We start from the raw sequence: 131982 nt of genomic DNA on the forward strand, positions 1-131982 counted from the left end.
AAACGGTGCAGCGGAGGTTTACTCACTGGCCATGTGGTGCATTTGAGCAGCCTTGGCAAGGAGCCCATGTGTCTAGGAATGGGATACATTTTCCTCGCTTCCATTCGAATAGCTGCTAGGCAGCAGCTGTCCGGTGCACAGCTTGTCAGTGTCATAGGCATGTGCTGTGTTTATAAGAAGCTGTGTTTAGTGTAAAAATGACAACTGAGTTCTACCAGCGATGCAAGGGTCTCTCCCCGCAGGTACTTTGGGGACTAAACTCTAAGGCCAATAGCTAGCTTGTCTTTCCATTGTTATCAATAAACTTCGAAGCACACACACTCACCCCAGAGAAATCAAAGGGCATTCCCACTGCAACTTACATTTCCTGGAGAGATGCTTGATTCCACACCTACCAGGATGAAATAAGAGCAGTGTTCATAGTCGTCTCCTGAATTTATTTCACTGGGAACATGCGCATGTGTTCACCCAATGATAATATTCTTGCTTTAATGAAAATTGGTCTGCCTCTGAGTCAGCAGAAGGGACCCTCTAGTCTGCGGTCTCCTAGTTTGCCCTGGGAAGCGGTTTTCCACAAGCCATGCCCACCACCAAGCAAAGAGGCGAGTCCTTGAGACAGCTCATTGGTGCTTGCAGAAGCTGAGGACTTTGCAACCCCTGCTGGCTGCCAGCACTTGCAAAGATCTGTCTCTTTGCCCGTGTAGCTTGATTTCAGGCAAAGGATAGTGCTTGTCAGGTGACTGATAGGTGGCTAGCCATGCCCACCTGCCAAAATGATCCACAAGGGGGAAGGAGGTCAGGATCCAGATTGCAAGCTGCACTCTCCCTTGGCTTGTTTTATTTGGCACTATCTTTCAAACTATTTTTTATTTGACTTTCTTTCCTTTCCCCCCCTGCGGAATTAGAGATATTATCCCTGATGCCACTTCCTTGTTCTGACCCAGCAAGTATGTTTGAATTAGCACCAATCAAATTGGATACAGGGTTAGCCAACATGATACCACCCCCCATAAAAAATAATAATGCTGCGGACTACAGATCCCATGAGCACCAGTCAGCACAGACAATGGACAGGGATGATGGGAGTTTCAGTCCACAACATCTGGAGGGTCTCTGATTGGTTCAGGGTGAAGGTTATTGGCCTTCAAGTGAAATCTAGGTCCCATCTGCACTGTACATCTAGCAGGCATGCCCAAAGTCCATTTCGGGGGGCTAACCCGGCCCTCTGGTCGATTTAATCCGGTCCCTGTGGCAGTTTATTTCGTGTGGCAAAATCCGCCCCCAAAAGCTCTATATAACTTCAAACCTAAAAAAAGCTCAACAACTTCAATCCTAACTCAACAACTTCAATCCTAAAAAAAAAGTCAACAACTTTGGTTGGCCCTCACTTCATCAAATCCTTTGAAAAAATCTTTGAAAAAAGTTTGGGCACCCCTGAAGCATAATGAGATCACTTTAAACTGTTATGGTTTTCCCAAAGAATATTGGGAACTGCAGTTTGTTAAGGGTATTGAGAGTTGTTAGGAGACCCCTACCCCCAATTCCCCTCACATGCTGCCACACTAAAAGTCTGGTTTCTTGCAAGTACAGAACAAACATTACGTGGAACTTGTAAAACTGCCAGTTTCTGTAGATCAAAGTGGACAGATGGGGACACAGGGGGTAAGCGCTACAATTCTCAGAGTGGTTTAACAGTCAATTCCTCTTCCCAAGTAACTCTGGGAACTGTAGTTCTGTGAGGGGAACAGAGGTCTCCTAACAACTCTCTGTACCCTTAACAAACAAAAGTTCTCAGAATTTAAAGCGGTTGGATAATGTTTAAAGTGATATAGTAGTGCTTTAAATGTATAGTGAAGATGGTTGAGAGTGCCCAACACTGGCACCTTGGCGCTGTTTCAAGCAACCTCTGTGGTTCTGCACATGATGCTCACCTACAAAAAAACACTGTGCTTGCTTCAAGCAGCCTGGAACTGGAAATTCTGGCTACGTAGAGTCGTGTAGATTAGACCAAAGGATAAGGCCTTTCCTAAGCCCCTGTAACCTTTTTTTAACACAAACAAACCATTGCCAGCCAAAAATAGTCAAGCAGCAAAAAGAACTCTGGATTTTCTGTTTAGGATCTAGGGTGGCTTGGACTCCAGTGGCAAAATTCCCATTAAATTAAAAGAAACCAGATATGCAACTTAATCTATTAGGTCATTAGGGATAATTCAATCTCTCCTCACACTCTTTTGAAGTTCTAAGTGTTCATTTATTTGCACGCATTTACAATTCTTATTACATTGGCATTTCAGGAACCTCAGCTATATGCTTGAGTTTTCTCTGCCGTGTGTTTTAACGTCTGGTAAGCCACCCTGAATGGTTAAAGAAGCAAGGGTATGTATGTGTGTGCTGCATCAAAATATCTGAAAGAGACAACAGACTCCCAGATCCTTAAATGTGTCATTTAAAAGGCGTCCTAGGATCCTTGGGGCAGTCAGACCGATTGGGGGTGAAGGAAGCCCTCTTTGGTGTGCTTTCTGCCAAATCTCCACAGCCTTCGACGTCTGCACGAGGGTCTCTGTTCATCATTTCTGTTTATGAATGCTTGGCAGAAACATCTTGCCTTGGATCCAGACAAGAAAGTTGTGGGCTGTACACATTTGGAGTGCGAGGCGAGTTTCTGTCTCTGTTAATAAAACATCTCTTGGAATTAACACAGAAAAGAGTGGGCGCCAGTTTAAGTCACGCAAAGCCACAAATTTCCTCTGCTTTAAAATTCTGCCAGAGATACTACATCCTTAGGAAAACTGCAACTAGAAGTAGTACATCTGGCAGAAACAAGGCATCTTCAAAACTCAAAACAAACTAAATCAAACATGGATGTTCCCGAGTTTTTTATACCCACCAAAGTGCATATACTTTACTGGGAGTTGGTACCCAACCATGTGTTATTTACATGTATGGGGAAAGGCCTTCAGATGCAAGACTGGTATCCATAGCTGGACAAGTTTTTCCTAGACCTGGTTCTCCTCTTCACTGTCTCAACCTACATCTTCGTCTGCCTCTCCCTCTGATTATAAGTGGCTCGCCCAGGGGCATAGCATGGGGAGGCAGAAGCCCTGAGAGCACAATTGGGGGGGGGGAATGAACCAGGTGCCCCATGCAGAGATCCTTGTCCTGCCCTGCCTGCTGCCAGGGGTCTCTGGCCCTGGAGCCCAGCCTTGCCTTGCTGCTGCTGCTGCATCCATGGCCCCCTCCCTGAATGGCTGCCCAGCCACCATTGGTGACATGTGCCTGCCAAGAGCTGTGTCGGCCAGCCAGGCTCTCCCCTGCGTTGGTGGGCAGGCTAGTAGTACAACGCAGCCCCCTGAACCCTCTGTGTCCCATGCGCACCCAGCAGCAGGAGATTGGGGGGGTCATTCTCTGCGCCCAGCCCCCAGTCCTGCCCAGTGTAATTGAACTATATCCTTTGTAACCAGTTTGGATATGATGCAGTAAGTCTCACTGATTCAGCAGGACTTCCTTCTGAATGAGCATGATCAGGCCAATTTGACGTTTGCTTCCCTAGAACGGCTAGTAGGTCTGTTAGTGGCATTGCTGCCAATTTGCCGGTGACTTTCTTTGCCCTTATTATGTTTTTAAAAAAGAGAAAAGAACCAGTCCTTTGCCTAACTGAATAATTATTCATGTTGGTTTAAGATTTACAGATATGTGGGATTTATAGAGTATCCCAAGCCTATTAGGAGCTACAACAGAGATATAAGTAAGAAAGTCCCTGACTTAAGAAGTTTGTAATTTTTAAAAAAAGATGCTCACAATCTAAAATGTAAGCTCTCAGTTTATTATTTGCAGAATTTCCATTCTGTTGCTTCCTTCATATTTAGATATATTCCATTCACTGATGTGCAACTGCAAGCGATGTGCAAGTGAAATGTCTGGATTGATGTGTGCGAGAGAGTGATTTATTCTAGTCTCCTGATGAAAAGGCAGCATTCCTTGGCGGGTCTTCAAACCTCTTTGGCCATTTTGGCATTGGCCTTTCAGATGTAGGAATACTGACCCGGAGTGGCTAGACTAAGGTATTGCATGCAACAGTATTAACTTAATACCACCACAGCTACCACCATACACTACTTCATGTTGTAAACCCCTAATCGCATTTATTTGGCAATTACTCCTACTGATGTTATTGGATCCTACAGCCAATAAAGTAAGCACATGATCATTTCCACACTGGCTTATCTACTTACACTCTTCTCAGAGAACTGAAATATAAATTTGCCTACTGAGAGAAAATGAAATGGACAGCTGTGCCATCCCTAATGTGCAGAAGCCAACTTCCATTAGCAATCCCAAGATAAATCCACGCGAACCTGTGTACGTCAAGGTCTAAATCCTCTGTTGCAAACCCTATGTGTAAGTGTGACACAACAGAAACGACACAAAGGAATGGAACATCAACCGCAAGATGGTGAAAACTTTCCCACTTCTCCCTATCCAGAGAGGAAGCACATTTAAAAACAAAAAGCCACAAATATATGCTCCCAAACTGCCTGCAAATATTACAGCTACAAATAACAATTGTCTATGTTTCCTATTACAGCCTTTGGGTTTTACCAGGTTTTACTCAGAGTTGACCTATTAAAAGTTAGACATCCCCTTTAATTTCAAAGAGTATGGTTAACATTGGATACAACCCAGTATCGTTATCCATCTTTACAAAATAAATAAAAATACAGATAATATTGGAAAAATATGTGTAGGCTAGGAAATCATATTGCAATAATGTAGACATAATCCCCAAGAAACTTTTTTCGAAAAGTGTTTCTTGGATGTAGTGGAGAATCGGCCGTGCGCCAGATCAATGTGTGCACAGCTGTTGATGTTTAAGGACAGACTACAGACATAAATATAATATAGCCAGAGATGCCTGTCTTGTGCTATGGTATTTTTCTTCAGCAAAGCACATTCAAAGGGAGATCTGTCATAACTGAACTCAAGGGGAAACTTATCAGAAAACAGAGCACAGAATCTCTTCCTACAGCCAGAATAAACACACCCAATACCTATGAAGCTGAGGCCTTGTAAAACGAACTGCCACAAACTGTAAAAGAAAACCTTTATGTGTTAAAAAGGGATCTGAAGCCAAACAAGTCATTCCTCTATGGGCTTAAGCATAAAAAAAAGGCCCAAGGATGCGGAGATTATGTACTTGCTATTCTCAAAATTATTGCCATCTTTTCTCCGCAAAAGAAAATCCTAATATTTGTGTTAAACTGTAGGCTATGTAAGAACAAGGGAGACTTTACAAAGCAGTCAGAAAGCTACATTTTTCTTGCTTAGGGTAGTACACTCAGAGTGGCACACAGTGGAAGCTAGTTCATTAGGGCAAGTGAGGCAATGGGCCAGAAAATCCACGCCATGCTCAGTCAGTCCCACCTGCCATAGGGAGATACCAGCTGTCCGCCTGCTCATCCTTATTCTTGGTGTTGCCCTTATAAAAATGCAGCAGTTGTCTCCACCTACCATTGGCTTTAGCACCATCAGCTATTTGCTCTAGCGACCCCTGCTGTTGTCCTCCCTAACTTCTACCTAGCAGTATCAATTAGTATCGGCCTCAAATGGTGGCATACCCTATCACATTCGATTTTGTGAAAACCACATTTAGTGTTGAACACATCGATCTCCAGCCAACCAGGAACGATTGCATTTCTTATTCTGAGTAACGTAGAAGAACTAACTCTTCTTTTAAGGGGAGGGGGAAAGGACAAAAGAGTGCACAGATCTGTGTTAAAACGTTCCTACTTGCAAATGACTTTCATGTAAACAGGAACACAATGTATCTCACTATATCTGTGTGCCTGCTCATTAATTTGATGGAAGCCGCCCAGAGTGGCTGGGGTAACACCAGCTGTGGCCGGTCTTGCAAGGATCTGAGCAAACCGGCTCCTAACTATATCCGAGGATACCCTTCCTGAATCCCAAAATGGTTTTTGACCTTCTAGGGGGACAGTGGACATGATTTTCTCTGCTCGACAGCTTCACTAAAAATGCAGAGAGCAAAACCAACCCCTATACAGCATTTATTGACCTGACTAAGGCCTTTGACTCCTGCCAACCTAGCAGTTCGAAAGCACGTCAAAAATGCAAGTAGATAAATAGGAACCGCTACAGAGGGAAGGTAAACGGCGTTTCCATGTGCTGCTCTGGTTCGCCAGAAGCAGCTTTGTCATGCTGGCCACATGACCTGGAAGCTGTACGCCGGCTCCCTCGGCCAATAATGCGAGATGAGCGCGCAACCCCAGAGTCGGTCACGACTGGACCTAATGGTCAGGGGTCCCTTTACCTTTACCTTTTTTAAGGCCTTTGACACTGTAAATTGTAATGCCCTGTGGACTGTTCTTCTGAAAAATGGGTGCCCAGATAAATTTGTGAACATCTTTTGGCCCCTCCATGATAACATGACAGCAACAATCACAGATAACAATGGCTCTCAAAATGAACCATTCACAGTGGGATCAGGTGTTAAACAGGGTTGTGTTATCGCCCCAACTCTATTTATTATTTTCACTGCCATAATTCTACACATTGTCAAAGGGAAATTCCCCACTGGGGTAGAAATCATATATCATACAGATGGAAAGCTCTTTAACTTGAGTTGGCTGAAAGCAAAGAGTAAGGTTACCATAACTTCCACCCTAGAGCTTCAATATGCTGATGACAACGTAGTGTGTGCACACTCAGAGGATGACCTCCAAACCATCCTAAATATATTCACAGAAACTCATGAAAAGCTTGGCCTATCGCTCAACATGATACAGAAGGCCAGCAACATTAACCCCACCATATGGGAATCCCTTGCAGACGATTGCAGTGCCTGGAGACAATCAGGTTGTATATCCACAGCAGTGACCAGAGTAGAGCGGAGAGAAGAAATGCCATAGGATACCTGTAGCAGCAAAAATGGATGCCTTCATCTGCCTCACCTGCAATAAAACATGTCTCTTCTCTTTTGGTCTCTACAGCCACAGCAGGCGTTGTAACTTTCCTTGACTTTACCCCCAAAGGCACTCTCTTCCATCATCTCCCAAGACAGACAAACAGACAAAAACAAAACAAAAAACTGCACTTTTCCAGGAAAGCATCTTATGTTTGTTTATAGGCCACTGGGCTTAACATCTGTGCATTAAATTGCAAGGATGGTTATTTTGAATCAGCATAGTTTATAACAATGTAAAGCATAGCCACTAGATGGGGCTGTGCACATTATTCTACACACACACACACACACACACACACACACACACACACACACACACACACCAAAAAAGAAATAAGAATAAGAATAAAATAAAAAGTGCTCTATAAGTTTTCTGTCATTTCACTTAAGTAATGGAATGGAAATTCAACATGAACATGATATCACTGAAGCTTTCATTTCAATATTCCACGTTTTAACCAAGCAGCACATATGTTCAGTCATATCAGATTGTCAGATTCGATATAGATGTTATAGACATATGGTCTTGTCAGACTTCAGAGGCTGGCCATTCCTGGTTGTTGTTGTTTTTTTTAAAAAAAAAAATCAAATATAAAAAGTGATGACTTTCTCCTTCCCATTTTGAATCCTAAAGCTTAGCCTTAGGATGTCCTGAAGTAAGTCACAACAGTGAAATATACTCCCTTGAAAGTACTGAAAGTTAAAGATCTAGGTGAAAGACTTCGCATTCATTTCTTGCTTTGTTCAAACTCCGTCTTTCCTTCTGTAGTCGTGAACTCAGAAATTCATCTGAACATTTCTGACTTTTTCCCCAGGACATAGCCTACAAGCTGGACAATGCCTCCCTTTGTATAGCACCCTGTGAACTAATGCTGATTACCTTAACATCTCAGTCTGAAGAAGAAATTGTCTAGCGGAATTTTATACATGCACTAAAATATGAATCTCCTGAGCCCGAGCCCCTACCAAGGTTTCCATTTTCACTGGTTTACCTTGGCAAAGGAGCTGGCCTCCTCACCCCTCCCCACACTTTCCCATCTTCCAAGCAGATGTCATTGTGACTTTCAAGTACAAAGAAAGTCATTGGCCAACACCTCAGATCTTTTCTGCAGTGAACAACAAAACTGAGGTGCAATCCCAGCTGAACAACACTAACACTAACAACAACAACAACAACAACAACAACAACAACAACAACAACAACAACAACAACAACAACTTATTTCTACCCCACCCATCTGGCTGGGTTTTCCCAGCCACTCTGGGCAGCTTCGAACAAAAGATTAAAAATACATTAAAACACCAGTCATTAAAAACTTCCCTAAACAGGACTGCCTTCAGATGTCTTCTAAAAGTCAGCTAGTTGTTTATTTCCTTGACATCTGATGGGAGCCTGTTCCACAGGGTGGGCACCACTACCGAGAAGGCCCTCTTCCTGCTTCCCTGCAGCTTCACTTCTCGCAGTGAGGGAACCATCAGAAAGCCCTTGGAGCTGGACCTCAGTGTCCGGGCTGAATGATGGCGGTGGAGACACTCCTTCAGGTATACTGGGCTGAGGCCATTTAGGGCTTTAAAGGTGAGCACCAACAATTTGAATTGTGCTTGGAAACATACTGGGAACCAATGTAGATCCCTGACTGTAAACATTTATTCACAACATAGACTTAACTGGATTCCACCAGCATCTTTTTCAATATAGCAAAGCACCAGCAAGATGGAGTGAAAGCTGTGAATTTGGATGTGGCTTCCAAGAACTTTCAAGGAGATCTCGAAGGAACACGATGACATGGATATGACGTCTGGCTGTGATAATGAGCTAGAGGACAGCTCAGAGCCAGACAAGACAGAGATGCTGTCTGGATGAGTGGTGTTCAACCTGTTCAGCCTTGTAGCTTGGCAACAAGGGCACACCTAGGGGTTGGCCAAGCTGGCCTCCGCCAAGGTCTCAGGCCCGGTGTGGTGGTCATGAAAATCATGCCTCTGTGCTCTAGCTCAGAGTGTCTAGGAGCCTGCCCACATGCTCCCTGGGCTGCTCCTCCACTGCTCTGGGGGTGGGAAAACCCACCATAAATAAGTCATAAATTAAATTGTTATAACAAAATCTGTCAAATTGGATAGTAAAGTTTTGTGCTCTGGTGTTGCATGTTTATAACATATTTAAAACACTGTTTTTAAACTTATGCAGCTGACTCCTGGGTGGCCAATGTCTCTTTGCCAAGGGCACGAGGGAGCCTAGAGAGGCCTCTGTTTCCAGGTGCTCTTTGATCCATTACCTACATGGGAGGCACTAGTCTCCTCAATGACTTGCAGTACCTTTCTCCAGCACAGGTTGGTATCCCAGGGATGCTGCTATCTGGCTCCAGGTAACCAGGCTTCTGTGACTCACGTTCTGGTACCCTTCCATTTGGGTTACTGCAGTTTGTTCCGGAGGTCCGTTCTTAACCCGAAACCGTTCTTAACCTGAGGTGCACTTTTGCTAATGGGGCCTCCTGCTGCCATTGCCGCTCCATTCCATTCTCATCCTGGGGCAAAGTTCTCAACCCGAAGTACTACTTCCAAGTTAGCAGAGTTTATAACCTGAAGTGTTTGTAACCTGAAGCGTTTGTAACCTGAGGTACCACTGTAATGCCCTAAGACCAGGGCTTTCTTTTCCAGTTCTGCATCATTTGCAGACCGACAGTAACGATCATATTCCCTTGATGGAGTTCCATTTCAGATGCAGGAGGAATAAGAGAACGCCAGCAATTTCTGCTCCCATTTCTGTGTTCATCGGAATTATCTGACATCGCTACTCTCAGGTAGGTATACAGTGGTACCTCGGTCTACGAACAGCCCTGTTCCCGATCTACATCTTCCCGATGTAGAGAAAAATGTCAAAGGTTGAAGAGACGCTGAATGATTTGCACAAACCATCCCATAAGTGATTTGCTGACACATCAGCAATGTATTTAAGCAGTGTATTTAAGCAGTGATCACATGGCATATTTATTACATAAAGTTTTTTTATATAATTTATAACATAGGTATTGTAAATGTAAACATTTCTAGGAAAATAATGTTACAGTTTTCATGTTTACAACTAGAATAAGGCACATAGTGCAAAAAAAATACTTTTCTGATACAGAGGTCCCAAAATAGTTATCTATATGTGTTAGCTCAAAGGCAGTTAACTGCTCAAAATCCCGTGGTATGACTTAGCCCTTATTTTAAATATCTTTGTGGGTGATATTAGTATAGCTGCCATTTTTCCCTCTACCAATGCTTTACTGGCAGTTGACGGTATTTGGTTTAATTGTCTAGGTTGCAATGCTGATCCATTAAGATGAATGGGGTGTTTGTCACAGGCTTGAATGGAATGAGGATTGTACCTTTAGCTGGTATTTGCCTTCAACAGTAGGCATCACAAAGAAAATAGAATGGTACTATATATGCTATACATTCCAAATACCTGAGAACTTGTTATGAAATAGTGTCTAAATTCAATGTAATATTAATATTTGGGGTTTCTGGCAAGTCCAACAACCAGAACACTTCATAAAGACAAAACTCAGAACAATGACTTCCTGATGTGGAAAAAAAGCAGGACATCTGAACGAGGACCACTAGGAGCACTAGAAATCTAAACTAGATCTCCCTAAAGGCAATGAGCTCTACTTCCTACATAGCTTCTTGCATGAGAGTTTCAATGATCCAACAGAGGTTTTCATTAACATATAGTATGGGCATTCATTTTTAAGTATTTGGGCAGTCATTGTATATTTCTGTGTGTGTATGTGTGTACACACAAAACAGAATAAAAAAAACCCTATAACATACAAAATTAAGTGTTTTCATAGTACATAGATGAGAGGTAGGATCGCTAACATTAGGTTCAGAACTATGCTGGTTTCCTTTATGTGATTACTTGCTTTTAGCCACAATAGACATTAACGTTGCTAAGCATGTGCCAAGGAGATTTCTGAAGCCAAGCTGCTGCGTCTGTGTAAGTACCAAAAGTGTGATGTGAAAAGAGGACAGGGCACAATGAGGAAAGCTACAGGAACTGTATCAGCAGAAAGTAGATTGATATGCACCTCTCTGAGATAGATCTGGGGGCAAATATAATCCCTAGCAGGGTTTTGCAAATCTGATCAGTTGCCATGCTAAACCAACTGACTAGAGAGTAAGTCCCAGTGAACCTAGAGGGATTTAAATATGGTTAAATATATTTAGGATTATGCTGGACATTGTACATTTCAACACCTTCCATGCTTTCTAACAAGCCAGCTTAGCAAATGTGAACTCTTTGTTTTGTACAGTAGTAAGGACCTTAACTTATTCATTTAATAAACAACTTTACAAAAAGCCAGTTCAGGTTCTCTTCTTCTTTTTGCCAGGGGGTCGGGCGAGAATGCTCTTGTGCAAGTGAAATGTGCACAAGGGGAACGCCTCCACAGGGCGATCACATGTATAGTAGCTTGGCTGGTGAGAGCGTTGTGCCGATAACATCATGGTTGCAGGTTCAATACCCGTATGGGACAGCTGCATATTCTTGCAATGCAGGGGGGTTGGACTAGATGATCCTCAGGGTCCCTTCCAACTCTACGATTCTATGATTCTAATGGAATCGTAGTAGCAAGCCCCACCTCCCTGGCCTCCATGTGTTTGGTTTCTATGTGCGTACAAACTGCGTAGAGAGGGCCTGAACATGCAGGTTGGGACTTTACTTTTTTGCAAGGTTGGTTTGCATACAGGACCTTGCCTCAGAGTCCCAGTGTTGCCCCGAGGAAGACTCTGATTCAGATGATGCCCCAGTGTCACACTTAAGGGAAGTCTTCTGTACACTGGATTGGCTTGAAGTTGTGGCTCTTCCATCAGCACCAAGTGGTGGGGGCTGGGGAGCCAGGGCCCCCCCTAAATTTGCAATGAAGGGGCCATACCCCACAAAAAAGTTCCGCAGTCACCTTGCTGAGACTCTGCTATTCGTTACCATTTTCTCTGCAGGTCCCAAGCCCCAGCAGAGCAGGATACAGACTGTTAAATAAACATGCCCAGGATGGAGCCGGCTACGTCCCCATGTACATTCACTATACATTCAGCCAGTGTGTTCAGAGTGCTAGGGAGCTGCAAGAAACCCCAGGTCTCAGAGAAATGTATTTATATGCTAAGTGCATTTGTAATCACGTTTGCCATGTTCATGTCACTTGTCGCAGTTTTAGGTGTGCGCATAAAACACCAAGGGGTCCGTTCTCCTTTTAAAGGGGCAAAATGGCCTTAAGAATGTGCCCAGCAACCTGTGGCAGAGGTTGCGGGTGTGGCAAGAAGCAGAGTTTCCAATTAACATAGGAGGAGGAGAAGGAATTCGGAGTAAACGAACATTGCAGAGTTGAAAGGATTGAGGAAATAACAGCACCTTCAATATAATTCTTAAGGACTTCTCCTCCTCCTTCTCTCTCTCTAGTTTATTTGAAGTTGGAGACCAGTGTTTCCATTAGGAATGCATTTCCCACATAATCCTCCACATCTTCCGTATATCTTAGTATCATCCTGGAAAGAACAGAAAATCACTTCATGAGAAGCATGCTCTCATAAGCTGCCTTGGAAACAAGAGCACCCCATCGCTGCAGTGATGCACAGATTGTCTGAGAACCAGGAATCATGGGAAGGAGATGAAGCATTGACCTGCATGTCCTTTCCGTCTGTGCCATGTGGCAGGCAGCTCCAAATCGCTCCTCCACCCCCCACCCCTGCCGCCCTGCCTTAAAACAGGCCTGCTTCTTCCAGATGTCTGCTGCCACTTTCCTTGTTCTCTTGCTTAAGACGTTTTCCGAGATTAAGTCTTTACAGCTTCTTCTTCTTCTTCTTTAATGCCTGACGCTTTCCAACTCCTTAGTACCTGACTCAAGGCTCCTTTGCTGCTAATTGAACCAACTGGAGCAAACACCCCATCCTTGCAAATAATCATTGGTGCAAACAGACTTACTTGAGATTTGTGTATCTGAACTGTAACGTAATTTCCCTGAGCGATCCACTTTGCCGTAGGGGATAGCCTCAGCCCAGTGCCTGCCAGATTGATGCCAAACTGCCCCTTTTCAAGTGGAGAGAGAAGAACATATAGATCGGCTTTAGAGCATGGCTAGTAATATTGCTAATATTTGTGCAGGTGAGCCCAGAAATAAACAGCAGAAGCGGCAATAAAAGAAAGATGAGACAAGGAGGCCTGAGGTGGGGTGGAGAGGGTATGGGGCAGCATCACAAAAGAGGAGTTAAGAAAGGGGGATAAGGGGGGGGGATGACGTAATGTAGCAAACAGCACAGTGACGTGTAATCGATTTAGAAAATCTTTTTGCTCTAACTACGGTATCAATTGGTTGAAAAGCAGATTTTAGCTCCAGAAAAGCTGTCGTATCGCCCAGTGAGGAGAAATGTCACATGGTTCCTACCCCAAAAAATGAAGAAACAAGCAACTTAGAAGCCAAATTTTGAGACCGTGTGTATAAGGCCCTTAGTATTTCCTCCTTCCTTCATTCCATCCTTTAATTCAGGCATCCCCAAACTGCAGCCTCCAAATGCTTTGGCCTACAACTCCCATGATCCCTAGCTAACAGGACCAGTGGTCAGGGATGATGGGAACTGCAGTCCAAAACATCTGGAAGTCTGAAGTTTGGGGGTGCCTGCTTTAATTTCTCTCTCTCTCTCTCTCTCTCTCTGTGTGTGTGTGTGTGTGTGTGTGAGAGAGAGAGAGAGAGAGAGAGAGAGAGAGAGAGAGAGAGAGAGTGTCAGCTGTATGTGCGAGTGTCAGGTGGGCAGAAACATTGTCAGGTATGTGTGTGTGCTTTTGTTAAGTGTGTCAAGGGGTGTGTGTCAATGCATGGCCATCTGTCCAGCATTGCACATTTTGGCTCCCCTGCCCCCAGCCCAACTTCAACAGGCACCAGGCACTACCACGTTAGATATTTGAAATAATAATAATAATAATAATAATAATAATAATAATAATATGTACTCCACCCATCTGACTGGGTTATCCTAGGTACTCTGTGTAGCTTCGAGCATATATAAAAAGATAATGAAACATTACACATAAAAAGCTTCCCTATACAGGGCTGCCTTCTAAAAGTTACATCCTAAATACATCCTAAAGTTGGGGGACCTGCCATGGATTAGGGCAGTGTTTTTTCAGCCAGTGTGCCATGGCACCCTGGGGTGCCTTGAATGATGATCAGGGGTGCTTCGGGCAACACCAACCTCTGTCCCCCCTTCCTTCCCTCCCTCCTCTGATGCCTTCTCACATCTCTGCCTCCCAAAGGCTTGCACAGCTGTTTGTTGCAGCAGCCCTGGCTGCAAGCTTAGCAGGCAAATGGTGCCTCTGGGGCTGGTCAGGGGAGAGGAGAGGAGGTTGAGGGAACACTCTACAAGGGAGGATGTCCGAAAAGATGCAAGAGGCTGCTGGCTCTGCAGACAAGGGACTTCTGAGGCTTGGAGCACATTTCCCTACAGGAGAGCTGCAGAAAGAGTGCAGTTGGTCAAGGGAGCCATGGACTCAAAAAAGGTTGAAAACGTCTGGATTAGGTCAATGCCTCTGTCGTACCACTCTGAAAAAGACTGCCTTGACTCCAACCTAGGGCACAATTGCTGAAGAGAAGTTGTGAAATCACAAGAGGGCAGTGTTGCATTGCAAACTCCAGATGCAAACCGGGGGGGGGGGGGGTCGGCAAGAAGTGGCAAGACAAAGGAAGTGTGAAAGAGCAGGTGAACAGAAAGTGGGGATTTCAAGGAAAGAGGGGGTCAGGGTAAAAAAAAGAAAGGAACAGGAACAGAAGACCTCATGGGATTTCGGTACTGATTTCTGCCAGGCACTTGGAAAATTCTCACATCTCTACAGTGCTTGCCAAGGGCTGGAAATTCCTCACACTTGCTTGGGAATGTGCCCCATCAAATGCAATGAATGGGAAGCCAAATTCTACAGTCCTTCTGATTACTGGAGTGACAGAACATTTGAAACAAATAAAATGTGAGAAACCAGCTGAAGAAGATGCCGAAATGAAATAAAAAGGGAGCAAGCAGGAAAAGAAGGAAATTTGGGTATTTAAAGTTTTCAACAAAATCAACTATATACAGTATGTTGGAAAGTTGTTTGTTCATTGTTTGGACACTTCTGGAGATATTGGAATCACATTTGGTTCTGAGATCAAGGAGTGTTTGTTGTCCAGTTGGACACAATTTTCAAACATGTTGGCAAACTTAACTTTTCATACCTTCCGTGATATTAACCAAATATGGCATGATGGCTCCTGAGAACAAGGGAAAAGGTTTTCGTCTATGTTTGAATACAGTTGGACACCGTTTTGACTCAAGATGGCAGGCCAAGCCTTTAAAAACTGCACTGATTTCAAAACTGCACTATTCTTTTGATTTCTTACGGTTCCTGAGCAACACTGGGTATGAGGCTGCTAATACTTAATGGATTGAAAAAAAATGCACGACAAAGGAAAACTGAGTCCCATCTCTATCCCTGATACGTACCTGTGGGCATCGAGCAGCACTGTAACAGTCTCCAGCCGTGGCAAAAGGAACGGGCTTCCCAAGTATAGTGTGAGCAAAACGGAAGTCGGTGGCTAGCAAGCAAAAGTGAAAGCTCGTTATGGACAGCAAAACTAGAACTAGTTTAATTTATCTTGATTCATGCCCGCCCCATGGAAGGTAAAGTAAAGAACCCCTGGACAGCTAAGTCCAGTCAAAAATGACTATGGGGTTGTGGCACTTATCTGGCTTTTAGGCCGAGGGAGCCAGCATTTATTCACAGACAGCTTTCCAGGTCATGTGGCCAGCATGACTAAACCGCTTCTGGTGCAACGGGACACCGTGAAAAGTGCCAGAGAGCATGAAAACACTGTTTAGCTTCCCGCTGCAGTGGTACCTATTTATCTACTTGGACTGGTGTGCTTTCTTTTTTTATTTTTAAATCATTTTTATTGATTTTCCAATAAAAACAGCCAATTAACATATCCATCAAATCATTGTAATCCAATTAAAAACAATAAACTAAAATAAAAACCTAACCAAATTACAATCCAAATTATTAATTATTAATTTTTCCAGGCTTCCCATAGTCTGGACCTCTGAAGTATATCTCCAATATTTTCGTTCCTGCCTTCTTTTTGTTGTTCTCACATTTTCCATATTCTGATCTTAACGCTTTAAAGTTCTCCGTCCCTGGCTATGCGATTCTCAATCATGTCAGAAATCATATATCCTTTCATCCATCAAGTACAGCTTTATTTGTGTATATATATTTTTTCAACTGTCTATTTGCCAGCGCAGCTTTTCCTGACTTCATTCCAATCTTCCAATCCAGGACAACAATCCTGTTGTTTGAAATTTAATGATGCAGTAACTTCCACGTTGTTAAGTTATTACTGATTTCCATTGTTGAGCATACTGTTTGCAATATTGCAATGTAAATGAACTGTATTCCACAGATATTCATTTGGTGATTGATGAGCTTTCCCGGAGACCACACAATCTCCCTCTCTGAGCCCTAGAAGGGGGGTTGCTAGACATACATTTAGCCTTCTCTCTCACTCATAATGAAGAAATTCTGCAGACAGATGCAATGTATGTTATCAGCAAGTATTTCCCACTTCCCTCGAAAAAGGGAGGAATTCTCATTTTTTCGTGCTGCGTCGTATTAACAAGTGCCATCTTGTTTCTTCTTGTTTCTTCTTTTATCTTTATCAAGTCTTTCAAGTCTAAGTAAAGCTGCACAATTGAATACTTAATTATAAACAGAAGTCCATCTGTACTTTTTTTTAAAAAAAGGTTTCTTAATGAGGCTTGGCATAGAAAAACAATTGTAGGTATTGAGAAGAAGAAAAAGAACGTACCAATCACCTCCGTAATCCAAACACCATGATGGGAATCTCTTTGAAGTTCGAGCTTAAACACCAGGGACTGTGCAGTTCTGCAGGTTTTTTCTTAGTCTTCTTTGGTCCAGACTATGTCTGTTTATTGTCCAATTCTAATTATTTTATCAAACAGATATTTCCGGCTATGAGAGTGACTTCGGAGAGAGCCAGACGTGTCGTGCTCTGGGACCCAGCATCCTGCCGCTTGCCCCTTGATACCGATGCAAGCTGACAATCTCGGACGGTCTGCGGGTCTACAAGACAGTCCTCCCCCACCCTGGGTAGTCTGCTAGGGCTAATTTCCCCCATATCAACCCTGAATTCCATCACGGCTGAGATCCAATCGTGTGGGAGTCAGCCATTTCTCACCGCCGAAAACAGGAAGCCCCGCACTGGTGTGCTTTCAAACTGCTAGGTTGGCAGGAGCTGGGACAGAGCAACGGGAGCTCGCTCTGTTGTGGGGATTCGAGCCACCAACCTTCTGATTGGCAAGCCCAAGAAGCTCAGTGGTTTAGACCACAGCACCACTCACATCCCCATGGAAGAAGGGGTGAGTGAAGATCTGCATTGGGAACAAGGGTGAGGGGTGGGGGACCAGCAGTACCTCTTATACACCAAGAGGCTGCTGTAGAGGCAGCATGGGGAGGCTGCCAGGGAGGAGGCAGAGCTTGTCTCTAAGAAAAGCGCCAAAGTTGTTGCTGCCACCTCAGCAGTGGCAGTAGCAGCAACAGGCAATGCATTCCCTAGAGACCAGATCTGCTGCCCCTGTGGATCCTGCCGTCCAAGGCAGTTGCCTCAGCTTGCCTCATGGGTGGACCAGCCCTGCCCTGTGCCTTCAGAACTCTGAGTTGGTGGAGGCCTAAGTGCATGGGAAACATGGAACTATACCACTCTGTTTCTCTTTCCCCCCAGTTCCTTAAAGCATCTCGTTTAAGAGCTGGACCAGACATGGCTACGAAAGTGCTTAAATAGGTTCTCAGGTCCCTTTTAAACTCTTTCAAATAGCAACCACCGTGGGTCTGTCTCTCTCTCTCTCTCTCTCTCTCTCTCTCTCTCTCTCTCTCTCTCTCTCTCTCTCTCTCTGTGTGTGTGTGTGTGTGTGTGTGTGTAGCTCCATATCAGGACAACAGTGGAGGCGAAGTATGACCCTTCCAAAGAGCTATTTCCCCACTGAAAACAGCCTTTCTGAAGTTGCTATCACCCTATCAGGGCAGGGATATCCTTCGCTGCAGTAATCTATGGCCTGGGAAACTCAGTGCTATATTGAATTGCTACAATGTGGGGCTGACTTTGCAGACTGTTTGGGAAAGCTGTACTGGTTGCCTCTGCATATCCAATACAAAGGGCTGGTTTCGACCTATAAAGCCCTGTCCATCCCCATATATTTTGGAGCGTGTTATGTACTGAGCTGAATCCTAGAACAATAGGATTCAGAATCAGCGGGAGCTACCCAATCCAACTCCAGGTGGAAGTGAATCCGCAACCTGATTGGCCTGCTGGAGCAGCCAATCAGGCGGCTGGCAGAAGTGAATCTGCTACCTGATTGGCCTGTAGGAGCAGCCAATCAGGCTGCAGGCAGAAGTCAATCCACAATATAATTGGCCCACAGGTGTAGCCCTGAAGTAGCCAATCACGCAAGGCCCATTGTGTAAATAATGTATATAAGCAGATGGTTTTGGGAAAAGAGCCATTCTTCTTCTCCTCTTCTCCTTGATGACTATGAGCTGAATAAAGAGCATGAAATTCACTCTCGACTCCGAGTACATTTCAGAGCGCCTCTCCTGACACGAACCTACTTGGATCCTGCAGCCTTCAGGGGAGGCCCAGTGCCCCCTCTGAGGGAGGTTGGGAGGGTGGCAACAAGGGAGAGCTCTTTCCACTGTCATTCCCCGTCTGATGTCGATATTAGTGCCATTAGGAAAACCATAAAAGCCTCATTTCTGCCTGCACCACAGCCTTGATCTGGATTGTGGTTGCTATTTGCAAAAGTCAAGAGAGAGCAGAGATCGGATGACAAATCTCTAGCACCGCACCAAGTTTTGCCTTTGCACAGAATGAGAAGAGAGAACAATGTGGCCGGCTGCTTTGGGGAGAGGCTACACATACAAGCTCGCCTCTTGATACGAGCATCACACCATAATGATGTGCACACGCGAAAACCTATCACAAATCAAACCCCACTGAGAAGGGATTTCATAGAATCTCACATCACCTCCAATATATCATTGTGTAATGAAAGACCCAGGTGATGCTGTGGGTTAAACCACTGAGCCTAGGGCTTGCTGATCAGAAGGTCAGCGGTTCGAATCCCTGTGACGGGGTGAGCTCCCATTGCTCGGTCCCAGCTCCTGCCAACCTAGCAGTTCGAAAGCACGTCAAAGTGCAAGTAGATAAATAGGAACCGCTACAGCGGGAAGGTAAACGGCGTTTCCATGTGCTGCTCTGGCTCGCCAGAAGCGGCTTTGTCATGCTGGCCACATGACCTGGAAGCTATACGCCAGCTCCCTCGGCCAATGATGCGAGATGAGCGCGCAACCCCAGAGTCGGTCACGACGGGACCTAATGGTCAGGGGTCCCTTTACCTAATGAAAGACAGGGTGGGGAAAAAAACCTTTTTCTTTCAAAAGGGGACTACTGGGAATACAATTTGTGTTTCTAACAGTCACTCAATCATTGCAAAACAAAGTATTATTACATAAAGACTCACTTTTAATCTCCAAAGAACTGAGGTCAATTCTTATTTTCCTAAAAATGGTGTAGCCAGCTGCAGGGTAGTCATCTCTGCACAAGCAATCTTGCCGTCTGCTTCCATTAAAAGGACACTCGTATGGATTTTGCAGCCTACAAATAAGCGCTCTTTAGTTTTTGCTTTCATCACAGCAAAGTGCTATTCCATTACATTATACAACATGGAGGGCCTACAGATTTGCAGCTAAAAACTGTGAAAACAATCCAGGAACACTAAACATCTTTTAAGTCCTGTTGATATTATGGAGAGAGAGGCGTAAGCATGTCTTTAACTCTCACATTAAAAATAAATTCCTAGGTTCTTCAACATTAATTCAGAACATAAAAAGGAACAGACATATAATTCTGCAACTTACATATGAATATATCTACATATAAAGAAAGGTTAAAAAATAAAAAATAAATCACAGTACCTATATCCATATACTTCTGAAAAGTTATCTGCTTCCCCTTTAGCCAGTGTTAGATATTCTTTGGGATCCTCTAGCCACATGTCTGAACAAAAAATCTACAATAGAAACATAGAATTCCTTTAGAAAAAGATGGATTTCCTCCACATATCTCCCCTCTCAGATAAAAGGAGTAACAATACCTTTATCTTTCTTCCTTTAATGTTTAGCAAATATTCCCCATCCTTTCTCATCTTTTTTCTGATCTGGATTTCTTTGCAGCTGGTTACCATCTCACCTAAAAATAGACGTGTCATGTCATTTTGTGTGTGTGTGAATGAAGCATTCCATTGTATCCATTGCACATATTTGAATTACTTACAGTCTTTTGCATGGCAAATCCTTCTAGCAGCAGGTTTCAAATGTGACAGACACAAGTCACTGGGTGAACCACTTTGGGTCATGCATTCTACTCTTCTTCCTGCTGTCCCCTTTCCACAAGGCGCTGAACACTAAACAGAGATCGTAGAAATAATTTAGACAACAACAACAAACAAATCAAAGTGGGGGCCACTTCCTGTACTGAGGCACCTTAACCTTCCCAAGTCAATACTCACCTGACTCCACTTCCCCACATTCCATGATGCCGCAAGTGCACACACCGCAACATTACATCTATTCATCAATGGTGACTGAGCCAGTGGGCAATTTCTGTATGCTATTGTTCGAAGGTTGTTGGTATGGCTGCTCCAGGCATTGTGGGCTTCTACACAGTATGAGGTCTTCTGCTGGTTCTCAAGATAACAACCAGCGGGACACTAAAATAATATAATCACTATCACAAAAGGCACATGAAGTTAATTGTTATTATACTTATTGCAACCTTGACCTGTGCATGTTCCTAGAAGGAAGTCCCCATTTCAATGGGCTTACTCGCAAGAAAGCAGGCATAGGATTTTAACTCTTGGTGGTTCCACCTCCCTCAGAAATTCAGGCTGGCAGCTGCTCTGCAGAAGACATTTTTTGTATGGCAGCCCCTAAAATCTTTAGGCTACATGCCGCAAAATACAAAACTTTTTCAACAGAAGTAGATGTTCATGTTGGGAAAAGCAGCTCCGAGGCCGATACACCATAATAAAAGCAAACTGAATTGGTGGAAGCAGAGAGAATTCAATGAATGTTTTTGAAATGTTGGTAGGAGAGACTGTTTGTACTCCCATGCTTTTTTTTAAAAAAAATGCATCTGCTGTTTTCAGGTATAAAACCAGACACCTGGTCACAAATGCACATATACATACCTGTGAGGTGTCAACTGTAATGACAATATATTTACAGGAAGCCAGTTTGCATTTCTTGCTGGATGGAGGTTTCGCGCCAGGATCACAGAGACTTTCGTTTACTTGGATCCCGTTTTCATCCACGCACCTCACCTTGCGGTACGTTTCCCTTTTTTGACATGACGAAGAACACTGAAGATGACAAGAACAAATCCTGTAAGATAGACTATATTTCTGAAGCCAGGTTTTTTTTTTCCCCAGAGAAGCCCATCCCAAATGTGGCCACTCTGAAAACAATGGAATTCTGTAGCTACTCGTTTTTATTAAAGCTTTATATATGATATTAAGTGGTTGGTGCTAAGAGTAGCATTTCAGAGTTGGCATCACATGGAAGCTACATGTTTCCTGTCTGCCCTAGTTCAAGTTGTTCCTCAATCAGGCGTTTGGATTTTCCTCACTGGAAAATAGAAATATGTCTATTTCACAGAAGACCGAGAGTCAACGGAATAAGGAATAAGGAAGTTCACATCAAAATCCCTTCTCGTTCCCTGTGTGTCCTCGTGACATTCAAAGCCACTCAGAGTTGTAAAGGAAAACCCAGAGCAGCGAAATGTATCACTGTTTCGATTTGCCCCATTTACACTTTTGGGGCACCCTATTAATGGAGCCATAGGGTCATACATCATAAAGCAACCTTCAGATCTTTCTCCAACAGATCACCTTTGATCCTTAAAACACGTGTGTCAGTAGTGTCACCACCCACCTCACTTTACGGGCATCTTCATTGGCAGGGACTGAAGTTGACAAACTGGAAATATGTGGGCCAACAGCAGAATGCACAAATAATACACATATGGGAACAGTGTTGCATGTCACCGTTGGGAACTATGGCGGTCTTCCCACTGCAAATATTTTTTAACAAGTAGTGTAGCTGCAGCCAAACCTGCAGACATCTGTAACTGGTTTAAATAATCTCAAGCAGGGTGCTTACTTCTTGGCCATACTTACATCTTGCCATTCGTCAGTCAGCCAGTAATACTGTACACAGGCAGGCAGCCAACAAGGCCTCTTACTAGGTGGTTGCATCAGATAATTACACAGCGCTTCATCAACTCTACCGCTGCCTCTCAACCTACAGTAAACATCCCGGTGTTGAACTCCCTCTCCACAGGTCACGGAACACTGAAATAAATAAATGCGCACACACAAACATATAGAAGAACCAGGGAAATGAGTGAATGAGATGTAATACTGTAACAGGGCAATCCAAACCATATCTGCACAGAGGAAGGTCCTGCTGAGCTCAATGGTGCTTAACCCAGGTATGTATTGTTAGGAATACAACATTCATACTTTTTTATAATCACTAACTCTGCTAGGGTATACGTACTCCAAAATAAATCAATGGGGTTTACACCCAGGTAAATGGAGACAGGACTGCAGCCTACCCACTTACCTTGGAGTAAGTCCACTTATGAGTAGGCAAGTATAGGTCTTTGCTGTAAAACAGCACAGGAAAGCAGAGAAAATCCTGCTCTATTAGTGGAAGGCAATTGTCAGTTGTGAGCCATTGCACCCGCAAGCCATATATGGGGAAATATATCAATGTCATTTTCTCTCAGTTTCTCATTTTTCCGATTTTAAGTTTAGATTTCCACATCAGTTCATGGTTTCTCCTAGAATCCACCTTTTTGTGTGCAATTTTGCCCAATATCTACATTTTTTTTTGCAGAGCAGCTTTCCCTAGTATAATGCATTTTATGTTATTTTCAGTAAAATATATGCATCTATATGCACATTTTACCCTGGCTTGTGCATCTTTGTACACATCACTTGGCTGAAGAACTGCATTGCAAAATTCAGGGAAGTGTGAATTGTGAAGGATGGCCGAACCTCAGTTTGCAGATCATTTCGGGAAATGTGGATTAAGTTCACCTTTAAACACAGGCTGAATCAAAATTATCTCCCATCCCTTGTTGTGTAGGCAAAACTGGAAAGTTCCAGCATTGGAAAACCACACTATATGGTTGTTAGCATGTATTGTCGGTCAAGAGCTGTGCAGGCTTATAAGGAGGGCTGAAAAGCATCTGAGCAAATGTTCTCTTTATTTCCTACCACTCGTTCGTGGCATTCATGTAACTGGTAAAGAGGGAATTTATTCACATCCTGATGTCACTTGCTTTCTCTCACACACAGAAATCAAAGGCCACATGCTTTCAAGCAGCTTCATCTTACCATTGCCAATGTTTTCCAGACTTCAAAAATGACTGAATCATATTTAGCCATTATTGCCTCCACCCTTTCATTGCATATTTGTTTCATATTTTTTAAAAAAGTCATACCCTCCTCTGCAGCCTTTTAATGTTAATTCTCTATGGCACATTTCCTAAAATGTGTTCCTCTTGAAAAGGCAGAATATATAGCCTTCTTGTACGTGAGTGAAAAAAGCACATACCACAACTTGTTTCCATTAACTTTATTTGAAAATCGCAGATGGAGAGCTGGAGTTTCTATTCTCCAGACTCATTTGTGTCGTAACTATTAACTTTATGGTGATCTGTATGTAAGCATGAAAGGAGAGGAGATCCTCTATATGTGTTTTGCTTTGTAGTCACCTCCATCAATTGCATTAGCTGACGCAAGGCACATCCCTCCCCAGAATGTTAATTAACTTCAGAACTGTATTGGCACAATGCGGCACAATGAAAAATGATGTGTAATAATTTAGGGCACATATATGACCGCATTGCCTTAATCATAAAGGAAGGGCTGTAGATAATAATAATAATAATAATAATAATAATAATAATAATAATAATAATAATATATTATTTATACCCCGCCCATCTGGCTGGGTTTCCCCAGCCACTGTGGGCGGCTTCCAACAGAAATATTAAAATACACTAATTTCTTAAAGATTAAAAGCTTCCCTAAACAGGGCTGCCTTCAGATGTCCTCTAAAAGTCTGGTAGTTATTTTTCTTTTTGACATCTGGTGGGAGGGCGTTCCACAGGGCGGGTGCCACTACCGAGAAGGCCCTCTGCCTGGTTCCCTGTAACTTGGCTTCTCGCAACAAGGGAAGCCCGGTCTTGACTGGGAAGGGCGGGGTATAAATAAAATTATTATTATTATTATTATTATTATTATTATTATTATTATTATTATTATTATATTAATTGGTCCATAAATGGATTAAACAAATAAGTAAATAAATAAATAAATAAATAAATAACAACTGTCATTAGATAGTAGATTGGACCATATGAGCCAAACTCTACTGGATGCACCACGGTACAAAAAAGTTAGGTACTATATTTCATTGCAGAAGGTATGACCCTCTCTCTGCTGCAGAACAGTATCGTGACTTGACTGCAAGACTAAAAAATACCTCATTCCACCTGTTGGCCTTCCATCCAGGACATCGGGAAGCTCTGCAAACTTTGTGGGTTCGAGGCTTCTTTAAATGCTGGCACACATTATCCCCTAGTTTAATTTGGAAGTTGTTAACGCAATATATGTCGCGATCCTTTACACCCTTCCCGCAGGATACAGAGCACTGTAAAAGAAAGGAGAATCAAACATTCTTAGCTGTTTGGCTTTCGAACGACATTTTCATAGCAGAAGCTTGGCCAATTATTGGTGCAAATATTGCATGGCAAATAAATGCTGCTATGCTGAATCAGGTCCATTTGGGCCACAATCCACTTAAGGGAGCGGGCCCTATTGAAGATAGTGGCACTTACTCCTGAACTCATAGGGTTCTACTGTGTGGTCAGCCATGTGAGTCTTGAAGTTCTCAAACAGGACACGTTGGCCAGTGATGCAGTTACATAATTTTGGAGTCCAGACTTAACAGTCTTACAGAGTATCTCTGTATTGCTTTGCTTACTTTGAAGTCAGCCCTGCTGTGTTTGGTGGTCCCTTTGCTCCCTCTGCTAAGTGGATCCTCCTCGGATTCTACCCTCAAGTCCTGCCCTGGCACCACCACTGATGTTGACAGTGACCACGTACTGTTATTTGTTCCCATGGCCTGACACCCAAACATTCCATTTTGCTTGCGTGCTTAATAGCACGTCGATGTAGCTATCCTCTGTGGGATCATTCATCTCTGTATGATTCGTTACTCTAATTGTCACCAGTCTTATAGCGGTGGGAGGAAATCTTACTGGAAAGTCAGGTGGATACCAGAGCTGGTGAGTACCAGAGCACCCTATCACTTACAATTACAGTGGTACCTCGACATACGAACGACTCAACAACTGAATTTTTCGACTTACGAATGGGGGTAATGGCCGTGCGCTTACGAATGTCTCGACATCCGGAAGAAAACCGCGGCAGTTTTAGATAGGGGTTTTTCGACTTACGGATTTTTAGATAGGGTTGCTTCGACTTACGAATTTTTCCGTTTCCAATGTATTCCTATGGGAAATCACGTTTCCAATGGCGTTTTTTGACTTACGGATTTTTCGACTTACGAAGGTGCCTTCGGAACGGATTAAATTCATAAGTCGAGGCACCACTGTATCTTTCTGTTTTCTCTTGCCCTGATCTGCCCTGGGCTTGGCAGACATTTAAATTTCCCACATTGGCAGAGCATACCTGCCAAGTTCCGGCCTGAGAAATAAGGGACTGGACCGGAAGTAGCAGACTGGAAGTAGCGCTGCCGCCATTTTGGAACTGGGCGGAGCATGCTCAGAAGTGACTTTTGATGCTGCTCTGCCCTGTTCCAAAATGGCCGCCGCACCAGAAGTCGCGCTGCAGCCATTTTGGAACTGGGCAAAGCAGCATCAAAAGTCGCTTCTGAGCATGCTCCGCCCAGTTCCAAAATGGCCGCTGCGCCAGAATAAACGGGGGGGGAACAAAAAAAATTCCGTTTTTTTCAGCTGGGGACAGCTGGAAAAACGGGGGTTTCCCGGGGAATACGGGAGACTTGGCAGCTATGTGGCAGAGTGATACTACTACATGGTGGGCCATAATGGGAACTTAAAATAGCAGCTAGACCCAAATGCTCAGGGCAGCCTAAAATAAGTCACCAGGTAATGCTTTGCCTGCTCATTTGTAGTTGTATTTAAGATTTACCTTCAGCAGCCTTACTTCCCCCAAAGCAAAAATTAATACAGTTCTTATTTTCAGCAAATGGAAACATTTCTAAGGCTACTAACCGAGACTTGCATTTTACATCACTGTATCTAGCAGGATGCCTCATATCTTTCTATGGAACTTACATATAGATTGTATGGTGGAACTTGCCTAGTTTTACTGAAAGGTAGGATTTACATCGCAGTAAATACAGTTAGGACCAGGGATGTCAATGTATTTGGGGGTTTTTATGCTAAACTTTCAAACACTAAAGGCTTTGTATTCTGTTACACTTTTGAGGGTATTCTAATGAGGGGGAAAGACTCGTGCAAAAGATATTCGATATTCCCTGCAAGGTATTCTTTTCTTTTATCTGAGCCCTTGAGCATGAGGCGACAGAGAACCTGCCACTTTTGCAAACCTTATCATTACAAAGGCATTTCAAAGAGCCAGTTTGGGAAGGATTAAGTATCAAAGGATCCCGGTGATAAGCTCCACATTAAAGACTTTACACTGTAAACAGAACTTGATAAATGGTGGCACTTAAAGTAAGGCAGGCGTTTGAAAGAGACACAACATATTTTCTTTTGTCTCAAAGGCTCATCTTTTTTAATATATAAAAAAGTTCACTTATACTGTAAGGCAGATCTAATCATTTAATTTCTTTATCTGAAGTACCAACATGAAAACAGATCCAGTCTCAGTGTTATTAGGATGCCCCCTCCTTCCTCAGCCGTTTCCATTTCCCCAATATGAGCTAGTCCTCACCAGATACTTTACTTCCATTTTTACCTCCCTTTTCGAGGTCTGCGGTTTCCAAACAATATTCACCGAAGGCAACAATGTTAAGGTAAGAATGTTGTTCTGTTCTTTACTTTCATAGCAAGGCAACATGCCTGGTCTACTCAGTGATTACTAATAAAAAATTAAGGGTGCAATCCTGCCACAGCTAAGCACTTTTAAGCAAGTCTTTTTTTCAGCAGGAACTTGCCAGAAATCAGTTCCTGCCCCTCTCAGGTGAACACCATTGGCATTATAAGAGAGCAAGGGAGGCGTTCAGGGTGAGTTCCAGCACCTCTTTTTCTAGAAAAAATAGTGCTGCTTTAAAGCACCATCAGTTTCAAAGGAATAATTAAGGCAATGCTGAGCTCTCCCCATTTGAAACCAACAGGATTTGCATTAGGAGGATAATGCTTACAATGCCAATATAAAAAGGCAGACGGCTGCTCATTAGTAATTCATACAGCGGCTTGTTATAAATGTATTGTTTGAAATGTAAAGATAGAAATGTTTTAATTGTGACCTGCTGAATTCCTCAAATGTATAACGACAGCATGTAAATGCTCTGAAATAAAAACCAATGCTGTCTTTGATCAAATGGGCACCTGTTTGCAAGGGATATGGGGAATACAGTGGTACCTCGGGTTACAGACGCTTCAGGTTACAGATGCTTCAGGTTACAGACGCCGCTAACCCAGAAATAGTACCTCGGGTTAAGAACTTTGCTTCAGGATGAGAACAGAAATTGTGCAGTGGCGGCACGGCAGTAGCAGGAGGCCCCATTAGCTAAAGGTTAAGAACAGTTTCAGGTTAAGAACGGACCTCCAGAACAAATTAAGTTCTTAACCCTTGGTACCACTGTATTTTCTTGTTTGCAAAATGTTCGTTTTAAGTTGTGCTCATATAGAATAACACAGAACAGGACGCAGACAATATATACTGTGGAAGATGGTGTTTGTGCAAGTGTGTTTTATGAAGTCACTGTAGTAAGTTTAGCTTCTTAAGAGGATTTCTTGATAATGGTCAATGAAGTGTCAATTAATGTACAATAAAATAATGACAAAACAGACAAAAGTATAGAGTGGAAGTTAGTAATTCATAAAGGATAAAGGGAAAAAATATTAGCTGTACATTCATGTAGGAACTATAAAACTAGTAATGGAAGGAAAGCAACAAAAGAGGTGTAGCAGCTGTGGAAAAAATATTAGGACTAGGGAAAGTACCAAATGTATGATTTTTTAAAAAAGTCTTTCTTGGCCTAATTTCATAATGTGACAATAGCTTCAAGCTTGATAAAAGTTTCAAAACATACATGCAAGAGAGTATCGTACTCTGCTGAATGGGCAAGCGGATTCATCTGCTTTACATAAAGCAACTGGTTACTGAGACAGGCTGATGCCTGAAACATACTGGGAATTAAAATTATCTCTTTGTCTTACTACACAGATGGTGCTAGAGGGCAGGATCCATCAAAGTTGTTCTGTCAGCACAAGAACTCCAGAGCAGATTTGGGGAGGCATGGGGTGTGAGGAGAGGAGAAGAGAGGGAGGAAAGTTCTGTTATGAAGACGGAAATCTTTGTGCCAGTGGAACGACTTCACGGGATACTGCTCATTGTTTTTACATATATAAAGAACCCTTAAGTGTTAAGACACTTATTTGCTCTAGATGAAAAAGCTAAAGGCCAAAGACTCATACTCCACTGTTGTTCTCTACTGAATTTTACTAAAATCTATGGGATTTGTTCCTTACACGAGAGCCAGTGTGGTGTAGTGGTTAAGAGCGGTAGACTTGTAATCTGGGGAACCAGGTTCGTGTCTCCGCTCCTCCACATGCAGCTGCTGGATGACCCTGGGCTAGTCACACTTCTCTGAAGTCTCTCAGCCCCACCCACCTCACAGGGTGTCTGTTGTGGGGGAGGAGGGGAAAAGGAGATTGTTAGCCGCTTTGAGACTCCTTCGGGTAGTGATAAAGCGGGATATCAAATCCAAACTCCACCTCCTACCGTAACTGTGCCTGACTGTGCCTATTATTATCTTTGAACTAGTGATGGTTCACTTCAGGTTGGCTTGGGGAAAAACTGAGTTGTCTCCTCCCAAATAGGGTCCACTCCCAACCTCTTAGTCACTCAAACTTATCTTCCACTGGTACCTCAAAATCCCACCCACCCACCCACTTATCAGGTCGCAGTTTTCAGGTGGCAGTTCACACTATGTACCACATTAAGCTGTAGGGAGACTGAAGGGAGGGAGGTCTTTCCTCCCTATTGCTCTTCTCTTGATACTTTTGTGTGATATGTAGCAGGGCACCAGACCAACCAAAAGGAGCCTTTGGGGATGTAGTCTGCATCTGTGTGTAGCCGTGGCCTAGATGCAGCACATTTTCCAGGCCCCACTTTGGTTGGACTGGCATTTTGCTACACCCCATGGAGATGGGAGGCCTCACTCTGTTCCCTTTCCCTGTAGCCTGCCCACAGTGCAACTTGCTGCTAGCCACACTGTCTTCATTGTAGTCCAGTTAGTGGTGTGGGAGAGTAGGGTAGGGTAGGGTCGAGGGGCCTGACGGAATCAGTTGAATGGAGAGGGCTTGGGACACAAGGAATTCTTCTCTAGCTCAGATTAAAATCTGAATTGAAGAAAAATTCAGGGATCATGTTTCGTGGTTGAGGTACTACTACCCCTTGAAACATGGATGCATTGCTTCCAACATTTATTCAATGAAAATAGGGATGTCCTACCTATTCCATCACCACCACCACCACCATAATTTTATTATTCTTTATACCCTGCCCACCTGGCAGGGTTGCCCCAGCCACTCTGGGCAGCTTCCAATATATAAAAACATAGTAAACCATTAAACATTTAGAAACTTTCCTAAACAGGGCTGCTTTCAGATGTCTTCTAAAGGTTGTATAGTTACTTATCTCCTTGGCTCAGGGGTGGCATAACTCCATACCTTCCAACATTTCTCTGATGAAAATAGGGATGTCCTAAGGAAAAGTGGGACATTCCAGAATCAAATCAGAAACCCGGAAAGCTTCTGTAAATCTGGGACTGTCCCTGGAACATAGGGACACTTGGAAGGGTCTGGGGGTGTCTCAGCTTGTGGGCACATAAATTTCATGAAGGAAGTCCCAGACTCTGAGATTTGCATCACTTTCTACCTGAGTAGAAGCAGTAAGAGCTCCCACTAGCATGTAGTATACCAAGAAAACTATCAGCTGAAAATCCATGTGTTCCACAAGGTGTATTTTTCATTCAACTATCCATATCTAAGTGTAGAAAAAAGCACAAGGAGCAACATTTAAAAGTTCGTAAATAATCCCTTGTTACAAAGGTAGTTTCCTGCAAATTGCCCTAGGCATTAATCCATAGCTGCCAAGTTATCCCTTTTTTACAGGGATTTTCCCTTATGCTGAATAGGCTTCCTCGCGAGAAAAGCGAAAACTTGGCAGCTATGATTAATCTCTATAATAGATTAATAAATGCATCCCCCCCCCTAGCCAAAGCACTTTAAACTCCCACAGGTTTCAACAGGAGAGATTTATGCATGTGCTTAAAACTCCTACTGAAATTAATAGGACTTAAAAGTGCTTAACTTTGGCTGGATCTTGTGAATTTTATTGCAAAGTTAAAAGTTTTTTCACTGCTGCCACTTAATTCCATCTGTAAAACTAAACTGAGAAGTCTGTTCAGGTTTGTGTTCAAAAGCTTCTTTGCTTGCGCTTTAAAGGGTCGCTTTTCAGGAAACCGTACAGACAGGAACTCTTCATATAGCTTTTATATCTTTCCTTTCAAGAAACACCCCACATATGTGCCACCAAGGGGCCTCAATCATTTGGACTGCAATTTAGATCAATCCTGCCTCTTCAGTAGTGGAAAACATTACCTTTTTGAAAAAATACTATGCGGCTATTTGGAAACAAATAAAAGCAGATTATTTTATAGCTACGAGAAAGGAATAAGATTGCTTCAGATACCTGCTTCTAACTATGCATTTCTGCTTGTTTCAGGGCTTACAACAGCTGTGCAAGAAGCAATGGTAAATCTCCAATGCCCAAGAAACAGCTGGCCACATCTCTCTAGATACAGTATATATAGTGCATAATATCATATGTGTAGAAACATGGAGATACACCGAATCAATTCTGCAGGTTCCAATCCATTGGATTGTGTCCAAGATCACAGGCCTAGGTTATCCAAATGAGGAGGTGGGTTGTGCAGATGGGCCTGGTTAACCATGGCTTTAGGGTTTTTCACCTCTCTGCTTTTCCCTATCTAAGTTATTGGTCGCCAAGAGGCAGTGGGTGGAAGGAGAGTGATGCAGTTTGCAGACAATTTAGGGCAAAGCCGACCCTTCTCTGTAATAATGGGATCACGTAGGCTATGCCAAAAGTCACTGCATGCTTTCCCTCGGGAGTCCTTGCAATATACAAACTATTTTTCCACAAGCAAACTGTCCATCAAAATGATGGGTATTTAGCGAGCAATAATATAGCTGCCAGTTAGTGTCAATGGAGTAGAACTCTGTCCTTGCAACTTAATAAATACAATAGAGTTATCACTGCTGACACTTGGAGGATTTAACAAGTTCCGTTTTGTGCCAGTTCAGCACCTTTTGCAGGGAAGGTACCTGCTGTCTGACTCCTTTAAAAAACGGTCATGTCAGGGACTGTGCTGAGGAGGGCTGCACCATTGTGGGAGCCTCCCCCTCCCCGTGCTCCTGATCAGGATCCTGAATCTTCCCAGGAGCAGGAGGACAGTATAGATTTGAAACAGTGGTTTGCAGAGGGGCATAGTCCAGAAGCCAGAAGCTGGGAAGTACTGGATGACGAACAGCTAGGAGGAGAATAACTGGGAGAGAGAGTGAACAGTGAACAGACTCACTGTCGCTTGAAAGTGTTTATCTGCTCAGCCCAAGGTCAAGAAGAGCAGATAAGGTGGCAGCAGAGAAAGCACAGTGGTTGCGAGATCAGGTTACAAGATACGGAAGTGACGTGGGTAACTAGGGAGGAAGTGGGTGGAACCCTTAATTGGGAGCACCACCATTCATAGGAGTGGATTCTTTGTTCTCTCTCTGTGATCATTAAAGTTTCTAACTGGTAAGAGACTCCTTTCTCTTTGTTCTGCTTATCTACTGCCAAAGGGGGAGGAAGGAAGCCAATTCCCTGAAGCCTGACATCCTATCACACCCATTGGCACTTTATTGCATAAGTAGTTTTTGGCAAAGTAATCAATTGCTTGCTGCATCTCACACAGGCAAAAGAAATACTTGGCTCTAGACTTAAGAGAAGACCCATTGAAACCAATGGGGCTAACTAAAATTCCCTTGATTTCAGTGGGTTTACTCTAGAAAGGATAAGCCTAGCTAAAGCTCAGAAAAATAGTATAGTCCCTTATGTGCAGCTGCGCACACTTTCTACAAAAGTGTCCCCCGCCGCTCTGTTTCTTCTAACCATTTTATTTCTCTTTGAACATTTTTGCAATTATACTGTAAGAAGATATGCAGCACAATCCTCATCGTCACTCCAATGTAAGTCTTATCATCGTCAATGCGACTTACTGGTAGGGAAGGGAGTACAAGATTTCAGTCTTAAATCTTATTCACTTGACGATTTATACAAAATACTTGGATTGGAAGTAGCATGCAGAAACCATTCGCCAGAATTTGAAGAATCAAATATACCAACTAAATTGAAGCTGAATGATCTCTTATTTATGCTAAGATTCTATTATTACTTATCTTAACTGGACTAAACTAACATCTGCTGTATGGCAGATTCTTTTAAAAATATTAACACATCAAAGGGCAAAAGCTGGATTTGATTAGTATTGTTCAAAGTCTGTATGCTTCTCTGGAAACTGGGCTTTGTCTGCTAAATCCTCTTTTCCTTTAAATAATAACATTCAAGGGAGATCAATCAAATGCAGCCGCTGGAATACAAATGAATTCATATGATACAGGTGTAATATTCACATTCAGACACCTCAAGTCACAGTTGATTGCAGAATCTTGAATAGTTGGAATGTTCTGCAATAAACTGTACTGGAAGATATTGAGGTGACAAGGCCTGTGAAATTTCATGAAGCCATTCAGCATTTCTATCCCTATCCTCCTTCCCCAGCTATAGTTCCTCTTCTTCCTTTTTGCACCATCTTTCTCCCCTCTTTCCTTTGCCTTAGTGAGGAATTTTTACACTCAAGCTTAAGGTTTCAACAGGCAAGAAAAACCTTCCAAAAATCCCCACACCCATCACAGTAGCCTTTCAGGTTTTCCTAGCCCCAATAATAGGGTTGCCAGACTGAATAGCGGACAGGACTTCTGTACCTTTAATTGCCCTGCTCTCTTTTGAGTCTGGAAACCTTAAAGAGAAAACAGCAGTCCCTTTGTTTAATTTCCAAGCAAAGGGTCTGCTGGTTTCTCTTTAAGGTTTCCAGACTCAAAAGAGAGCAGGGCAATTAAAGGCACAGAAGTCCTGTCCATTATTGAGTCTGGCAACCCTACCCAATAATATTGTTGCTTCAGATCCATCTTCAGTGATTCTTCTTCACTGAATGATCCCAACCAGTTAGGGATTACACAGAGAACCTCTTAGGGTCCCTTCCAACTCAACAATTCTATGATTCCATAACTGCAGTCTGACACAGCCAATGAGATTAGGCTACATCACTAATGGATAATGAAACCATCCCTTTGAACAGTGGAGATGCGCTTCTAATATTCTTGCCTTGCTGTGCCGTGCAGGAGGTTACATTGCCTATTTAGCTCTGCACATCCAAGCTTTGTCCCCAGTCCAACTCTAGTGGCACGTAGCTGTGTGGCTAAGTGTGGTGGAATGTGGATGAAGTTAAATATTCGGGTGAAAAAAAGAGCAACGTGTTGTGAATTAGTGACATCATTTGGCTGTGCATCCAAACACACATCTTCAGCCTCATTTGGCTGCAACTGTGTCGGATTGGATCAAGATGAGAAACAGTAGCCCAGTTTCTCTGGCGGCGGCAGCACATTCCCTCTCTCCTCGAAACACCACCCTCTTGCAACCCTCCACAAAGAAGTGCTTAAGTATTATATCAATCCATCAATCGCCTTCAGGCACAACAAAGCACTTCCATCTAATTATCAGGACAGTTATTGGCATATTAGCTGGAGGGGAGCCAGTACCTCGAAGCTGAATCTTTGAAAAGACCAAGATGTCGTATGCCGCAAGTTCTCATGCCTGGGAAGTGGGGAGACACAGCTCATTCTAGATGGGGTTGCACGGGATTCAGCACTGTCACCAGAAGCTCAGGTGGCCTCAGTGGCTAGGAGTCCTTTCCCCCCACTCTCACTGGTTTGCCAAGCTCTGGCCCCTTTTAGACAGAAATGACTTGGACACTGTACTCCATGCTCTGGACACTTCCAGATTGGATTGGTGCAATGCACTCTATATGCGGCTGGCTTTGAAGATGAAATGTCAACTGCTCAAAAGTGCATTGGCCAGATTACAGGCTGCGGTTCCATTTAGATCTCTGTTTTAAAACAGAGACACGCCTGGAAATGTTACTTAATGGCTTTCAGCAAATGCTGAAGACTCACCTCTTTGCCCTGACCTTTGAGACCTGAGATACATATTTTTAAAGGTAAAGGGACCCCTGACCATTAGGTCCAGTCGTGACCGACTCTGGGGTTGCGCGCTCATCTTGCATTATTGGCTGAGGGAGCCGGCGTACAGCTTCCAGGTCATGTGGCAAACCAGAGCAGCACATGGAAATGCCGTTTACCTTCCCGCTGGAGCGGTCCCTATTTATCTACTTGCACTTTGACATGCTTTCGAACTGCTAGGTTGGCAGGAGCAGGGACCGAGCAACGGGAGCTCACCCCCTCGCAGGAATTCGAACCGCCGACCTTCTGATCGGCAAGCCCTAGGCTCTGTGGTTTAACCCACAGCGTCACCTTAGGAAAGTCCTTATTTTGTGATTGTAACTTTTTTTTAAAAAAAACAACAACGGTTTTTAATGCTGTATTTGAAATTGTTGCAACCCACCCTGGGACTTTCGAGTGAAGGGAGGGTAAGAAATAATAACAACAACGTCAGAGTGATGATTCTGACTAGGTGTGCTAAATTCAAATGGACTGGAGGATCAACAATTTGCCATCAAGCAAGTAACACACCCATATTATAAAACTGAAAGTAACTCATCTGTCTGCAGCATGCAGCAGCGATCATTGATAGATTTGCACCTTTGCGTTAAAAAAATCAGCTTTGTAAAGAATAGAATAGAATGTGTTCTCCTCAACTATTTATGAAGTATAGGTTTACTGGTAATTACCAAATATTGTGACAATTTGATTATTGTGGAATATTAAGAGAAAATCTTTCCTGTATTGCTTATTTATACAAGGAATAACAATGACTTTAGTATAGATTGTCTGCAGCTCTTAAAATTTCCTTATTGTTATATATATATATATATATATATATATATATATATATATATATATATATGTTTAGGACGCTTATAAATAAATATATTTGCTTTAAAATGAACATCAGATTTCAAACTATAAAGATAATTCGATAGTATGTTGTGCAGGAGCATTTCAGGATGTCACTAGGCCATGATGTTTGACACCTCAACTGCATCTGAAATTTCCATAATTAAATTGTGTTGGTCTACTCTTCCCAGCTATGTGTCCCCCTCCCCAAGATTAAACTACATATTGGAAACATTATAATACTTCTAAGATTCCATTATTATTGAACAAAATGTAAGTGTCTCTCTATATAAACTGATTTTCACACTGCATAAAAGTTTAAAACTACTTATTCAATATTTACTATCAATACACGCTTTCCCCCAACTGCACAGATATATCAGTACGTTTCCGAGCACAATTCAAAGTGTTGGTGCTGACCTTTAAAGCCCTAAATGGCCTCGACCCAGTAAACCTGAAGGAGCGTCTCCATCCCCATCGTTCTGACAGGACACTGAGATCCAGCGCCGAGGGCCTTCTGGCGGTTCCCTCATTGCAAGCAGCCAAGTTGCAGGGAAGCAGGAAGAGGGCCTTCTCAGTAGTGGCACCCGCCCTGTGAAATGCCCTCCCATCAGATGTCAAAGAGAAAAACATCCACCAGACTTTTAGAAGACAGCTGAAGGCAGCCCTGCTTAGGGAAGCCTTTAATGTTTAACAGACCATTTTATTTTAATATTTTGTTGGAAGCCACCCAGAGTGGCTGGGGAACGTGTTTTTTTTAGCATGGCTGCATAGCTCTACTTCTATTTCCCTTTAGGTTTCATTCTGCATTACCTGTCAGTTGGATGGTGTACAGCTGGATGGTCTGGTGTATCTTTGGAGATCTGTTCATCTATTTATGCAGCACTATTTCTCTTTAAACTAGTTCTTTTCCCATAGAAACAAGTGAGTTCCCGCATAACCAGATTTGGTCACATGAGATTATCACTGAGAACCAACAAGCTAATTCGGAGTAATGTTCAGGAAGCATTGCCTTCACTCTGAACTGAACTGCCTTCACTCTGAACTGATTTCATTCGGTTTCAGCGGTGTTGCTATGTAGCAACACCTGACTGACTTATGTGATGATGCCATTATTACTAACAAGATACCTAAGCTACTTCTCTTTTATAAAGAAAAAAGTTGAACAGCTGTTCTGGCTATGTAGGCACACTAAACTGGCATGAGTGAGTGAGATTTTCAGGGAACATCTTGAACCAGCCTAAAACACCATCAGAAATGTTTAGCTGTAACTATCAATCCCTCCACCCACCTGCTTCAGAAATGATGAATTCATGCATTTATCACAAGATGAAAGTCACATTAGGAAAGAACACTGACAAAGATGGTGGCTGGAATGATTCTGTCAACAACAACAATTGGATTCACACAAAAAATGAAAGTATGAATAATTTACTAAAAGATCACAGAAGAACCAAAGATTATTTCAGCATGTTCCTCTTCAAATGTAAGAAAACTATTATGCCAACAATATTGAGACAGATGTACAGTACTTTTACAATGTACCTGCAACTGTTGGACATGCACAGCAGCGAACACAGGAACCCATTTGCTGGGTGCTGGGTCTAAGTTAAGCATGGTGAATAGCAGAGGGATCTGCTATGCAAATCAAGAACATTTCAGCAGGGAATAGAATGATGAATGGGACTGATGACCTTAGTAAATTACAACATATTATTTAATATATCTTTAGGAGCTTATTAAGAGAATTAATGATATTCTCTAACCGCATTATATTACTTAATGTAATTACATATATCTGATGATAACAATGGCATGTTAATATTGAAGCAAAAAAAATCAATAAAATGGTTGAAGAGGATACATTTGAATCACCTCTTGCTTGACAAGAATCCTGCTAGAGAACAAATAGCTGTGTGTGGCAGAGAAAAGTGGGTTTCAATGAGTTTCCATGGAGAACTGATGCAACTTTTACAGAAGTAGATTGGAACACATATAGTTTGATTGACTGATTCATGTGTTTCAGGAACAACAACAAGATTTAGACATTCTGTTTTCACTGAGGAATACCCAATTAAGGCAGATGAAACTGCTTGAACCCTTCCAATGGATTATGGGTGAGGGAGGGGGTGGGAAGGTACGGGAAATTAAACATTGGAAGGAGAGAATATAATGTATGTAAAAATTCTCGTACTTCAATAAAAATCTTTTTTAAAAAAAAGGCAGATGAAATTTAGGATTTAAGAACATAAAAAATAGCCCTGCCTGATCTTAGGAAAGGCACATTTTTGCAAAACCACAAGCGAGAAAGGAGTGGGAAAGCCTACCCCTGCTGCTTCCTCCCAGAAATTGGTATTCAAAAACATTCTTCCTCTGAATATGAAGGTAGCCACTGATAGGCATATCCCCCATGAATCTGTTCATTTATAAGAGTACTATACACACAGCTTGGGGGTCACAAATACCTACTGTGGTAAGTATAGTGATTGTTCTGCAGGAACAGAAGTACTTGCAAAAATTAAGGCAGCTCATATTTGCAGCCGTTGAATGATCTAGCAAAATATATTTTAAAAAACTGTTGTAGGGAAAATGGCTCAATAACTTATTGTAGCTAAGCAACTTAAAAGCAGCTCATTTTGTACATACCTCTTCAGGTTAGCTCTTCATTCTTCCCCAAACGGTAAAGTATGGTTTGGGATGCTGCAAAAGAATGAGCTACAACTCAAACCATGTCGTTTCACAGATCCCCCAACTCCTATATTATGAACTTGGTGGAAACAACCTCAGGATTCAGGAAGATCTGCAGGCACCAAACAAAACTGAAGAAGCAGGGCTCATTCCATCAGCTCTGCTTCAGCAGGCCAGCTCCATCAGGCCTCCTCTCCCTTCAGCTGTCATATGGGTGAAGCCATTTCATCAAGCTGCCTCAGTGGGAAAGATAGGAAGCAGGGTTCATTGCATCCACTTTTCTGGAGTCCCAGCTCCACCAGGGACCTCCTGCCTTTGAACTGCGCCTGCTTGAACAATTGTCTACAAACTGGTGCCTGAGTTTCGAGTTTTACTTTCCTTGTCCCTTTTCCTTTGTGCGTTGTATTTTTATTTATTTATTTGAATGTAAGCCTGCAGGTAGGGAGTGTCTTGCTTTGATTTCCTGTAACCTGCTCTGGAAGCCTTTTTTGGCTGAAGAGCAGAGTGCAAGTGCTCCAAATAAATAAATAGATGTACACCCACACACCCATCTCTATAAAACAGAGTTCACATGTAACAATAAGCCAGGACTGCTGGCTTATGGTGGACTGTTGCGCATAAGCAGCTTTCTAGTTTATCACTCCTGTTTCATTCCTTCCCAGGAATGAGCAGAAAAACAAAGTAAGACATGGTTGTGCTCAACCTCCCACTACATCCAGACCTAAGATCAAAGCACATTGGACTCTAACAAGCCAGGATTTGTAAGCCGGGAACAAACCATGGTTTAAGGCTGACTAGCAATCATGGCTTGCACAACCCTGGGCACAACTTGATTGTGGCTTCCTAGTCTGAGGAGGAACGAAGCTGGAGTAAGCAAATAGTGTGTCTGTGCACAATAAACCATGGTACACCAGCAACCCTGGTTATTTGAATGTTATAAGAATGTGGCCAAAGTACACCACAATTAGTGTGCATATTTAATCCATATTAGCTGTTAATATAGTAACTTCGGTGCCTGAGGCAGAAAAATCCCAACCTTTCCCCTTCCCTTGTGGTCAATGACATTAATTGCATATTAAATAGCTAACAATTTGTATTTTTCTCTCTCTTTCATGACACCCAAAATGTACTACTTGAGATGTCTAAATGGTAAAGGACCCCTGGACATTTAAGTCCAGTCAAAGGCGACCATGGGGTGTGACGCTCATCTTGCTTCAGGCCAAGAGAGCCGGCGTTTGTCCACAGACAGCTTTCCGGGACATGTGGCCAGCATGACTTAACTGCTTCTGGCGCAATGGAACACTGTGACAGAAGCCAGAGCGCATGGAAACATTGTTTACCTTCCCACTGCAGCTGTACCTGTTTATCTACTTGCGCTGGCATGGTTTCGAACTGCTAGGTTGGCAGGAGCTGGGACAGAGCAACAGGAACTTTCTCTGTTGCGGGGATTCGAACCGCTGACCTTCTGATCAGCAAGCCCAAGAGGCTCAGTGGTTTAGACCACAGTGCCACCTGCGTCTACTGCACTCCGCCTAATGGTAGAACCAGCCCTAGTTGAAATGACACAAATGTCACAGTCATATTGAAATAGTATTGGTTCTAGATTACATTGGTTAAAGGATTCAAACTGCCATGAAACTTTAGTAGTTATGGAATGATTTCCTCCTACCTGAGGTATTTTTCTTTCTGACACGGAAAGGAATGTGCCTAAACTCCACCAAAAGCTGTGTCTTCCTGGTTCAGAATATATTTTTGATAATAGATAATATAAGTCCACACATAAAGGCCATGACAAACTCTACAGTACTTCAATCTTTAATTATTTAAGGGTGTTGTAACAATTATTCCCCTATGAAAGCATTGGCACTGAAGAATAGCACATTTATTGTCATATAAAACACTTCCACATTAAAGGTTAATTCCAAACAGCAATCCAAAAACAAAGGATGAATTAATAAAAACACATTTAATTATTAACAATTATGAAGCCACGAAAGACAGATGACACAACAATTAAATCAAAAAGCAATTAATTTGCATAGACACCAAGTAGTATCCATATAATTAAATTAAATTATCAGACATAAATTATTATTATTATTTTATTCTGTTAACTACAAGGTAATAGAACATTAACATGGACATTTTTATACAACAACAATACAATTAACACATTAAACTTGTTTGAGAATTTTAGAAAAGTTTATTTTGTTCTCCTTTTTCAACACAATTATGCGCTGGGTGGAGTGTCAAATGTTTAGTCTTTTGATTTCATTGTATGAATTATGTCAGACATTGGCAGATCATTCTTTTTCTCCCAAAGCATAAAAAAAACCCAGCAATCAGCATATAGTAAGACTGAAGTTAGTAAACAAACCATTGGACAAATATCAGTAATGAGGTATTCTGACACTTGACAATATTCAGCAGCAGAGGAATAAGTATGTAGTTGGTTTTGTAAGCAAGATCCTGACTTCCCTTTTAATATAAAAGACTATTCAAATATAAATTCTTTCAGGCACTATAATAAGTGAGTGGAGGCACTTTTATGACAGAAAATTCTATCTTTACATTAACACGGGTCAAATAAATATTCTTTTACTTATACAGTATATACTTCATCTGACTCCAAGGACTACTGAAGCCAAGAACAGATGGTGGCCACTGACTTCAGGGTGAAAGGTTTTCATGGCTGTCAAGTTTTCCCTTTTCTCGTGAGGAAGCCTATTGAGCATAAGGGAATTTCCCTTTTAAAAAGGGAGAACTTGACAGCTATGGAAGAGGGTTGATAATATCTACTGCATCTTGATCTACAAAATAAAAGGAAGCTAAAAACTGCACAATAAATCATATTTGTACTTAATTTCAATAAACAGAATCAGTTGCATCCTGGGCATGTTAGTTGCACTTGAACCCCACTGACAACAATGAGAAATATCAGCAATCATGACTAACTTTCCACTGATTTCAATGGAGCCCAAGTGCAATGAACTTGCTCTGGATACAGCCCAATGTACGGCTGAATTAATGCATTTAGGATAAATATGTCAGTTCACTTATAAAGCTTTATGAGAGAGAACAGAAACCCATCTAGGAGTAAATATACTTCACAGCTTCAACAAGTTGGTTGGTTACTTCCATTCACATGAGAGGGTATTGGAGCTACAAATGAAGACAAAAGTAGCTTCACATATTCTAATAAACTTAAGAGCCTAGATAATTTTTTATTGCATTCCCAAGTATTCCTACACTATCGTCTGAGTAAAACTATTATTCTTTCCAGTACTGGCAGCTTTGCCATGTCTTGATCTTATTTTCATTTATGTTCTAGAATCCATGCCTCGCTAATTGGGTTACTGGCATATTCGTGCATTAGTTGCAACATCATTAGTGTTTACAATTTCGGAGAGTCATTAAGGAAAATAAATATTATGAGGTATGATCCAGACACATCTTTAGCACCACTGAATTCAAATGGAGAGAATTCAGCCACGGTTTAATTTTACAATTGTAATGAGTGCAATTTAAGCATGGAAATGCTTCACAAAATATTCTGGTTCTGAATGTTCAGTACACCCTAGATTGAAAGTTCTATTTGTAGCATGAAAAGGTTTTAAGAATTACTTTAAAAAATTTGGGCTTATAAAATGTTTGTTTATACAATTGACTTCAAAACGGCGGAAGAAAAATCACTGCAAATGGATATTATAGTACCGTATTAACCTGATAGATATTGACATAGTTAATGAGAAAGCTGAACAATTTTGCTTGCAATATCATTCTTAATAAAACCAGAGGCTTCTAATAAATGTAGTGAGTTTTCCAGCACGATTTGCTTAGCTAGACTAATCAGTGTTATTCTGTTATCCAGTAACTCCCACTATCCAATTCCACTACCAAAATAATATTGCCCCAGCACTTTCTCCATGAAAACCCGCTCTTTACCGTTGAATCGGAGCAAATGGCAATCCGCAGAAAACCTGAATTGCTGTTTGCTCCAATTCAGTGGTAAAGATTGTGTTTTCCTGAGGGAAAATAGCACTTGGGCACAGACTGGGAAGGTGGAAACCTGTGTGGTAAGCATGGATAAGCCCATAAACTGCTTAACTTTGGCTGGATAGTTCACATTTTGGGAGGGAAATGGCACTTATGAAAGCATCAATGGCAATAGCTATGTATGTTTTTGGTATAACCAAGGTGTGATCTTGTTCAAACACAACAATAAAACATGCCTTGTTGCTCTCCCCTTTGTGTGTGAAGGGAGGAGACTTAAAATCTCATTGGTTTGTTCTAAACCATTTTTCCCCATTTCATCTGAACTCAGGCAACTGCAGTCTGTACAAACCAGAAATAGATACTTTAAATATCCTTACTCACACACAAATGAGACGGGGGGGAACACAAATCCCTAGACATGTGCAGACTAGTGCTTATAACTTCAAATCTAAATCTATCTGAACCATAAAATGAAAGCTGTTGTATTTCGTACACAATGCAATATTATACATATTTCTGTAGCCAACAAATATGAGTCTTTATCACACACTGTATGGATGGCATGGTACACATTACTGAATATAAGGCAAGCAAGCTATATACACAACAAAGAGACTTTAGAGTGTCCATTATTTTCTATGTACAAAAATAAATATGTAGAAAACATTATAGACTTTTACGCTGACTTTTAAACAAGTCCCCCTTTTTGTTGTCTTCAAAACCAGTTAGTAACAAAAAGCTTAGTCACTCTTGATGATCAGAAACCTACATGCTTGTTCCCACACCCTATAGTGTACAAAGCATCAATTTGACTTCAATTAGAGCCGCCATTCAATTGAATTTGCCGCCATTGACTAGCCCCTTCCAAGGTTTGAAGCAATGCAGTAGTTACAGGGGTTAGGATACAATACCAAGTAGCAAACTACATATACAAAATGCATACTGAATGCACTGTTTTTCTTGTATTTAAACCAAACTTCTACTTAATAAACAAAAAGCCAAAGGGGAAAGGAAGAAAGTAAAATAAATATGATAGTGAATACTACCGTACCGATTTCCATGGTCCACGATGCCATGAAACTTCAACAGGACATGCATGTATATCACACTGTGCTGTTTCAGGTGGTTTCTCTAGCATTTCACAGTTTTGATCATTCAGCACTTGGCCATTTGCAAGCTGACAGATCACCAGTCGTGTCTTTATTCCATCGCCACAAGTCTGAGTACACTGCAAGTTAAATAAAGATCAGCATTTTCATGAATGGTTCTGTTATCAAGAAGAGCCCATAGTTTATTGTTCATAATTTTAATTATCAAAGACATCTGTATTCCTTTTTCCAATCAGCTGTGTGTGGCATTCATTGGGATTATCCTTTCCTTATGGGGAAAACAAAACTGGTATAGCCATTTCCTTTACATAAATATGTTTACTGCCTGGTTATCTAGAAGTGGTGTTTTTTAATAAGGAAAATAGCTATATTAGTGTTGTTGTTCTTACATATTTACGTAGGTTAGGCTGATACAAGGTGATTGATCCAAGGTCACTTCATGGATGAGTAGAAATGTAAACCCTGGTTCCCCAGGTCCTAGCCCAACAGTCTAAGAACAACTACGGTACTATTATTATCACAGAATGCTTAAGAAAAAAGAACTAGCTAAAAGAGGAAGCCTATATGGGTCTAATGGGTTTACTCCCAGCAAGTGTGTTGAGTTGCAGCCTGTTTTATATACCTGTAGAAAAGGCTTACAAAAAAGAAGACATAGATATTTGAGAAGCATGACACAAAATGATAGGTGAAAACAGAAGAAGATAAGGGGGCTGGATTCTTAGAAATGAGGTGGAATATCCACTGTTAAAAATACAACAGACAGCAGTGAAATTAAAGTTGTTTTACTATGCTAAAACATCTGCAAGTCAGCCTCATTCCCTACTCATGAACCAGGGCTGGGTTTGTCTAGAAAATGGACTAAACTGGTAACAAATGTTATATTGCTGGGTTCATAATGCTGCGTGGAAATAGTCTAACATCAAACTGTAAGTTAGAAAGCATTAATAGAAATAAATACTCTTTTTTTTTTTACCAAACAGAGCCTAATCATCTTACTTCTCCCCAGTCCCCATAGTTCCATCTTGGGCAGGGACCAGAATCGCAATGGCTGGAGTCAGGTGGTTTCAGTGCTTCATCACAGAAGCTAGCACTTCTTCCTTCCTCATCTTGGCACACCACGACCCGGCGGTGAAATCCACCAGCACAAGTACTTGAGCACTAGGAGGCAATAAACACAATATGCTGCCCTAGTTGTGTGAATACCAAAATAATACAATGATCCAGTTCATACTTAGCACAAAACTTAGTGCATACACACAGATGTGTTGGGTTGAGGAGAGGAGATCACAGCCGCTTTGCTCCATCTTTGATCCTGCATCTGCTGTGGTGGCTGTGAGCCGCTTTGAGCCCAGCTCCGGCAGGAGAGGGCGGGATACAAATAAAAAAATATTATTATTATTATTATTATTATTATTATTATTATTATTATTATTATTGGCTTTGTGTGCCACCTGAATTCAGGCATGAGGTTTGTGGTGCTTCAGACAAACCAGGAACTGCAACAAAGGCTTGCTCTTGGTTTACAGTCTGTGGTTTGTATGGAGGAGACAAAGTACAAGCTTGGGTTCAGACAGCACACAAAGTAAAACCATGGCTTAGCTCACAGCTGCACCACAGCAGCAGGTCTAGAGGAGGAGCAAAGTGGCTGCAATCTCTTCTCTGGAAGATTGTATTTTCACACTATGCCATCCTTCAGTTTAGAGCAAGGAAGGAGGACCTTGTTTGCACCTAAAATATAACATCAGGGTTATATATAGTTGTGGTGTTCAGTGAGGGAAGAGAAACATGTAAGGAAGATTACAGTTTATGTGTTGACAGTTTGCATGTGGACACCTCAGGATCAGGGAGCTACAATATAGAAAAAGCGAACAGCAGCAAGATCTGTTCACCTTTAAAGCCCTAAAGGAGCGTCTCCACCCCCATCGTTCAGCCCGGAGACTGAGGTCCAGCTCCGGAGGCCTTCTGGCAGTTCCCTCACTGTGAGAAGTGAGGTTACAGGGAACCAGGCAGAGGGCCTTCTCGGTAGTGGCACCCGCCCTGTGGAATGCCCTCTCATCAGATGTCAAGGAAATAAACAACTATCGGACTTTTAGAAGACATCTGAAGGGAGCCCTGTTTAGGGGAGCTTTTAATGTTTGATGCTTTATCGCTTTTTTATTATTATATTCTGTCGGGAGCCGCCCAGAGTGGCTGGGGAAACCCAGCCAGATGGGTGGGGTATAAATCATCATCACCACCACCACCATCATCCAAATGTTTGCAGAAAGATGTACAGAGACAATGATTTACTTACTGCTCCCCATGGTCCTGTTCTCCACTGGTTTCCTTGAGGAGAGTGGTGATTCCTTGAGTTTACATTGTCATGTGAATGATGGACCTTGTGTATTGGAGGATAATCCTGGTGGTTTGGATGTTCACGTGTATCCGGATTGTGGTGATAAACTGGCTGGCAGGGTGGCATGTTACATTCTTGTTCTTTTGCAGGGTGGCCTTCGGGATCACAGTAATTCTCATCAATTTGTTGATGGTGGTTGACACAGACAACTTGCCTTGTTACTATTCCATTACCACATGTAACTGTGCACTGACCAAAAATTAACCCAACATTTATGTGACACAACGTAACAGGAAAAAGTGATAACCAATGATTAACAATTTTTAAATATATATAAAAAAATGGCAATTAACAATCTACATTTGTGGAACAAGGGGCAAAACAGCTCTATGTGTGCCTCATCAGAAATTAAACATAGGAAGTATTTCTACCTAGGTGTACACTGGCGTTCTAATATAAAATAGGAAAATAAAAAACAAACTGGAAAAAAGAGTAATATTTACAGGTGACCAGCTTCCAGACTGCCAAACACCACAGGGACTAAAGCAGCTTGAAAGTTCTTCAGGTCGTGGCAAATGCGCACAAAATGATTCTTCTGCTACTCTGCCGTCACCATCCCGGCAGCTTACGTAACGAGCGCGGTTCCCCTTTCCACAAGATGAGGAACACTGCACAGACAGACAAAAACCAGAATTGTACTAGTCTAACTAAACAGGCACATACTCAGTACCCAGAGTCAAGAAACTTCTCCTTTCATAAGATATTAAGTGTAGTTAGGGTATGTTCCTCAGTTAGGGTTGGCATGCTAGTCAACTAGGTGCCTATGGGCAAATACTGCCAAATGTGTAGTTGGCAGTTTACCTAGATTCTTTTCATTATGGTGCCATTTGTTAGCACTTGACTCCCTAGCCCTGCAGCTGTCAAGGTAAGCCATCCTGCACAACAAGACTTCTTATACTGGCCTTGCTTGAACCCCAACCGGAACAAAGGACCCCCACCAGGACGGCCCATCTTGCTCGGACAGCAGGTGGGCTGTTCTATTACTGATCCTTGCCCCGTGCCAAATCAGCCCCATGTTCTTGCTGTAAATTGTGGCCTGTTGTTTGTTTTTTTAACCCACAACTGGTCTGCCTACCCATTATTCTGCTCCTGATGTGCACAATTTGAAACAAGAGATAAGAGCAGCGAACAAATGCATAGTTTTACTATAGGTAGTGCAAAACAACTGGGCTAAATTAATTTGCTGAAAGGGGATGCAGAAGTTTTTCATCTCTTTTTCTTATCAAGAGAAGGCAATTCTTAAGATCTTATCCTTTTCCCAGTTTATTTATAGAATAACATTTTGCAATGGAGAAGTTTAAGGAATTGTGAAATAAAGAAGGGAAATGCACATTTGATTGCAGCATTGCAACATCACTCACTGGAGTCCATGATCCGTATCTCCACTGAGCCGCTTTATCAGGCTGGATCACAGGAAGTGATGTTGGCCACAGCTTGACAGTCTCTGGACAAGAAGCCATTTCACATTCCTAAAGGTGACAAAGTACATTTTGGAAACATGAGATGGCTGCAAGGGTAGAATAAAACTCATTTAATTGTTATTTTTTTACAGCACTTTCTTTAAATACTTGTTTTGCTTACTTGGCTGTCCCTTGGACGAGTTGCAGCGCTGCACTCTCTGTTATCATCCAAAATAGTTCCATAAATGCCAGCAACACATTTGACTGCACGCACATGATATCCATGCCCACATGTAACAGAGCACTAAACACAAACAATTCCATAAAGATAGAACAGATTAGACTTAGGATGGACAGAGGAGACAAATGGATAATTCTTCTGTTCCAACTGTTGCTAACCAACATATTCCTCTTCTTAAATTTCTACAATGATTGTGTGGCAATAGCCCTCCTTCCCATGTAATAAAGACTCATGACACAGTGATTAAGATTTAATTGGGTGGTTAAGGCCACAACTTTATTAATTATGCATGTTGAGCGGAATTGGCTTAGGCGTTGGAACCTAACAGACTATATCCGACTCCAACCCGTGTGTTGAAGTCTGTGAGAAGTTAACCACCAGAAAGGAGCCCCGCGACGTAGATCTACTAGAGCTCCTCCTGTGGCCACCGAAGGGGCGTGCCTTACGGCCCAGGCAACTCCAGGCTCAGGACCAAGCCTCGCCCCCGGAATCCTTTAACGGAATTACTTCTCCAAATTTGGGCAGCTGATGACGTAGCCTGCCCCTCCTCCATCTAATTGTTATGCAAATTTCCAACGCCTAACCGCCTAACCTAAGTTGTGACGACATGCTACGAGGTAGGCGAAAAACCCATCATGGCTAGCCCAGTATGGGAAAAATCCTACCCAGCCCCCTGGCCAACCAGGGCGACCAACTGACGTCCACAGCAGCGTCCCCTTACCTCTTTTTAAGGGGTGGGCGGGCGGGTGAATTGTTCGCTCCGGCGAAGAGGGACGAAAGAGGGAGCTTTTCCCGCCTGCAGAGTGCTTAAAGTTGGTGGCCCCGCCCCGACCGACCTCATTGGCTGGTCGGGGGGTGACGCAGGCGGGAACCTACCATTGCGTAGGGGCTGAGCTTGCAGCCCCTACGCGATGGTACAGTCGGGCAGCCCACAACCCCACCTCCGTCGCAGGCGCGGAAGTGGCTTTGTGTGGCAATAGCCCTCCTTCCCATGTAATAAAGACTCATGACACAGTGATTAAGATTTAATTGGGTGGTTAAGGCCACAACTTTATTAATTATGCATGTTGAGCGGAATTGGCTTAGGCGTTGGAACCTAACAGACTATATCCGACTCCAACCCGTGTGTTGAAGTCTGTGAGAAGTTAACCACCAGAAAGGAGCCCCGCGACGTAGATCTACTAGAGCTCCTCCTGTGGCCACCGAAGGGGCGTGCCTTACGGCCCAGGCAACTCCAGGCTCAGGACCAAGCCTCGCCCCCGGAATCCTTTAACGGAATTACTTCTCCAAATTTGGGCAGCTGATGACGTAGCCTGCCCCTCCTCCATCTAATTGTTATGCAAATTTCCAACGCCTAACCGCCACTCGAGCCCCCCCAGGCTCGCCGCCAATCCGCTCACATGTAATACCACCCTAATTTCCTAATTCGAAAATTAATTATTTAATTATTCAAGCACTTCTAAATTATTAAGGGGCCGTGATCCTAATCTCTTATTCGCCTAGTTAAGCTCTCTAACACGTAACCAATCTGTCATTCCCGTAATTACGTTCTCCAGCCAGATATCATTCCCCATAGGCGACAGATGTACACCGTCATAGCGATAAAGGGCTGCTTCACTCTGTTTCAAACTGGGATGCGAGATAACTTGGCCGTTCAAAGATAACACTCTGTGGATCACAAAGGAATTCAGGAGCCGCCTGGTTCTGTTCAAAGCGATAGGGTAACGTCCATCGCGCCAAGAGCGCCTCTCCAGCAAGGAGGACCAAAGCAGCGTCATCCCCGGGCAGGTGTCCATGAGGATATCAAAGTCACTGAATATTTTCAATTTTAAATCCACTGCATTACGGCAAGCAAGGTCATTCTCACCGAGCTGCACCACCAGCAGGTCAGGGTAGCCGAGTGAAGCAGCCCGGTTTTGGATGGTCGGCAGCAACATCATGCCTCTCCTTGCAATCCAAGACACTTTCACAGATTCTGGGAGGCCCCAGACTGCTCCCCAGGCCCGCCACTATCGCCCTTTCCCGGGCCCAATGGACTATGCTGTGCCCGGATGGTCGGCAGCAACATCATGCCTCTCCTTGCGATCCAAGACACTTTCACAGATTCTGGGAGGCCCCAGACTGCTCCCCAGGCCCGCCACTATCGCCCTTTCCCGGGCCCAATGGACTATGCTGTGCCTGGCTATTCAAACGCGCACAATCTGGCCACCTGGAAAACAAAGAATGACAACCGGGGATCAGCGATGGTGACCCGGTCGACGCTACGCACGGATGTACTTATTTGTACGCGTTCAATTTCCACCTCCCCAAGTCCTGAATTCTCTCGGATGAAAGGCTCAAGTGCATGGCTGAAGTAGCTGCGCCAAACCTGAAAGAGTGGGCAGAGAATTCGCTGGGGCTATAACCGCAGGAGGCAATGGCCTTGCGCAGGACCATGGCGAATTGGTGGCGGGTAAGCCTAGCCTTGTCCAAATGAATAAGCAGGGGACCCAGGCCAGCCGGACGCAGGTAGAGGAACCTCCTGGTATCTTTTACTGGACATGGACCTGCAGTGCCTGTTGCCGGGAGGCGTAAAATAATGCCTTTTCCTTTCTGGTCAGTCTTAGAGCATCGGATGTGCACCATAGCTTGGGAGTCGGACAGTGGCACATCCCCTATTATAATGCCCCGTGTGATGCCATCAGGGTGGTCCTCGCAGACCACTTCACCTACTCTGAGCGCCCTAAAGTAGGCTATCGAGAACGCTGCTGAAAATAAACGCGCTTTGAACTTTGTCCAGCAAAGGGTCCTCAGCTGCTTGTGTATCTGAACCAACATGTCAAACGTAATAGGCCGCCTAGTATCACTGGCAGGTGGCTGGAGCCGACGCCAGCCCTCCATAGCACTGCGTAAGTGGAAGTTATCACGCGGGTCTGTGAAATAGAGTGATTTAGAGAAAAAGGTTATGGCTGCTGGGTGGATGTTAAGGGTCTTTGCGGCTCGCCCAAGATTCCTTAAATGCACTATGTATTGCATGACCTCTTCCTGAGTAGGCAGGCCAGGGACGAGTCAGCAGCTCCTTTTTTCTGAAGTTAGTGAAATCCGACCAAGCCCGTTTATAAGAGCTAAGGGTGGAAGGGGCAACCGACGCAAATACTCCCTTTAGGATTTCATGCTCCCAAGGCTCCATAGGTGTTCCGGGAACGGCTCTGGCCACTGGCGCGCCTCTGGTGCCAACAAGCGGAAGTGGTCCATCTGGAAGCGAGACAAAGCATCTGCGATGTTATTATTAAACCCCAGCACAAATTTGGTCGAAAAATGCATGTTGAATTGCAAGCTCAGTAAGACAAAATGGCGTAAGAGGGTGACACTCTTGCAGATCTTGAAGATTGCAGAGTTAGGACGCTGACCACCGCTTGATTGTCGGTTCTGAAGCAGACTCGTTGATTCCTGAATTCCTCGGACCACAAATGCACGGTTACCACTATAGGGAAGAATTCTAAGAATGTTAAGTCGCGTGTAATGTCTGTACCCTCCTAGCTGGCCGGCCAACGCTGTGCACACCATTTTTCTTTGAAATAGACTCCAAAACCCAACGTACTTGCCGCGTCCGACTGCACCTGAAAGTCGGAACGCAAGACCACGTTGTCCTGCCACAGAGATACCCCATTATAATTTGCCAGGATTCTAGGTCGGCCTTTACCCCGTGAGGGAGTCGCTTCCTGTGGAACGGTTTAGTTAGACCTACCGTGAGTCTGGCTAATCGCAGGCAGAAAGGGCGGCCCAGTGATATTACCCTACAAGCGAAATTCAGGTGACCCAGGAGTGATTGGATTTGTCTAAGGGTGAGTTTTTTACAGGGGATGAGCTGTCTAATAGTCTCCTTGAGGCCGTTAAGTTTGTCCACAGGCAAACGTCAGCCCATGCTCCAGGAAGCCATACTAGCCATACTAGCCATCAACACTTCATTGTTTTGGAACATTGTATGGTAGTAGCAGCCAGGCTCTATTTTTTTTTTTTTTGGAACTCAAATGTTTCCTGATTAATCTGGTATGCATGTGCATGAAATGGCATACAGGCATTCTAGCCATCAACTGGGTGCCATAAGAATGATGCATAATAGCCTACTATGCTAACCTAATCAGGGATCTCATACTGATAAGCTGGAGAGGTCGTACCGTATAACCGAGGCCAATACCTGACTCTTTCAGGAAACCCCAGAGATTGAAAATACCTAAGAGTTGAAGTATTATTATAATTATTATAGCAGTTATTATCATTATAGTTAATATTATACTTGTTGTATATATTATTCTTATTATTGCTATTATTATTAGTGTGGGGGGGAAATAAAGCCCCCTGCCACCTTGAAAGGACTGCTTACCCCTGAAACAAGAGGACGCCGGATGGTTCCCTAAATGCTTCTCACAATCATGCACATTCTGATATACTATACAAGATAAATTTCATACCTCAATAAGCTGCTAGTGGTACCGGAACCTTTATAACTGATACCTCTGGTCACCTAGCTTTTGAAGCAGCATGAAATATGATGTCCCAGTTACAAATATATACTGTTAGAGAGCACTTAGAAACAAAAGGCATAGCTTGGAAACAAAAAACAAAAAACATTAGACCCCCTAGGATATGCAGCTGCCCCGCATGGGGATCAAATTGCAACCTTGGCATTATAGGCACCATGCAACAGAGCATTCAAGATGGGGGGGGGGGTCTGGTACAGTACAGTGTACACTGGCCTAGGCAAGCCTGACTGAGGGCCTTCTCGGTAGTGGCACCCGCCCTGTGGAACGCCCTCGCAGCAGATGTCAAGGCAATAAGCAATTATTATACTTTTGGAGTGGAAGACAGGAGTGCCTGGCGCGCTATGGTCCATGGGGTCACGAAGAGTCGGACATGACTAAACGACTAAACAACAACAACATACTTTTGGAAGACAACTGAAGGCGGCCCTGTTTAGGGAAGTTTGTAATGTTTGATGCTGTACTGTTTTTAATATTTGGTCGGAAGCCGCCCAGAGTGGCTGGGGAAACCCGGACAGATGGGCGGGGTATAAATAATAAATTATTAATATTATTATTATATAAATTATGCAAATATTACCACAATAGCAATGCATTAAAGGGCGGCGCCCTAACTCAGTATTGTTTATACTGAACCGCAGCCGAAAATAGGGAAGCGTACATATAAGCAAAAGAGAACGTATGATTAAAATTAATGCCATTAGGACAATTAAGCTAAAGTGAATTTCATTTAAATATTCATTTATTATTATTATTATATGTCAATATGGATAGTAGTGGATCCGAAAATGTATCCCACAGGAGCAACAAACGCTTAAATAAATTCAGTTATTTAAAGAAAGCGACACTAATGAATGCAATGAGAGTGTCAGGCTTAATGCTAAAACAGGCCGAAACAGTTAATGCAATTAGGACAATTTAAACTAGAGTGAGTTTTATTTAAGTATTCATTCATTTATTTTATTTTATTATTATTGTTATTATTGTTATTGTTATTATTATTATTATTATTATTATTAATTATGTCAGGAACAATATAGGTAGTAGTGGACCCGAAAAATGTATCCCACCGAAGCAATGAAAGCTTAAATTCAGTTATTTGAAAAAGCAAATAAATAGCCTTCAACTGAACGTAATGAATTCCATGTAAATTAAGTTGTGGAAAATTGGTTCCACCAGCCCCTTTCAAAATGTCTATTAACTTATAGTAACTGCAGAAAAATCAAACGGAATAATGCCCACTGTGTGAACAGGCAACACCAATTAGCCAAAACATAATTGAAGTAATAAAGGTATTTATCCCAAGGTCATGAGTTCGGATAGGCAGCAGGTGAACAGGATGACTCAAGATTAAATGGCATGGTCACCAGTAGAATAGAATATTTCACTCACGCACCTCCTGCGCTGGCTAGGCTAGCCCTTAAGTGTTAAAAATTAAAAAACCCTGACCCTGTACCATTAAATTCTTTCACCAAAAATATATTTCTTTAATTACAAAGAGGACAATACAGACCTCCAGCATAGTTCAGTATTGTTTATATTCCCTATAATCAGGACTGAAATGATTTCAGAGTGTCCTACTTAAAGACACAGTTACAGTTATTTAGTTTCCACATAAAGACAATCCAATAAATTAAATACACCTATTATAAATCTGGTTATTGTAAGATCAAATTATGTTAGTTTAATCTTAAGGTTGGCAGATCTAGGCTACATGTGCAGGTCACCGTGGTAAAGCAGCACCAATAAATGCAATATTTAAATCTTATGAAGTAAATTTGAAGGTATCCCCCCCCCTTTTTTAATGCAAGGGACAACTAAAGATAATGAATGGTTATACGTAAGGATGCTAGCTATAAATCTATAGCAGCCTGCTGTCTACGTTTCACAACCACAGCTTGCAAACTTTCAGCAACATAACACTTGTAGCAGTCACAGATAAGAGAAACACAAAGTAGCAATGAAGTAGCCTGCTGAGTTACGGGGACAATGTAACATTGTTACAACTACCGCTGCTGGCTCGGAAAATGCCCAGAGAGAAAAGGCATCCTCTGGTGCAGCAACAAGGTTGCAGCCCTCGAAAATAGAGCAATTAAAGGCTCACGAAGCCACCAGAAAGGCAGAGTGGAAAGTGCCGGTCCTAACGACCCCTCTGCCTCAAAGTTATAGCTGCAGGAAATGCGGGGGTGGGGGTTGTGAGATAAGTGTAAAGATAGTAAAGGGGAACATGAAAATAAATCCCTTCTTACTTCCAACGGGCATGCAAAACTTGCCAATAAGCAAATGAACTGAAGGCAAAGCCCGCTTGTAGATTGCAGCTTCTTTAATTGCAATTTGTTATTAGTAATCCCCAAACAGCCCTGCAGTACTGGAGGGACAGTGCGTGCCTCTCCTAAGATGGCCGCTGCTGCCAGGCCACGTGGCCACACTTAAAATGGAGACCGGCAAGGAGTTGTAACCATGACAACGATACAAACGCCAGGAACCATGCTCCAGCGCCCGGGAGTAAATAAACTGAACGCAGGAATTAAAGGAAACGATGGGGGAATTAAGAAGAGGGCTCCCAAAGAGGCTGAAAGGCAGCAGCGGATGAATGAGTTGGGGGGAAAGGTGGGTTAGGAAGGGAAGCTATGGGCAGCGAGCACAGGCAGGAGCTAGCTGCAGCGCTCAGTAATGCTGAAAAAATATAAACCAAGCATTAAAGATAATCAAGCACAATCATGCAATTAAAGGGAGCTTGGGGGGAGGGAAAGAAGCTGAAATCTCAGCAGCCCAGTCAGACACTCTGCAGGAAAGGGAAGGGGAGCACTGTCGGAGGGGATTAACAGCCGATCGGAAAGGTTAGATAAGAGAACGAGCCTGTAAACAACAGAACTTTTACCCGAGCACTGCAATATAAAAAAGGGGCAGCCACCAAGCCTGCACACCCACAGAGGGGAGAGCTCTGAAATTCGCCCCCCACGCACACTCCATGCAGAACACGCTCCCCTACAGTAACGAGCACCCGCCTCCCAGCTGATTGGGGGTAACAATCGCGGCCCTTTTAAAAACCCAGCAAAAATGCCCCTTTTCCAAAACTTTGCAACCCGTTTCCCAGGTGGGCAGTGGAGAGCGCACAGCCACATAACAATACGATACCGCGAATTGTTCGCTCCGGCGAAGAGGGACGAAAGAGGGAGCTTTTCCCGCCTGCAGAGTGCTTAAAGTTGGTGGCCCCGCCCCGACCGACCTCATTGGCTGGTCGGGGGGTGACGCAGGCGGGAACCTACCATTGCGTAGGGGCTGAGCTTGCAGCCCCTACGCGATGGTACAGTCGGGCAGCCCACAACCCCACCTCCGTCGCAGGCGCGGAAGTGGCTTTCCTATATTGTTTTGAATGAATTTGAAGGTTCTAGTTCTTGCCTTTAGAGCTCTCTATCTCCTGACACATCTATATCTATATCTATATCTATATCTATATCTATATCTATATCTATATCTATATCTATATCTATATCTATATCTATATCTATATATCTTCTCTTTTCCCATAACAGTTTCTCCATTGCCTATTTGTCAAGTTCTCCACCTGATCCTCAAAGTCTTTCATCAAGTATTCTGAGGCCTTGTACAAACACTTCTTAGGCTGTAACAAATATTTTTTCGGAGCATCTTTAACCTACCTGTCCCCCTGTCTTCACAGGAATGGTTTAAGAAGAGGGATTTTAGTGGTGAAATGCTTGAAAATAATATTATGTAAGAACTTCTATATACTCACTGCTCCCCAGGGTCCCACTTGCCAAGCTGCACATTCATTAAGTTCACATGCTGTCACTGAATGTGGCATAGAATTTGGATTGCAGAAAACATTTTCCAGTTGTTCATCATTCAGTTGACACCATACTTGTCGACGCCTCATTCCCTTCCCACAAGTCACAGGACACTATGTAGAGTATCAGAGATGGTAAAAGGATTTGGGTGTTATTTGTTGATTGATTCATGCAGCTTTTATATTACATCTCCTCCTCCAACAAGGCTCTTGGAAGTATACAAACCAAGTACAGTGGTGCCTTGCTAGATGAATTTAATTCGTCCCACGAGTCGCTTCGTATAGCAAAAAATTCGTTTTGCGAAGCGGCTCCCATAGGAACGCATAGGGTGCCTTGCAAGTCGGGGGGGGGATTCGTCTTGCGAGGCACCCTATGGGACGAAAAAAATTCATCTTGCGAAGCACGCCAAAGGGAACTTCATCTCGCGAGTCTCCACTGAAATCGCAAAACGCTTTCGTTTTGTGAGTTTTTCGTCTTGTGAGGCATTCGTCTAGCGAGGTACCACTGTAATAAAATCTGCATCAGTAAAAAGAAAAATCCTAACCTTTTTTATCACTAACAGCATGCTAAACCTATGTTAATAGTACAAAAATCAGCAAATGGCTTCACAACAGTGAAATCAATCTGCACGCATTACCTCGCTCCAATCACTAGTGGTCCAGCTGGGGCACAAGAACTCATTGCAGCTCTCCGTAATAATCTTTGGAAGTTTGTGGCACTCTCTATCTGCCAGCCGGCGGCCAAAGTTGTTCATACAAAAAGCTTCTCTGGTTCTCGCACCTCGCCCACAACTCCTTGAACACTGGTTTATTGAGAAAAGACAAGAAACGTATCATTATAAAATAAGCAAGTGCATAAGCAAGGAATAGAAGCACAGGTGTGCATCAATGCATTCTTCAGGCTGAAAAAGATTTAGCATTTTGTTCTCTGTGTGTTATAAACTGTTGAATGCTTTAAAAAAAATCTTATGTTCGAAAACGGCTGGTGGTTTACACACGAATGGAGCTTTTTGTTGCTTATCATAAAATACAGTAAGGCTACAGCACACTTATTAATGCAAAAACTAATCAAAGGATTTGTACCTCTGACCATCCTGTGTAATGCCAGCTTGTTAGAAGACAGTCTCCATGACAGGGCTCTCGGATTGGTGGTTTCTGTTGATCAGCACAGTATTTATCATCCACTGGAACACTCAGTCCCTTTGAAACAGAGTACTTCATACAGTGGATGTCTAAAGATCGAAACCCTGGGCCACACCGAGTTGAACACTCACTTTTGCCAGTGTTATGCCACCTATAAGTATAAACTATTATATAAAACTAAATATGTTTTAGTGTGTAAAGGTAAACTAAATTATGAAGGTGTTCAAATAGAATGGGGAACAAACAAACAAACATTAAGCTAATTTTTTAAAATATTTGTAATCATTCAATGCAAGAAACACCAACTCAATGAATTTTTATACCACTTAAGGAAATCATATAAAAAAATCCAAACACAGTGAATTAAATGAGTTTGTGGAATGCACACTTCAAAGTTACAAAAGTAAATCCAGAAAATGTAACAGTTTGAGTAAACGTTAATCAAATCATACAATTTGATAAATGTTTATACCTTAATTCACATTCTGTATTACACTGTTCTGTTACAGCTGTGGGACGGGTTATATGCTCACATCTTTGGTCAGAGACCACCAAGTGATCACTCCTTTGTATGCATGTAACCCTCCTCCTGTGAAGACCTTAAATAAAAGGTTTAGAAAAAGTTAAAGATGAGATGTCGTTTCTTTCTTTTTTTCTTTTTAATGTGTTTTTATTGAAAGATTCTCATGGATAACAAGGCTACATACAACATCTCTGTTTTCAATTCATAAATCTTTTCTACAGGTCAGTTATATTTGGGGTGAGACATTGCTGTGTTAAGCATTGTGAGGTTGGGAGGAAATAATTGGTGAGTGGGGGGGAAGAAGGGGGGTAATGTTATTTTATTCTTTTGTGTCTGGAGGTTCTTTATTTGTCTGTTTGTCTGTTTGTTTGTTTTTGTTGGTGGTGGAGAGGTTGGGAAACCCAGAGCATTCAGAAACCCACAGCATTTGGTTGCATTCAGTGGATCGCAGAGAGTTTTGTTTGTGTATGAGAGGGGGCCGGGGTGGAGTGTTGGGTCAATTTAGCCATATCAGAATACACGCTGTCAAGGGGTTTGTGTTGCTGTCTTGTATATGTAATAAAAGGGTGCCACCCACACAGGGACGAAGGCATCCTCTTTTACTTGTCCCCATTCTACTAGAAACATAATTTCCGATCATGTTTTCATTGTTCCAAAGTTTTTAAAGCCAGAATTTCCTTGCTTTTAAACAGTGAATCTTATGAAAATTATGAAGACTGTCTACCAAGTTGTGACCTACACAAAACTATGTTTCACACACATTTCCACAATCAAACCACAATAAGGTGAAAGAGAAATAAATATCGTTTCTGGCAGGTTATGACAATAAATTTTGAAATATCTTAAAAATCACGTCAACCATGAAAATGACAATACCTTGACACATTTTGCTGCAGTCTTGCCAAGGCCCATAGGGGTCCCATATAAACAGATCATGGCCGCCTTCTACAGGAACATTGAATGAATAGCGAATGTCGGGGTTGTATAAATTCCCTACGCACAACACCTAAACAAAGATTTTTTAAAAACTGTTTTTCAATGAATTTTTCCTCACTCCTGGTGTATAAAAAAATGCAAATACATACTATTAATTAACATATTAAAGATTCACCTGCAAAAGAATCTCCTCTTCAAGCCGTCCAGTGCTGTTTATTCGCTCCACTGTGTTGTTTGACCCACTGTATTCAAAATTAGTTCCGTACATACTGATTTCTTTTTTAGACAAGCTCACAACAAAATTTCCATTCAGGAAAAAATGCCCCTGAGTGTTGGATAATGCTATAACAACATTAACAGAAACAATCACCATTAGTGCATCTTTACTTCATACTTACATGCATTTTGCACATTTGTAATGATTTAATTATTGCTAGGGAATTACGATATGGAACATTAAAATAAATTCTAAGATTCAATTAATTGTAAGAATTAATCTGAACCCTGCAGTGGTAAAATACCTGCAGTGAAATGAGTCAGCTCACACAGTGATATAAGGCAAAGGTGTTTAAGAGTGTTTTAGGGCTGTTGGATTTCTCATGTGGATTAAAAGCCAGGAACGGATTATCTGAAACACTTACCAAGATAGTTGTCATCTTCTGGCTTCCCTGAATAGCTGTGCTGATGTATGTCAAGGTTTGTTGCTCCTATGGGAATTTTTACTACAATGTTATAGCCTAGAATATAATTAAACTTAAATTAATCCTATGAAAGATTATGCTTGTAAATGATAAACTTCCCAGGAGAAGTGATAAACATGAAGAGAAATTAAAGCAGCTAGATAATCACTTCCAACCAAAAACAATTTATTCCTGATATGATATTGCTTTGTTTATTACGGTAATTACAGTGGTACCTCGGTTTAAGTACACAATTGGTTCCGGAAGTCCGTACTTAACCTGAAGCGTACTTAACCTGAAGCGTACTTTCCCACTGAAAGTAATGGAAAGTGGATTAATCCATTCTAGACGGGTCCGCGGAGTACTTAAACTGAAAGTACTCAAACCAAAGCGTACTTAAACCGAGCTATGACTGTATCTTAATCACAGACCATAACAACCAAGACACACACAAAAAAGAAAATTTTATATCTCACAATGTTTAGAACAGGCATCCCCAAACTGCGGCCCTCCAGATGTTTTGGCCTACAACTCCCATGATCCCTAGCTAACAGGACCAGTGGTTGGGGAAGATGGGAAATGTAGTCCAAAACATATGGAGGGCCGAAGTTTGGGGATGCCTGGTTTAGAACTACTGATTTAAACCATTGAAATATCTGGCACTATACTAAACGTGCTCATAACACTCCAACAGTGATGTTAGAAATTAATAAGATTATAATATAGGGGTTTAAAAATACAGCCTTTTTTTGAAAAGAAAATGTGTCTAGCGTAGTGGACAGCATTGTGGAATGTAGAAAAAATGATTTAATGCCAATATTTATTATTTTAATTTTGAATTGTTTGAATTCGCTACTAGAAAAACACAGCTGACTGCATACCCCTAAAAAATAAAACTTGAGAATCTGTTTGGCTTATGTAAGCCAGTGTCATATGCAATTAAGTATGTAAATAGATAGATGGATATCAAGAAACATACCATAATGAGCACTATTGAAAGTTCCTGAAAGAGTTCTACATGAAGAATCATCACCACCACAGATTCCACATTTATCTCGTCTTGCCTTAGAGTTTAACACATGATCACAGCCTGCTTGCTATGGAAACATGTCAAAATGTTTTTAAGTACATGCAACAGCATTCAATTTACAGGTAATTCAAATTGCTCATTTTAACCTCTCATTCCTCACAACTTGCAAGTAATAAGACAGTTTTAATTCATTTAACAATTCTCATAATCAATAATGCATTTGGTGCTGTGTTGCAACAATGACTAGCTTTACTAATCTATAAAAGAAGGTTTCCAAACGAACGAGCACACCAAAACCATACTTCTAATTTAAGTGTGTTACGACAAACAAAATATCAAAAGCATAGGTGTGCTGGATTGCATCTACGAGCATGCTCGAAACAAATGGAGAGGTTGTGCCCAGGGGAGGAACAAACAGAAATGGGGGTGTAGCAATAAAAAAAACACCCACCAACCGTATCATTACACACATCATCTGCCTGCAATTCTTTATTTGTTTATTAATTAGATTTTCCATGCTCAGGGAAAATTCAGGTTTAATATAAAAAGTGTATGTACTGGCATTTTTATGATGACAACATCATCTGGACATTGCTGTACATGTATGTTTTTCTGTGTGATCTGGAAGCTCCCTATGAACTTGATTTTGTGGGCAACAGTCCATCTACTACCAATTCCAGGATGGTATTATCAACTCCAACTAGGATGGGTGCTTGTTTTCTAATGACCACTGTTTTTAGCACTATTTGTACTTCTCTGCCTTTCATTTCCCTCTGACCTCTCGCTGTTTACAATTCTACCTCCCAACAATGCACGCATATGACATCTGCTGTAGTTCATGAAAGCTTATGCCATAATAAATATGTTAGGACTTTAAGGCACCACAAAACTCTTTTTTGCTCTCAAACAGTCTCCAAAAAGATTTGTGTTGTTTTAGTGAACTCAATTACCCTGCATAAGCCTTGCACACATATATCATGAGTGTCTGTTCCACATGGAGTACCATCAATGACCCTGTCTTTCAGCTGATAGTAGGATGTTGTGCCAGAAACACGGCAAAAAAGCTTACAGCGATCCTTCGTAGAAACTGTTGGGACAAAAAAAAAAGCCAAGTATGTTTTTGTCACTTGTGAAAGTTTACACAAATGAATATTTAGTTTAAAGAGGAAGTTTCTCATGACTTACTGCCACTATATTTTGGAAGCCAGCGCACGGTAGATGTCAGCCCGTTGATGTTGAAATGTTTACCATCAAACTCGGAGCACTGCTGCTCCCGAAAATCTTTCCTGCCTTTGGGACATGAATCGGTATTACATGATCGAAATTTCATCCTGCGGCCAACGCAGTATTGTCCTCCATGTTTTGGCCTAATGAAAATTGCATTGCAAGCATGTTAAACACAGACAAGAGTCATATTCAAAACAAACTTTCCAAAGAGATCCTACTGATTGAATCTAAATAACATGGATGACTTAAAAGACAATTGGACAAATTCATGAAGGAGAAGGCTATCAATGGCTAGGCTTTGCCTGCAGAGGTAGCAATGCTTCTGAAATGGCAGGAAGGAAGATTGCCCTTGTGCTCAGGTCCTCCTTGTGGGTTTCCTACAGGCATATGGTTGGCACTGTGAGAACAGAATGCTGGACTAGATGGGCCATTGGCCAGACTCAGCAAGATCTTCTTAAGTTCTTAAGGTGGTGGCCACCATTGCATAGCTTTAACACTATAAACAATATTTTCAGAACTAAACTACACACCTGTGATTTTCGTTTATTTGAGTGAGTGTGTGTGTGTGTGTATATATATATATATATATATATATATATATATATATATATTCAATTGAATATATATATATATATATTCAATTGAATATATATATATATATATTCAATTAAAAATTTCCAGAGCAGATTTCAATAGGTTATAAAACACATTGCAAACAAGAATATTTAACACAACTTAACAGCTGTAATGTGCATCATGGTGCGAAGCCATTTATACAATTGCAAAGTGAATGGGGATTAAATATAAAATGTCATCATTGCACAAGCATGCATTTTTACAAACCCCACCACATTGTTCTAAGGCTTCACTATCCACTGCTAAAATGCCAGGATTATACAAACCAACTATTACAAAATATGCAATAAAGATAGCTTATGTTTCATTTGACTTTGAGTAATGCATTATTCATAATTTCTGCCTTTAAATTTCAAAAGACACATTGAAATTATGATCCAAGTATCGCAACATGTCTTTAAGAGCTTGAACAGGCATACTACTCTTGATAGATCATTCAGATAGATCAGTATAGCAGTTCGAAAGCATACCAGTACGAGTAGATAAACAGGTACAGCTGCGACGGGAAGGTAAACAGCGTTTCCATGCGCTCTGGCACTCGTCAAGGTGTTCCGTTGTGCCAGAAGCGGTTTAGTCATGCTGGCCACATGACCTGAAAAGCTGTATGAGAACAAATGCCAGCTCCCTCAGCCTAAAGTGAGATGAGCGCCTCATCCCATAGTCACCTTTACCTTTTACCAAAGTATAGTCATGTGTTTTTAAGAACTCAGAGGTAAACAACCATGCCTGCCTGCATCTGACAAAACAGAACAATAAATTTGGGTTCCAGATTAAGAATATCTGTTGTGTGACCTAAGGGATTGAAAAGAAGCTTTGTGGTCCAGCACTCAGCTGTTCACATGGGGCAAGTATCAACTCCTTCCAGTTAAAGTAGGTGGTTTCAAGTAAGTGATAATGGAAAGGCTAAACAGTATGTCTTTATCTGATCCACTATGGAAACCTGCTATTAATTTATTATTGGTTTCAGATGACTAGGCACAGTAAACATAGTCTCAATGGACATATATTTAAAATGAAGAACAAAACACATACTCTGGCCGATTACACAGTCTGGTTGTGCTTTTGATGCCACCTCCACATGTTCTGGTACATGAACTGTAAGGTCCCCAGGATCCCCATTCTCCATCTACAGGGAGCTTTTCCTTTTCTTTGCTTACACAAATCCCATGTCGGCAATGCTGCTCAATTAATAAACATTAACAAAATCAAAATTTAAAATACTAATTCAGTGTGCACAGACTCTGTTAAGCAAATAGGAGAACAGGAATTGATATCAAAGAAAATTAAATTGGTGTTAGAAGATTACTGTGTCATTTAAACACTATTTAATGAACTTTACTTTCAAAATACTGGTACTATTAGCAATTCAGGAATCTGGAAAGTTCCGCATCTAAGCTTTCATTTATGCATTTAAATGAGATGTCTAGCAATTCAAAAGCAATCTGCTCCTAGTATCTTTAATTCAGAACATCAGAATATCTGGCTGCTGGTATTTTTACACATACTGTAAAAGGCGCTCCACTAAAAAAAAGGCGCTCCACTAATAAAAAATCAAGATTGATTTCTTTCAGTGTATACACACACACACACACACACACACACACACACACACACACACACACACACACACATATATATATATATATATATATATATATATATATATATATATATATATATATATATATATATAACAGCAGAGAGATAAGGGAGGGCAAGAAGACATTTGAAGATAAGGATAGATCTAGATGTGGACAGAGAAATCTTACCATTCCAAGGCCACATTCTGTTCCATCAGCCAAAGGCATGTGCTGCGTACGGCAACCCTTATGAATGCCTTCTGCGCTTGTACACCACAAACGTTTGCATTGTTTCTACCAAACAAACAGGATTTACTTTGTTACATGAGTAACACTTATTTTTCATCAATCTATAGATGCAATACCCCCAACTTAAACTATGTTTTGGTTTTAAGCTACAGGGCAGGCCTAGTTGTCAAATGGGAACAACCCCAGGGGTGTCAGGAAGAACGCAACATAAGGAGAATGACATTTTACAGAAAATTAAAAAAAATAGTTCCAGTAGCACCTTAGAGACCAACTAGGTTTGTCATAGGTATGACAAACTTAGTTGGTCTCTAAGGTGCTACTGGGAGGAAGTTTTTTTATTTTTTGTTTCAAGTACGTCAGACCAACATGGCTACCTACCTGTAACTGATATTTTACAGGATACTGGGTGGTATGCAACAAAGTAGATCCCTTAGCACACGGCGCTGTCTCCAAAGTTTGCTCTGGAGGGTTGTGAGAGCTCTCAGAACAGTTGTGGGAGAGAAGGGACTGGAGAGGGAGGGAAATTCCATTCCACAACCGGAAGTCCTTGCGCTAGCAAAACTATATCATTAGATGCCACCCATGTGTCCTGAGTTTGAACACCAATATTCTAATATATTGAATTAAAAATGAAGTGTGCATGCATTCTTAAATGTGGCTTCAAATACTTTCAAAGAGCAACCAGGAAAAGATTGTGGTCCTGTTTACATTTTAAAGTGAAAAGCCCTGTTTGAAACAAGGACCATTTATCTTGAACATGATCCACACGTATTTTGTACTTAGATATCTGCATGCCAAATGCAATCTTGTGGTGAGTGAGCCTAAGAAATCTCTAAATGGTCATGTTAGAAGATACTCAGCCCACTAAAGGTACAATCCACTGTGGAATTGGGATAGTTATTTCCCCTCCCCAGTGGGACCAACAGGAGTTTCAACAGAAGAAGTGAGGGATGAAATATGCTCCCTCCACATTCCGTCAGGCAAAGTGAGTCCAATTTTTTTTTGGGGGGGGATATGACAGTAACCACTCAGTCCTCCAATCTGGTAGGATTTGTCTGTTATTAATTAAATTTACATTATAAACTTTTGGTCTTGAGCTAAGATCCAAAGAACTACACTAGGCAAACTTTAAATTCCATTTTGGAATGGAAGGAGGGGGAAGAGGAAGGAAGGGACAAATCTATGTATCTGATAATACGTCTCTTTCTTAGCTCAGTGTGATAAAGAAGTATTCATGAAATACATTTTGGTTACTTTTAGATTAGCTTTTGTAGCTTTGTTGCCCCTTTACTATCAAACTCTATTTCGATACTGCATTTCAAGCAATATCTTACTACTTCTGCATATTCCCTGTTTAGGGAAGCTTTTAATGTTTGATGGATTTCTGTATTTTAGAATTTCTGTTTTGTTGGAAGCCGCCCAGAGTGGCTGGGGGAACCCGGCCAGATGGGCAGGGTATAAATAATAAATTATTATATTATTATTATTATATTGCCCTTTGCAGAGGAATGAACACCTCTACCTTCGCAACGTTTTTTAAAGATGCTACTTTATCATTTTATTTATTTTATCATTCTTTTATCTTTCTGCTAAATTTCCTTTATTACTGATTACTGAGTTAACAGAGTTGATGCATTTTGTTTCCATTAAAATTGTTCATTAAATGTTGTTAAATATTTATTTCTAGCTCCTCCATTACCTGGGTCACTAACAAAAGAAACAATGAAAAGCTAAGAGAAATCCTATGGTATGCCACTAAAATGCAGGATACCTGTGTTTTCAAGGATAGCAAAGGCAATAAGGAATTACAAATTAAGGGGAGGGGCAAAAACATTTTCAACCATCTTCTCAGGATTTCAAGATAATTTCAGCAAAATTTTGAAGTGTTATGCAAGTATTATAAATTGTGTTTCGCATTACGTAACTTACCATGTAAGGACATACTTGTGACCCAGGTCCAAACATAAGCTCACACTGCTTGTTCACATCATACAGGGAACCAGGCAACTGAGATTGAAAGTCATAGATTCTTCCATTTGGTTTGTCAAGAAGGCAATCCCCGTAGCCAGTGCTATAATAAATAAACAGAACTTCTCTTAAACGATGCATTGCTTTTGACTCAAACATACTTTGTAAATAAATTTTAGGACTGGGGTTTATTTGCTAAGGTGCACTGCTATTAAAGAATTCGACTTAATGCAGTGCTATTACAAGAATTCAACTCTGGGTTTGTGAATTGATGCATAACCTATTTTCTGACACAAAAATAAGCACATGTTCAAATGTAATATAGTTGTGTTCTAAACTATGATTAATTGTTTTTACCTTTTATAAGGAAACCCCAAAATGTAAAATTTATTTGAAGCTTTTCTCTTTCTCTCCCTCCCCCTCATTTAACACCTATTTTAATAAAGTTAAAGGTTGAAATTCTGCATGACAGAGAAATCACATAAATGCCCACCACTACAGCGTCCATGTGCTAAACATATGCAGGAGGTGGCTGGACTGGAACCATACTTACTCAAGAAATTCAGTAATGTACTTCTCACTGCATTTTGACCAGGTCCATGGGTTTGAATGGTAGTTTAAAGTCGGGGCCATTACGTGATATTGATGTTTTATCCCAACTTCTTTACATTTAAAGCTATCATCATGGGGAACATTAAACCTAATACAAATACAAAACAAATTCAGAAAGGGCCTTTTACTTTTCAATAACGATACGAGCAAACATTAAACCGATGCATCGCCTCATTGATTACAACAGCACTTGAATAATATATTGGTGTTTTAGGGGTTCTTTGCTCAACACACTAATATTCTGGCAGATTCCTACACAACAGCATGGTGGGGCAGCAGCACTTAGCTGACCTCTGGCCAGTCACATTGCTACTGCTTATCAGGAGGGGAAAGTGGGGAGAAGGCAATGGTAAGATTGGCATAGTACAAACACACTGGCGGAGCCACTCTACTGCTCCCACCAGTGCATTTACATCTCACTAGCCTTGCCCCTCCCACTCTACTTCCTGGCAAGCAGCAGCAATGCAACCAATGGTCAGGTGAGCACCGCTGCCCCTCTGCCGCCTGCTACTTAAATTCATTTCAAAATATGCCAGGTTTCAATGATAACCTGGAGTAGCACAGTTGCTAAGATATGATACTGAGTTACATCAGAAGGCCAAGATACAAGCTATTCTCAGCAACACCACTTGTAATGACAAGTGTAATGACAAGATATCTTACAGTGTTCTTGTTGGGAATCAGTGAGATAATGTACTGTCTATGAACCACTATGAACACTCCCAACTTTAGAGTCTAAACTGCTATATGAATGCTAAGTATTAGTATGTAAATACAGCACTTCCTTGCAAGCTCATGCTTTTTCAGTCAATCGTGTAGAGGCTTCCCTGCAAAATAAAAATACTGTGTCCCCTATGCAAGGCAAATGCAAGATTTCTTTGGTAGAAAAGACAGACTTACACGTGCCCAAGTTCATGCGCTATTGTGAATGCAGCACTTAATCCATTTTCCTCGCTGATGGAACAGCTACGCAGTGGGTCACACATTGTACCCAGTTCAGCTAAACCTATAAAATGGAATTTGTTATCTGAATGCAAAATAGGTTATATAGCAGCAGTGTTGTCTTCACAGACAAATGCAGGCCTAGGACTGTAATCCAAATATTTCTCATCATGTAACCATGAGCTTAAAAAGGTTCAAAATATGTTCAAAAAGTTTACAAAACAAGATAAATTACACTAAATACCCATTTACATTTTAAAATCACATTTCTTTTCTTATTTGCAGAAAAAATGCATGATCGTCTTTTTGCTTTAACTTACCTAAGGTGTCACATTTTTCTCTAGCTCTGCAGATATCTTCCCTTAAAGAAACAAAGGTTTTCTATGAAAATTGCAGTCTTAAAAACAATAGGGAAAACATATTCCAGATACCTATACATACTTGTCACAGTGGCCGGAGTGGACTACTTCAGAGTAACGACGCTACGCAGCTCTGCATTTTATTCTTTTATTGGTGCTGCGTATTTACAGTGCTAAAGTCATTGCTATTTACACGGAGTGATGTGATCAGTCGGTTTCAGAACCTCCTAATGGCTTTTGGCGCATCTTTCTCCAACACAAAAGCTTTGGCAGACCCATCCTCTTTCCCCTCCTCTTTCTGCGTAGTTCTGGCGTTGGGGGGATGGGTCTCCCTCCCTTATTCGCCCCTTCCTGTCCCGCCTGGGACCCTGGCTCCTCTACCTTGCCTGAGCCTCGGACCCGACTTCCTGCTTCCCTACTGGAATCGGAACTCTCTCTGCTTTCCCCTGTGCTCGGTGATTGGCTTGAACTCAGGAGGGGAGGGACTTCGCGATATCCCCTGTCCCTCACAATACTTTTCTGAATTCCCCCGCACACACACACAATTTGAATTCTTTCACTAAAAATTCAACGGTTTTAATGGGCAATTGCCCCATTTGACTGGTTCTCAAAGATGTACTTGCAGTTAAAGTAGCACCTTGGGATCAAGGTGCTGAGCTGTGACCATACATATTTTTTATTAAGATCAATGGCACTAAATTCCAAGGGAACATGCCCCACATGGTTACAGATGTAATATCAGTCACTCCTCAACTAGAGTAAGACTGGAAGCAGATCAGGGGTTTATGCATTCCTTCTCAATATCCCTTCCCTCTTATTTGCAAATTCCTCCTCCTCCTCTTCTTAAATCCTGATTGTTCACACAAAGGTTAAGAGGGTGCAATGATACTTCTATGCAGTAATTTTATGGAACAGGGATAGTAATGAAAAACAAATTTTCTCAGATACTGTACCTAGTGATAAGAACTGCAGTATCGTGGTGAGAAGGATGAGCATCATCCATAATGTTTTGTGTTTGCTGCCATAAACAGAAGTTGCGAAGAGTGGTAGCTGCATTAAAACTGATAGCTGGTCCTTCCTGTACATAAGTTGCCAAGACAAAACAAGGATGGCGAGTTTAAATCCATTGCTGTTATATTATAATGTAAGACCAGCTCTGGAAAAGATATCTCAATGGTACATATCTGCATGAATTTTGAGCAAGCAGATGACCAGAAAGACTACTTGCCAGGGTCAAGGCTGAACCTGGTCAGCACAGGAGAAGGAGAAGGAGGAGGAGGAGGAGGAGGAGGAGGAGGAGGAGAAGGAGAAGGAGAAGGAGAAGGAGAAGGAGAAGGAGAAGGAGAAGGAGAAGGAGAAGGAGAAGAAGAAGAAGAAGAAGAAGAAGAAGAAGAAGAAGAAGAAGAAGAAGAAGAAAAAGAAGAAGAATTTATATACCACCCTATACCCGGAGGTCTCAGGGCAGTCCACAGAATAAAACCAAAATATAAAACCACAAAATATATAATCAAAATAAAAACAACAACCCAATAGCCCCGCCCCCATGATAAGTAATAAACCTGGCCATGTTAATCAGTATTAATAGCTAGATCCCAATTCTAAACATTTGCACCAGCCTGTCTGCCTGCAATGTGTGTACAAAATACTTGGCAGAGCAGCTGGCAAATCTCATTTCAAGCATTTCATTTCAGTACTTTTGAAAGTACTAACTTCTGAAAGTACATGTTACAACTGAAAATTGCAGCAAGTTACTATGAATTGCGAAATTAATGCATTTTCTTACCTGTTCATTGTGAACTACAATTAATTTTACAATCATAATATTTATTTGATTTCCTATACTTGAATCTTTGTATATTGTAGCAACCTAGATAAACAAAAGCCAGAGTGTTAAAATTCTATGATACTGTGCATTCAGTGGAATCCAACATTGCATTGAGCATTCATTCAACTCCTCTGCCCTGTTTGATTTAGCATGCAATCCTATCTATATTTTCCAGGCAGCAAACCCCACTGAATACTGTGGGGCTTACTTAGAAATAATGATGCATAGGATTGCACTGCCTGACCAATTTTCATGTCACATTTTCTCTAACTGCAATATATACATAAGCAGGGAAACTAACGAATGCCACTTGAATGCCAATTCCCAGTCAGAATCAGCGAGACAGTTATTTAGGGCAAATGTAATATGAAAATTAGCTTATTGTCCTGTTGTCGTCAATAGGACAAACCCATCAAACTTGAGGAACTAGTGGTACATTCTAGCCATGCCAGGAAAGGGTCATGTCTTATGGCAAACCTCTGGCATAGTATTCAAATCTCTCCCCTTCCAAAAATTCTAGTTATTTTCTAGGTGCAAGTATTTTAATAAGCCTGTACACTGGCTTAAGTTCCTGGCCTGAACTGTACATAACAGATTAGTAGAAGCAAATTTGACTGTCAGGGGACCTTCCTACAGGGAACCTCCCCCCATCCTGTTGACCAGCTCTTCACCCAGTGAGAGCAGCAGCAGTGGGTCAGGTGGGGGGAATGAGGAAGTTAGCGTTATGGAGGTGGTAAGGCTCAGTGATGTTGGAGAACCTTTGCGCTGCCTCGACCAAGAGGTGGAGGGGAACAGGCAGCCCCTTCCGGCACCCGAATTAAGGCGCACCACTAAACGTAACGTCGGGAGGAGGCGTTTCAGAGTGCCCAAACTCTTATGCTGGTCAAGCAACAGGAAACGTCCACTCCCAGATTCTGCAAGTGACTAGGAGGTCATGTTTTCTGCTATCTCTGCACTGTAAATACTATGCACAATAAAACCTTTAAAGACAAGCACGGACTTGGGCGTCCTTACTCGAGAGTAGCCACAACAACACCATTACATTGACATTATATGTATTCACAGCATTATTTGTGGATATCTGGGGCTCAACACTCCCCTGACATCATTTTTAGAACCAAATTCACTGTGAAAAAGAATTTGTCACTGGATACAGCCAACCAAGTAATATGGGCCTGGATCCAAAGAGCTGCCTGGGCTCGTGCCAGGTTACTATGCTAGCCCAAATGAATGTTTTTTCCATCCTTGAATAGCCATATGATTCCCTCTAAAAGCAAAATGTGTGACCCTATGCCAATCAGTTTGGAAGCAAAACCGGACATTCACAAACAGGGTATTTTCTCCATACACAGGGGAACCCTGAGGTATGCAGAAGCCTACTTCTTTCCTCTCTATAACCCCCTCCTGCAAAAGAGTGTCAATTTTTCTCCAAATTAAAAATGTTTGCATTATGGAATCCTGGCAGCAAGAGGCTGGAGTGCAGTTGCAAATCTTCTGCTCTGTAACTGTGAAATCCCCTATCTCACAAGACTGTTTAAGCTGGGGGGCATCTTTGGCTAAGTCTTAAACTCAGGAGAGGAGGCCTGGAGGAAGACCAGGGAAATTGCACTCATAGGCTCATTGATACACTGCAACATGTCATCAGGTAGGGAAAGGTTGCCATTGGGGGGGGGACACAAAAAGCCTTTGATCACAATCCTGGAGGTTGCAGTTGAAATGGTACGTTGCTTAAAACAATGACGGGAAGCCAGGAACAGTTGTCTGGGCTCTATTTTGGTCCCTCCAGGCTGACAGGGATACAACATTAATTCTCCTCAAGTACCTGTTGGAATACATCTATAATAATATAGGCTTACTTACTATTGACATTAGCGTTAATACATAGTGCTGCAAGTTCCGTCCATGGTGCTGAACCATTCTGGCATCAGCCGTAACCATCACCTCTACGTATCTTGGATAGGAAAGGAAACGTTTCCTCCGGGAATGTGGATTGTTTCTATCACTCTCGACAGAAAGGTTTTTAGAAGCATATTCTACAACTGTGTGCTCCTGAAGTACATTTATGTCTTTCATTAAGCTGCTCTCATATGGAAATAGTAAAGTGCTTTTCTTTGGCTCTTCTGCAAAATAAAACGAACAATTACTATTGCACATACAATTTGCAAGGCTAACACCCTAATGCTAAACATATTTCTTGCAGTCCCCTTGCAGCTTAAAGGATCACACAGAAAGTGGAGGAATTGGCTTGAAGAATGAACATAAGTTTTTGTCTGTTTTGTCTGTTTTGACTTCAATTCCTCCCTCTGCTTGCTTTGTTTAGGTGTTCAACTCTGAATTCTGGCATGTGCTGAGTTCTCTGTTGCTTCACATGCACACTTCTCAGTCCCTATCTCTTTCAGGTCATTTTGAGGGATAGTTTTTATATATAAAAAAACAGCAATGGGATTTGCTTGCATACTTAAAGAGGACTCTTTGCACGCACAGGAACTCAGTTCTGCCCTTTTTGTTTTTCTTGCTTCGGGCACCATTGTACAAACAAGGGAACAGATAGAAAAGAAGATTGGAATGTTACCAATCAGCCCAAAAGAGAACAGAAACTAATCTATGCTCACTAGTCTATGTATGCCAATAAGCAGAGTCAGGCTAGCATAGAAATTCGTTTACATTCAATGTCATTACTACATTCAATAGCTAAAATTTCTGCTTGGGCTATTTAGGCAACACAAGCTCTTTCTCTGCCAGTCAATAATTGCCTACAGGCACCTTATAAAGATCCAGGACTCACGGGAACAAGGCCAACAATCCCCAGAACTGAAAAAGAAGCCTGAATCAGTCTTGCTCATATTCTTCATCCCATTCCAAACAAAGATGGGGATGCTGAATACCAAAAGAAAAGATGTCCTAAACTTGCTAGTTTGCCTGAAGGCTTGCCTATAACGCTCTACTTCTGTTGTTCTCAGTGGATAAAGCAACTCTGAAACTTGGCATTTGCTACATAACACATGCACAATAAGAACAAAAGTGTTATTCCAAAACCCACTGGTTAGAAATCCAGACACCATATGGCAACACCTGTGTGTGGAGAGAGCAACCCTTAAACAGGCCTCTTCAGTGCTGGCTGTTATCCAGTACATAGTGTGCCTCTTCAAGTATGTAATGCTTATGGAATATTGTCTACCACCTTTCTTTTTTCCAGGTTTCAATTTCCCCAAAAACAAACTTTAACAAGAGTACCCCTCTTGGTGCTATTGTACTCACTACCAATGTTTTATGTACTATGAATCTTTCTCTGATAAGTTCAATGGCTTAGCAAAAAGGTTTCATTTCACAGAACAAGAGGTTGAGAAGATACAACCCATTTATAAACGATGTGGAGTTATCAATCACAGCTTTAGGGAACAAAAAAAAATGGTTGAGATGCAGTGATATAAAAACAACTGGCCAATGAAATTAAAGATACACAAAATTCAAACTACAGGAATGGCAGATTGATAAACTGTGAATTATAAAGTCATAAACTACAAGTATTACATACTTATGAAACTACAAGTATTACATACTTATAAAACTGCCTTCCTAGCTAGCTATATAGGGCAGTGGGGGCAGGGAGACTTTCCTAAAGAAATGGCAGTAATGCACAGTGATGAACATGGCTTTTTTTTAAGAATTACTCTTAAAAGAAGAAACAATTGCTCTCATATGAAACAGTGAAGAACTAACAGCTCTGCCTAATCTACACATAAATACTTCAAAAAAATATACATGGGATTGTACCACACAGACCTTCCTAAGATGACACAATCTTCTTGCTAAACATACATTTCCCTACCTAGTTTTCCATGAATGAACACGTTAAATCTTAAGACTCACTTTGCAAAACTGGTATTACAGTGGTACCTCGGGTTAAGAACTTAATTCGTTCTGGAGGTCCATTCTTAACCTGAAACTGTTCTTAACCTGAGGCACCACTTTAGCTAACGGGGCCTGCCGCTGCGCCGCTGCCGCGCGATTTCTGTTCTCATCCTAAAGCAAAGTTCTTAATCCGAGGTACTATTTCTGGGTTAGCGGAGTCTGTAACCTGAAGCATCTGTAACCTGAAGCATCTGTAACCCAAGGTACCACTGTATATGTCTTGACCACCTATGATACCACTATATAAAAAAATAAAAATTCCAGTAGATGTCTACTCGCACTGTCTAAATCCCACAAAGTTCAATAGAACAGATTTCCAGTTACCATAAATGTGTATCAGATTGCGGCCATAATTTTTTAAACAGCTATACTGCAGGGTGGACACCAGGGGGTGACAAATGTAAAGGATAGAGAAGCAGATGTTGCTTTGATGCAGGTGGAAAAGAGTGACACCACAAACAGAAGGGGGTGCCATTGATTTGATTTAATGCAATCTGAGTCTGAAAAAATCTCAATAGGCTACATAATGTACAGCCCTTGAAAACCCTGGTAAGCTCTTGTACGACTCCTGCTTTGTCTGAAGAGAGATAAACCAAGACCCTGAATTAAGATGCTTACCTAATCTTAGGCTTAGGTCTGCATAAATGACCAGAATTTGTTATGCGTTATTTTGAACTCAATAGTTGTGATTTTGTGGGATTTGGATTTTTCCATTTTCAAGCACCAGGGTGGGTAAACAATGGAGAAGTGATTTGAGGAAGCAATGGAAAAGTCTGACTGGCGGGTGATGTTGGGAGGTAGCATTGGCGTATAGTTATGTTGGACACAGAAACTCCACTCCCTGTACAATGTTGCCTCTTTCCCTAACCATAAGAGGAATCGCGGTATACAAGAAATGCCTTTTTTAACAAAATGCACTGAACAGTAAGATCCTCACAATTATTTCCTATGTATCAAATTAAGGAACAATTCCGCACATGTGGAATTGCGGAAAATTGCCAATCTTGCTTCATCAAACCAGAATTAAAAGGTTAACATATATCCTAAAGCATGCTGCCTTCATTTCTCTCTACCGCCCTACTTCACAAAATACTGTTTAAGAGGCATTCTGCATTATTCGCAATTGTCAGAATATTCTAAATCTGTATGCAAGCCCTAGGCTGAGCACTTGGCAATGGTGCCAACTCTCAAAAATACATGTGATCTAGTTACGAGAAATGCTGCTCAGAGAACTTATGTTAAAACAACAGCATGTATCTACCATTTTTGCTGTTTCCAAACTTATAAACATAAACCTTTTCCTTCAAAAAGCAAACAAACGCTTATCCATTTTTAATAACAGTCCGAGGTTATCTAATTGAAAATCATACAAATTTCTGCTACACAGGAATTAGTGGAAATGCTAGGTCCAATTCCTGGAAAAGGAATGGACACTGTTCAGTAGCCAACCAAACATGGCAGGGGTGGGGGGGGGAGAGAGTGTTTTGGCATTATCTAATGCCTGATCAGCCAAGTGTCACGACACACCTCCAGACTGCAAAGCCTTTTAATGAAAGGAAGCCATGTAAAACTAAATGAAGGAAGAAAATGGCCTGTTCACATCTTCCAATTAAATTTCTAAAGCTAAATAAGAACTTTATCCAACCTGATTCTGCAATCAAACCCTGCTTGGTATTCCCCATACATGCACCATTCTCATCTGGAACTAAGATACACAATACAATTTTAAAAAACAGCTCTAGTCCAATCACACCAAAGGACACTGCAGCCTTTAAGACGGAGCATCTAATAAAGAACATGCTCGCTAGGTCTCTTGAGTACAGATCAGAGTAGCTGTATTTTATTAACCGGCCAACCTTTCTTAGATGCCAGCACTAGCAGATCATGTCACTTCAGCACAGATACTGAGAGGACAGCTACACTGCAGACTTCAACTAGTTTAAGTCTTTCCCTGTTCCACAGGAAATGGGAAGTGCAGTTTTGTGGAAAAAAAGCTGAGACTCTCTAACATAATTCTCAGTCTGACACCAATTCACAGAATTCTATGTGGTAACAAGTTTGTTAAATGTGAATTCAGTGCTTAGATACACCCTTCATCTTCAACAATCATGTACAGCAGGTATAGGGAACCTATACAACTCCCATCAGCCCCTGTAAGCATGACCAACGGCCAGCAATGGTGCCAGCGGCAACTAGCATCTGCAGGGCTAAAGGTTCCCCACACCTGACTTGCAGCATCTTACCCAACACCACCAACATGATAGAGAAACACAAGAGAAATATCTTGATGAAGACTATTCAACAAACCACTGGTGATTCTAACAAGAGAATAAATATATTGTCCATCACTGTTTAAGATTTAGTTGTACCTGAAGTTTCACAAGGTTTATAGGAATTCTGATAAGAATCTTTCTTAAATTCTTCATGTTTATATATTAGATGTGGTTTATTATGGTCATCTTCTTGTTCATCTTCAGCTGCTGTCATCAAAGGTTCCAAAAAGTATTCACCATCATGGGACTTAAATGTGCCCATCTGAAAATGAAAGAGAATGTGTCACTGGAGACGCTGCAGCAACCCAAATGTGAGTAGGAGAATGCCTTTTTAAAAGTAATCACAGTTGCATTATTTATTATATGAATTAATGGTCCTTAAACCTCACAGGCAAAACTGGGATTTCAAGCTTTTTGATGATGCTGAAACACTGATGTTGCAATCCTATATGCACTTACCTGGGAGTATGTCAGAATAAACAATATAGGGTTGCCGTATTTCAAAAAGTGAAAATCCAGACACAAAAGGCTTTTGGGGGGAATCTAAATAAAAAAGGAGATGTTTTTGAGCTATTTGGGGGCAAATTCACACTGACCTCCAGGGATTTATCCTGGAGTTGATTTATCCTGGGTTGGTATGCATTTATCGTACCAAAACCAACCCAGGCTTCCCCAGCTGCTTTGATGACTCTAGATAACATCAGGTCAATCGCACATCCCTGGCAGCGACACATTCAAATGTCTGCCCTATCAAATTTTGATGGTACATAACTTTTTATTGGGGTCCCTTGACTTTATTGTGATAAACTCCAAGTCTCTTTTCCTCTCAGTGATCAAGCGAGCATCCATAAAGGTGGCTGTGGTGATGGCAGGTGTGGCACGCAGGCTAACACTCTATCCGATGCTCTACATAGCAACATTATGTATTTCTAATGATGTTGTACCATGCCTTTTTATTAGAAGTGGAAGGTTTACTTGGTTTTCCTAAAGTCAATTCATAACTTCCATCATTTCCATCTTGGGCATCAGGTATTTGTTCTTTTATTTTCATCAGCAGAGAAAATTATTTCATTTGATGGTATGGAAGCGTCGTATTTACTTATATCTTTGCTTATATCCAGCAAGGCTTCTTCTCTTGCCTTCTTTCTGCTTTTCTACTTTTTGACTTGTCTGTTATTTTCCCAAGCAAGAGGATATCCCACTGAGTCCAATTCTTCAGCCTTAATTCTTCCAAGAACTTGGAAAACTGCAGTTTATGTAACAGCAACTGCTGGCTGCTTATTTTGTAATACTGTGAGATTTATGTGAAATAAAACTCAGAAAAGTAGCTATGGCAGGCTGCCATGGGTTTTGGTAGACTTGGGCCTCTAAGGACAGCTGTAAGTAATTGAAAGAAGGCTCTTGGGGAATTGTCAGTCACTGTATAATGAGCCCCAGGTGAGAGGAAGATGGGGCTGATTAACAATAACAAATCTTCAGCCAGAGCAAACTTGAAGAGGATGTTAGAGAGTCTGGTGGTCTCTGATCAGGATTATTGAACAAAAATATAAAGCTGAAGAAAGGGTTGTCCAGTAATGAAATATTATTCTGGAACCAAGAACTGGAAAATTAATGCATTCAGAGAATCAGGAAGCATTTTGAAGGTTATAAATCCAAGTGTATGAACTTATGGGTAAAGGTTTTCCTTTGAAAAGATGTACTTCAGTGAGGGGTGGATCTACACACGGCGGGAAAACCACTATAAATAAGCTATAATTTAAATCGTTATAACAAAAGAAAAAAACCCACTATGTAAAATTACATAGAAGGGTTTTGTGCTCTACAGCGCTATCTGGTGTAGCTATCTGCTTATAACACATCTGAAATGCTGTTTTTTGACTAATGTAGCTGAGTCCGAGAGGATGGTTCAGTGCTGATAAAATGAGGTCACCCCTCCGAGGTGCATCTTGCTCTAACTTTGCTCTTTCTTTGCTAACAGGTGAAAATACAAAGGGATAAAGTGCATTAGGTACCGATAGCACCTTCTGTTGCACTGTCTTGATTTCTGATTTTGTTGCTGCAGTTTTATCGCAGATGTTTACTGTAAATTGTTTCTTGATGATGTTGATTTTTGTTTATATGGTTGTTGTATTATTGCATTTGTATTTTACACCCTGGAAACATTGGATGAAGAACAGACTATAAATGCTTGCAATAAATAATACGTTAGTTTTGGCCATCCAATATCTTCAGCATGACATTTCTACAATTAAAACATTATAACCAGTGAACATAAACAAGTTCCAAGTTCATGTAACTCTAAACATGATGAAGAGATGAACAGCTATTTCAGATAAAGTGTTTTGTCATCATCTACGCAGGCCAAGAGCGTTTGCTCAAGATGGCATCACACACACACACACACACACACACACACACACACACACACACAACTGGCAAGTCTGCAGCAGGGGAACTATGACATCCCAATTCGGACATAATGACAAAAAAACTGACACTAATTTTGAAATGGCTTTATCATGGATTATATGAAGACAGGAAAAACATCTTCGAACGGCTAAAGAATATTTGTAGAAAGATGGTTACACACTTCTGCACTAGCACATGCACAAATAAACATACACTTGCACAAACTATCTTGCTATTTTCAAAATAAATATCCCAGGTCTGCACAAGGGCAAGGTGGAGATGCCTACTTTATTGACTGATCCATTTAAGAATGGAACAAAATGGACAAGTTATCTCTGTTTCTTTCCAGAATGAGGCAAAAGAAAAACTCCTGCATTCTTCTTCCCCATACAAACAAGAGATATCTTTTTCTATCCGCTTTTAGCAGCAACTCTTTTAAATAGGTTCTGGATTTTGGTGAATTATGACTCAATACACTCTGGCCCACACAGCTGCTCATGCAGCCAGGTTCTCTCATCAGAAAACATTAATAAACCAAGCTTTGTTCATGTCCCCTAGAAACTCCCATCCCTGACTGACACAGCCCACTAGGACATGCATGGGAATCAGCGGAGAGAGAAAAGGCAGGATCAGATTAATAAAAGCTATGGTGACCTTGCAAGAACCCACATGGCAAGTGAGCGGAGGTCTCAATTTGCCTATTGAGTGAGGACCAAGGGTTTCTTACCCCTGCTGTTTATAAAGAATTATACATGATGGGGCAGGGAGGCTGTTTTTCTAAATGCATTCACTTCAAATAGAATTTTAATATCACTGGACTATGTGATAAAACGGTGAATGCAATATGCTGTAAACAAAAGCACATAACAAACAAGCTTAGCACTCCAGGATAAATCATCAGTTGAATTGTGTCAAATACTCCTTTATAGATCAACAGACCACAACTCTATCAAAGGCTGCTTTAAAGCCCACTCACTACATAGCCATGAGGTCAAATTCTGCCTTTCCATCTACAAGTTTAAACCTCTTTTACTTCAATAGGAATTGTACATGCATGAAGAGGACAAAAGCCCTTTCATTTGTGCATACTAAATGATAGAATGCATACTGGAAGGATCTTCTCAGTCTCCAAGTTAAAGAGCGTTAGAAATGGTATGTTGAAAACATTTTACAGTTTGGCAATATGGTGTGCTGACTCTGAAAACAGTAACCTGTGCTCATGCTTAACAAAAACAATATTAAACACACACACAAAAGGAAACATAGAGGCAATCAACTAAAACCTGTTGCCAGTAGTGGTTTAATCAATAGTTCCCTCGCTTGATCATATTGTCTGCAATGCAATAAAATTTGCCTCATGCAGTCGATATCCTGAGAGCACACACAGATCCTATTTTGAGAAGGGATACCTCTCAGTCTGCCATTTAACACTTCTGATGGAAATACATTTAATCTGGCTTTGTTGAAAAGACACTGGTATGTTGGTACAGACAAAATTTTAAGATATGCAGGTGTCTGAAAATCAAACCCATAGTGGATTCCTACTGCTAATGGACCACAGATAACATGAGATTGAGATTGGAGATCACTATGTGATATGTCCCAGAGCCTTTGCCTCAGAGATTCAAGGGCGGTATCATAGCCCAGATGGTACAGAAGAGAAGGTGGCATACCAGTTGAAGTGGCTTTTCTAACCATAATTTTCATCCATGAGCTGGTAAACTCCTCATTGTTTAGGTACGGAAGTAACCCCTTCACTAGGCCAAAGACTGAGATCTTGAGCCAGTATCTCAGGGCAGCCCACCATGCTGTAGTTGATAAAGGACATTCACCTGTTTCTAAAAATAGTATTGCATTTGGAACACAATTTGGAACTTGTAGCAGGGACCAGAGAAACTTTGCCTGGAAACCATCGAACCTGGAGAATGAGCCATTGAACCAGATGTTTGAGATGTAGAGGAGTTGAGAGACAGATTTTGCATTAAATACCTTAATGGCTGGTGGAACATAATGGCCTCCCCTTGTATAAAAGAATCAAAGTATAGCCAGTTTGCTTACCTCCGGCTTTTGATAGGCTGTCTGCCAATGATGTTTCCAGGACTTGGAATGATGGAATAGAAGCCCTAGGTACCGGAAGAATTTGGTCTGCTCTAGTTTGTGACCACCCAGTACCCATTTACTCGGGGAGAATCTCTCCTCAAACACCAGGACTTTTGATTTTTCATAATTGATGGATAACCCATTACCAGAGCAGTAGTCTGAGAATTTCCTTAGTTGGTAGTTCAGGCCAGGTCTGGTTTGGGAGAGGATGGCCGCATCATCTGCATACAACAACTTTCTCGTCCCTATTTTTGGAAGATGGCCATCAGGGTCCATTAAATTTGCCTCTAAGTCATTCAGAAACAAACTGAACAAAGTAGGGGCCAAAATACACCCCTGTCTCACTCCCCTGTCCATCTCAATACCGTCCGAGAGCTGGCCCTGCAACCCACAAATTGCTTCCACAATACAGGGCATTCATAAGATATAGGAGACGTTTATCCTTCAGTACTACGGTAGATGTAATTTGGCAGGCAGGTCCCATAATAGGATCAACGCATATATACAAGAGTGCAGGGCTTTCTGGTGCCAAATCATTATGCTTTTGCAAAATGAGTGTGCAATTTTGTGCATGTACTCATGTATATAATAATACTGTTAGCCTTATAACTTTACTATCTGTTAATATAATCAGTTCAAAATTCTATGAATGAAAAGACTGAATAGATTCTTTGGAATGAATGTGAGCTCTTTAAATATTACCAAAAGAGGAGCAGTTGCTGAAGGCTATCTTAAATAAACAAGACTTAAAACAGGAGAATACAAAATGGCAGAAGAACGTCACATTTCAGGACAGTTTTACTTGTTTGCCTATGGAAGGGATGGCGAACTTCTTGTCTATGAGCCAAATGTAGCTGGGCATGGGACCCTAATAGACCCATTAGGTCATTTCCCCAAAGCCACTTTCACCTACACCCAAAAAGTGATGATGGGGCAGCTTCAGCTTGGACGAAAATGATTTTCAATCTGGTTTCAAGTCTGGTTTGGGGTACTCAAACCGCTTGGTGACTTGTGCTGGGAGAGGAACAGGCAATAAAAATGTTGATCCTCTTTGACATCTTGGTGACTTTTGACACCATCTACCACACTGGGGCTACTGCCAAAGGGGGTACACAAAACTCTTAAATAAATAACTAAATTTATTTGGTAAGTCTTTCTTCCACTTCTTGCTTTCTTGATGACTCATATACTCACATCAGTCGAATTGTACGTATCTTGTCATGCATATATTCCCAGGTCACATAGAGAAGCCTCATCCCCAGACACTTCACAACTTACTGCCAAGAGCTTCATTGGTTTAACTAGTTCCCAGTATGCACAGTAATACTGGTATTCTTACTGCATAGCTGTCAACTTCCGGATTGGACAATAAGGAAGTCGCTTCTGCGCATGTCCGGTGCCGGCTCTACCCGATTTCCGGTGCCCAGAGCGGCACCAGAAATCCGACTTCAGCTGTTATCCCAAATTGCAAAATATCCTGTAAATCCCCTGGATTTATAAGAAAGCAGCTCCTGCCGGCCAGGGAGGCTCCTCAGCTGAGTAAATGTCCCGGCTCTCGGCTGGCTGCTCGCTCACTTGCTGAGTGGTGCCAGAAATCGCCTCTGCGCATGTCCAGACATGCACAGAAGTGACTTCCTGTGCCGGAGGGCTGCCCGTGTCTGCATGTCTGGGCACCAGAAATCGCAGAGGCGATTTCCGGCAGCACTCAGCAAGTGAGTGAGCAGCCAGCCGGGAGCCGGGACATTTACTCAGCTGAGGAGCCTCCCTGGCCGGCAGGTACTGCTTTCTTTAAAATCCGGGAGATTTACGGGATATTTTGCACTTCGGGATAATGGCGGGAAACGGATTTAAATGTGGTTTCCCGCGAAAAATGGGAGGGTTGACAGCTATGTCTTACTGCCTTGCAATGCATGTCATGGAGGCTTAGACCAGTCAATAAGCTACATAAGAAATGTACCATCTCTCCTCAACAATATCAAAACAGCAACAGGAAAATCCTGAGTCCGCTCAGATACCGCAAAGTTCAGTGCCACCTAGGGACATATAATTACATTATTTACTAAGTATACCCCTAAACTATTACTATATAATTGGTTCTTTATGTAAGCACCAGTTAGGCACAATCGCTAACTGAAATACTAAAGGACAAGCAAATTGTTACCCACATATATTCATGTAAAATTATTACATCAACTAGCTTGTTACAGCAGCTTTCTGTCTACAACTACTACTACTTTAATTAAGTCTCAAATAACTCAAACACTAATTCTACTGTATAAAGTGAAAATAGGTATGTAGTTTGTTACATTATAGTGTGCATTATCTAATACTGTTGTGGCTAACAGCTTCAACAACAAAAGTTGTGAAGTTGAAAGCAACTTCACAAACAATCTTTAAAGCAATTCCTAGTACTTTGAGGGGGTTTTGCAATCAAGCGGTTATAAAATTCTGATTCACTGCCCACCAATTCAAAACTGAAACAAAATACTGGTAAACAAAAGGATTCAAGCAAAACATACCATGCAGTAAAGATTATTGTGAAAATGTTTGTAAAATTCTTAATTCTAGAGCAATAATTGTGTTCTAGCAAAAACAGCGAAGAGTTTTATGCTGTTTTAAAGACTAACAGCTTTATTGGGGTATAAGCTTTCATAGACGAAAACCCACCCACTTCATCGTAATGTGTTATCCTTATCTACAGAAAAAAGTCAGTCACAGGTATTCTTTTTCTCATTTAATACAAATATGGAGTTCATCACTGGAGTAATTCCCACCAGTGCCTTTATTCTTATTATTTGATAAAATAACTGCTAATACTTCAGGAAAAAAGAACACCCAGTTGCAGCCAGTCATGTGTAGCAGAAAATTTTCCAATGCTTTTTTCCCCCAAGGTAAATTCTCCATTTTTGAAGTTCCGCAGTAACAATGAATGGGTACGAATTGCAAACAAATATTATGCAATATGGTTAGTTACAAAGTAGTTAGCTTTGTTTACGAAATACAAGTAAAACAAACATGCTGAAATACATAACCTTCTAGGGCAGGGGTTAGCAAACTTTTTCAGCAGGGGGCCGGTCCACTGTCCCTCAGACCTTGTGGGGGGCCGGACTTTTTTTTTTAAATGAACAAATTCCTATGCCCCACAAATAACCCAGAGATGCATTTTAAATAAAAGGACACATTCTACTCATGTAAAAACACCAGGCAGGCCCCACAAATAACCCAGAGATGCATTTTAAATAAAAGGACACAATCTGCTCATGTAAAAACATGCTGATTCCCGGGCCGTCTGCAGGCTGGATTTAGAAGGCTACTGGGCCGCATCCGGCCCCCAGGCCTTAGTTTGGGGACCCCTGTTCTAGGGTCTCAGAACTTTTTCCAATGCAAACTGAAAAGCTACAATACAAATTTACTTAGGAAAAATTTCTAATTCAAAATTATGGACACAGCTGAAAATTGCAATGATTACTAACAATGTGATCCTGACCTATGGTATCACAAACACCATTTAGACATCAATCTTGAGCCCTAACATTTTCTGTAATGGAGAACTACAAAGACACCACAGAACAAAACCTCCTAGCAACCCCCCCCAAAGAAAAACAATAAATATTGCATCTTTTACTAAAGTGGCACCTCCTAGATTTTAAATTATGAAGCCACATCATTGAAAATGTGTTTTCTTGTAGAAAAGTAACTCAGTCATCAAACTCTTATCAATGCTGAAGATTGTATGCTCACTGCTTTTCATGAAGATTGTTTAATAAATAAAGAAATAAATAACTCATACTGTTTTGTCAAAATTGGACAGAATCACAACTGCTGCGGGAGAAATATCCAACTTTCGACGCGGACATGCCACAAATACTATGCCACCTGATTCTAATACCACATTTTCCACCTACTAGATTGTCTGAGGGCATTTTCAGTAGGGCTGTGTCATTTCTATGTTTAGAACATGATCTTACAGGCATCTAGCAGACTATGAGTATTAAATATTTAGCAACAGCAGCAGTAGTGGTAGTAGCACTATAGTCATTTTGAAACTATATAACAAAATGGATCATTCGCCATGCAGTAACCCTTCCTTAAGGTTTGCAGAGTATATCACAAGGACACAAATGAGACCCAGACCTATACAGATCAACCTATGGGTTTTACAAAGGGTGGACCCATAGCGCACAAGGCCCATGTCTTTTTCTGAGTGAACCAAGTGTTTCTGGGTGAATTTTGGAGGTTATAAATTGGGGGGGAATAAATTGAAGATGGCTTTTCCTAGATGATTTGGGAGTGATGGTAAAGTGTTAGACAAATGGAATTAGAGTTATTTGGAGCAAGACCTGTGAGGAAATTAGTTTTGGGTAAATGAATTAAAAGATGAACGGATTTCAGGTAATCTAGGGTGGGATGCAAATGAACTTACTCTGAATAAACTAAATATATAGGGGTTATCCTGATCGAAAATTAGTGGGCTTGCCTTCTGTAACATTTAAATTATACACAAAATTTGCATCCACAGATATAACTTGGCATATGCAGATATTATGCAGATTTGTGTCTATGGGTCTGTGCCCTGTATCTTTCAAGCAACCAGCTTGACATGGACTGCTGATATCTTAACCACACATAGCAGAATTAGATCCACAACATCTGGAACTATGGAAAAGTGAGGCAATATTTGACCATAAAACTGTTTTAATTACAGGTAGATGATTCACCAAATTTCTTGTGTCTGCCAAGGGTAACACCAGATTCCCCAATAATGCCTTTTACATTAGAAAAGGACTGTTTTCCCCACTTTAAATAGTGATTGTTGAAGAAAGACTGTATTGTGGTCAATTGTATACTTCACCCTGCATTTCTTAACAGACTTTGGTGACAACTAAGTTCAATAAGAATTAATATATTTTACCTCTTTGTTTCCTCTCTGGACTATGTTTAAGAGGCCATTTTGATCCACCTGCAGCCACTGAAATCCTCAGCGGACCTGGTTGCCCATTTCTGTAGGAAGCTAAAACTGACCAATGAAGTAAAAGTAAAAGAAAAATATAGAACTTAGAAAAATGTAGCGAGTTTGTGGCGTCTAGAATGAATTCTAAATTATGTCTGCCTGCCTGCAAATGATCAGACACTCTATCCCTCAATGTGCCATTGCACATAACTCCTGTGTCCTTTGGTTACAGCACTGATACATATTTCCATTTTTCCTCTTAGCTCCCTTCTCAGTCATTCCCTTCTAACATCTGCTTGCCAGAAAGTATGCACATTGCATGACTGAATCACATCTTTAAGAAATGTTTCTAGTTAGCCCACAGCATTTATTCAAGAAGTACTTATCATATGCTTAAGACCCCTTCAGTGTGTGTGTGTGTGTGTGTGTGTGTGTGTGTGTGTGTGTGCAAAAACACTTCCATGGTCTCCCTCAGGACTCCCTTGGAGGTTTTTAAGCAGAGGTGGGATGGCCATCTGTCATGGATGCTGTAGCTGAGATTCCTGCAATACAGAGGCCCCTTCCAACTCTACAATTCTATGATTCTACGGTATGAAGAAAATGTTATATACGATGGTATGTTTACACCTGGCAACCTATACATAGATTTTCATTAGATGTGCTTTCCACAGAGGAATTTTGTCATACCTAAAGCAGTGCTTTTAGAAGTGGCCTCTTAACAGTACACCCCTAAACATGACTACTGTACTCAGAAGTAAATGATATTTTGTTAAAAGGGGCTCACTCCCAGATAAGTGCATGTAATGTTGCACACTGGAACCCATAGTGAACAGTAATGAATGTATCTCATTTATTTAAGTTTTAGGTACATATATTTGAGTGAAGGACTGCAGTCATGGTACCTAGACCTTCAGTCTTGCCACTGCTATAAACTATGTTTATTTAAACAGGCTTGGACAAATGCAGAATTCTGATAATATACTCTACTCAAATAACTATATATCAATCAGGCAGATTGCATGCATAGTCAGAATATGTTTGAAATCTTAGCTTATGAACTTCTTGTAGGCTTTTCTAAGTCCTATTTTTTTCTTCCTCTGACATTTACAGTAACGATCCATTGCAGTTCCTCACAAATATGTGAAACTGTGTGACATAATTGTCACCAAATCAATCAAAGGAGCTTCTCATACTTCAACTGCAATAATGAAAAGAACTGTTCTCTAATGTATCAGGGTTTGGCACAAAACGAGGAAAGATTTTCTCACTTGGAATCATTTTTACACTGCTTATTATATATTTATTGATATTACTATAACTAGCCTTCTACAAAATAAGATTGCATCCCCATAACTCCCCAAAAGATGGTGCCACTTGATAATGACGCAACTTGGTTATTGATATTTTGAAGGATTTACAAATGCTGAAGACGTGGATTGGTTTGGATTTAATATCAAACTATGGTTTGGAGCTCTTGCAATCCTGGTTTGTCTGGCTTGGAAATACTTCCTCATTTGGTATGAAAACAGAATGCAGAACACTCATTAAGTAACAAAAGCATAAACATGGGTACTCACGGGAAGAGAGATAGGGTAGAAAAAGATATGTATTCCCTGCCCCAAATCAGTTAGAAGATCCTTCCAAAGCTTGGACCATTTCCGCTAAACATTAGGTGTTAAGTGCTGAACCAATTTAAGACTACCTTTGCCTGGAAGGTACCAATAGATTGAGAGGCCTTTAGAGCAAATATGGGAAATGTGTGGTTCTCCAGATGTTGCTAGACTACAACTCGCATCACCTCTGGCCCTGGAGTGGGAATAGGCAATAAAGATATAGTTTGATTCCTCACAGCGAGGGTTAGAGTCCTGGCTGCCAAGGACCACACCTGTCCTAGGTTTTTCTTGCAGCTTGAAAGTATGCTGAGAAGCTTTCTGCTGCCTTGTGAAAGAAGAACAAGGGTGAGGGGGGGTGTCTGTCATGGGTAGAGGCCATTACCATAGCTGCCAAGTTTTCACTTTTCTCGCGAGGAAGCCTATTCAGCATAAGGGAAAATCCCTGTAAAAAAGGGATAACTTGGCAGCTATGGCCATTACCAACCCTTTAGCATTTCTCCCACCCCAATTTCTCAACTTCTGTATTAAGAAGCATGGAAGGGAGATTACAAGTAGGTTGATAAGAACAGATTTTCTGTGTAGCAGACCCAGGTTTGTCAAATAAAAAGGGTTTCTTCAGTCAAGTTCAAAGCAAGAACAAGCAAGCAATAGGTCCCCTGAGTGAATAAGATGGAGAAATGCTATTGGGTGACAGAGAGAAGGCGGAGCTGCCTCTCTCTTTTCCCAAAATGAAATGGTAATGGTAATGATTATGTTATTTATATGCCACCCATCTGGCTGAGTTGTCCCAGCCACTCTGGGAGGCTTACAACACATTATAAAACTACAGAAAACATCAAACATTTAAAACTTCCCTATACAGGGCTGCTTTCAGATGTTTTATAGAATTCAGATAGTTGTTTATTTCCTTGACATCTGACGGGAGGGTATACCACAGAGTGGGCAAAACTACTGAGAAGGTCCTCTGCCTGGTTCCCTGTAACCTCACTTTTCACAATGAGGGAACTGCCAGAAAGCCCCTGGAGCTGGATCTCAGTGTCCAGGCTGAATGATGGAGGGTGGGGACGCTCCTTCAGGTATACAGGGCCGAAGCCCTTTGGGGCTTTAAAGGTCAGCAGCAACACTTGGAATTCTGCATGGAAATGTACTAGGAGTAATGGATGCTTTAGTTGAGATTCCTGCACTGCAGAGGATTGGACTAGATGAGTCTCTGGGTCCCCCTCCAACTCTACTGTATTAATTCTATGATTCTATTACAGTAAATCTCTTTTTGTTTCCTGATAAGAGGCAACAGTGAAGCTAGAAGATACAACATTATTAAATTTTAACGAATAAGACAAACTGAAACCACAACAGCAATACCTTATTTTGAAGTTACTGTATGCTCATAATGTATCTCTTAGTATGGAGGTTTGCCAAAATGAAATTGAGAAATGGGGGCTGCAATAGTTCTCAGGAAACAAACCAAAGTGGCAAGCCACAAACTTTCGCGTCTTAAATATGCTTAACTCTAGGTCGTGATTGGAAATGCCCTTCAGCAAAGGGCAGGAAGAGATACTAGAACTACTGAAACACATGTATAGATTAAGCACCAATTGCACCATCAATTCTACTTTCTAGGAAATAATAGTAAATAAAATAAAATAAAATCCTAATGTGATTAATACCAATAATAAATAAAGGGGTTTTTTTGTAAATAATATAAATACCATAGCTTTCAATAAAAGAGCCAAATGGTTCTCAGGAAACACTTAAAACATTAGAAAGTCAATCATTTCAACAGGAATTGCACATGATACAACCCAGTCACCCTTTGCATTTACCTCATCACTTTCCATGCATGGGGATTTCCTGCATCTGACCCACCCCCTCTCAGCAGCCCTTTTATGGCCAAAAACTGCACTCACAGGACATTTACACATGCTCAATGGCATATGCTCAATGGACCTCAATGGACACATGCTCAATGGACCTTTCCATAACCCTCTGATTGCCTTAAGTACCATCACAGCAAAACACAGCTGGAAGTCACAGTGGAAATGCCTTTGTAGGTTTAAATGGCTTGCAAAACGTAGTCCATTTGTCTACATACCAGTAAAGTCTTATGTCAAAAAATGTACAACAGTGCAATAGTTTGATCGCACATTCTTTTCAAGATTGCAGCACGCAAAGAGTTTCAGTCTTCAGATCTCAAACAAACTTTCCTTAAATAGAACTTAAAATTTTAGTTAATCTGTTGACATTGCTAAAAGTAGATCTGGACATAAATTAAGTCATAGCTGGAAATATGAAACACGGGCTGAAATTCAAAAGACCTGAGTTATTCCAGCAGCAGATGCTGAATCCACTTTCTTGACATGAATCTGGGCTCAGAAGGGCTAGCTGGCTGTAGAAAGTGCTCAAATATCACACCCATAGACAATGCAGTAACTTTTTAGATAGCAGATAGCACATGGGACCTGAGAGTTCTGATTCCAAGCCCCAGCACAGGCTGTTGCATGGTCTTGGATACATCACTTCTCATCCTTAATTTCCAATCTGTTAAAAAAAATGTGAATAAAGCCTTGCAATTTGCTAGTGGAGAGGAGCACTTCCCCTAGTGAGCAGGATGGACGAAACTTGAAACTTGAAATGAAGTGACACACCGTGTATGCTGCAACAGTTCTTTATAATCCCTTCTGAGTTAAAGTGCCATTGGAAAAGGTATACTACTGAATTCCAGCATCATACTTTGGACAGAGACTGCCAGAATCCCAAACCTCAACACAGTTTTGTTGCATTTTACAAAGATCATGATGTCAGACAGAATGTCATTATGGTAAATGTAGATATTATATATAAACGCCATATATGTATCCTGAAGAATATCATCTCTATTTGAAGCCAACAGCGCTTCAGAATCTCTTTCCTTTATGGTCAGCAACCCATAAAACCTCCACTTCAGCAGCCAGCTCTCCAACAAGTCAGCTCTCTCATTCAGACAAAACAAACTTGAATGAACGAAACACAGTACTTACCAAGCCTCCACAAATGCTGAAGATTGCTGTGTGCATTTCCTGTGCATTAACATGCCCACGGTAGAAGCAGTGGCGCAAATCTGAGGGGGTCGGCCTTTCAGTGGCCCCCACATGTACTTCAATATAGTGAGGAGCGATGAAGCTGGTGTCAGCACTCAGATTCAGCTGGAATACCTGTCCATAGGCACTGAGGCGATAGTGAGTCCTGAAAGGGGTGGGTTCCACACCTGTCGCCATGCTCCTTTTCCTCCTTTTGAAGTGGTGAGTATGAGGAAAAGTTTCTCCAAATTCATTCACCCGCGTAGGTGTCACTATTTCATAGGACGGCAGATGTTTCACCAAAGTCTCTGCAACAAAACAGCAAATGTACACACTTTGAATACGCTGCAGATTCCTGATACAGGCATAGGCCCCATCACAGTCTACTGCCTACCAGAGAAGGCTAGACTTTCTATTCTTTGGGGAAACCAGTGCATTATAATCTGCCCTTTTGAAAGCAGAGAGGTTGAACAAATAATCTGCACATGCACCAACTCCAGATAGGATTGGGGCAAAAGCCCTGGTCAAGCACTCTGCGATCCATTGCCGGTCAGTGTAGACCAGGCATGGCCAAATTTGGGCCTCCAGCTGTTTTGGGACTACAATTACCATCATCCCTGACCACTGGTCCTCTTAGCTAGGGATGATGGGAGTTGTAGTCCCCAAACAGCTGGAGGGCCAAGTTTGGCCATGCCTGGTGTAGATCGTAATAAGCAAAGTTGGCCCAATTGTCCGACTCAATCTTTCGGTTGTCATGGTTTGAAAAAGGTGTACAAACACAAACAATGGCGCAATACATGCATCATCAATATACAAACAAAGGGCAAAAACAATGACTTTTGGTTCACTTATACCTGACCTTCCTAACAATACAATACAGGCTATTTTCTGACTATGCTCCTCCACACCATTTTAAAACTTGAATGATGATAATGTTAAGTCACCATATGAATAAAACCAGTCCAAAATCCCAGGGCTCTTTCCAGCATTCATTGGGTGTTAACTGACTAAAATTTGCTCAGAGTACACATACTAAAAATTAACGAGCCTAAGCTAATCATGCTAATTCAGTGGGCTTACCCTGAGTAAAACTTACTGTAGCTAAGTAACAGTGAAAGTCTGACATATTCCAAAACACATCATATGATATAAAAGTGAGAAAAAGTTATTTCCTCAGGCACTTATTAATTCTGCCGTCCATGCAATAATAACATAAGGGCAGTGTGAACAGGCACTGCTCCTCTTTGCCCATTGAATAACTAACTCCAAACACAACCGCGGACAAATGTCTTTCTTATGGGTGCCTGAAATGTTTTTTTTTTTTTGCTCTGGAGACCAGTGCCCACTGCCCAGCCCCAACCGCGAACCCCGGGCTCTGCCTTCGCCTCAGCGCGCGCCGCGCGTTCTTCCCGCACGTGGGAAGCTCCTTCCCCACGCGCACGCGCGCTCGCCTCACGCCGCTGTCCCTCCTCCTCCGCCACCGCAGCGCCAAAGCCTCGGGTTCCTAGAAAGCGGCTGCTGGCGGAGAGGGGCGTGAGGCGAGTGGCCGGGGACCTCCGGGGCTTTTCGCGCGGGTGCCCGAGCCCGGGCGGGCACGCTCTTCACCCGGCCGGCTCTTTTTTCCCCTTTTACCTTGCTTGGGGTGCAGGCGGGCTTCCCACGTCCTGGCGACGAGCAGAGCGGCGAGGTACAGCAGCCGCGCCAACCCCTCCGGACCCCGCATGGTTCCGCCTGCCTCTCCCTCTCCAGGGAAGCGCCTCCGGCGCCGCTCCTTGCTGCCTCAGCGGCGGCTGCTACTACTGCAGCCGCCCGCCGGCTGGGCCGACCTCGGACGGCGCGGGTCCCTCATGTTCCCGCGGCGCACGCCCTGCGCCCGCCGCCGCGTCTCCTCCTCCTCCTCCGCCGCCTCTTCCTCTCCGCCCCGGCGTCCCCGCTCGCCTGGGACTTATTCGCGAAAGGCAATGCTGCCGGCTCGGCGCGCCCCGCTGCTGCTGCCTCTTGCTGCCGCCGCCTCCCCTCCACGTTCGCTCCCTCCAGAGCTGCTGCTGCTGCCGCCGCCTCACTCTTTCCTGCCGCGCAAGGAGGAAAGGGTGCCAGCTTCGCGGACTCTCCGGCCACCCCGGGACCCCCGACATCAAAGACTCTGCCCGCCCCCTTGGGGCAGGGACCTGACCAGCGATTGGAGGAGTCGCGGCGGCGGCGGCGGCGCTACCGACTCGCTCGCGCTCAGCTCCCTCTCGCACACGGAGCAGGCTCGAGGTTGCGCGGTTGGCTTGCCGGAGGCGGATCGCGGAAAGAAACCGTCCCTGTAAAGCAAGGGCAGTCGGCGGGCGGTTATTTATTCCTGCTATAGGTAGCCTCAGGACAATAGAAAGGGACCCGTTGCAAAAATCCACCTAGAGAGTTCTGGGAAAGAAAGCACGAGAAATCGAATCCCAGTTGGGTTCTAGGCTTGCCATATTTCGAAAAGTTAAAAACCAGGGCACCACGAAAGTTTTTAGGAAGAGTATCCCGAAATTGTTGAACTCTTTTTTTAAAAAAAAGAAATTGTTGAGCTTTTTAAAAGGGAAAGACATGAAAAAACCCCATGATTTTTCGATTGACTTTCCTAAACTCCAGGGCAAAGCACCACTTTTGAGAAATTCCCCCCAAATGTCAATTCCGCCTTTGAAATCCCAGTACAGTGCTACCTCGGGTTAATAATTTAATTCGTTCTGGAGGTCTGTTCTTAACCTGAAACTGTTCTTAACCTGAAGCACCACTTTAGCTAATGGTGCCTCCTGCGGCCGCCACGCCGCCGGAGCACAATTTCTGTTCTCATCCTGAAGCAAAGTTCTTAACCCGAGGTACAGTACTGTACTATTTCTGGGTTAGCGGAGTCTGTAACCTGAAGCATCTGTAACCCGAGGTACCACTGTAGTGTGCAGATGTATGGCAGTCCTAAACCCATAGAAGGCAGCCAGAACAAACCACCAAAGTAAGGCAGCAAGTCTCACTGGACTGGGCAAAGATGCTTAGGGAGGAGAAGGGGCTGCACTCTAGGTTGATACTTGTCTGCTACTGGATTTTTTATTTTAAAAAAACACTAGGTGCTGGGGCCTGGATTCAGTGGTGTCCTGATATCTGTAAGTTGTGTGGCATTGGCTCAGAAGCCACAGCCATCCTTCCAAGAGTCTGCAAGGCAGAGTTGTGGGAAGCAGTTGTGGGAAGCCTTTTATCTAATTGGCTCTCATTTGTTTTTTAATGCCTCAAACTGATAGTCCTCAAAATATTGCACACCTCCAAGAGGAAGTATGGCATCAATTATCTTGCGATGGGATAGGATACGTTGGGCTGAATCCAGGTTTTCCCTCCCCCACCCCCAATAAATTATCACCACTGTGATGATGCCACCAAAGCCTGTATACCTTTCAGGGAAAATAAACAACTGCAACGACTTCTTCATTTAAAAGCAGAGTCAGTTAAGACTATGACAATACACAGTGCTTCCTTCCAATAATCAAGAATAAATAATCATAGAATTGTAGAGTTGGTGGGGACTCTGAGAGTCATCTGGTCCAACCCCCTGCAGTGCAGGGATCTCAACTAAAGCATCCATGAAGATGGTCATCCAACCTCTGCTTAAAAACCTCTTGGGAAGGAGAGGCCACCACCTCCCAAGGGAGTCCATTCCTCTCTTGAACAGTGGTCACTGTAAGAAAGTTCTTCCTGATGTTTAGTCGGAATCTCCTTTCTTGTATCTTGAATCCATTGGATTGAGTCCTACCCTCCAGAGCAGGAGAAAGCAGCTTGCTCCGCCTTCCATGTGACAGCCCTTTCAATATTTGAAGATGGCTATCATATATTGCAAACTAGTGATGCTTGTTCAATGGAGTTTTATGGAAGAATGTTCTGAAATGAGGGCTCTTGTCTATAACCCTTTGCTGCCAGGTAGAAAGGACCAGTTTTAACTGATACCCTAAAATAAAAGATATCTCATGAATGTGTTATCTTCAGTGATGCACAGCTGTTAGAATATAATCTTTGGATTGCCCATGATTTTCATATCCCACCTTTTACCAATTAAGAATTAACCTAAGGCAAGTAACTATGCACACAACGTGGATTAATATTCTCAAACCTTTAGCATTAAACCATTGACACTTTTTCTTATACTGCTCCAGAAAACTTGAAACAGAAAAGTTTTTGCCAGGTGGTTCAGACTATTGGGCTAGGTCGGGAATGGAAGACCCTTTGGTTTGTGGACCTAGTTTGGTTGCTAGGTCTCTCAATCTGTTTCCCAGCATTTGCCGTTGACTTGGATGAGGATGAAATCTGTGTCCACCCAGTTCAACAGTGTTGATCTGCTGAAGGGCAGGGACGGTCTGACTTTCATCTCCATTGTGGTATTAACCTCCATGCCTCACATACAACAATTGGGAAGACACCACTCCCCTCCTATTTACGTGAATCATATGATGAATGATGAATGATTGTTCATCCTCATTGTGGCACACTGAACAGGAAGGGTAAAACCTCCCCATTGCACCACAGTAGGGATCAAAACTGGACCTTCAAGGGATCCACACCAATCAGCTGAGGAGCAGGGAGCTTCACTTTTCATTCCTATCCCAGTGCATGGCCTCCCTGCCCACCTTGTTGTGTTAGGCATTAATATCAGGTCTTTCCCACTAGATGATCCTCCCAGGGAGGGGGAATTACAGGTGTGGTGCAGCTACCAAGGAGGCTCTGCTCCACAACAGTGCCAGCCTGTCTTCCAGCTTTATTCTTCAACAGTAGGGATGAGAATATGCAACATAGTTAAGGGAAGGAGAATTCAGACTTATTACTATCTTTCTCCATAGATCAATAAATACTTTTTCTTTTTACAAAAAACCATTCCCCAATCTTTCATTGTAGGAGGGAATGAGAAATCTATTGCTCTGTGATTATTCCAGTGAGAAGTAAAATACAAAAACATTCATAGCTTTGACTATGTAGAAATTGATTGTTACTATAAACAACATTAGTCTGATGAAATCAATAGAAATATGCCAAGTTACACATCCTGAAACCATAACTTCTGGTGAGGAAACGTTTCTTCAAATCTGCATGCATATTGTTGTTGCTAACAAAGAATTGCCTTTGAGAAATAGTTCCAACTGCAGTGAAATGAACCCATCCACTTACATTGTCTAGTAGATATGTATGGAATGATGTGCCTATGCCAGTTCCTTCAAAAGCCTGTATATCAAAAAACAAAATCTCTGCTTATTCATACTTTCTCCTTTCAGTTAAAATTGCAGTGATTTTTAGACCTTTTCGGCGGTGATGTATGCTGAAATGAATGTCCTGGAGATTCCCACTTAAAATTCCCCTGCATCTTACAAAGACACTATTGTATCCCAGTACTCAGTCCATTAGCCCTAGTAGCTTTGGGGGGAAAGTTCTCTGAAGGGGCGAAAATATTCCCAGCCTGACACATTGTAGGTACATCTACCCATACTCACCATTTTACCAGGAGAAAACTCCTACTGTTGGATTGATAAAAAGCAGTACCTACTTTTCTTTGGCTCCGTCAACATTTCTCTGGACTTTTGGAGTATACCACCATAGTTTCTTCCAGATTTATATACCCCCCCTTTGAAAACACTGGTTCATAGTTATCCCACAATGTGTTGCTATGATTAGAGACGAAAGTAGGGAAGAACTCACTCTGTGCAAGCGGAGAAGTAATAAAACTGCTTCCTGCTTCTGTCCACGCTGCAAGTTGAATTACAGTTAGAATAACCAGTGCTTGATGTTTGGTAATTAAGTCAAACTGCAACTGAGTTTGAAGGAGTTACCACGGGGGAAATACAGGATATAGGAGCAATTCAAGTAGAGGTTGCACTTCTAAAACAGGTAAAGAAAAAGTCTGCATACACCTCACCTTAAAAAAAAGGGGGGGATGCATACTCTTCTTTGCAAGTCTTGAAATATATGACTTCACATCCCATGTGAATGAAGGGGCAGGTTATAAATTCTAAAGAGAGATTGGTGTTGAGTCTGGCATTCCAGTATGATAGATGCAAAACTGTTGCCAACCCATGCTACAAAAAATAAATCTTTTTAAACATTCTAATTTTTTAATCACCATTTTAGTTTATTAGGGATGTTAACCTTTTAAGCCAGCCTCTTTTTATTAAAATTTAAAAAACAAAATATAGGCAGTTTGTTATAGTGATATTAGGACTATTAAAAAGCACTGTCCTTTTTTAGGTTCACAAATGGCACAAAAAGAAATTGGTTTAATGAACAGGTGCATGTTCCTCATTTTAAAAAAATGTAATACAGAAAAGTATGAAAAAAGTATTTACTCCATGAAATGTAGATTCTTAGTATTTTTGAGTGCACATTAGACACTAATACCTGCAATAGTACCTGCAGCAGTGTAACAACATCTTAACATCTTACATAAGGTTTTCTCAATACTCAGATATCCTGCTTCAGTGTAAGATGTGCAATGCCCTGCAATCGTCATGTACTGTAAGCAGATACCAAGAAGCTGGCAAATGGTTACTTCGTTTATGCTGTCAGGCTGGAAACAGCAACCAGAGAATGGCACTTCAGCCTTTTTTGGATCTCCTTCAGCACTGTACAGCTGTTATGTCAGCCGGCGGGAATTTTCAGCTACACAGAGGAGGGGATGGAAATGGAGGTCAGTGCAGACTCCGTGTGTGTGTGTGTGTGTGTGTGTGTGTGTGTGTGTGTGTGGAAAGCAAAGAACTTGCACGAGAATTGAGACTTGCTTCACACAAAACACAATCATGAAAAATATTGCTTACTACAGAGCTAGAACATTTGGACTATCATTCTGTCCTGGAGAGACTTTTACTTCTAATCCTTTTTTTAAAAAAAGATACAGTTGTCATGAGCATTCTGCAGCTGTTATCTTGGTGAATGAGAAATAGCTCTCACAAGGAATAGATCGAAATCATCCTAGTATAACTCTACTCACATCAGCAGTATTCCTACAGAGTTCAATCTGGCTCATAAAGGTTTTTTCCCCCCTAATGACGGATCCCATTTTCTTCATGATCTAGGAATAGCCATGATAGTTCCACAGTGGTTTCATAACACTAATATTATATAATTACTACTTTCCACAATTCCCCCCCCCCCGAATCTATAGGCTATTAATTTTTATTTATTTATTTTATTGACGTAATAAAATCAGAGAGTTGCAATAAGCACAACAAAACTGGCTAAACCACAGATTCAACATAAAGTTCTCCAGTAAAACAAGTTGCCTCTTGAGCATATTGGACTACCTTTGTTTAAAGGTTAGGCAAAGTTTACACAGTGTCCTGCCTCAAAAAAGAGCTTGGTGATCAACTATGTCCCTTCCAATTCGATTGTTCCCTTCAGTGGTGGAGCTTCATGCTCTGGCACTGGGGAGCGGAGAACAGGCGGGGGTGGGGCTGGCGCATGCCCTGGAGGCATGGTGTGCCACTCACAGGGGTGTGACGTGTGTCCTGGGGGCGTGATGTGCCACCTGCAGGGGCATGGCACATTGTCTGCGGGGGCATGGTGCCCAGGGGGGGCATCCACAGTGGCACCCCACCGGGATTGCGCTGCTGGGGTGGTGCGCTCCCTCCGCACTCCTTTTCCTCCACCAGTGGTTCTGTGCACCCCAATCTCAAGGGACTCCAGGGATTCCCACACTTATCCAGGATTCAGATTCTTTGCAATGAAGGTCAGTGGAGACTGTGATATGTTTAATTTGTATGTTTTTATTTTATGCAGAGATGCCACCTGATCATAGGATAGAGGGGCTCAAGGCATTAGCACCCCAATGGATCTGGCTTCCCCATTGTGGCTCTAGGAGAGCCCCCTCAAAAAACAGATTCAGGTGGGGCAGACATGTCTGTTTCTCCAGCTTCCATCATCACCCAAAACTCACGGATACACAGCCCTCTTGGCTTATTGTTCCCCATACTAGGATGATGTGACATCAAGCTAAGTGAGGTGGGAAAAGGCCCATCCAGCTGTCTCTATGGCATGCATCTGAAACTGGTTTTCTCTCTGTGGCCCTTAGCTTTATTCTGAACAAATTGGTTTATTTGTGTTCTTCGGGAATTCCATGTGCTTTTGGTACATCTCTTACTCTTTTCAAATCCTCCATGTGAATGTGGCTTAAGTAACAGTCAGAAAGTCAACTTTCTCTTGAGCCTGGCATGCTGCCGACATGAATTCTGTGCAGACTCTTTTATAAGTCACACAAGTGTAGCATACTACCGTTGTGGAAGCATTTCCACGTCCATATATTTTATGCAGTTTCCATGGAACTGTAGAACGGGTCGCTCTTAATTCTGGACCCAATGCTGTGATGAAAAAGATGACAGTTTCTCCAACAACACTCACTGTACTTCTGGAATTTTCAGCTGAAGCACATAAGATGCATTGTTGCCCGTATGGAACAATCTGCCTTTGTGTCGTTCAGTCGTGGGTTGCAGGGATATTCCAACCACAGGAAAAAAAAGATACTATCAGAAATATGGTAATGTATGCTATGCCTTTCATCTCAAAATAGAATCTCATACATCTCATGCATATCACACAAAAGAAAATAAAAGTGACATTTCATGTCAATCTAGGGGAGGGGGGAGAAATTCAAAGCACACCTTCATAAACTTATTTGAATAATGGGCAGCTAATTTTTAAATAAAGGGCAGCTAAATTCACACCCCAGTTAAGTCAAAATACTGCAGCCAGTTAACCAGATGTACCACTGGCAGAAAAGCAGAAAGGATGAACGAGGCAGAAGCAGTGACGGTGCTGATTGTTGGGTGGAGTCAAGGCTAAACAGGCCCGGCTCTAGGTGCAGTCCCGGTGGTGCGGGGCGCCAGGGCGCCGGGCTGATGGGGGGCGCTGCGCGACAAAGCCGTGCGGAAGCCGTGCTACGCACTGCGAGGGCGCCGGAACGATCTCCGCGCCTCAGCGCCAGGGTGCCCAACCTGCTTGAGACGGCCCTGAGGCTAAATAAGACGAACAGCCATACACATGAAAATATGCAATATATCCACTATAGAGACCATTATTGTACCCAAAGCATTTGTTTTAGAAAAATCAAACAAAGCAATTTGTACTAGGGGTGGGGAACCTGCAGCCAGGGATTGGTTTCAACATCTGAGGCCCTTCCCAATGTGGTGTAGTGGTTAAGAGCGGTAGACTCGTAATCTGGTGAACCGGGTTCGCGTCTCCGCTCCTCCACATTCAGCTGCTGGGTGACCTTGGGCTAGTCACACTTCTTTGAAGTCTCTCAGCCCCACTCACCTCACAGAGTGTTTCTTGTGGGGGAGGAAGGGAAAGGAGAATGTTAGCCGCTTTGAGACTCCTTCGGGTAGTGATGAAGCGGGATATCAAATCCAAACTCTTCTTCTTCTTCCCCTCAAACCATGCTGTCCTGCCCCCAAGGTAATGCCATTTGTGACTATGGGTATGGGGCAAGTAGAGATGCACAATTACTTCTGAGAAAACATGCATGGGATTGTGCTACATGTAGCTGTAACAGTGACCAGTGGCCTGCTGGTCCCAGGTTCTCCCTTTCTGCAACCTGGCCCTTAAAAGACAACAGTTGGATCCCCCCACCCATTGGTTAAATCTTGCTGATTCTACTACACTTCAAATGAATCAACAAAAAATGCTGGGGAGGTGAGCATGGCTGTCAATGGGTCTTAAGGAACGTAGTAATGTAGGGTTGCCATACATCCAGATTTTCTCAGACATATTCGGAATACTGAAGTCGGCAGCAGTGGCTGGGTAGAAATTGGATGTATGGCGGAACTAAAAAGAGCTCTCATCAGCTTTGCAAAAAACAAAACGAAAAAGCTGCAACCTTAAAGTTACATCGAAACACTTGGTGATCCAGTATTCATTTTTACTGCAGGGCATTGTAATTTAGCTGTCACACTACCTAAATTTAGATCCTTGAATCTCACTGCTCTGGGACTCAGACCAAAAAGCCCCACAGTGCATTGTGCAAGAGATAAGAAGAGAAATTTTGTTGCTTCCCTTTGCCTGTTCTATCTGTGCAACCAGTTATTCCATGCAGGGACTTGAGGAGTAACTGGCTGAGTTAGAGGTCTGGAACAAAAGTTCGTAAGATCATGCTCTGGTTCCCAGTTGGTGGTCCACAGACCCCAGGGGGTCCACATAACCCACCCTTGTGGTCCACGGCACCATTCACGTAACAAAAAACTACCACAAAGATATCAAAATTGGGGGGGGCATGGTTTGGCTTTTGAAAAACAGGGGGGTCTGCAGTACTTAGGTAATTGGGAATCACTGCTCTACAGGTGGCCAGGTTGAACATTGCCAGTAGGGTGATCTATTACCCAAAAAAGGAGGAGGAAATGCATCCTGATGCCAATTTATGTGTATACATGAAAATTTAGAAATATGTTTTACTAATTGTTTAGATTCATTTATTACACCGCTCTTAATTTAGAAAGCTCCAGAGTAATCAATTACTGTGCTATAGTGGAGCAAGCTGTTATCAGGTAACTCTGCTGTTCAGGTGCTAACTGCTGATGAGTCACTTCTTCCTTATGGTTCTTTGCCTTTAAACAGGGCTTTGAAAATTCAAGAAGGCAACTCCAAACAGAGCAGGTGTGGGGAACCTTGGGCCCAGTGTGTTGAATGAAGCCCTCCAGACTTTTCTAGCTGGCCCTCAAACCTCTCCTCAGGCCACACACCTCATCTCCTCTGAGCACACCCCTCACTTGCCCTGCTTTGAGCTGAGTCCCAAGGGTTTTGGTCTGACTGGATTGTGTTCCTGGACTCTGAAAACATAGAACATAGAGGTTTGTGTGTAGAAACTAGCCTACAGTAGAAAAGAAAAATGTACTTTTGCCTCTGGTCCCAACCAACACTGGCACATGTAACTCTCAGAAGGTTTCCCAAAAGGGAACATGATGCTTGGGATACAAAAGGTGTCCCATCCCTGAAACAGGAGGACCGTCCTGCGTAAAGGAGGACACAAGGCCACCCTGTTTATCAATGCCCCATCATTCGAGAAGTGATACCATTTCTATTTTGCAAAGGATAACAAAGGAGATCAGACGCAGCCTCACGGAATTATCAGTTCACGTGGCTTTACTTTTCCAGGTTAAGGGGCTTGACTGAGGCTGCCACAACATGTGAGCCCTCAAATCCTAGAGCCAGTGTTGCCTGCCGTACACACCAAGAGTTACAAGAAATGACCTACAATTACAAGAAAGCTAAACAGTGTGCTGTTACGAGCTACAGTCCACTTTCCAAGCACGGCGTGCTAATTCTAGACAGAGTTAGTAACTATCTTATACAGAGAGAGGGTCTTTCTTTCTTTCTTTTTCTTTTTCCAAATGCAAAGGGCACCACATGGCTCCTCTCCTGAAAGTCCATGCCAGGAAAGCCATCCATCAGGATGTTCTGAATTCAACAACTTCTGTTACACTTTACCCCATTGACCTGATAACTGTGCCAAATAAGGTGAAAGGGCAGCAGGCCAGGGGTGAAGAAGAGGCAAGGGACCTTCGGCAGTTCGTGCTGATGGCAACAATCCAAGCACATGCTACTATCGGCTATGCTACTAGCTACTATGCTTGCAAAGGCTGCAAGAGTACAGCAAAGAGTTTTTTGCAAAGAGTTTTGCAGAATGCTCACATTACAGGGAGGACAGAAGGACTCAACCACCTCACCTTTTCTTGCAGACTGGCTCCGCCTCCCCTTAGCTGCTGTTCTTAGAAGACAACACAAGGAGGGAGGCACAATTTGGCTAAAACCAGAGGGAGCCATAACCCCAACACTTCCCCTAGAACCCAAGCCCAATTTTTGGCATCCACTTCACTAAATTCAGTGTGCATTTTATCTCATCTCTGGAAATCTGAAGCAATATTAGAAGGAAACTTAGCTACCACCAGGTAGGAGAAAGCGAAAGATTGTAAGCTATTTCAAAACAGTTTGCAACCTCTGTGAGTTCCTTGCCTTTGACAGGGGCCCACGTCTCCAGTCTCCCACTTCTTCCTTTTCAGTCAAATGCCCTTCACCTTTCTTTCCCTTCATTATGACCCTTCCCATCATAAAATTAGTCAGTTGCAAAGTCGGACTTGCAGCATAATGTTGCAGTGTGGAGTGTTCCTGATCAAGATGCTGCCTCCCATACACATTTCCACCCAGTTTTCTGCCCATCTTCTCCCACCCCCCACCCCACAATAATCAACCAGCATCCTATGGCCTCTGTATGTACTCAGATTTCATCATGGCGTTTTGGGGTTCCCCGGTTTAGGAATTTCCACCTAAAGATTATACTTTTGCAATTTTGGGGGTTCTCCAAGCTTGCCAATATCTATTGCATGGACGCTGCTACATAAGTACCAATACTTGGAGAAGTGAGATCACTGTTAATGTATATGATTTACAGAATTGTTATCCTGTTCTGCAAGGAAATTCCCAGGGCAGCTTATGAAGATATCATAGAAACACTGAGAAACATAAAAAGACTCCAGAAGTGGTAAAAGACTGTTTTCCATCCAACTGTTGCTGAGCAACAGCATGTGCTTCCTTTCTTGTAGAATTAGCAAAACGGCAGATGAAGGAATACAGGCATAACTGAAGCCGGACTGGAGGGGTGGAAGCCAGCGAACTCCATGCAAAATGCTCTGAGTTGGCAGGCTGTGGAATATTTGTAGTTTTTCCCTCCATGGGCACTTCCAAACCGTCACTATTTTCAAGTCAAATCCAATCGCATGCCAGAAAATTCAGGTTGCACAATTAAAGCTGGTTAGTAGCTCTTGCACAACAAATCCCAAAAGATCAGGCTTTTTTGCCACAAGGAAAGCGATAAGGAAATGGGAAGTGTGGAAGAACCTTTGCTTTGATACAACATCACGGAGCCAACATCATCTAATCTCCATGCAAACAAATTAGGATGAATGCTCAATAAGCAGGTCATCTGGAAGTGTCCTATATTCCCACAAAGACCTTTATGGGATGACTTTTAAATTTTAATATGCAGATTCTAATTTTTATAGGCAGCAATTAAGAAGCAGCATCAAAAGCAAGCAGTGATATAGATCTATGGAGACCGGAAGTTGAAAGTAGTCACTTCCATAGAGTGCATGCACATCATGAGGATGGGCTATATAGCTCAGAAGAAGAAGAAGAAGAAGAAGAAGAAGAAGAAGAAGAAGAAGAAGAAGAAGAAGAAGAAGAAGAAGAAGAAGAAGAAAAGGAGGAGGAGGAGGAGGAGGAGGAGGAGGAGGAGGAGGAGTTTGGATTTGATATTCCACTTTATCACTACCCGAAGGAGTCTCAAAGTGGCTAACAATCTCCTTTCCCCTCCTCCCCCACAACAAACACTCTGTGAGGTGAGTGGGGCTGAGAGACTTCAGAGAAGTGTGACTAGCCCAAGGTCAACCAGAAGCTGCATGTGGAGGAGCGGGGACGCGAACCCGGTTCCCCAGATTATGAGTCTACCGCTCTTAACCACTACACCACACTGGTTGAGTGCATGGTTTTCATGCAGAAGCTCCCAAGTTCGATCCTTGGCATCTCCATCAGATGATAGGAAGGATCTTTGTCTGAGACACCAGAGAGTCACCACCACTTACAGTGGACAATAATGGGTTAGATGGACAAATCATAGAATCGTAGAGTTGGATCATCTAGTCCAGGCATGGCCAAACTTGGCCCTCCAGATGTTTTGGGACTACAACTCCCATCATCCCTAGCTAACAGGACCAGTGGTCAGGGATGATGGGAATTGTAGTCCCAAAACATCTGGAGGGCCAAGTTTGGCCATGCCTGATCTAGTCCAACCCCCTGTAATGCAGGAATCTCACCCATCCAATCCCTACTTACAAACCTCCAAGGAAGGAGAGCCCACAACCTCCCGAGGGAGACTGTTCCAACAGCTCTTATCAAATATCAACAATAGGAGGCAGCTTCATCTGTTCTTTTGTCCCACGGTGGGAGGTTTTTGGAAAAATAAAAAGCATGCAACATCTGTTTGCTAGATGCACAAGTGAGCTAAATATTTGCATCCTTCCTCCTTCAAGCTCTCTTCTATCTGGAAAACTATCACTTATGTCCCACCGCTCTGTTTGAATCAGTGGCTCGCCAGAATAGAGATATATTACTAGAACTAGAATTTGCCTAGTCATTTGCCAAAGGATCAAGTAACACCAGCATAACTGTCATCATACACATATATATTCACAGCAGCATCACTCAATGCTGAACTTAAATGGTCCAGGTTGCTAGCAAAACAAAACTAGTAATTCAATCTGGTATCCCATGGAGTCAAGGGAATGTTTGGCACTGATTTTGGCATGGCAAGTTGAACTCTTCAGTTATGGTAGAGGGCCACGTGCGGCTCAGTGGTAGAGCATTTGCTTTGGATGCCAAAGTCCAAGTTTCAATCTTTGGCATGTTCAGGTGGGGCTGGGAGAGATCCCTGCCTGAAATCCTGCAGTTAGTGAAACAATACTGAGCTAGATCTACCAATGGACTGACTCAGTTTAAGGCAGCTTCCTACGTTCCTATGAAATTTTGCTGAAGTGATGCAAAGTAGAAGCCTGATCTTGACAGTGGGTAGTTTGAAGCAATGGATGCCTTCCAGATCATTAGACACACCTTCAAAGAGCCATACAGTGGAGCCAGCTCAATTGCAAAACACTTGACACTGTTTTTTATAACTCTTGAAGTTAATGGAAGAGCCCACTTTTCACATCTAATTAAACTATTCTGGGAGAGACTGCAAGTTTCCATTATATCTGTTTGCTAAAATTACATGCAGATGGTGCCATGCACTTGTATAAACTTGTGCCTAGGGACAATTTGTAACCCTTAAAATCACAGAGTCAAGTTTTTGATATAAAACCATCATTAGAGACACAATAAGCTGTCGTTTCTTTTACACTTCAGTGGAATAAACCGTTGGCAAGAGGAAGTAAATATGCCCTGGAAAAGTTGTCTGTGTATATAACTAGACAGATTCTCTCTTTCCCCTCTCTGGCCCCTGCCCCACCTCTCTCCAAAGAAGTTATTAGAAACATCACTAAGTTATATTTATTACTGAGGTTTATATATAATATTGATGCCTAACAAGGGAGGCTTATAAAGTGTGGCGTAATTCATAAAACTATTTACAAGCTGTTTGTTTTCATATGACCTTCGATAAATATAGTTATGTTTAGAGGGGTTTTTTAATAAAAAAGAATTACTGCAAAGTGTTTGATATGAAAACACAAGCTTGAAATATGCTTTTGCTCTGCCATGAATGGATGTTTCAGTGAAACAACGTAAAGCTTATTACTATAGCAAACATCTCTAAATATGTCTCTTTATGGCAGCCTAAGCATGGCACTTTGGAAAGCAAATGCTACTCCCAAGAATTTAGGCTTGTTGGTGTCCAGATGTTCCTAGACTCCAGCTCCCATCATTCCTGACCATTGGCCATGCTGACTGGGGCCAAGGGAAGTTTGAGTCCAACAGCATCTGGAAGTCCACAAGTTCTCCAACCCTGATTTGAAGTTGGCATGGCGGCTAAATGGTTCTCCTATGAGTTCCAGTCCACTTTAAACCCATTATTAGCACTTCATTGTTGTGGCACTTCTTATAGGTCTCAGAAATGATGTGAACGTTAGATTTCCTTAGAGTTTATGTTGGTTGTATACTACTGGTCTGAGTGTAAATTCTTCTACCCATCTTCAAATGCATCAACAATTCTGCCAGGCTTGCAACATGGACAAGAATATGCCTTGGCAACGTTTGAGAAAGTGATTTGGATGGCTGTAATTCTCTATGTGGCAATACTTCCGCTAAAATGATAGCAGTGAGTCATTTCTTTCATTTCCCTCCCCTACTGTGTTTTTAAAACAGGCAGCATAAGCCTGGAATATTTTTAGGGCACTCAGGCATCCTCCCTGCTGTCTGGCATCCCAGGTCCTAAATACTTGATTTTAGTGGCGATACCTTCCAAGTCAGTGTGCTGAAGATTGTAGCCACAGCCTGAGGTAAATTTCACTGAATTCTCTTATAATGGTAATAGGATAGGAACATGGATCGGGAGATCTGCCAGATTTGTTTTCTCTTAATTTCTCAATCTCATCTTCAGTTTATTACATTTCCATCTCAATTTGCTTAAGAAAAGGAAGTCTGCAACAAAATTCATCAGCAAATTTATCACAATATGCACATATTTGCATGAAAATTTTGCCTAATTGCACATTTTTGCAAAGTGATTTTGCCTAATATTGTGCACCTTTATGTTGTCTTTGCCGGTATATGAATTTTATGCATACTTTACCCTAGTCTCTGCATTTTGATACACATTACTTTGTTGGAGAACCGCATTGCAAAATCCAGAGAAACGTGAATTTTGAAAGATGGCTATGTTTCATTTTTGAATTACTTTCGAATTCATTTTCATTACTGTTTCGAGAAGCGTGAACTAGGTAGGGAAACTGAGTTTCTCCTCATCTCTAACTAGTGGGGTTAGCGGGAGCCAACATTCCTGCAAGATCAGGGGCTTCTGTCTCACTTCTTTCATTTCAGAATGAGCTGTGGGTAAATAATTGTTGGGTTATGCCTGCTGAACAGAGTTCATAGCTTCATATGAATGCAATGACAGCTGCATAACCCAATTTAGCCAGCAAGGGTGTATGACCGAAAGACATTAAAAGCATTTACTTGCTTAAACAGAGGATGTTGCCACAGGATTATAACCTGGAAATGGCAGTCTCCGAATTTTGTTTGTGCAAGGAGGTCTTTGGAACAAAAAAAAAAACAGAGTTAACTAGATGAGTGTGTGGTGGCCTCATGAACCCAGTTTTCTATATTCTGTATTCTGTTCACTGGCTTTGGTTTAGAAACAGCCACCACCTCATAATCCAGTCCTGTCTCAGATTTCACTAGCTGAGGTGTTTGTTTTGTTTTAACTTACTGATTCAGAACTAATTTGGTGGGACTGTATCATTCCGCTTCTAGCGCGAAAGGTCACGGTGGTAAATATATCTGAGATCAAGCAAATATACCGAGAAGAGACACTGAGCATATTTCCCTACACGAAAAAGAGAGCAAACCCAAGAGGGGAACATGTTTTGCAGAGTGAGTTGGTCAATTATAAACAAGATTTAAACATTAATATCTGGATCAGAAGCATGGTAAAGGTGTGAATCAGGAACAGCCCAGTTCAGAAGATAGTTTTGCCAAGTTACTTGAATTTAGTTCCACTGAAGGCAGTTGTGTGGCGATACCCCGAGTCCTCCCCGAGAGAAATAAATACACATGACACGTTGCATAAGGTTAATGGGCATAAAAGGCCACAACTTTATTGATTACGGATGTGGAGAGGTATTGGCATAGGCATTGGATCTAACCGTCTATATCCGACTCCAGACGGCTCTGCTGGCAGTCTGTGAAGGGTTAACCACCATTGGATGAGTCCTGCGATGCACATCAACTAGGAACTCATCCTGGGGCCACCATTAGGGGTGTGCCCTCTGGCCCTCACCTACCACGGCTTCGGACTTGGCAACACCCCGGACTCCTTAAGGGAGTACCCTTCCACATTTTGGGGGAGGTGATGGCAGCAACCTCCCCCCCGCACCTGTAGCTTCTCGAGATAATCCAATGCCTACCGCCAAACCCAAAGTTGTTACGATTTGCTACGAGGTAGGCGAAAACCACCAGGCGTGAGCCAATCTGCCAAGTGGGAAAATTCCTACCAGGTCCCTTAACGGCGACCAACCAAGGTCCGCAGCAACGTCAAAGAAAAAACCCTGCCTAGCAAGAGGGGGGTGGGCGGGAAAACGCAGGAGCTGGGTCCAGGAAAAAGGAGGCCGATTCCCCGCCGCGCGCTCACTTAAATGCACGAGCCACGCCCCCTCGGAGCATCCAGATTGGATGCGCCAAGGGCGCACCGCGGTGGGAATGGGAAAGCAACACTGTTACCTTTTCAACTTCCAGTGACTCCTTCTCCCATTCCTCTCCTTCTTCCTTCTTCTCCCTCTGACCACTCAACGTCATCCCCCCCACCAATTCCTTGGCTCTCAGCCTTGTTCCCTAGCTGGTGCCTCCCGCCACTCCTCTGCATTCAGCCAGTTCATGGCACCCTTCCGTCTTATCACACTTGTACCCATTCTGAGCAATACCACTGTTTGTCACAAATCTCCTCTCTGCCATCTCTCCTTAATGGATGCTTCCACAGTGACCTCCTTTGTAATCCAAGCCATGCCAGTGCCCAAACTATAGGCCTGAGCTCACAACATTTTTCAAGGAGCTGTGAACAGAATTCCAGTATTTCCAGATCACCGTTCTTTCAGTCCCAATTTATCTAATGGAATTACACAGCCCTTGCTAATTCAGATGAAGTTCATTCAGCAGGGCATACAGTATTATGTATGGCGTAATGCAACTGTGATTATGCCCAGAATTTTGCAACTGGAAATTTGTAATGGGCAGTTATTGGCAGAACAAATCTATTAGCAGTCTTTTCCACAGCTGCAAACAGGCCTTTGTGTATTCTTTTTTTTTTTTGCTAACAATCAAAATGCAAAATTCATTTCTATTTCAATTTTTATATCTCTCTCTTTCTCAAAGGCTGTAATACTCAGCCTTCTTGGAATCAAGATTAGAAGATAGGTACCGTCTCAGTTCTTCAACTCTTGCTTTGCTATAGATATATAGCCATATGGCATAGATTCATTTGGCTCATAACAGAACAGGTGCCTAAGTGCCAAAAAGATCGTGATTTCTTAAGTAAAAAATGGCACTCATAAATGTTTGTGGAGGACTGGAATGCTACAGTTGATGCCTGATATTCGCTGCTAGACTGTTATCTAAGAACTCTAACATTTGGGAATTCAAAAGGATCTGGCACAGTATGTGCTACAAAGCTATACACAGAGCTCCTTTGTGCTAAGGCATTGCCGTTTGTTTTTTATCTCTGTAATGGTATCCACAGGATCAATAGCAAAAACTAAGAGATGTTCATCTCAAAAATTACCATGCGTCCTTTTGATGCAAAGAGGATTGTAAGATGTCATCTTAGCCTATCAAGTATTAAGTATGATACTCACAAACAGCTGAGCTAGGACCAGAGTCTTCCATTTCAAATATTACTTTTTGACCAGTGGCGGCTTGGGCTGAGGTTTGGCTGGTTTTAAACCAACTTACCCATATTTATTACTGGGTTTATCTTCTTCTCAATTTATTTCTGCCCTGCTCGACTTCAGAACTGATCGGTGAGACAGAACAACTGTGTTAGTACTGACTAGGGCTTAAGCTTAGACAACATTTAAGCTTAAACAAGACCAGGGAGGATAGAATATTTCATCTCAAAAGCTACCTTAGCACAAGAAGATCTCATGCAGTTTCAGCCTTCTTTGATACCTGCTATGGGAGGCTTAACTTAATATGCACCTTCAGATGATCTGAGAGTAGATTTGAGTAGCTTAATTGCATACACCTTCTGCCCGGCTAATTAATGGAAGTTACCAACACCCCCTCCTTTCCATTGTAAAATAGTCACTTGATGAAAAGATTGGCCAGCGTGCTCTTGACAAACGCAAAGTGACATTTTGCCAATGTCTTTTGTAGACCGTATAAAAGAATTGGTTCTTTTTTATAAAAAAAAAAACCTCCCCACCAGGGCAAAGTGAAAAAGACAATACTCATCCTTAAAGCGGGGTTGAGCTAAATAAGTGGTTCACACATCTTGATCACAAAAGATGAAAGAGGATGACTCTCAGCTCATTGTATATTTGATCACAGACAAGGAATCTTCCAGATCAAAGGGGAGCATAATAATGGAGCCTAACGAAGGGAACTTGATCCAAACACAACTTTAAAGGGTTAGACATCTACAGATGGAAATCTTCCACATTAAAGTATACTTACAAGAATAAAAGGTCTTGGTACATATTATGTCCCTTAACACACAGTTGAGAGAGAAAATAGATCATCACCAGCCAATAGAAAATCCCGGAATTCATCAAATGCTTTAGGATGAATGGACTTAAATGCAGGAAGACCACTCTGGCCCTTTCTACAAGCAGACAATACCTTGGAAAGGGGCAAGACTATAAATGTGGTGGTGACCTGAATAAAAGCTCCAGTAATTTCCACATATCAGCAGGATAGGAAATGAGTCTTAATCCAATTCCCAGTGTACTGGACTCCACAGCATCAAACTTATCCACTACAATTAGCACTAATTGGCAACTTTTTGGCAGTCTCTTGAGAAAGGCCGAGGCCTGAGCGAGTCAGGAGACCCAGTCCTTCCTTCATTTGTGCGAAGACATCATCTCTTCACATGGGAGTGAAACAGATTGTGGGGGCAACTCTGTGGAAGGTTTACACTGCTCCATTCTATCTTATTCTTTTGTCTTGGGTGAGAAAGGTGTTTTAGGGGTGTCACGCTGACACGTTGCATAACCTGGAGTTAACACTTTAGACAAATGTGAAGAGAACGCATGAAGGAGATGCAATTGCTTTAAACACGAACCCCCTCCCAAAAAATCGACAAAACCGAATCAACCCCACTTTTTTATAATTCAGTGTATTGTCCAGAGCAGAACACACTGAATTTTTTAAAAAAGTTTGCACAGAAAAAAACATAGATTTCCTCAGGCCTGCTTTAAAAAAAAACTTTTCAAGAATGAAAGTGTTTCCATCATTTTCTCCTCCAAAAAAGCAGCTAATGGGGTGATAGCTAATGCAAGAGATCGATTCCAGAGAAGCGGACACGGAGCAACGGATTCAAACTACAAGAAAGAAAATTTCACCTAAACATTAGGAAGAACTTCCTGACAGTAAGAGCTGTTCGGCAGTGGAATTTGCTGCCAAGGAGTGTGGTGGAGTCTCCTTCTTTGGAGGTCTTTAAGCAGAGGCTTGACACCCATCTGTCAGGAATGCTTTGATGGTGTTTCCTGCTTGGCAGGGGGTTGGACTGGATGGCCCTTGTGGTCTCTTCCAACTCTATGATTCTATGATTCTATGATTCCTCCAACAACGCTATATAGTAAGCATGCAACTTACGTTAATTTGACTTGTGCACATTCAGCTTTACACACTTGACAATTATATATATATATATATATATATATATATATATATATATATATATATAATCTCCAAAGGATATATATATATATCCAAAGGGTTGGTAAGGGGCTGGGCATCCAGGGAAAAGGACTCTGGCAATCCTATCCACCATTGCACCCAATGTGTTTTTACTACGGTATATGCGATTTGGCTTTATGTACAATCCCCAGAATGTAACCCCTGAATAAGGTGAGGGCTTGCTGTATATACAGTTTGTGTAAATAGCCAAGGGAAGCAAGCTATGTGTGTGTTTCTTCTATGATGGAATCAGGAGGGTGGAGTCCCCACTCATGATATTGTGTGCTTTTCCAACCCTGCGCTTAATAGCCACACAGAAAGCATATATATTTTGCGCAACAGAATAGATGCTCAGTTACAAAATGCATGTCGGTTGCATCAATATTGAGAGCACCTGCCTCACTTAGATCAGCATCAATCTGATTGACACCCCACACACCTATCAAAGTAGCTTCTGGAGGGTTGGCCAGTTCCAGATCCACCCCTCCACTGTTCTAAATGAATCGAGTTTCCAGATTTTAAACATTTTTGGACATCGTCTCTAACTTTCATTGGAGTGCAAGGACATGAAAGAGATATTTGATAACATTCCAGGGAAATGGGAGGTTTGGCAAAATTAAATCAACACTAGGTAACACATGTGAGCAGATGGACTTGGATGGCAGCTTATTGGAACAAAATAAGTATACAGTAACTGCTAGTTTATAATAGCACTGCAGATAAAAAAAATATGTTTGCAGCATTTCCCATGCTTTCCCCCCACTTAAGTTGCAAATTAAGAGTCTAGAAACAATTTGTACTCTCTGGCGTATTTTTAATAGGCTGTATGATGAGACTGCTAAATTACCGAAACAAAGGTGAAATAACCATCTCCCTTTGAGGAAGAAGGTTTTGCTCTCCATTTATGTCGACTTCATTCTAATGGTTGAAGCAAACTGTTGTACTCAGAGTAGATGGATAGGTAATTAGTCCATTCACTTTAATGGGTCTACTCATGCTTGCGGTCCCTTCCAACTCTACAGTTCTATGATTCTATGAAACACAGTAGCAGAGCAATTCAAACTCTCCTTACACCGGGTCTTTCTCTCTCTCTCTCTCTCTCTCTCTCTCTCTCTCTCTCTCTCTCTCTCTCTCTCTGTGTGTGTGTGTGTGTTTGAGGGTTGTGGGAGGGTTGGAACAAGAAAGAGCCCCCCCACACACACACATTTCCCAGCTGACCCAAAACATGCAGGCAACACTGGATTATGCTGAAATGGCAAGACTGACCGGGAAAATCAGAAATCAGGAGAATCAAAACTTCAATAGAGAATGGGACAAACATAGATTATATTTCAAAGAACACTGTAAACACTTGAACGCTTTGGCATGCTTTAAATAACTCTTGCAATTTGACAAAGACTTTGAATACTATGGAAGATAGAAATGTGGATGAATTTTTAATATGCAGTTGACAAAGGTATTTTAAGAACCCATGAAGGGGAGGAGGGAAGTCCTAAGATTCGGAAGAATCTTGTTTTATTCTTAATTTTTGCAAGAATGTTAGTTGTATGAATGAATTTGTAAAACCATATGCGCGCACACATCACACACACACGCAAGCAAGCAAGCAAGCAAGCAAATAGGGAAGATGCAAAATGGACCATTACAAAAGTAGGAAGGGGTTGAGCCAGCTCAGGACCCACTGGATCCCAATATGGTTTAACAATCATTGCCAGCTAGCATTGGATCTCATCTGGACCTGAGCTCCGCACAGGGCCGGTGCGGCCTCCGCAGCAATCTGGGGCTGGTCCAGGGACTGGGACAAAATCATCATGCGCTCTTCATTTTCTGCCTTGATCAGCCAATCTATGGTTACACTGATGGCTCTGCAAAACCCTGCCGGGTTGGGGGGCGGTAAGAGGGTGGGATGAGAGGGATTAGGATTTCAGCCTAAACCATTAAAATACAGTACAATAAAACCAGAACCAATTGATTAAAACTGAAACTCAGTTTAAATCTCAGTTGTATGTGTACTGTGACCCTAATAATTTGTATTTGCTGGGTGGGAAATTAGGTCTTGTTTCCCTGCCGGCCTTCCCACAGAAGCCTTTGTCATGCCACCTCTTCGCAAAGTGACCTAAAGTAACGGGGAAGTGTGTTCGTTTTCGTTGGTGCTAGGCAAGGTTATCTATCCCCTGTCCTCTTTCAGGATAGCCTTTGTGAATTGCAGCACCACTATTTCAGTTTCTTATGATGAAGCAGGCTATGGAATAAAGAGACCTGGGGATAACTTAAACACTAAAAGAGACGGGAGATCATGATGTAGAAAATGGTGGTGGTTTCCATTTATCACTTGCCCTTCACCCTAAGATCCCAGAGTAGTTGGCGACAGCTTAAAATATAACCTTAAAAACAGCTTTTTAACAATTACAAGAAATGCAGTCACCAAAATAATAATAATAATAATAATGCATGTCAGGCATCAAAGATGCACCTTTTATTTCTTCTGCATGCTATTTTGGAAACTTGCTCATATTTAGCACCCTGTTTTAATCCATGGCCCAGCCGGCAATGCAACTAATTTTCTGTGCTCAACAGCATTTTAGGCTTATGTTTCCCAAACAGTAGCCTAAGCCTTGCACATGCAGCATGGCAAACTACTTTTGAAAGTGTAGGGATTACCTTCGAGTGAAAGATGACCAGACGCTAGCACAAATCATTCGGTTTTTAACCTAATTCTTCCCATTACTTCTGTTGCTTGGCACATGGCCAAATTATAACTTTAATCTGTGAGTTGATAGAAGTGGTTACAGGTAGGTAGCCGTGTTGGTCTGCCATAGCAGAAACAGACCAACCTTACAGACCAAATAAGTTTGCTATTGGTATTGATAGAAGTGATAAGCAATGCAAAAATATCATATGAAATTCATGGTTTTGGTGTCAATCAGGTTCTGAGGTTTTGCCCTTTGTTGAATAGAATGTGACTGGTCTGTGTTTGGTTCAAATCAGGCCTACGATCAGGCCTTGCAGACTTAACAGTGCATTACTTTCAAACACTTTTTTTTTAGCAAGCCACACTTTCTTCATTATACAGTGGTGCCTCGCTAGACGAATTTAATTCGTTCCACGGGTCTTTACTTATAACGAAAAAATTCGTCTAGCGAGTCCCATAGGAATGCATTGAATTTTTTCGAATTGTTTTTTGCCCATAGGAACGCATTAATTGAATTTCAGTGCATTCCTATGGGAAACCGCGATTCGCTAGACGAAAACGCATTTGTCTAGCGAGGCAACCTCCGCTCAAAAAATCATTTTGTTAAGCGGAAATTTCGTTAAGTTGGGCATTCGTTAAGCGAGGCACCACTGTACTTACCTTTGGGTGATGAATGCACTTGCTTCCTTTAAACAAGCTTGCTGTTTGAGCCTAGCATTCTGTGCTACAGTCAGGGTAAAAACCCAGCACATTTTTACCTGCGAATGGACCAAATGATCAATCTCTACATATATAACCTACTCATCTTACCCTCAATGTGTTTTGAAGTGGTTTCTTTGAAATTCAATCTTGCTAATAACCTTCTCAGATACCCATCTCAAATGAACAATCAATACAGAGCCTTGTTGCAAGTAATAAATCGTTTTAATGTATTAAATATGTTGCTGTACAAGCGAGTGTGGTACAATATAATTTTCATTAAAAAAACCCAGCTCTACCCAAATGTTTGGCAAGTTAAAAACACACACACCTTAAAATCATGAATTGCCCCAGTGGAATTGGAATGTAGACATTAGATTAGCAAGTAGAAAGGTTTCTGAAGAGACTGAATTGGGGCAATTTCAGATGCAAGCCACAAACACTTAAATAAGGTCTCTTGCTCTAAACTAAATGTTAACAATTTACATTGGGGTCACCAAGGTGGCACCCTTGGGCACCAGTGCATTCACGAGTCCATCCTATATTGCCCATGAAAGAGCTCAATAAATATACCCTCAAAAAGCCACTACTTTGGTAGCCCTGTATGACATGCTCTGTCAGGGGAGAAACAGGGAAAATGTGTCCCCGTTAATTCTCCTCTCAGTGGCTTTTGATACCATCAACCATGGTATCCTTCTGGAGCAGATGTCCGAGTTGGGTCCTTCAATGTGGGGTTCCTCGGGGTTAAATTTTATCCCATATGTCATTTAACATCTACATGAAACCACTGAATGGGGTTATCCAGAGATTTGGTGCACGTTGACAGCAATATGCTGGCTTCTCCTTTATGTTGTTTCTGTTTTATTAGCTATTTCATGTTTTCATTTTGTATTTTAGGTTGTCAGCCACCCTGTGATCTTCAGATGAAGAGTGGTATACAAATTTAATTGATTGATTGATTAATACATACATAAGGGACCTTTTGGTCTTTCTGCTCAGTTCCTGTTTGCAGTGGCTCAGCCTCGTCTACACTGAACACCCCTGCATAAATTTTCTAGGAGAAAGAGGTGTTGGAACCCACCTGAGAGGTGCCAAAACTGATTTCCAGTGAGTCCCAACCCTGAAGGCACATTCTATTTCATAAACCCCCTTAATGAAATATTGATAGCATTCCATATACCTGTACTGTACTGTTCACTTCACTTTGCTGCTAAACAAACTCTCCCACAGGCTCTTAGTCTAATACCCAGAGAGTTTCTGTGCCCTTGTTGTGACTTAACGGCCAGCTGCTATTTTGTAGCATTGATTCAAACATGACTAAATTAATGCCAAAAGTGGGGTGCCTGGATTGTGAAACTGGCAAAGCCATCTGCAGAACACTGAACCGTGAGATGGGGGAGGAGAAGTGTCACACGATGATAAGAGGCCTGCCAAGTTCCTCTTCATTTTTCAACATCCAGTAATGGAGCCCCAAAAAGAAAATACCTTTTTTCTTTTAAGGAAACGTTTAATTGCTAGAGAAAAGCACAGAGCTCATAGTGCTAAAGATCAAATTATTTCTCCCATTTTAATAAAAAAAGACATGGGTTAAGAGTCCATGCATGACCACTTTTGGCCAGCTTGGAAGGAGTGGAAAAGAAAAACTCTGTATAGTACTGTCAGGAAGATGAGTTTTAAACATCAAGAGCTTTGTTAATTCAAGTCAGGCCATATATATATATATATATATATATAGAGAGAGAGAGAGAGAGAGAGAGAGAGAGAGAGAGAGAGAGAGAGAGAGAGAGAGTCGGACACGACTAAATGACTAAACAACAGCATGAGATATATGAGAGAGAGAGAGAAAATGTTTTACATTATTTCTGCTTATTTGTCTTATTATTTTGGACTTCCATACTGATATACGAGTAGGCTAAACAGTGATGAAATAGTGCAGATAGAGTTACAATCATGGAACAATATAGTAATTACTGTGGGTGAAGTGTGAACAACTGAACAATTAACTTAATAGGCAGATGACAAAGAATTAAATTAAAACTCAAGGATATGGGCTTGATAGACCAAATCTCAAAAATAGGGACACTGCAGAGATCTGGCATCAATAGTCTATTCTTCTTGATACACAAGAGATCCACATTATGTTTGATGAACTGTTCAGGAGAGAAGGCCAAGGCTTCGCAGTAAGACACAGCTGGCAAACCCCGATTAATACTTTGACCATAAGACCCTCGTTATTTCACTAAAAGCGTTGTTTCAAATCAAGAAATACACACATTCTAGGTGCAAATTGCATGTCTCAGAAATAGATTTCATTGTGGCAGTGAGAGTGGTGACAGAGAGAAATGCTCTGTTTTCCTGCATGCATCTTCTATTTGAGAAAACTATTGCATTCTTACCAGCCAGCGTGTGTGTTGCTGCTATTGTGCCAAACAATAATCTTTCGAGAGTTCAGAAAATAAATGAAAAGGTCAAAGAAGTATAGTTTCCTTGCACTTAAATCTTCAAAGGCAAGAGGCAGCTAATCGCCAGGGATGTAGTCTAGCATAGTACAAAGAGCATGAAACAGCTTATTCTAAGAATGGTTTAATAATCAGAGCATTTAGAACTGGGGGACGGCAGTAGGCACACAATGGCAAGCTTTTGTCTAAGAGCATCGATCAGAGAATGTGGCATTTCCATATCCTGAGCAGCCATTGCACCACAAGATCCAAAAACAAGAGTTAGCATTAGCATTGCCAGTCAAGCATCTATATATCTTGCACTGGAGCCTTGGGAAAGAATTATTTCCAATCTTATTAAAAGGTGCTAGTTTTCTCTGCATGATACAGAAGCATTGATGAGGACATCTCCTCACACCACCAACACATTTGCAGCTCCCCAAGCAGGGCTGTAGCTAGGAGGTGGTGGGGTGGGCCCCTGCCAGGGGCGCAGGCGATTGGGGGTTGCAAAATTGGCTAAAATATATGTCCATAAATATAAATATAAATATTGATTATTGCCTCGTAAGAAATGGTTTTAAATAGAGGGTGAATTGAATGGATGGAGGGGGGTGGAGGAGAGGCAGAAAGAAGAGCTCATTTGTCCGTAACTAGGGGGCACAATCTGGACGTTTCTGCCAAGGGGCGCAAGATCACCTAGCTACGTCTCCGTCTCCAAGTGACTTACAGGATTCTGCCTTTTAAAGAACATCGAAAATGACCTATTATCATCACACTGATGCATGCTGCCTGTCTCAAGATTTATTCCATCATATTCTCAACTGGGAGACAGACAGTTCTGAACTGAAAAAAAGATATTGAATGCCTTTGTGGAAGCAATAAATGGCAACAAGTTTAGGTAGGCTTTTTCAGCAATAACTGCTGGTGGGTGGTATTCTATCAGAACACATATTGTTTTATCTCTTGAGTAGCTATGCTTGCTCGGTTGCTTTAAATCAGTGTTCCCCAAACTTGGATTTCCATCTGTTTTTGGAATACAACTCCCATCATTCCAAGCTAGCATGACCAGTGGTCAGAGTTGATGGGAACTGTAGTTCAAGAACAGCTGGAGACCTAAGTTTGGGAAACACAGCTTTAAATGTATAAGGTTTTCTATTACACTGAAGTGCATTGTGGTTGATACCTTGTTATTGGCTTGTATGCTGCTGCAGAGGAGCATGGGATGGACTAGAAAGTGGGGCAGAAATTTTATTAACAAGCATATTGGGATACATAGCTATGCAGAATACTCCAGTCATGAGTCTGGTCCTTGGTATTTTATGGAGGACATATGCAATAATTGAGGGTGGGGGTGAAAAGGGTTAATTGGCTGGAATTCTCTTCTGCTGTATGTCATTTTTAAACTAAAAATAAAGTCCACTTCTCTTATTTTGGGTCGGAGAGCCCCCTTTCTCCAAGTTGCCCTCAGTATTTGTTCACAAACTCTGGCATCTGACAGTTACACATTCATAATCCCTCCGAGACTTCCGCTACTGCTCTGTTTTCATGGTGAGATAAACTTCATTCCACAGCCCTTTGGTAACTATAATTAACTCTCCAAGATTAGTGGGAGAAAAAAAGGGCTGTTGGGGAAGATCTGGAGTCCACCTGCTCTGTGATGCAAACAATCTTCTGTTCAGCGTTCCTTATTTGCAGGGCCTTCTTAAGCATATCTGGCGCCGTGGTGCAAAGATTCCTCCTGAACCTGGGAATTCCACAAGATTTAACTACAAGAAAGGAGAGGCAAGAGCTGCGGGTAGGGGGAACGTACCCCTTCCTTTACTGGATAAAAAGAGAGAGAGAAAGTGGGACAGAGGAAAGCAAGAAGGAGAGGCCATTCAATCCACCAACGGAGAGGAGAGGAGGGCGGTGGTAGGGAAGCTGAGCCGGGGCAGAAATAGCAGTGCTCCTCCCGCCCACGCAGGCTTCCCTGATCCCCTCGAAGTGAGTGAGTGGGTGGGTGGGTGCAGTGGGACAGCAGGCAATTGTTCTCACCCACAATCACACACGCAGCGTACGGGGTGTGCATGTGCAGCCTGCTGCATTTCGTAATGCTACTGAAAGGGAGAAATAAAAGTGCACTTGGGCACAGCTAAGGGCGGGTCTGTGGGGGGGGAGCCAAACGCCTTGGGCAGACCCCATGAAATAATTATTTCAGTCAGAGTTCAGCTTGGTCTCCAGAAAAGAGCATGGATTGAGTCGCAGGGGCAGCAGCCAAAGCAGCTCTTTCTGCTCTTGGGTGAGGAGGAGGAGAGTCTTTGCAAACACTTTGGAGTTCCCTTCTGCCCGCCGGGAAGCCACCGCTCCGAAAAGGGAGAGGTGGGGTCCTCGCTTGCTGGTGGAGAGCTTTGACAGGGAGCTGCTGGGCGAGGCTCCAGCTTCCCCGTCGAAACCGTTCGCACCCGCCTCTTCGGGGCTCCCCTCCCGCGCTCCTGCCCTGCACAGGAGGCTTGGGAGGCAAGCTGCATGCCCAGGCGTGCAGGGAAAGGGAGGCTGCCGGCAAAGCCACACAGCTCCCCCACTAGGAGGACAGCACTGTGGCGCAATGCGTCACTAAGCCCTATGGGAAAAATGGCTCTGCTTATTTGATTACTGTCGAGTGCAAAAATTTAGATGCAATGGAAAGAAGAGCGTTCTTCTGACTGTTATACACTGTCTTGCTGTGGCTCATCTACCCTATAAAAATATTCAGCACTCCACACATTACCATCACCCACATGAATGGACACAATGGCTAAGAACTGAAGTTGCACCTCTGCTTGCCTACCTAGGTGATTGCCTGCGTAGATCTGTATCCATAGCACCATATCCTTCGTGGTTCCCAAAGGGGCTGCAGAGGTAATGGAGAAGAGCAGTGGTTCCCAACAGGTGGTCCGGGGACCCCCAGGGGTCCGCGAGCTATGCCAGAGGGGTCCTCAAGATGCTATTAGAATAAAAAATATATTAAATATATTTCGTATGATAACAGATTTTTTGTTTTGGCCGCTTCCTGCATGAGCAGAGTCTAGCGCAAAACTAGAATTAGATAGAGGCAGTAGTTCTGCTGTATGCCGTTAGGTGGCGCTTTACAAACACTACTGTTTTGCAAAGAGGCAGCGCGCACATTCTACTAACGCTCACCTCCCCAAGATGCTTTGCGCGCGTCGGCTTCATTTGTGCGCTACTGTGCAGGTACCCTGTCTTCTCCATTCCCCTCCCTCCTCCCTGGCGCGCGCTGCCTCTTTGCAAAACAGTAGTGTTTGTAAACAAAGCATTGTTTTTTGCGGAAGCTACAGTTTGCGTAGTTAGAAATGGACTGTTGGTTAAAAAGTGGTTCATCTCATTAAGAACTGAAAATTAAAACCAACTGTATACTGATGGAATACTCTGTTGTAACTGTAAAAAAACGTATAAATATAAAACATAAAAAGACTCTTAATTTGGCTCTCACTTTTTAATTTTAGGATTAGGAATTAATGGGGGTCCTTGTCACAATAGTGGCTCGATGAGGGGTCCTCGAGAAAATTTTGTTGGGAACCCCTGGAGTAGAGGAAAGCCTGCTCCACTGTGTGGTGAAATTTTTCATTAAGGGAATTGTTAGGGCCAGAGGTGCCAGCATGTGAGGGCAGGAGTGGGGGCAATGTCGCATGTGAGCATTACACCTCCCTTTTGGAAGGAGGCGTCGGGCCTCTGACAGGATGTTGGAGCCCTCCTGCTTGCTTCCCAAAGCCGGACGGGCTTTGGGAAGGTGGCAGTAGGGCTCTTGGACCCTGTTGGGTAATCATGCCTCCTCCCTAAGCCAGGCAGAAGGTTCCCAGGCTTTGGGAAGGAGGCTCCAGGCTTTAAGGAGTATTTGAAGGAGCGTCTCCACCCCCATCATTCACTGAGGTCCAGCTCCAAGGGTCTTCTGGCAGTTCCCTGACTGCGAGAAGTGAGGTTACAGGGAACCAGGCAGAGGGCCTTCTCGGTGGTGGTGCCCACCCTGTGGAACGCCCTCCTATCAGCTGTCAAGGAAATAAACAACTATCTGACTTTTAAAAGGTATCTGAAGGCAGCCCTGTTTAGGGAAGTTTTTAGTGTTTGGTATTTTATCGTGTTGTTAATAATCTGTTGGGAGCTGCCCAGAGTGGCTGGGGAACCCCAGTCAGATGGGCTGGGTATAAATAAATTATTATTGCCAATAATAATAATAATAATAATAATAATAATAAACACTTTCTCTAATTTACCGGGAACAATAAGGGAACTAGCCTAGTTTCCCTGGTCCACTGACTGCATACCACTGCTGCTCCATAAACGTGAAGAAGAAATGCTGTTCCTTTCATGAAAGGAAAGTGAGGATTGGGATCCTGCCGCCTGAGGTGGCTGCCTCACTCTGTCTCAGGGTTGAGAGGGCCTGCTGAGGTGGACAGGGCCCAATGCAACAGTGGGCAGAGGAGGAGCAAATGGTAACTCTTACTTTTGTACCACAGATTTCATTCCAGTCATGCAAAAGTCACGTCTCTCCATCCTCTTTCCAGGCAACCAGCAGTCATGATCACAGGTCCAGCCAAGCAAATACACTCGAGGGGTGTGTGGCCTGGGACAGGGGTGCCAATTTGAACAAAATATTGAGGGGGTCCAGGTAAGACCCAGCCTGCATCGATCACAGGATGCAGTGCACACACACCATTTGAATGGCAATGCCCATCGACTGGGGGGGGGGCTCAAATATTTTATTGGGGGGCCGAAGTGATCTTGGTCCCTAGGAGTTGGCTTCTATGGCCTGGGGAGAGTCCCAAGGGACAAATAAAGAAGCTGGGGGCCCATGGCCCATTTGGCCTGGAGTAGTGCTTGATAAAATAATCCCAGAGATTTACTAGGTGGTGATCTAGCAATTGGTTAGTTACTATGGTCTTGAATGCTAAAACAGAAATGTCATTATTGTGTACCATTAGTAAACTGTCCAGAATTTTTGTAAAGGGATTGTTTCATTTCGTTAAAAAGTAATCTTAAACTTATGTAAAAAAAAACAAAAACCAGCTACAACCCGACAACCACACATATGATTTTAATTCTATATGGAACCTTTCCCTTTTTGCAGAGATAAAATGATTGATAGGAAATGAATACTGAAGAAGAAAAGAATAAGGCACCCAACATGTTACAATCAGGTTGCAGCGAGGTTTCGCCTTAAAAGCTTAAGTGATAACATGGAATAAAGTGCTAGTGTTGTTGACACGAGGCACTCATATTAACATCATTGGTGGTACAAGTGTGTGGTCTTCCGTGTTTTTTAAAATTATGTAACAAAACATGGTGCTGTCAAGTGATTAATCTACCCTTGTTTATTATTTTTCTTTCCATCTCAGTTCTTTTCATCCCTGTGGCTTTCTTTTATGTCAACTAATACCTTAATTGGCATATTAGAAAAAAGTTAAACAACACGGGCCTAGCAGACAAAAAGATTTAACCTTGTTTTCCTAAGCAGGGATTTTCCTCCATCTGCTGCTGAATTAAGTATCTCCTACTTTCCATAGGTCCGGAGATCTTCTTTTACCACTTATGGTTCTGCTTGACCAGCCTATTGGTGCTGGTTCAGAAGATCATAAATCAACCCGTGGCCTAGAGAACGTTACCTTGAAATCAAAATTGCTTCTGTTAGCCACTTTTCACTCGTCATTTGCCAGAGTGGACTACCAATAAAAACATTTATGATAGGAATATACATTCTATCTTGTGGGCTGGATGCCTTCATATGCAAGAAACGGAAGATACCTATAACCACCCGTTACATGGGTGGTGCTTTAAAACTGCCTCTGCGGCAGTTCTTACTCCATAATGCAATAAACCAAGGATGGGGAATCTGCAGCCTGGTCTTCAGCTGGACTACAACACTCATCATCCCTGACCTTTCTGGCCAGGCTGGTGGTAGTCCAATGAAATCTGGAGGTCCACTTCTGCACCACTTCAAATTCCGAGGAGGCAAAGGACAAAGTGCAATGCAGGGAGTTGGAGTAGATGACCCTTGGGGTCCCTTCCAGCTCTACGATTCTGTGAAAGTGATGCATATATAGCTCGCTGTAGAACTGTAGCCCATGTATATTTCTTCACACGGGCATGGGACTTTTCAAGCAGGCATTATGTAGTAGGTGGAGATTGCCTCTGGAAAAATGAGCCCCTCTCGCTATCCATTTTCAGCGGTTACACAGAGGAAAGTGCCTTATACGGAGCCAGAACGTTGGGTTACTTGGCTCAATACTGTCCACATGAGGAGTGAGGAACGTCAGGTCAAAGGCCAACTGTTGCCCTCAAGTCTCCCTGTCTGCCACCTGGGACGCTCTCCATTCGACTCCAGTGCTCCACCTCCTTAGCCTCCTTAGCCCCTCCCTCTAGGTCACACCCCTCATCAGTCTACTTTTTTTTTTTAAAAAAAAACTTTTACTCTACTCCTTTTTGAGTGTTTTTGCTTGGCTGGAACATGTTCTGGAACTCTGATCATGCCTCTTGCTTTCCTGGGTGAAAGATAGAGAGGGGTGCATGACTAAGTGTAAAAGTAGCCTCCTGTACAACATTTTTTCTCCGCCCTCCAGCAGCTTGTGGTCCCAGGAAGCTTGCCTGGAAGGTAATGTGTGTCTTGGTTTTAAAAACACACCCGTGGTCCATACCCTCCAAGATTTAAGGATGTCCTAATAATAATAATAATAATAATAATAATAATAATAATAATAATAAATATCCCACCCGTTGGACTGGGTTTCCCCAATCACTCTGAGTGGCTTCAAACACATTTAAAAACATAATAAAACATTAAACTTTTTTTTTTAAAAAAACTTCCCTATACTGTACAAGGCTGCCTTCAGATGTCTTCTAAAGATTGTATAGTTTCTTATCTCCTTGGCTCAGGGGTTGCGTAACTCCATATCCTCCAAGATTTCTCCCATGGAAACAGGGATGTCCTACCACACCCTCCAACATTTCTCCATCCAAGGTGGATGCTTTCTGATCTGAAAGGAGTAAACAAGCATTAGATACATCTGATTGTTCTGGGAATTTCCATGGAAAGGGTGGGGTGTTTTATATTTGAGTTACAGTTTTACAAAGATCCTTGGATTTTGTCCTCAAGTATTATCAGCTGGCCCAAGACCCTAAAACAGGGTGCTAGCCATACATTACATTATTGTTTACATTTCTCTCCCTTCCCTTTTCAAGGAGTTCGGCGCAAGTATAATGCCCTCCTTCCCCCATCATATTATCATAACAATGGACAGCCCCGCAAATTATGTTAGGTAGAGAGATAGTGAGTAGACCGAGGTCACCCCATGACCTTTATGGCTGAGCAGGGGTTTAAATATAAATTACCCTATTTCAATTCCAATACTGTATCTTTTACGCCATTCTTGCTCAAAACTGCTTGGGGAATTCCCTAACCTCTGGTGGAATCGGGGGCCCTCCCCCTTGGTGTGTTGACATCATACCCGTCATTTGTCAAAGACATTTAGGCATGGATCATTTCCTGGTTGGCAGCTTTCTGCCTGAGGTTGAATACTTAGAGCTGTGCAGGCCAGTCTTTTGTATCGTACTTCCTTTCTTATTAATACGCATCTTAGACTGCCCAGTGGGCAAGGCTCTCTCATGACTGCAAAACTATATCACTATACAAATGGTATCAGACAGACATTTCATATATATATATATATATATATATATATATATATATATATATATATATATTCATTCAAGCTGTCTGCATTTTATTTGATTTTAATTTCCATATTTATATACTGCCCAACGACAAAGGAGGGTGGGGTTGTTTTAAATTGTTAAATGTTACACGTTAGAGTTCTGTATTTGTGGGCTGGAGTATTGTTGTTGTTTTTTCAAATAATTTTTATTAATTTTATACCACATACAAAAAACAAAAAAAGAAAAGAAAAAAGAGGGGGGGGACAAAAAAAATCCAATATCAAATCATGCAGTTTTCAAATATATCCATACTTTCTCAAAATCTCTTAATTCTAACATCATACCTTATATCTTAAACATTAATTCCTAAACATTTATCATTACATAAATCCTTCTCACTTAAATCCAATCTATTACTAAATTATACCCCTTTTACTTCTAAACCCTGATTTTAATAACATTCTAACAACCTAATTCTCTTAACTTTTATTTTACTCCAAAGCCAATATTCCCTACCCAAAAATATCCATACATCAGTTTCTATATCTTCTTTTTATAATCCAACGTTTAAAACTAAATCAACCCCCCCCCACCTCCCTTGGAGTCAATGTCTCCGGAGATTTTCGCTAGCTCCTTAAAACATTCCAGGTTCAGACCGTCTTTGCCCATCCAATAAAATCTTAAATAAACCACCTTCACCCCACTCCTATTCTGGCCCACTCCAACCATTGCTCAACCCTCTTCTTCAGCTGTTGCTTTCCCAACTCTTTAACTTTGCTCCTATTCTTTCCATTTTTTTCTTCCCCCAATAATTCCTCTTCCATGTTTAGTATTCTTCACTTTCTGTCCCCAACATGCATCCTGCCCTCCCCCCTCACTGGGCAGGCAGAATTCCAGGTTAGGGACTTTTGAGTCAAACACAAATCCTGTTCCCCCCCTCCCACCGGCGGAACAGTGCTTTCCTCCTCCTCCTCCTCCTCCTCCTCCTCCTCCTCCTCCTCCTCCTCCTCCTCCTCCTCCTCCTTCCTTGTATTTTTCAGAGTACAAATCTAATAGTTCAAGGTTCAAGTCTGTTGGTTCAGCAATCTTCTCCTTTGAAATTAATGTTTTTCCATTAGGGTTGCACATCTCCTCTTTAAGTGTGGGCTGGAGTATTGTTTTGGAGCTTTCATTGGGGAGGGTATGGTTTGTTAGTGCATATACATTAGTATCGTTAATTGTTTTGATTATGTTTTGTTTATGTTTTAATTTTGATTATGTATTTTGTTCTTTGATTATTTGTGTATTTTGTGCTTCGTATATTGCATTTTTTTGTTGCTGTGAACTACTCAGAGACCTATGAGTATAGGGTAGTACACCAATTTAATAAATAGAAAGGTTTCTCTGGGTGGCTTACAGAGAAAAATTAAAGTCATATGATGATAAAACATACTGTAGATATGAAATCTAGAATCAGATAAAGCCAGCATCAGAGAACAGTATCAGTAAAATGATATGAAGAAAGATTGTAAGATTAAAAATCTTGGGGGAATAAAGTGGTCTTCATCTCATGCCAAAATGCTACAGTGTAGGTCAGGCATCCCCAAACTGCGGCCCTCCAGATGTTTTGGCCTACAACTCCCATGATCCCTAGCTAACAGGACCAGTGGTCGGGGAAGATGGGAATTGTAGTCCAAAACATCTGGAGGGCCGAAGTTTGGGGATGCCTGATGTAGGTGTTAGGCAAGCCTTTCTGGGGAGGACATTCCACAACCAGGGTGCCATCGCTGAGAAGGCCCTCTGACTAGTGGTCACCTTCCCATTTGTCAGGGAACTCAAAGAAGGGCTTCAGAACATGAACTTAAGGTTCAGATAGGACTATGTGGGAGGAGGCGATCCTTCCGGTAACTGGATCCAAGTTGTTTAGGGTTTTAAACAGCACTTGAATTGGTCCCAGAACAGACCAGTATTATTTTCTGGCCATATGCATAACAGTTTGCAGTAATCCAAATGAGAGGTTACCACAGAACATGGATAACTGTAGCAATGCTATCTCTGTCCAGACAGGGTCACAGTTTATCAGCCTAAGCTGATAAAAGGCACTCTGAGCTACTGAGGCTGCCTGTGCTTCCAGGGAGGAATTCAAAGAACACCTCCAAACGATGAACCTGGTCCTTCATGGGGAATGCAGCCTCCTCCAAAACAGGTTCAATAACAGCTAGGTAGACGAAACACTAATAGCAGGAGCTCTGTCTTGGCTAGTTTGAGTTTATTGGCCCACTTCCAGACCAGATCATTACCATGTCCAGATACCGATTCAGCCTGCTACCTCACCTGAATTTGATAAAAAATGAGAGATAGAGTTGGGCGGGTAGAAACCAATTAGTCAAAATACAAGCTATGAAAAAGAAAACTCCAGTGTTTGCTCCCTTCTCATGTCCATTTTCACAACATCAATCTGGCAGGTGCTCTAACTTGTCCCAAGTATCTGCTGTGAAACAATAGACAGGGGTGAAACTGTTCATCAACAGGGTACCTTGAACACTTACGGTTCCAACCTTATACCCACTTTCCTGGGAACAAGCCCCATTGAACTCGATGGGTTATTCCTGGAAGCGATTAACATGGAAATGAGCACTAAACCTCTGTTAAAAGGTAAAGGTACCCCTGACCATTAGGTCCAGTCGCGGAAAACTCTGGGGTTGCGGCGCTCATCTCGCTCTATAGCAGGCATCCCCAAACTGCGGCCCTCCAGATGTTTTGGCCTACAACTCCCATGATCCCTAGCTAACAGGACCAGTGGCAGGGCCGTCTCAAGCACGTCGGGAGCTCTGGCGTTGTGGTGCGGAGATCGCTCTGGCGCCCCCCGCCCCACTCCGTTTCTTGCCGCGGCTGGTGGGCGGGCGCAGCACGATTTCTGCATGGCGCCCCCCCTACCAGGCCGGCGCCCTGGCGCCCCGCGCCACCCAGACTACCCCTAAAGCCGGCCCTGACAAGTGGTTGGGGAAGATGGGAATTGTAGTCCAAAACATCTGGAGGGCCAAAGTTTGGGGATGCCTGCTCTATAGGCTGAGAGAGCTGGTGTTTGTCCACAGACAGCTTCCAGGTCATGTGGCCAGCATGACTAAGCCGCTTCTGATGAACCAGAGCAGCACCCAGAAACGCTGTTTACCTTCCCGCCGGAAGCGGTACCTATTTATCTACTTTCACTTTAACGTGCTTTTGAACTGCTAGGTTGGCAGGAGCTGGGACAGAGCAATGGGAGCTCACCCCGTCGCGGGGATTCGAACCGCTGACCTTCTGATCGGCAAGCCCAAGAGGCTCTGTTACATTCTACTATATTTCCACAAGCGGCTTTTATGGCACGTGAAAGCTAAAACAGAATGCAGAGATTAACAGTTGCCGAGATGTCATATTTAAATGAAATGAACTGCCATGTGAATCCATTTCCCAATGGATTGGGAAAATCTGGATTAAATTGGGGGTGGGGCGTGCAGACTGCCAATTAGACGAGGACAATGTCATGTGGAAGACATTGCAGACATGGGGCACATCCAATCCACTTTCCCTGCGTACACAGGGCTAGAATATGGAAGTGGGATTGGAACCAAAATAAAAAACAGCCACCCTTAAGTCTCAGCTGTAGACCAGCTGACTTGCCCCAGTCAAATACTCAACAGGTTTTTCAGCACAGCTGCCAATTCCTATCATTGTCAAGACCTGTGTAAACTCTACAGCAGACCTTCTTGCAGACCAGCAAGAAGCCTCAAATTCTGGATATGCTTGCACAACTGACCTTAAGAAACGTAATACTCTGTCTCAAAGTGAAAGTTGTTCTTGTCTATATGGCTGTATAGGTCCTTTGGCCACTGTGAGAAGAAACAGAAAGTCACAGTTCCACCCCCAACCCCCTTGTTTTATGGGGATACTTTGCTAAAGAACCCCAACCTAAGCTATACAGCTTAACAGACGCAAGGAGAACTCAGGGGAAGTTCACACTGAAACCAAAGAGGAGTGTGACTGTGACAGGGAACGCGAGGCAGGACGGGGCGGCATTAAAGGTCACATTTTTTGCCTAGCAACCACAGTACTATTTACAGCCTCCTGAGGTGAGGGCACTGAAGGGTGTATAAGGAGATGGCTTTGAGGGAAAGGAGCAAAGCTGGAGTTAGACAAAACAGAAGGAAAAACTAATGCTTCATTCAGAAAAAAAAAATTGTTTGGCTGAAAGAGGCCAAAGGGGGGGAAAGCCACCAGCTTCCTCTTTATAGAGTATGAACTGAAAATCCATGATACGCTATTATATAAAGGCCTAGAATGACATGCCACCACAAGATGGTCTTGCAATAACAAGCCAAAGAGTGGGGACCCCCTGAGCTGTCTGAAGGCAATCTTGTATAGGGAAGTTTTTTGTTTTTTTAAAGTGTTTAATGTTTTATTATGTTTTTGTATATGTCAGAAGCTGCGCAGAGTGCTGGGGCAACCCAATAAGATGCATGGGTATAAGTAGTAAAATTATCATTATGCAAAGGGACGTCACTATTTTCATCGGAGAAATGTTGGAGGGTATGGTACAGCTCCAGTGCCACTGTCAGTTCTGAGGGGAGGCAGGCAAGGACCCCCAGCCCAGGTGGGGCTTGTTAGCCCAGGTGTGGGATTCCTCAGCTGGAGAAGGCTCAGGTGAGGTTCTCATGCCCCATCAAGCCCAGAAGCTATAACAAGCAAGCTGTCTTGGTCAGGCCTGCGTCTCTGAGGAGAAATGTTGGAAGGTATGAAATATCACAAGCTGAAACTAACCCCAATTTCTGCAGAAATGCATCCTGATAAAAAAATAAAATAAAATACTAGAATGGTTTTAGAGGCCTTTTCCTAAGTCAAGGTCCTTTTCCTCCTAAACAACATTTAACTAATGAAGAGAAAGAGATACTTTGTGGGGAAATTTAAATGAGTAGGCGACTTACGAAATCTTGCACAACAGTGGAAATCTTACTTGTCACAGAGGCCCCTTTCACTTAAATGGCCTTTTTTGTAATTCCTATGCAAATAAAAGGATGAAGACAGTGAAGTCAAGAAAACGTATTTGCCATTTCTCTCTCACACTAGAGCAACAGTATTTCAAAAAGTGCAGCGTAGTATGTAGTTGAATGAGTTCTGTCAGTGGCAGACCTACATTTGGGGGCCCTTCACAACCAGCAATGAGGTCTGGGTAGCCACTGTTATCTTCTTCAATGGGCTTGTTCCCAACACCCTTTACAACACCTGTGCTACTGACTCTCAAACTTTGGGATTATTGAGATATATACAACAACAACAACAACAACAACAACAACAATCAATTTGAGTTGTGCAACTCAATTGGGGCGGCTCGTCCCTAATTCAATTTCATTACTTTCTTAATTGCTGCTGAGAGCTCTGCTTAAGAAGGCTGAAGCCAGCTAGTTGCATGTGGAGACCTTTTAACCAGACCTAGAAATAAATTCAGACAGGACTCAAATTTTTGGTTTGGTTTTTGGCAGAATTTAGGCCACAACTTTATTGATTACAAATCAAGTGAGTGGTTGCATAGGCTCTGGTTCGACTGGCTACCTGCAGCCCTGTAGGCAGCGCTGACTCTGGGCACCAACCATAAGGCAGCCTTGGGTGAACACCTGGGTCACAGAGGCAAGCAGGGGTGTCTGCCACACCTCCACCCAGATGAGCCTTGAACTCAGGCTCAGGGCACAACCCCGCTCGGGGAAGACCAACCATGAGTCCGTGGATTCCTTCTTAAAGGAATACCCAAAACATAGGGATGGCTAGGCATCCTGCCACCCCTATCCAACTGAACCAGAGCCTATCCACAACCTTATAAGTTGTGATGATTTGCTACGCAGCAGGTGGAACCCAAGTGGCACCAGCCAATCAGCCAAGTGGGGGAAATTCCTGCCGTGCCCCTGTCCCAACGACAGGCGACACACGACGGCATAGCAAGGTCAAGCGCAAGTCCTAAATATAGGGAGAGGTGGGCGGGTGTTCCAATGCACTGTGCCCAAGAGAGGAAGCTCAGGGACACGTGCATCAGCTTAAGTAGTGGTCCATCAAACTACTTTGACTGGCGTCCCACTAGCCCAATTGCTCCCACAATCAAGGGACCACCAATAGGGTGTTGTGGCCGCTCCAATGTTCCCACCCACAACACAAGGCCTGATTGCCAGGTCCCACCACAACACGTGCCCTCTGTTTAGGGAGGACCCGATTTCTCATCAGCACCTTCTCCTCCATGTCCTTGGAGCCTGATCAGCTGCAGGTGGAGTCACTCCGACTTCTCCCCCTTCAGGCTGCTGTTCAACAGCATAGCTGCCAAGTTTTCCCTTTTCTCGCGAGGAAGCCTATTCAGCATAAGGGAAAATCCCTTTAAAAAAGGGATAACTTGGCAGCTATGCAACAGGCAAAGCTGACTCCTGACCCATGACACCCCATTCCTGATGTAGAACTTCCCTGACCCCCTCTTCACTGACGGGGAATGGGGGGTGCTCTTTTGTAATCCGTCTCAGGTGCCAAAATGTATCCCACTAGCTCTCCCCCCCTTTGTATTGGGAATTAGACACTACCTTTCATTCCTTGTCACCAACCTGAGAAGTGACACCTCTCATAGCAGAGTGTGGGATAGGGGGCGGATTTAGGTTTGATGAGGCCCTAAGCTACTGAAGGTAATGGGGCCCATTATATGTCCAGCTGTCCTTTGTCAACAACAAATTGTTGCTGTTTTTTGTGTTGAATATATGCAACATGGTAATTTTGCACATGCAGAATGTAGGCACCCATTTGCACATGCAGAATGTAGGCACCCTATATATAGAAATGAGCAACCCTATGATATTTTAGGGAGCAGGGTAGTGGGGGGGCATTACTTACACCCTAGAAGCCTACACAACACAAAACACAACACTATTTTATTTGTTTTTTTATCTTATATTTTGGAAATGTACATCCAGGTTTTTTTCCCTTTAAATTTTTTGAGGCCCCCCAAGAGAGTGTGGCCCTAAGCTATAGCTTGTTTAGCTTATATGTAAATCCGGCAGTGTGTGTGTGTGTGTGTGTGTTATTGGCAGTGGCCCAGATTATTGGCAGTGGCCCAGAGGCTACCACTGGCCATACCTGCTTTAAATAAGACTGACATAACCTCCCCAAGCTCCACTTCCATTCAGTTTTCTTCTCTATTTTTGGATCTTTTAAAGAAGTCTGCATTTTCAATATGCTTACACTATGCTAAATTACTGGAGGAAGAACTTGTATTAACTCACATTCCAGGCTCAGATGAAAATACAATACAGTCAATAGAAGCATCTCTTAATTTTTATTTTTTTAAAATGGATACTCAGATGTGAATTCCTCTTGCCATTTTTGAAGGGGAGGGTTGGCACATATGTCATTCCAAATTAAGTTTTCCTAGGTTGCTCTGAATTTCTCAGATATGACCTATGAACTTGAAGTCACAAGTTATTAATGGTTTCTACAGCAAAAAGAACTGAGGAAAGAGTTGGGGGGGGGAGTTATTTGCTGTCTTTATTTTTGAGTGCATTTTT

At 42.3% G+C, this 131982-nt stretch overlaps 1 protein-coding gene and 1 long non-coding RNA gene across 6 annotated transcripts; one reads left to right on the top strand and one right to left on the bottom strand.

The window, feature by feature from the left end:
* Positions 1–12102: 12102 nt before the first annotated feature.
* On the bottom strand, positions 12103–91868 carry ADAMTS20 (ADAM metallopeptidase with thrombospondin type 1 motif 20). Of its 4 annotated transcripts, XM_035127996.3 has the most exons (39): positions 91430–91868; positions 89759–90105; positions 75765–75930; positions 71344–71603; positions 69442–69525; positions 68612–68736; positions 67620–67660; positions 67258–67363; positions 66299–66445; positions 65707–65848; positions 63718–63822; positions 62981–63126; positions 61271–61452; positions 61036–61172; positions 60035–60152; positions 59017–59112; positions 58551–58717; positions 58316–58445; positions 57389–57515; positions 56857–57067; positions 56412–56576; positions 55723–55887; positions 47386–47508; positions 47166–47273; positions 46248–46412; positions 45703–45993; positions 44406–44567; positions 43352–43528; positions 24672–24839; positions 22292–22465; positions 21305–21475; positions 20624–20824; positions 20389–20518; positions 20210–20304; positions 20031–20125; positions 19577–19710; positions 15488–15579; positions 12945–13049; positions 12103–12508 (listed from the first exon to the last, which is right to left on the bottom strand). In XM_035127996.3, exons 1-39 carry the CDS (start codon positions 91518–91520, stop codon positions 12419–12421), a joined length of 5739 nt encoding a protein of 1912 aa, XP_034983887.3. In that variant the 5' UTR covers positions 91521–91868; the 3' UTR covers positions 12103–12418. The 4 variants fall into 4 exon arrangements, with proteins under 4 accessions (XP_034983887.3, XP_060135597.2, XP_060135600.2 ...); XM_060279614.2 differs by lacking the exon at positions 69442–69525 and having other exon boundaries at positions 91430–91737; XM_060279617.2 differs by lacking the exons at positions 75765–75930; positions 89759–90105; positions 91430–91868 and having other exon boundaries at positions 67620–67655; positions 71344–71404.
* On the top strand, positions 22473–28895 carry LOC148684568 (uncharacterized). Of its 2 annotated transcripts, none has more exons than XR_015951781.1 (3): positions 22473–22605; positions 27346–27423; positions 28589–28720. It is a non-coding gene; the product is annotated as an uncharacterized LOC148684568 (long non-coding RNA). The 2 variants fall into 2 exon arrangements; XR_015951780.1 differs by having other exon boundaries at positions 22474–22605; positions 27343–27423; positions 28589–28895.
* Positions 91869–131982: the final 40114 nt, after the last annotated feature.

This window comes from Zootoca vivipara, chromosome 9 (genome assembly GCF_965207765.1).
Source record: "Zootoca vivipara chromosome 9, rZooViv2.hap1.1, whole genome shotgun sequence".
In the NCBI taxonomy this organism is placed as follows: Eukaryota; Metazoa; Chordata; class Lepidosauria; order Squamata; family Lacertidae; genus Zootoca; species Zootoca vivipara.

Bases quoted from the DNA above. Each gene is read 5' to 3' on its own strand.
- ADAMTS20 (XM_035127996.3), bottom strand. From the start codon at position 91,520: ATGCGGGGTCCGGAGGGGTTGGCGCGGCTGCTGTACCTCGCCGCTCTG. The intron at 63,823-65,706 runs GTAAGTTACGTA...TTTGTTTGGTAG, and splicing joins CACAAGTATGTCCTTACATG to AAACAATGCAAACGTTTGTG. The intron at 20,305-20,388 runs GTAAGTAATTCA...GTCTATTTTTAG, and splicing joins GATTTGCCATGCAAAAGACT to GTGAGATGGTAACCAGCTGC.